Source organism: Erigeron canadensis, chromosome 5 (assembly GCF_010389155.1).
Source record: "Erigeron canadensis isolate Cc75 chromosome 5, C_canadensis_v1, whole genome shotgun sequence".
NCBI classification, from domain to species: Eukaryota; Viridiplantae; Streptophyta; class Magnoliopsida; order Asterales; family Asteraceae; genus Erigeron; species Erigeron canadensis.
In genome coordinates, this window is record NC_057765.1 from 40,406,532 (window position 1) to 40,529,124 (window position 122,593).

At 33.0% G+C, this 122,593-nt stretch overlaps 18 protein-coding genes and 1 pseudogene across 19 annotated transcripts; 10 read left to right on the plus strand and 9 right to left on the minus strand.

Moving 5' to 3' along the window:
- Positions 1-1,053: 1,053 nt before the first annotated feature.
- LOC122601809 lies at positions 1,054-1,904 on the plus strand. Its single transcript, XM_043774543.1, has 3 exons — positions 1,054-1,149; positions 1,251-1,447; positions 1,553-1,904. Exons 1-3 carry the CDS (start codon positions 1,054-1,056, stop codon positions 1,902-1,904), a joined length of 645 nt encoding a protein of 214 aa, XP_043630478.1.
- Positions 1,905-14,862: 12,958 nt separating this feature from the next.
- On the plus strand, positions 14,863-16,357 carry LOC122600280 (BOI-related E3 ubiquitin-protein ligase 1-like). Its single transcript, XM_043772983.1, has 3 exons — positions 14,863-15,171; positions 15,312-15,568; positions 15,668-16,357. Exons 1-3 carry the CDS (start codon positions 15,051-15,053, stop codon positions 16,190-16,192), a joined length of 903 nt encoding a protein of 300 aa, XP_043628918.1. The 5' UTR covers positions 14,863-15,050; the 3' UTR covers positions 16,193-16,357.
- Positions 16,358-51,235: 34,878 nt separating this feature from the next.
- On the plus strand, positions 51,236-52,797 carry LOC122600529 (FCS-Like Zinc finger 1-like). The gene is made up of 2 exons (XM_043773257.1): positions 51,236-51,612; positions 52,229-52,797. The coding sequence occupies exons 1-2, from the start codon at positions 51,290-51,292 to the stop codon at positions 52,413-52,415; spliced, it is 510 nt and encodes a 169-aa protein (XP_043629192.1). The 5' UTR covers positions 51,236-51,289; the 3' UTR covers positions 52,416-52,797.
- Positions 52,798-56,528: 3,731 nt separating this feature from the next.
- LOC122601810 lies at positions 56,529-57,473 on the plus strand. The gene is made up of 2 exons (XM_043774545.1): positions 56,529-56,994; positions 57,316-57,473. The coding sequence occupies exons 1-2, from the start codon at positions 56,529-56,531 to the stop codon at positions 57,471-57,473; spliced, it is 624 nt and encodes a 207-aa protein (XP_043630480.1).
- A 42-nt stretch (positions 57,474-57,515) lies between these two features.
- On the plus strand, positions 57,516-58,268 carry LOC122601811. The gene is made up of 2 exons (XM_043774546.1): positions 57,516-57,651; positions 57,745-58,268. Exons 1-2 carry the CDS (start codon positions 57,516-57,518, stop codon positions 58,266-58,268), a joined length of 660 nt encoding a protein of 219 aa, XP_043630481.1.
- Positions 58,269-66,808: 8,540 nt separating this feature from the next.
- LOC122599928 (poly(U)-specific endoribonuclease-B-like) lies at positions 66,809-70,519 on the plus strand. 2 transcript variants are annotated; one of them, XM_043772545.1, is made up of 7 exons: positions 66,809-67,062; positions 67,150-67,215; positions 67,321-67,389; positions 68,423-68,518; positions 68,604-69,212; positions 69,614-69,685; positions 70,124-70,519. In XM_043772545.1, exons 1-7 carry the CDS (start codon positions 66,955-66,957, stop codon positions 70,355-70,357), a joined length of 1,254 nt encoding a protein of 417 aa, XP_043628480.1. In that variant the 5' UTR covers positions 66,809-66,954; the 3' UTR covers positions 70,358-70,519. The 2 variants fall into 2 exon arrangements, with proteins under 2 accessions (XP_043628480.1, XP_043628481.1); XM_043772546.1 differs by lacking the exons at positions 66,809-67,062; positions 67,150-67,215; positions 67,321-67,389 and having other exon boundaries at positions 68,437-68,515; positions 68,600-69,212.
- A 754-nt stretch (positions 70,520-71,273) lies between these two features.
- LOC122601812 (subtilisin-like protease) lies at positions 71,274-76,918 on the minus strand. Its single transcript, XM_043774547.1, has 3 exons — positions 76,196-76,918; positions 76,044-76,108; positions 71,274-73,416 (listed from the first exon to the last, which is right to left on the minus strand). Exons 1-3 carry the CDS (start codon positions 76,916-76,918, stop codon positions 71,274-71,276), a joined length of 2,931 nt encoding a protein of 976 aa, XP_043630482.1.
- A 1,535-nt stretch (positions 76,919-78,453) lies between these two features.
- On the minus strand, positions 78,454-79,345 carry LOC122601813. Its single transcript, XM_043774548.1, has 2 exons — positions 78,587-79,345; positions 78,454-78,468 (listed from the first exon to the last, which is right to left on the minus strand). Exons 1-2 carry the CDS (start codon positions 79,343-79,345, stop codon positions 78,454-78,456), a joined length of 774 nt encoding a protein of 257 aa, XP_043630483.1.
- A 597-nt stretch (positions 79,346-79,942) lies between these two features.
- LOC122600767 (blue copper protein 1b-like) lies at positions 79,943-80,560 on the minus strand. The gene is made up of 2 exons (XM_043773524.1): positions 80,395-80,560; positions 79,943-80,268 (listed from the first exon to the last, which is right to left on the minus strand). Exons 1-2 carry the CDS (start codon positions 80,558-80,560, stop codon positions 79,943-79,945), a joined length of 492 nt encoding a protein of 163 aa, XP_043629459.1.
- A 2,169-nt stretch (positions 80,561-82,729) lies between these two features.
- LOC122601814 (subtilisin-like protease) lies at positions 82,730-84,940 on the minus strand. Its single transcript, XM_043774549.1, has one exon. It carries the CDS (start codon positions 84,938-84,940, stop codon positions 82,730-82,732), a length of 2,211 nt encoding a protein of 736 aa, XP_043630484.1.
- Positions 84,941-86,732: 1,792 nt separating this feature from the next.
- On the minus strand, positions 86,733-88,983 carry LOC122600763 (subtilisin-like protease). The gene has a single exon (XM_043773521.1). The coding sequence runs from the start codon at positions 88,981-88,983 to the stop codon at positions 86,773-86,775; it is 2,211 nt and encodes a 736-aa protein (XP_043629456.1). The 3' UTR covers positions 86,733-86,772.
- Positions 88,984-90,042: 1,059 nt separating this feature from the next.
- Positions 90,043-90,644, minus strand: LOC122600766 (blue copper protein 1b-like). Its single transcript, XM_043773523.1, has 2 exons — positions 90,479-90,644; positions 90,043-90,368 (listed from the first exon to the last, which is right to left on the minus strand). Exons 1-2 carry the CDS (start codon positions 90,642-90,644, stop codon positions 90,043-90,045), a joined length of 492 nt encoding a protein of 163 aa, XP_043629458.1.
- Positions 90,645-91,851: 1,207 nt separating this feature from the next.
- Positions 91,852-92,794, minus strand: LOC122600765 (ubiquitin fusion degradation protein 1 homolog). Its single transcript, XM_043773522.1, has one exon. It carries the CDS (start codon positions 92,792-92,794, stop codon positions 91,886-91,888), a length of 909 nt encoding a protein of 302 aa, XP_043629457.1. The 3' UTR covers positions 91,852-91,885.
- Positions 92,795-93,959: 1,165 nt separating this feature from the next.
- LOC122601815 (blue copper protein-like) lies at positions 93,960-95,477 on the minus strand. The gene is made up of 3 exons (XM_043774550.1): positions 95,309-95,477; positions 94,671-95,057; positions 93,960-94,246 (listed from the first exon to the last, which is right to left on the minus strand). The coding sequence occupies exons 1-3, from the start codon at positions 95,475-95,477 to the stop codon at positions 93,960-93,962; spliced, it is 843 nt and encodes a 280-aa protein (XP_043630485.1).
- A 3,323-nt stretch (positions 95,478-98,800) lies between these two features.
- LOC122599107 (blue copper protein 1b-like) lies at positions 98,801-99,523 on the plus strand. Its single transcript, XM_043771568.1, has 2 exons — positions 98,801-98,969; positions 99,123-99,523. The coding sequence occupies exons 1-2, from the start codon at positions 98,801-98,803 to the stop codon at positions 99,437-99,439; spliced, it is 486 nt and encodes a 161-aa protein (XP_043627503.1). The 3' UTR covers positions 99,440-99,523.
- Positions 99,524-100,724: 1,201 nt separating this feature from the next.
- LOC122601816 (blue copper protein 1b-like) lies at positions 100,725-101,293 on the plus strand. The gene is made up of 2 exons (XM_043774551.1): positions 100,725-100,890; positions 100,977-101,293. Exons 1-2 carry the CDS (start codon positions 100,725-100,727, stop codon positions 101,291-101,293), a joined length of 483 nt encoding a protein of 160 aa, XP_043630486.1.
- A 616-nt stretch (positions 101,294-101,909) lies between these two features.
- LOC122599105 (TVP38/TMEM64 family membrane protein slr0305-like) lies at positions 101,910-106,842 on the minus strand. The gene is made up of 4 exons (XM_043771566.1): positions 106,205-106,842; positions 105,384-105,620; positions 105,082-105,299; positions 101,910-102,281 (listed from the first exon to the last, which is right to left on the minus strand). The coding sequence occupies exons 1-4, from the start codon at positions 106,475-106,477 to the stop codon at positions 102,095-102,097; spliced, it is 915 nt and encodes a 304-aa protein (XP_043627501.1). The 5' UTR covers positions 106,478-106,842; the 3' UTR covers positions 101,910-102,094.
- Positions 106,843-108,451: 1,609 nt separating this feature from the next.
- Positions 108,452-112,429, plus strand: LOC122601817 (annotated as a pseudogene).
- A 1,311-nt stretch (positions 112,430-113,740) lies between these two features.
- LOC122599104 (probable sodium/metabolite cotransporter BASS5, chloroplastic) lies at positions 113,741-117,945 on the plus strand. The gene is made up of 6 exons (XM_043771565.1): positions 113,741-114,110; positions 114,731-115,052; positions 115,488-115,740; positions 116,247-116,500; positions 117,490-117,572; positions 117,672-117,945. The coding sequence occupies exons 1-6, from the start codon at positions 113,820-113,822 to the stop codon at positions 117,732-117,734; spliced, it is 1,266 nt and encodes a 421-aa protein (XP_043627500.1). The 5' UTR covers positions 113,741-113,819; the 3' UTR covers positions 117,735-117,945.
- Positions 117,946-122,593: the final 4,648 nt, after the last annotated feature.

Below are 122,593 nucleotides of genomic sequence, written 5' to 3' on the forward strand. Positions count from 1 at the left end.
CACAAAATTACAACGACCATATACGATAAGATATTGGTTCAAATATAAGATGGGGAATTATTGTTCTCCTTTTTTTAATATATTTATTTATGTTTAAAAACATAAAAACGCTATATACACTTTTTAAGTTGCAACAAATTAAATAAAATAAGTCAATGTATTTTACGCAGCAACATATAAGATGGGATCGGTATAGCTTCGGATCCCAACCTTAAAACCACCAAAACCAAATGGTTCTAATCCCGAATGAGATTTGCACAAGTAGAAAAACGGGGATCACTGACGAAATTTCTGACGAATTATTTTGGTTGGAAATTTTCCTTAAGATTTACCGACAAATATCAAACGAAAAAAGCATAACTATAAAACTAATTTGTGACAAATTTTCTACGAATTTCAAATAATTGGTAACCCTCCCTTTAATTTCGGTAATAGAATTGGGACTTGAAAATCTTTGTCTCATACTTATTCAACTATAACCCATATATATAAGCGTGTTAGCTATAGACGTAACATCTAGAGTAGAATGTTTTTCGCCCATCTAAGTTAATAAACATTTCTCTCAATACTCAAAAACAAAAATATAAAGAAAAAGAAAACTTGAACGACAGAATAATTGACAACACCTTTTGGAATTGGTATGTCAATCACAAGTTCGAATCCTCTCCCATGTGGCTCGCCTTGGATGTATATAGTACGTGTTACAAAGGCCTTCCTCCTCAAATTTCTTTGGCAAGATTTGAAACCTTTGCCTTTTTTTTTCCCCCCGAGTGATGGACCAAGACCCTAATGCCACTCAAAATCAAAGCTGAGTCAAAATATTTACGTTTGTATGTGATTGTCCTAAGCAAAGAAGTTCAATTATGACTAAAATATAGTTTTTCCTTAGTTGTATACCCCCAATGCTGATACCAATTTTGGTGGGTTTTTGTGATCTCAATTTGGTACTTATACACCTTATGTTGAACACTATATATAAAGCTGCATTATCATTATGGCTTCATAAGAACATCATCTTACTGATCAATCTCTCTTAGGAAGCAGAAATTAGAAATGGGGAGCAAAAAGATTTTGGTCTGTGTTGTCGTTGCAATGCTCGGGATAGGAACTATGATTGCGGGTTTTGTTGCCGAAGCCACAAAGGTTAAGGTAATAAGTCTACAATGCAGATATTGTCGTAGATTGTCAAATTGTGTTGTAGGAATTTATATCATTTCCCTATATATAAACATGATAATTCAATATGGCAGGGCTCTCAACCAGTATACATTGGCTCAGTACCTGAATGTAAGTACCCAAGTGATCAAGCCATGGGCCTAACAATAGCCGCAATAGTGGCACTCCTATTGGCTCGTGGCATTATCACATCAGCTACCGGTGGTTGTTGTTCAGCATTTTTCGAAGCTTTCCCTAGCTTATTTGCTCGATTCTTCAGTCTTATATCATGGTACTACATCGTTAATTAGTTTATAAATTTATATATATAGTATGCCTTTATCAAGAATATAATCAAGATTAATTAACTCCGTCTATTTTATCTGTTTGTATACAGGTTTACGTGTTTTGTAGCTATCATCCTATTTCTTATGGGTTTGAAATACTATACCGGAACTGGTGTGGAGAGGCTGGTTAATGGTGAGTACCGTTGTTACGCCGTATGGAGTGGGGTTTTCACAGGAGCCGGTATTGTGGGTTTTGTCAGTGTGCTTTTCGGTCTAGCTTATTACCTAACTTATGTCTCGGCTCAAAATGGCACACCCAAGACATCAAGGCAGGTTGATCTAGAACAACTCGAGGCACCACCAATCACCGATGTTTTCAACCGCTTTATATTTCCTTTCTTATGGATTACGAGCCGCAATAGGACAAACCATATATGTTTGCAAGAGTGGAGCAAAAATTAAAGGCGATTTGTGTTGGATGACTAAAAGTAGTCCCATTGTCTCTGATCGATATATGTCATGGAGTTAGAGAAGTTGGCTTGGAATTGAATCTACTTTTTCGCAGTTCATTGTAATTCTTGGTTATATCTAGATAGGTATTTTTAATAATTTATGCCGTTATTTGTTGCACCAATGATATGATGGCAAGAAACCACCGGGTGCCTTCACAAAATCATTGAGAGTTTGAGACACCAAGGCCAGAACTTCATTGCTTTAACTGTTATTTGTTTCAGAATTATTATTGTCCCATTATTAATTTTCATTTATATTTTATTGCTGGCTAAATTAAACTTTTTGGAGGCATTGGCATGGTGGAAAAGGTTGCCAAGCCAACAGCTGAGTTATAAATATAGTGAACGTTTTTGATTAATACTTTCAACCAAATGTAATATACGTACAACGAAGCCACGAAAAAAAATAAAATAAAAACCCTTTATTCCATGTACCGAATAGGTACCCTGAGTCACTACCGCATAAATTACAGCCTGATGACTCTCTAGAGAACTAAGTGAAAGGATATCTACTTAGCAACGATTCGAACTCACACTTTTTAGCTAGAACTCTTTGTTAAAGGGCGGTTGTTTCACTCCATTGGTAATGAGCACATAGCAAACTATATATTTTTTCGCCTTTTCTTTTAAAAAATGTAATAAACAATAAAGTTCAATAGTACAAGAAGCTTATATATACAAATTTAGCCATGCACAAAAATTTGAACAAATAACAAAACTTTTGAAAAAATTTATGTAACAAGATTTAGTTCACCATAAGTATTACATTGTAACATATACATAAATTACCACAAAAAATTATGATTAATGATAAAAAAAAAATAGTTATATATGGTAATAATGAAAATTTTAATAGATTTTTTAATATAGAAAACTTAATTATACTAAGTAAGGTTATGTTGTAGTTAAGGTAGATTAATTAATTGCATATATATTACAGTATAAATTTCTAGAGATGAACTTTTGATATTAAAAGGCGTACTTTTTTATGCATGTGAAGTACAACTTTAAGGGATGTATTTAGTGTTTTCTTATTAGGTATCTAAAACTTCATATTAACTAATTAAAATATCTAGTTATTTATGTTTTTTTTAAAAGAAATAGTATCATTGAATATAAAGTTTAAAGATAGAAGTGGTTCGTTTTCTTACTATACGGAATTAAAGCTTTTGTTTGTGTTCATGTTGGCGATTTCAGGTTTTAATATTTGATCGTGAAGACCTTTCAATCTTGTGATAGTATATTGATAGAGTTTGGTAGATAAATAACTTATTTTAGTTTGTATGACGTCTCTTTCTTTTAGACTTTATTATTATAAAAGATCTATTTTGAAAAGGAAATTACAGGTCGTTCCTAGTTTTCCTTTTAAAGTATAACGTACATGATTCATTTGTGACACTTGTGTTGCGGATTCGTTAATTTTTTAATTTTTACAGATATATATATATATATATCTATAACTCTTATAAAAAAATAGTTAACCAAGCTTTTTAAAGCTCTCTTGCAATCTATAACTATATTGAAAAAATGTCACATAGGATTTTATCCTATGTGTCAACTCCATATTTTTTTCAAAAATAAACTATATATTTTGAAAAAAAAAAATGAACTTATATATATATTAATTAATAAATAAATAAATATATTGTAGAAATCTAAAATCTTCTCATTAGATAAAATGATATCTTCTCTTTAACTAAAAAATCACGTCTATACCTAATGATATTTCATTATATTTTTTATTCAACATTACATAAAGTTCTTTTCTTTTTTTTTTATGATGATTATATGGAAGTTTTCAAAACTATATGAATATACAAAAATAAAACAAATTAAGTGAAAAAAATAGATTTAATTAGTTAAAAGATAACATCGAAACTCATAAATCTTAACATTATATTAACTACACCTTGAATATATGTTCCAAATTTAAACTTTTTATTTTAATAAAACAATATCCTCTTTTAAGTATAAAAACTACCTTGGTGTATATCTTCTTCTTTGCCAATAGCCGGTAAGTACAAATAAGATGAGTTTTATGGTAAACGTTAAACTAATTAATACACTTTAACAAAAATCCTTAGGGTTTCGTTTAGCAGAACGCAAAAAAAAATTGAGTCATATAAATTCAAGTAATTGTAAATCACCCGGAGTCCGAGACCTACCCCACCGTTAAACCAAATTCTACATCCTAATTTTCTTTTTCTTTCTCTTTTGGAACGACACATTCTACCTCTTCTGGATTAGTCAATTAGCTAGATTAAACAAAAAATAAAACCACCATGGTGTTGATAGTCCATTTCTAAAAATCGCAGCAACACCTTCAAATGAATATAACTGTTTTACTTTTTGGATGTTAAAAAGAACATTCAACACATAAGGCATAGTCAAATTATCCTCTTTGAATTATATATCCAGCCAATTGTAATTTTTCATGTGACTTTTAACTTTTTTGGAGAAAAATATAGTGGAAATGTCACTCTACATTAAGGATCAAATTGTATGTCTTTGAGTTCTGTTGTAACAAGACAACTACATGATACATGTTCTAGATGTAGATCATTTAGTGGCAACAAAAGGCAAATTACTAGAATTACTAGAAGAAAAACATATTACTAAATTCTTAATGATAATTTAAAGTATAGCTTAATAGCTTAAGTCCTTCTATCTCTTTAAATTCATATTTTGTCAAGCTTTTGGTTGAATCTATTTCTATTCAACGATATGTTTATATGTTACTAAACTATTTATATAGTTCACATCACTTAATTCTAATGATATATGTTCGCTATCATTTCTTCATATATAAAGTGTATTATATAATTTTTTATACAGCTCGCGCATCGCGCGGGTCAAAAACCTAGTATATATATGTGTGAGAAAAGTGAAGGTGGTGCGGTTATGCACCCAGCTTGAGTGAAATCTCTCTTACATACTAACTTTTTAATATTTAATATATAATTAATAAATAATTGGCCCCCATGTATTTTATGGTTTAAAAAACTAGCATGTGAGAGAGATTTTACCCAAGTTGGGTGCATAACAGCAACACCTTCATTTCACATATATATATATATACGGGACCCTTATTTTGAAAATCAATTTTTTTGTAAGAATCACGAGAACTCCTAAATTTTATATTGGATCACATGTTTTTTTTTTGTTCATTCACATGTGAAACGTTATAAAAATATACGTTGCAAAAGAATTTTTTTTCAAAACCATATATATAGTCATTAATCACATGTGAACAGAAAATGTAAACAAATTCATTTACAATTTCACAAAAGGCTACTTTGGGAGTTTCTTTAAAAAGTTTCTTCTACAACATACATTTTTATATCATTTTCACATATAAATGAACAAAAAAAAACATGTGAACAAATATATAATTTAAGAGTTTTCATGGTTCTTAAAAATAAATGGTTCTCAAAATAAAAAAAACTATATATATATATGTTAGTCAAAATCAAATATTAACAAGTAATTTTGTTTACTCAAAGTTATTTAGAAATTTTGCTCGAAAGAATGAACATCAATATACGCATAAGTATATATGTACATATATTTGTACGTTTTGTACGTGAATTGTTAAAACCTAAGAATTAAATATGGTTTTTCCATTGTTGTATATCCCCAAGGCTGATTCCAAGTTATTGTCACTTTTATGCACTAACCTGGTACTTTCCTTTCGCTAAACTTACTAGTATAAAAGTGGGTTACCATTTTGAGTATTTTCACATTAATAACATCAATACATTTTCAAAGAAGGAAGTTAAGAAAGATATATAGCAATGGAGAGCAAAACGATTACGATCAGCATTGTCGTAGTGTTGCTCGGCATAGGAGCTGCTGTTGCAGGTTTTGCAGCCGAAGCAACGAAGGTTAAGGTAAGCTAGGCAAATACACCCACAAATCACCTATTTATACTTAGTACATGGATAAACGGTTAATTTGCTACTTAAATATGAATTACTCACATATATATTAATAATATTCATATATGTATATATTATGCATGGCAGAAATCTCAACTTATAGTGGTTTACTATGGTCTTGAACCTGAATGTGAGTACCCAAGTAGTCCAGCCATGGGCTATGCCATAGCTGCAATCGTGGCTCTTGTGATAGCTCGTGCTATCATAACATCAACAACCGGTGGTTGTTGTTCGTGTTGCCTCACGATCCCTAACTTATCCAAAGCTGCTCGAGTTTGTAGGATTTTATCATGGTACGCACTTTAATTATTAGTCCATAAATATATGTATGTATGTATAAGTTGTACTTTTCTAATTAAGATAGTTTATGTGATAACTTTGTAGGATTATATCTTCTATAGCAATTATCCTATTTCTTGGCGGAGCAACATTAAGTAGTAAAAAAGGTGTGGAGAGAGAGATTGATGGAACATACTATTGTTATACTGTAAGGCCTGGGATCTTCACAGGAGCTGGCATCATGGGTCTCCTAAGTACCCTCCTCGCTGTATCGTTTTACCTCAATTATGTCTCCGCTATAAACGGTGTAGCCAAGACATCAGGGGTTGATGTAGAGCTCGAGGCACCCCCGATCAAAGATGGCAAAAACCGGCCCAACAATCTCTAATGGCAAAGATACCAACCCTGGCGTCTAAATAAGAAACCAAAAATAACAACCCGGTCGTCCCAATTATCCCATCTCGATCTTCTATGGTTTAGTTGTCCAAGAAATGTGTTAATGTTTCTTCTCTACATTTATTTGATTTTGCTTGACTAGTTCATGATGAATGTATTGTTTAAATCCAATATGACCATCTTAATTTGTTGATGGCTGAATAATTTGGAGTCATTTGGGATTGCAAGCTTGTATTAAATTCAATATATATGAGCATATATAACTACATTAATAATGTGTTCTTGATTTTATTTTATTTTTTTCAAATAAAAAAGGATGAAGATAAGAGGGGGGGGGGGGGGGGGGGGGGGGGGGGGGGGTTGCATTATTCTTGTTCTTGAGTTTTTAAGTGACGGAAAAGAAATGCAAAATACACAATTTATCATGATCTTGAGTTGGAGAGAAACGAAAGGGAAAAAAAAGACAATTATATAATTACACTAGCAGCCTTATTAAAAACCAACTGGGTTGGATCAGTGGTTGGAGTTCATGCCTCCAACTCGTGGAAGACGACATTGGGAGTTACTTACTTACTTACTTTACACTAGCAGCCTTATTGTTACCAATTAACCCTTTTGATAAATTGACCCATTGACCATTCTAGCCCAACTGACTCGTTGACCTTGCTAACCCAACGTATATGTTGACAATGTTTAACCCGGCCGGATGACCCGTTGACAATGTTAATCCAATCAAACTATTGACTATATTAACAATAAGCTGGCCCATTGACCATTTTAACCCAACTGACTCAATGACCTTGCGAACCCAACACTGACATGATGACTATGCTCACAGTAAAAACATATATACTTTATACGGTTATGCATACTTTCATGTGTGTGTTATATGTATACATGCATATGGTGACAAGACAAACAAAAACACATAGATGATTAACATTAATAGTCAATCATATGGGACAAAATCATAAATTGAGAACGAACTACTGCAAATTGGTCCATAGGTGCGTGAAAAAGTCGAAACAATGGTGTGAGTGATCGATGACACATACAATTTTTATCTTATACATCATACATCCCCCGCGATTAGAATATTTATAAGGAAGCTTAAATGGTCTAGTGGCATATGACATATATTTAGGTCTTAGGAGCCGTTTGGTTCACATAATACATTAAAAATTTGATTGAATGAAATTTCATTCTTTGGCAATTGGCATGTTTGGTTACCGGCCATAAGGAAAAAATCATTTGATATTTTTGTATTATTGATAATTGATAGGTTTAGTGTTTGATGGTATATGTAATTACTCGACCCGACCAGATTGGAATTTTTTTCCCCTGTTCCTACTCACTTGTTTATTTGACACGCCATGACATAAATAAAGTTCCACCCCAATGATTTTAAATTCTGGATTTTCCATTAAAATTCATCGTTTATGGGTAACCATATTGATAGAGATTTTCCAGACTCGAATGTTGAATGTTCATGGCACATATGACATACCTAGTGGTTTATACAGGAGACTAAATTTAGTATATTTATATTTGTAAGAATTAAGAACTCTAGTCTATATGTGTTAACTGTTCTATTTCGTTCGTAAGAAAATAATAATAATTTGTTCTATATCCAACAAAAAAAACATAATGGGTTGGACTGTTTAGTCTGTTACTAGTGGGCTGAAAAAAAATAAACAGGTGGGCCTCTACTTTGCTATTTCAGACAAATAGACCAAGCCTGCTATATGGTGTTATACGGGTTGGACTACTACCACTTTCATGCGAACGTTATAGCAACAGAACTTGACCAAACAAACTGAAAATCGTAATATTACAAGATTTTTATTTCTTTTAGCCAAATAAACTGAAATTCGTAATTTTACAAGATTTCATTGTTATAACACATCATATTTGAATGTAATTGGGCATGTTGGAGCTCCAGTGTGAAACACGCATGTCGATTTTAAGACAAATAATGTATTAATGTTAGGCGAGTTTCATGTGAGTTTATTGTATGCTTGTCATGAGCTATACTTATTTTATCATGTAAGATGTATTTAATGTTCACGAGTACATTAAAATGCTATTTGTAATGTTTTGTAACATGTGTTAGGTGTAATTTTAGACGCATGAACATGTTAATCATGCTTTATTTTTTGAGGTGATAGTTATTCATGCCTACACGGAGGAATGGATATGTACAATGTATCGTGGGATAATAATATATATGGTTAATTGATGATGGATGAGGACATCTTTACCACAGATAGCACAAAGTCTTGGGTTCAATCCTAGACACCCCTATAGAAAAGCATGTCCCCACATTATGGATAGATAACCGATTGCTGGACAATTGGTTGCCGGTTATCAATCCTTTGCACAAATAAACTAGAAAGATGCATAGTGATAGCTAATAAAGAAAGATGGTTATCCAAGAATCTAATAATTCTAGAGTACTAATTCAAAGGGCCTTTCCCACACTGAAAATGAACATGGTCTTGCACAATTTAAAAAAAAAAACAATGGAGAAGGGTTTTTTTTATTTGTATTGGGACTTCAACAACTGATCTAAAACAAGCATTAGTGATCATCATATGAGTAGAGTTGAAGGATGATGGGAAATAGGAGTAATGTGTTGAATCAGTTAATGGAGTGTTTCATTTGATTGATAGATTGTTTGAAGATTGAGGCCATGTTTTGGTGTATCCTATCCTAGTCAATGGGGATCCATGTTCCTTCACATTCTTTGGTGGATGATCTGGCCTTTTTGGTAATGGGTGAACTGTTTTGGTCCCTTTTTGTCTCCATTTCCTTTAAGGCTGTGTTTTGCTAATTCTTTCAACACAAACTAAACATTAATGGTTGGTTTACCCTACAAAATTTATACAAATTATTTATTCAGATGATTATTCAACTCAAGTATTATTATGGACGGTTCCCATTTATGTACTCTACCTAATATTGTTCAAATGCTATACCATATAATATGCTTGTTACACCATTAACCTCAAACGATCAATATCATGTCTGTCCTTACCTTTTTTTATGTCGTTTCTTCTATCAGAGTATTGGTAAATACTCACTAAATAATTTGTCATCTATTTTATTAGCTTTGTACGTGAATCCATCGTGTCTTATATCTATTAAAAGGCACCATAACACGTTATATATGCCAAGTGCCATTGGAGTTTGTTTCTCTTGTAGCATATGTTAAATCTGTTATACAAATGATATATACTCTCGAAGTAGTATTCACTTTTATATAATTGCACGACTGCCTTTTACTTATTCGTATGCCGTTTATGATAAAATTAGGTATCGTTGTTACAAATGATACCTAGTGCTAAGTTTGACTATGAAAATTTAAAAACTATCCGGTGGACAAAATTTGGTCAAACCTCAAAACCAAGAAGGTTGACTTTCTTTATTCTTTCCGCCTTTGACTTTTTATATTGCTAGTTTCCCAACTCATCCGTATCTGCTTTAGTTTGGATCTGCATTATCAAAGAAGACACTTTAATTTTATTTTATTTTTTGGGAAAGGCAAGAGGATACTTTTATATATGCATTATACTCATTTGAATACATGAAGTAAAGCTTCATCATATCGTAATAACTTTTGGTTTATTAGTTCTATCGTCTATTTTTCGAAAGAGATAAAAATTATGAATATGATGTGATTTGCATTTTCAATAGTTATTGTTTCTTCATATACTCAATCTAATTCCAGAAAACCTTTTTATCCATCTTGTGGAAGATTTTAACTATTCACTCCCGGAATATTTGAACCCAAACTTCAAAATCCCTAGTATCCAATTACAATTCATCTGTTGATCATGGTTAATGCTTAGTAGATGGAATTGTAGTTGATATGTGATCTACATCGTGAGGCATCAAACCCAAACAATAGACCGGTAAGAACATGACAAACAAACATTATCTTTGTACAAAAGCATTTACATCTTCATTTAAAACCACTACGAAATGATCAAGATTCTTTTGATTTCTTCTGAATAAATCCAAACCGGTCCTAGCAAGGTCCGCTTAATATTGAACAATGTGGCCCTCTTAAAAGAGGTAGAAAATATGAAAAGGAAAGTTGTACTTTTTGGATTTATAGAATTTCTAGTAGAAATAGCTAGAAATGTAGAATATATCATGATAATTTTACCTTACAATTGATTATTAAATTTTGTAAAATGTTGACATGTAAAGCATCTCTTCAATCTCATTAATATTACATGACATGATAGAATTAATATCATTGAAAAGAAGCTAGGGGAAGAAAAAACACTTTCTATTCTACTTGAAATTAAAGAGAAAGTAGATAAAACATAACATGCTACAGTACATCATATCGTGACTAACATGACATGTCATGGTTAGAGCTATAGTACAGATTTGAACAATTCAATTATTCTTTTGTTTAACTTATAATTTTATTGAAATCATAAACAATACCAATTCTATCAACAATTACCAAATGACTTCTACTCTAGTGGTATATGTTGGTCTATTGACCAAAAGATTGTGAATCGTTATAAGTCCCGTGACTTCTATCTAGTTTAAGGTGTATTGGTTTTCAGGTGTTTCATATCAATCATAATTATCTCTCATTGAAGTTATAAATTAAGATTACTCATCTGCATATCATTTCTTTGTAAACACTTAATTAAACATTAATTAATCTAATCCCGATTTTTACCTGTCCTTATAATGCGGTACAAAAAAATTGACAATTTAATTTCTATTTTTAAACCCAATATGCGTAGCCTTCTCAATTCTCACTCGAGTAATCGTTTTCCGAGTCTCCTTGCGTATAGAGCTATTTTCGGTCTTTATTTATGAAACTTAACATACGTGAATCATGGACATAATATTGGTTTCGTGATCGGTATTGACATATAACTGTATGATTGAAGAAAAGTCATAAGCAAACATTATTCACAAGGAAACATATGTCTTTTCTTGTCTTTCCATGTACGACTATTTCTTAAAAACACTCCCACATGTTTCTTTAGATCTTTCGAAATCTCTACATCTTGGATTGATTCTTGTTGAGATCCTCATGTACACACCATACTTTTTGCTGTAAAATAGTTTGCTTTTGAAATGACTTGTCATGCGTAGTTTATGCCTAACTTCTTCTATATATATGACATATATCTTTCCTATATCTATATCTAAATAGTTGATAAAGCTAAAACAATATTGCTTCTAGAGACATCAAACCTCATAACTTAAGAATTGTAACATTTTGTTAATTATGTGCTAAACTCTACTTGTGCTAAACCAATCATTACATAAGTTAGCCATTCTTGAGTTAACCTCATAAATAATAATCAACTTTGACTCGTACGAGTTTGCCAGTACATAATTAATATTAGATATTTATATAAATTTAATGTTTACAAACTCATATGATGACTTTGAACAAGTTAATTACAAGGAATCATCTTTGGTTGGCTGAACTAACCCACCTCCGAAGGAAAGGAGGAAAGGTGTCATATCAGGGACGGATCAAAGTAAATGTCCGATGGTGCTCATTAACAATATGAAGTTTTTCGAATTATTGTAAATTTGATAGAGACATCAATACTTTTTTAAAATGCACCAGGCTATAGACAAATACACCTCCTTAATTAAATACAATTGTGAATTAGTGGTATTTGATTCAAGTGGGTCGAGAGAAAAGCAAGTTAATTAACTTGGCCTTTAAAGAATAAAAATAAGTTCTTACCTCCTTGAGTTAAAAAGCAAATGTATTATACTTTCTTTCTTTACCCCTACCACGATACCATCCACACCACTAAACTTTCTTGTCACATATTCTTTTCTTTTTTTTTTTTTACAAGTGAATTTTACTTCAGACGCGTTTTATGTGTGTTAATCGCACAGCGAAAGAGTCTCGCACTAAGCAGATTTTAAATAGTCTTTCTCACCATACCACCTCCTTAATTGGAAAATACCGTCGAGGAGAACTACCAAGGCTCGAACTCGAGGCCTTGGAGTAAACTCTCCCGGGGCACTGCATAGCAGGTTTAGAGAAACACCCCTAGCCACTGTGGTTTAACCCAGTGATATTCTTTCTTTTCACGTAGACAATGTACTATCGGAGCCATGCCATTTTCTTCTTTCTCTTCATCATTCAAGATATCAATGCTCTCAAATTTCTTTATGCCCTACTTTAAATTTATTCTTTACTGGGTTTTGTGATTAGATTCTCTTATACCTTTACTTTGTATGAGAAATAATTATGTAACAATAACGTGCATATAATTTGAGCAACAACCATCAACAAAATAAAATTTAAATACATATATTTTGAATGATTCTACTCTTTTGAAACAAGAAATGATAAACGTATCACAAAACTTTATAAATCTATCATACTAACGTACGTAATACATGTATGTAAAGTATGTTATAAAACTTATACATTTGTGACACTGAACATTATATGGTATAAATGTGCATTTTGGTGTATATTAATTGTATCGTATTCTATATATACACTCAAGGGCGGTTCTCTTTGGGGACCCGTGAGGCCCCAGGCCACCGTCGTTTTTTCGTTTAATAGTACTAATATATCTGTATTTCGTCTAAAAAATTTTGTATCTATTAAGTCGGCCTCAGGGATTATTTTTTAAAAAAACTTTTGATATGTTTAATAAATTTAATAGTTCAATAAAATTTACCTTTTTAGTTTTTATAACCCACAATTCACTTAATGCATTCATAATTTTATGTTTTAGCCCACAATTCACAATCCACATAACAAGGTTTTCCTCCCTTTTTTGAGTTTTAGGCGCTAGCAAAAAATTAAATTTACTTTTTTAGTTTTATAACCCACAATTCACTTAGTCCATTCATAATTCTATGCTTTAGCCCACAATCCACAATTCACGTAACAAGGTCTTTCTCTCACAATCTACAATATACGCCTTTTCTCTTGGTATTTTCATAAGTCTTTGTAGTTTTTTGTTGGTTAGAAACTATGTATTGATAATTTGAATGAAAAATTTAGATTATTAATGTTATTTTTTGTTTGACCCGACCCGATTTAGTGTATTGCATGACCATAATATAATAACCAGAACATAACGATGAAAAAAAAACTAGCCCCCACCGTAAAAACTTTCAAGATCCGTCACTCTATATATATATGTGGTCGTTTGTAGTATTTATAATTTAGAAACAATATTTCTATCTTCGGATAGGATTATGGCATTTTACATCTCACATAGTCACATTCACTATACAAACCCTTCTTATTGGGGTTAAGTATCACCGTCGTTATAGCCGATTTACTACTCATAGGTGGAAAAAAAAATGAAATTTCGATCAATTAATTGTATTTGGATTGAAAAGACATGAAAAAGTTGGGTAAATGGACTCAATAATCCAAAACATTTGGTCATCTACCTAAACCATTACCCATGCTTTAAACATTGGAGTTGGGGTCGGTTTATTTGTGAAGATAAAATACTTCTCAAATCAACTAAATGTCACTAATGACAAATTGACAACCCGATCAACGATGCTCCATCTTTTTAAAGTGAAATTATCATTTTTCATCTTTTTAAACATAACCATGATGTTTTGAGTCTATTCAAAGGCCGGTGGTAAAGCCAATTTTTGAGTTTGTTATTTCCAAATAACTAAAAACAAAATTTATTATTGATTTATGTCATCTTACTTAATCATTTATAAAATAAAGCATTACTTAATCAAACAAATTAAATGTATTGTGTCGTCGTTGGCTCGTTGCCAAATTGATCACTGAACACAACATTTGTCAATAAAAATAAAGATAAAAAATGAGAAAAATACGATAAAAGATACGTATTATTGATTTATGTCATCTTACTTTGACAATACTTTGTCTGCATTATTTATGTTCATTAATACAGAACTTACACCAAATTTACAAATCAATAATCTAGAAAGTTAATCTATCATTATTTAGTTTCCATACATATGGACAATAATTTACCATCAATCCTTTTCTCTAAATCAAATTATTACTTTTAATTTTCTCACCTATATCATTTCCACACATACATGATGTATTAAATAATAAAATAATTTAATAATTGCTTACTTTAATGTATGAAAAATAACTAAATATATGTTATTGATAATCTTCAATACAAATTTTTAAACAATTTAATGACATAGTACATCATTTTTCTTAAACAAAATTTCATTTTCACATCACCCCACATTCACATATATATATACTGTATGTATATGTGTATATATATATATAGATTAGTAAATTGAATTGAAGTTTCCGCCTATAGTGCGTGTTCCATAGAGCCTCTCTATCCATCTTCTCTTTCATGCTGTTTTTGTGTTAGCCTGTATTTATCATCCCCCCTACACACACCATATTTCCTCTCCTTGCTTTTCTTTTCTTTATTTTATTTAATGTTTCTTGTTCTTATTATTATATTTCCATAATAATAATAACGATAACAATGGCTGTTCAAGCTCAATATCCATCACATATTATCACCCATCAAGATTGTAATTCATTACAATTACAATCCCAACCTCCCCCATTCCTTCTTCATCATCCTACCGATTTTCATTCCCCAGGTATTTATATATGTATACATACATTTGTATATGCGTAAATTATTATTTTTTTTAATCTTTTTTTCAATTTTAATCTCATATATAGTATCCATTTTCAATAAGATTTATAAAATTTGTTTTGTTGGTTTATATATATATAGCTGAGAGTAATTCAAGAAAAAGAAGAAGAGATATAGATATGAATCAATTGATGTCACTTCTTCATCATCAACAACAACAACAATTACAGCATCAAAACGTCGACGTTTCAACCGGTCTTAGATTATCTTTTAACGACCAACAACATTTGCAACAACAACAACATTCTTTGTCTTCACAATCCTCTGTTTTATCCGAAGAAATATCAACACAAATTACACAACAACGATATGAAATCGACCGCTTTCTTCACACCCAGGTTAAACCCAAATCTAAAAATCAAATCTTTTTTCTGGGTTTCATCTCTTTTTTCAAAAATAAAAAATTCTAACTTTTCTGTTTTTATTAAAAACTTTAGAGTGAGGAGCTCCGGCGCACGTTAGCGAATAAAAGGCAGGTACACTATCATGCGCTGATCCGGACGGCGGAGGAGTCAATTTCACGGCGGATGAAAGACAAAGACGCAGAGGCGGAGAAAGCCACCCGGCGCAATTTAGAATTAGAAGCCAGGGCGGCGCATCTTAGCGCAGAGGCGCAGGTTTGGCAAGCGAGAGCGAGGGAACATGAAATTGAAGCTGCGGCTTTACAATCCCAACTAAATGATGCTATCGTCAGCGGGAGGCGTAGGTTAGCAAATGAAGCTGAAGTTGGGCTAACGTGTACAAGCGGTGACGTGCAGGATGCCGAGTCAGCATATATTGACCCGGACCGAGTTGTCTTGATGAGTGGACCCGGTTGTAAAGCGTGCGGGAAACGAGTTGCCTCAGTGGTGTTGCTGCCTTGTCGACATTTATGTGTTTGTACAGAATGCGACGGCGTCGTTTCAGCCTGTCCGCTATGTCTTTCTTTCAGAAGCTCTAGTATTGAAGTCTATATGTCATAATAATTAAAACAATGTGGGCCAGTTATCCAGCCCAAGTTTCAGGAGGCCCAGTTTGAGTTTTTATCTTTTTGAGTTTTTCAGAGGGGTAAAATTATGTTTTGCCAGAGGAAAAAAAAAGTTAATGAGAGATGAGTGCATTTTATTAAAGAAAATTTAACAGAGAAAGATATATATAAATATATGTGATTAATAAATAATATTAAAATAATAACTAAAATATAGTGTTGACATGTTCACTCGTTAATTTTCCTAATTATAATTTTTATTATCTTTCGTAATCATAATTTATTTTATTTGCATGTGATAACATCATTTTTAAAACAAACTTTCAAGTCTATTTTTTTTTAACATTCAGTCGGTATGTGACATCAGAGAAACCTTACTGTATGATGGTGAAACCTTGCATGTACGACATACGCTAGACAACAAAATTTTGACCATGGGCCGTTACAAGTATTTGGGGGGAAAATCCAAAAACTTGTCATCCCTAAGGATCGAACTCAAGACCTTGGGTAAAATCTGATATGCCTCTGACAAGTTGGACTAGTCATCATTGGTCTTTCAAGTCTATTAATCTAATTAAATTTAGGGGTTTGCTAAATACAGCCCTTAGGGCTGTGTTTAAGGTACATAAATTGTTTGTACATTTATCATGAAAATCAAGGGGTGGACTTTTAATATGGAAGATACAAGTTTTTTTATGCACGTTAAATACAACCCAACTAGCATTTCCTTTAAATTTATCATTTTTCAATTTTACAAATGATAGATATTCAACGCCTTATTTTTCTTTTAATATCTTGTTAACTTTTACGTTTTATCCTTTCCAAAACAAAAATTGTTTGGTTATTTTATATGAGGTGAAGTATGAATAAATGGGGTATTATAAAATAATTATAAAGATACATATTAAAAAGTGTGAACTTTTAGTTATACACACTTTTTAGTGTGGATGAATTTTTACCTACGTTTAATTCTACATATATTTACACACATAAAAGTGTGACAAAAATTTTAATTTGTTCACGCTAACTACAAGTGTGAACAAATGCAACATTATTTGTAGTAATTTTAATACGTTTGAATAATTGATTTTAAAGTTTACTAAGATTATCAGTAAGTTCTTGTATAAAATTGAAATTCATTGCTTAACTTTTACATCAATAGAACTAATACAATTTTTACATATTCAAAGATAACGTAAATTATATTTTATTTTTCCGTGAAAAGTAATATTACATCTAAAATATAGATATTGATAAATCCGTGTTACCTTGTGATGATTGTCCTTTTACATAAGTATTAATTTAAATTATTTATGTTTATAAACTTTGTAGAAAACTTTCACCAGCGTCAAAACATTATATTCCCAATTCTCGAAATCACATATATAGTTATTGGGAAACTTGAAACATATGTATATATTATCTTTTGGAAAATGAAAAATCTTCCAAACCAAATAGCCTAATAATCCTCATAATATATTAAGAAGGTGACATGTGATATTTATTGTTTCTCTTTCCTAATCATGTCTCCTGATTTTTCTATATATCATCATCTCATAGTTAAGAGAATTATTATGCTATTTGGTTCGAAACTATTTGGTTAGTAAGATTAATCATTTTCCTTATTTTCTTTTTTTTTTTCTAGTCATATATGACATGTGATATATTAAGGTTGAAGATTCATACAAAATTTAAAAGTTGTGTTGATAAGAAAATAAATTATTTGGTGAAACCTAAGAAGTACTTTTATTAAAATCTTTTGTTTTAACATTACCCTATTGTAGTAATGACTTAAAAATAAGTGGTGTACAATATTAATATACTATAATTATACTCACGCAATGCAGCGGCGGTATAAGTAGTGATGACAGAGGTGGTGGTGGTAACGGTGGTAGGGGCGCATTGGGGACAACAATGGGGACGGTGATGGGAACGATGATGGTGATGAATGTAAAAGTAATTGATATTAAAGATGGTATTGGTTATTTTAAGTGTTGGAAGATATATACTGTAAATTATTTCATTAAGGATATTATAGGTATATTAGATGGAGATATTTAAATTTGTGAATAAAAGAAAAAAATATTTTTGGTTTTTCATAGACATAAAATTTATTTTAAAAAAAAGTGGTTTGTTTTATTAGATATTGTAAATAGTCAAGGGTAAAATGAAGATACTGAAAAAAATGCTTAAGTTTCCTAAAATAGATATCCAATATGTTTTATAAGGGAAGTATATATATATATATATATATAGGTTTTAGGTAAAATAAAACAAGTATTAAAGTAAAACAAATAAAACAATAGGTTTTTCTTCAGTGATAATCACTGTGCATCATGAAAATCATCGTACATCAATTTTTCTATGAATCTTCGTGCATCAATTTAACCATGATCTAAGGGTCAAGATCTTGTCATATCTGTTTTACTTTAATACTTGTTTTACAATACTCAACCCCTATATATATATATATATATAGGGTATATATATATATAGGGGTTGAGTATTGTAAAACAAGTATATATATATATATATTATATATATATAATAAGTCGGGACAAACTCATTTGGGAAAATTTGAATTCACAAGTCATATTTAAGTACAATGTTGACATCAAGGGGTGCGGCATGCTTTCTAGTAAAATAAGTTTTTGAAAATAACATATTCCTAATCAACCAAGTCTTTTTGGATCTGCCAAATGTTATGTACATAAATATGCATGCACACATAATTTTAATTCTTTATTATGAACATTTTTTATATATATTTAGAGAATGCGACTATACTTTATAGCATACAATGCACCTTTTTCATTGACAATGATGCTTTCTGGATTCTTATAAAAGAAAAGAAGTGGCAATTATCTTGTTAATATACTTTATGTAAAACCTCATTTGTAAGTTTAAACAAATTTTGGGTTAATATATAAGTTACAAACGAGCTAATATTACATGCTAATACGTACAGTAACATAAAATCTAGCTAGTACTCCGTATATCACAAGTAACATAAAATTCGAAAAGGCTTTAGTGTTAATTTTGACCTATTTGTAAATAAAATGGCCAATGAAATACTACAAATAATACCAAAAAGTCAAAAACTGGTCATGTGATCAATTTTATCTATGTAAAGCTTGTTTCGAACCATATCTGCTATGGCTCCAAATGGCCACAGGTTTGTTCATATCATCATATGTACTTGATTTAAAATGAGGAGAAATTAAAGTTCAGGAGAGGCAGGTGGCCAATTTAAAATGTCAAGTGCGGAAATAATGAAGGCAAAGACAAGACGATGCAGCGGAAAAAGAAAAAAAGAAGTTGTAAGCCATGCCAAACCACATGACAATCAATTTACAAGACTACAAAGCCTTTCTGGAATTCAGGCCCGTGTCAAATGGGTTGTACAGGACATCAACAACCTTTGTTTTTGTTTCCTTCAACAGTTCAGCTACCTTTCAGAATTTCTATCAATACTATATTACTACTCCGTATAATATTTGTGTTTATTTTTTGGTTTTAAGACTAAAATGAAAAACGTATTTTTGTGTTTGTATACGGTGGTTGTACTATGAATTGTCCAACTAATATTAAATTTTAGTAGATAGTTGGTATTTTTGTGACCAGATGAAAAATCATTAATTACACATATTAAATTTAGTTTATTGGTATGTCTAAAAGTGCTCTCCGAACCGTGTTGGATAATGGCCTGAAATGCCAACATAATTTTTACTTTGTTGTTCTTTCATTTTTAAGGAGACTTTTTTTCCTTTTTGAATTTTCATGATTTTACTTGTTTTTTCTAATAAAAATCTCCACTCAGTTTGTTAACCATATACTCATTATTATAGATCTAAACTAAATTCTCACAACCATTATTAGTTAACCATATTCAGTAATTAATTTGATTAAGTTCATACAAAATGAGTCATTCAAAAAAATACTCGTAAATAATAAAAAATGTTCATATAAAATGATATAAACCATGTGATGAGTTACCATAAAAAAAATGTGTACTTTTTGGTAAAAGTTTTTAAACCGATAAATTTAAAATTTAAGTGTATATCACCTTATCTTAGTTGTAATACATATATTAGAAAAAATTTGTTTTGTAATCGTGTATCAAAAATGATTTGATAAATGTTCTTGGCCAATTGTTTAGTTCATTTGATCACAGAAAATATCAACTGTGTATAAAATTTAAAAGTTAATTGGCTGGGTAAACAGTCTAATCAAAAAACAAATCATGATGCAAGTATGTAACTATATACCAAAAGAAAAATGCTCTTGTATTTCAAATTATATACCTTTTTCTCTATATGTAGCAAAAAAGACATAGGTACCCTAATATAAGCATTAATTTGGAATTTCCCGACTCAATAATTTTGATACTTGATAGCAACATTTACTTCAACTAATATTGTTCTATACTTTATTCGATATTTAAAATTTAAAAAGAAAGATATAGCTAGGTACCCTAACATAAGTACTACACGAGTATTACTGTATTAGTTTGGAAGTTCCACACCCAACAAATTTGATTGTAACATTTACTTCCACTAATATTGTTCTATATCTTTTATATGTTTTTTAGCTCACTACAGGTTCGAACTAGATTGATAACTGATTTCGGGTCCCTAATATATAGGATGAAGCTACACAATAGTACAATATATAGTTGAGAGGGTTTGGTTGAAACGTGGAAGTGTTTTAACATCATTTTATATACAACTATCATAAAAATCTGAATGTGAATCCACTAGTTTTATCTTAAAACCTTAGCAATATTGATTATGAACACATTTGAAAAGTATTTTTACTCCGCTAATAATTTGAAGTGATTTGAACATGTTTTACATTTTTATGTAGTGCCTTTCCAAATTAAAAGTTTTAACTATTTCTATAAGTTAAGAATTTAGTCATTCACCACAATAACATATTTTGCAGATATAGTTATTGATTTGCATTAAGTTATTATACATATTGTGTATGTGTTAATTTTTGTTGTGATTACTATTTTCGTAAAACCAATGAGACGTGTGCTTTGAATTACTGTGTTTGGGTATAGGTCAAAATTGAGTATATTGTTGACTGGAGAAGTTATGATTGAATTTTTGTCATGTCAAGAATTATTAAAGTTAGAACGTGAGTTACAATTTAACTAACAAAATTCATTGTTTACCCCTCTCTTTTTTTCTTTTTTCCTTATTTGTCCTTTTAACCTATTTAAAAACGTACAGTGAAATATATCACATTTATCAGTCATTTTATACTATCAGGTTTGTGAAAGGTATGATTCAATAATAACCGTACGTTGAAAAGTATATGAAATTATTTCGAAATGTTCATATCCATGATTATATCTAACATGTTTTATAGTTTACATAAACAATCATCAGTTATCAATAGGAAAGGTCAAAAGATATGTTATGGAGGCTTTAGTATAAATCATAATCAAGTATATATATCATTTTCAGAGATAAATAAGAACTTCGAGATTTCTTGTCATTTATTAAATATTATAAATTCCAAACACAAACAAACACAAATTATTCATATACACATGATTCCAAGTTATCTTTTTTCCACATGATAGACAAATGTACTATGAAATGATAAAATCCAAGGTAGCATTATTATATATTTCCAATTATCTTTGGAAATATAATAATTCAAAAAGAATGTCATATAGCCTATTAACCTGAACTGAATGTTGGTTTAAAACTTTAAATCATGTGAATTTGTTTTGTCCTCTGTATTATAATAATTGGAAGCTTTTAAAGGTGGAGAACTTAAGTATCAACCAAACAATGGTGATAAGTTAGATTGAATTAACAATAATGGTGAAACAATCTTCAACACAGAAGTACTTGGATGTGTTATTTGATTACAAGTTCTAAATCTTCGTACACACACTAATTACAAATTCAAAGATATGAAATGAATAAAGAAATGACTTATATGCATGTCATTATATTCATGTAATTAGTATTGACCCTAACTAACGTATGTTTATTGAATTAATATATGAAAACTATTTCGCATTATCAATACATAGTATATTCAAAAGCATATGTCATCTAGTAATTCTCTATTACTAAGTTTATTTATATGTAGAACTTATAGCCAATATAAATTGAAGCACAGAGTAGGAATATAGGATTTAGGCATATAAAACAAATCAAGCTTGTTATTATAATTTATCTATTTTGCAATTCGTTGAATATATCTACTCAACACATTATATTATTTTGAAGTATAAAAAAGAGGTTTGGCTTGTACGGTCACCGATTGATGTTCGGTACTAGGGCTGCCAACGAGCCAAGATTTTTTTGAGCAACTCAAGCTCGACTCGATCGAGTCGAACTATTATAGAGCTCGCTTGAGCTCGATCCCTAAATTCAGATTTGAAATAATTATCGAGTCGAGCTCGAGCTTTACATAGCTCGGCTCGAATACTTATCGAGCTTTTCGAGCTTTCCATAGGTATATATTTATATATATAATTCTTAAATAGTTAATTTCTAATTCTACATGGGCCATTTGTATAAATTTTGTTATAATTGATATATATTTTTGAGCCGAGCTTGAGTCATGTTTATAGACACAAGCCAAACTCGAGTCTTTTTCGATCTTTTCGAGCCTAGCTCGAGCCATATCGTAGGTACAACGAGTCGAGCTCGAGCCTACACACTAAACGCTCGTTGAGCTATCGAGTCATGCTAAGCTTGAACTCGGCTCGAGTCGATAACACCCCTATTCGGTACATTGTTGGAGACATTTGACTACGAGCAATCCTTTTTTACCTTAGTAGTAATAAATTGAACCGCTATACGGTACTGCAGTTTGTGTTTGATGGGTTGGGCCGGGGGTATACGTGGGTGGAGGGTTGGACACCACAAAGATAGTGGGCCGTTAGACCAATCCATTTAACAATTGGTATGCAATAATGCATAATGACTTTGAAAATGGGCAGTTCATCTGGTTGCGTTGGGTGGAAATGTGAGCTCAAATTTATGAATTAGTTATTATTTTTTCTCTTTTTAGCAATTCATGAAAACATATCACCATTATGATAATTAAATAAAGTAACTCAAATTATTGTCAACCTAAGTGCTTCATTTGAGCCTTTTCATGTTTTAACATGGGTTCGCATTGTATATTATGAAGAAAGTAGATAGGAAAACCATATAAACAGATTTATTGATGCATAAAAGTTGAAGTATTGGAAACGGATAAAAAACCCGGGCGCATGGCTAAAATGGGCCAAAATAAATAATCTTTCATGTATGACAGCGTAAGGCTGGACTATGGTTGGTACTTGAAAGCAGTGTTAATACAAAGAGCCCAAATAATTTAATAAGGCCCTATGGCTTATTGAAGGGCAGTAGCCAGTAAGTAGTAATCATAATTCCATAAAGCTGGGACTATAATCACTATATGATTATGTCATATACTAATATGCTTTAGTGCATATTTGTGGGAATTTACGGGAGTTTGAGTTTAAAACTTTTGTTAAGTTAATGACTATCTCTACAACAAAACTTTTAGTTGTCTAGAGAAAAGGTGCTCTTAAACCATAATTTACTTATGGTATATTTGTAAAACTTGTTAGACCTAATAAATTATCATATTCACCTAAAACATTATGTACTATTATGAAGTTTTGAAATCCTAATCTCCATTTCTAGCTACTATATGAAACACAATTATACAAACAAAACTCTCAATACTACAAACTAGAGTTACTTTATCATACAAGATTATACAAACAGAATCTCCAAATACTACAAACTACACTTTCTTTATTACACGAGGTTATACGAACAAAATTTATATGCACAAACTAATAGCCCCTAACTATTTTGTTGAATAATCTCTAAACCGTTTGATGTTTTCCTTTTTATTTCTTTATATTATTTTGCATAATGAAAACAAGAGCAGTCGATAGTGCAACAAAAATGTGACTATAAACACTTTATCTCGCCCGTTAATTGATTGAATAATGGAAGGTTTATGCATCAATATCTTGTGGAAAAATATAAGCAACGTTAAGCCCTATAAACCTGCCCGGCTTCAATTAAAAAAAATAATAATAATAACCCGACTCTTGACTTTGGGCCAATCAATTGTAACAACTAACAACTTTTGTCTTATAATTAACGTGTCCAAAAGACAAGTTAACAAACGCAATTGTAATATACGATTTTTTCACTACCAAATTCTTCATGTAATTGTAAGGTTCTACTTCAAAAGTTTTTTTTAATAATTATCATTGGATTAATGATCACATTAGATGCTTTGGAAGCGCAAGGTTTAGAGAATAATTAGTTTTCCGGAGGCTTCTATATAATAGTAGATAAACTTTTGACCGATAGATCATTTCAAATATAAAAGTTTAACAGTAAAAAAATTCCATCATTTTTGGGTAACTTAAGTAAAAATATCTTTATCAGTTGATTGATTACACGCCAGTCGTCTAAGGTAGTATGGAGTTTCCCTTCATGATTTAAATCTTGGGAGAGGGTCAGGTATCTTCGGGAAACAAAATAGCCTAAAAATTCTTCTAACTATTGGATGATGACATGTGAGAAAATCAGGGGACAAGATTAGGAAAGAGAATAATGTCACTTTCTTAGAGTGTTATGAGGATTTTTAAGGTATTTTGTTAGAAAGAATAATCATTTTTCTTTGTGTTAGGTTTCACCTTATGAATTCAAATTAATATAAGAATATGAATAAGATAGTTTACCGTTAAAATAAAATCTAGATAAAATCATTTAATATCTTTCACTGTATTGTTTAGTTAACTTAAGAGATGAAAGGAGAAGAGAAGAGAAGGTAAAATTATAAAATACATTCTTAAGATTTTTTTAAGTGTGGAAAGGGAAGGAGTGGAAAGGATTAGGAGAGAGAGTGTAGTTGTTTTTGGGTTAAAATGTTTTCCTCTCATTTTTGAGGTGATTAGGAAGGAAAACTTTTTTTCCCTCTCTTCTCATTTCTTTTCTTAAGTTAACTAAACAATAACTAGCTAGTTTATTTAACATAAGAATATTGGTCAGTGGCAATACTTTTATCTTTTAGTTCTCATTTAAAAAATCAATTCATACATGTTTCTTAAGATAATCTAACTATTTCATAATTTAAAATACGAGGAAAAAAGTATAATTTAATTACTACTATACTTAAGTTGACTTTAATAAACTGATTTAGTAAACTTATTGTACAATCAATTGGACTAAACCCAGGGACGGAGCCAGAAATTTTTTTGTGAGAGGGCAAATTTAAAAGTTTTTTATTATATTTATTAGAGTTATCTTTGAGTGGAAAAAATTTGTTAAACAAAAATTAACTCTCACCGGAGAATTAGAAAAATTGGACCCTTAAAATAATTTCGTCTGGGTGCCAGTTATGAGAACATCTATCTTTAACTTGAACATTGGTCTTTGCAATTTTAGAGCATGTGATAACGGAGGAGTTACGTTATATTAAACAACATAAATAAGTATATCGAAATCAATGATTTACAATTTAGCCTATACATAAATTTTGACCTGACTATTATGATTACTATTATATAATAACTTGAAAATAAAATAACATTTTCACATACAACTATACTATTTATCAATGTATGATATAATTACCCAAACAAATAAAACACTTTCTTCAACTTCTCTTTTTCAACTTCGTTAAAAATCAAAATAACTGAAGATTTTTACTTTAGCGATAGAAAATTTTATGTCAAAACTAATGCTTCCAACATAAGTAACATACTTTCAAAGAAGAGGCTTATGGCAACGATGATGACATTTGTATGTATAATGTATTTTCTGTTTATTATTATTATTTAGGAACAAAACTACAAATATATCTCTAAAAAATTACATTGTACCAAAATTGAAATGGGGGCAGTTCCCCACACTGCCCCCATTGTAGATTTGTCCCTGACTAAACCATATGGGTTACAGCCCAATGACCATCTGCCCAAAAAAAAAACGGCTTGGTAGGTACCCATCTGGAATCTCTGCAAAAGCATATTCGGTCAAACTAAGTTCTCTCGGGCATTGTTAGACAGTATTGCATGATTGTTAGCTTTAGAGACAAAATTACCCTACAGGACACCAGACAATTACCTTTTTATAGTTAATTGAACTAAAACTTTAGATATATGTTGATACGAATGTAATGGTTTAACCAGGTTATTTTTCTCATTACTAGTTATAACAATGTTTTTACCTACCTCAAAATACTCACTTAAGCAAGAATTAAATCCGAAACGTTTTGTGAGTAAACATTAGACCATGCCATCAAAACATATAGACTACTCATTTAGACATAAATATATCAAAATAAACTAGAAAAGTCTGCTTTTCAACTGTGTTTTTTTAAGTTATAAAGAGAAATCTTTAAGATTTGATTCCGGTTACATATAGAAAACTTGGAATACACGTCATCGATACATTTTCTATGGGGAATCTTTACACATGCTTTACCTCAACAATTATTACTGTATATTTTGAAAATCTTTACACGTATTACAATCGAAGTTGGAATATATATATATATATATATACAAGGTTTTTTACCCGCACGATGTGCGGATATTAAATTTATTTTTTAAAAGTTTTAATATTGATATTGAAATCAATAATATATATAATGTTCAACATTTAAATACCAAAAAAAAAAAAATAAACTTAGTTGAACATATTTAGAAACCTAATGGTGTTGTGCTACTTGGATAGTGAAAATTAATTTAAATGAGATTGATAGTATCTTGTGGCTGCATAATTGCTCTAAATATCGTATTTGATCAGGAACAATTGTAATTACAACCCATGTTTTTATTAAAACAATTGCTACCCGTGAAAGAAATGAACTCGCATAACCCATAACTTCAATTAATCAAATTGTGATATCATTATCTAGTTAGAAATATTTAAATTCCTATAATGAAATGATTTTGATAATATACGATTTGATTAAATGAATCCAAGATCAAAAAAGTTAGATAAAGAATATTGCCTTTACAGGAAAAAAAAAGATATATAGAAAATTTAAACTCATATTTAAGTTTATACGGTTTTAGTTTTCTTTTTTGCATATGGGATTTGTTTCTTAAATATAAGGGATTTGGTTTCTTAAGTTTGTATATAAATATCTTTTTTATTTAATATTTAATGGATAAATATTGTCAAAAAAATGTAATAATGACACACAGGATAAAAACCTATGTGGCAAATTTTAAAAATAACTTTATACTGAGGAGGCCTTTAAAATGTTAGGATTCCTATTGTTTTAATAAATATATAGATATATATATACTAGTAATAATACCCGTACAATGTACGAATTGATCATATGTTTTATATTAAACATGCTTTTATTCGGTTATTCCGAAAGCCATATTTTATAGGGCTAAGTGCGTCGGAATACAGTTAACTAATCCTAAAAAGTTATTGTGTGCACGAACTTTAGGTCGGCTTTATTGTATTCAGGAAACTTGTTCAAAAGTCTCATAGTAAACCAAAGTCACCGGGTAAGAAGTTAGCCGGTCACTACTTTCACGTTGACCCGTTGACGGCTTACGTGGTATGCACACAATAACTTTTTGGGATTAGTTTATGCACACAATAAAAAAAATATATGAAAATAAACAAGTTTTATGTGAAGTAACCGGTCCCGCATCCGTTTTATGTTCACAATAAACATAATTTCAAGTTTCCTGAATACAATAAAGTCGACCTAAAGTTCGTGCACACAATAACTTTTTAGGATTAGTTGACTGCATTCCGGCGCATTTAGCCTTATTTTATAACTATTGGTCAATATATTAATCTTGATATCAGTAACATACGACTATAACGTCTAAACTCATGATAAAAAAAAAAATATCACTTATGTTATTTTTGAAGGTTGATATAGTCCAATCATTTCAAGTTTTCCATTAGATTTCAGTTACACCATAATAACTTTCAAGCTAATAATTTATAGAGTGAGTCAGAAGATATATCTTTATGAATTGATGAATACATGTAGATTGATTTTCAACAATATGAATATCTTTACATTTAGTCTACATAAACAGATTTGACAAACTTCAAAAAAAGGTTAGATATTGAATCTTCAATGATGAAACTAATTTAAGCTTTGTCTTTATTTAGTTCCGACTACAGAACGAAACGACACTAAACAAATTCCGTATGTTCAATTGAGAACCAAGAACATCCCATTGTTTAGTTTTTGTGGCTAGGATAACAAAAATAAGTTCGGGTTTCTTTGGTTTTCTATTTTGTTTTCGATGGTAGAGCTAACAAAATCGGAAGGATTATTATATATATGTACTTCAAGAGACTTTATTGTGAAGAATAACTCAATTTTATTTTAGTTAGTATTATATTAGGAATATATAATTAATTAAATATTTGAAAGACATAAAATATTGTCTTTTCATAAATATAAATTAGTTAACAAATAGGAAACTTTAAATTATAGTTTTAATGGGACACGTGTCATTTAAAGAAACCGTCATGTGTAGCACAAAAAATACTTCAATCATGTTTTAGTATATTGGTATATGGGGAGGTGGGGTTCTCTCACACCCAACTTGGGTAAAAAAATCCATCACATCTTGATTTTTTATTCCATAAAAAACAGGGGGTCCATCATTCGATTATTAATATTAAAATATTAATATGTGAGATGTTTTTCACCCAACTTAAGTGTGTGACAACCCCACACTCACTTTTTCTTATATATATATATACATATATATATAATATGAGGACAATCAAATAAGAACAGTTTTAAAATAAGAACACGGTGGGAACACTTAAAAACTACATTTTGATGCATTAAAAAAACCATAAAACTAACATAGTGTATAACTAATTATCATTATTTAAGTGTTTAACAACACATTAGCCGGTCAAAATCAATAAAATCATGTTTTTTGTTTTGTGCATCCATTTTGGATGCATATTCTTCAAAATGATGCATCCAACAAAAAACGTGATCTTTTCAATTTTGACTTATCAATGTGTTGTTAAACACTTAAATAATGATAATTAGTTATGCACTATGTTAGTTTTATGGACTTTCAATGCATCAAAATGATGTTTTTAAGTGTTCTCGCCGTTCTTATTTTAAAAATGTTTTTACCCTAATATATGTTCTTACCCTAATATATATATATATATATATATATTAAAAACCTATGTAAATGTATAAGTACTTTATACGTGAAATGTACAAGCATTTAAAGCACATACTTATTTTCATGTCTTTTTATACATGTAGCGTTTTCAGTATACACTAACTTTTATCAGCTTTACGTCTTACGTTCATCTTACATTTAAAACATTAATATAGTTATTGTTCATGTTTTTATACATCTTAATATTCTTTACATTATTTTTATTATATTGCTACATGTTTTGTTGTTTTTTTAGTAAAAGTTTTCATCTTTTAACTTGTATCCTACATCAAAATTTTCGTTTTCAATTTTATTGACACTAAACTTTTGGGTTCTCAGATTTTCATCATACAATTTGTACACAATTATGGTTTTACTTGTAAAGATTTAGTTTTTGATTAATTTCTTCTGTTTTTATACATATATATAACGTTTTTAATATATAATATTTTTCCATCATGTTTACGTCTTATATTTATGAAACATTTAAAGCATTAATATAGTTATTATTTGTGTTCTTATACAACTTATTATTCCTTTACAATATTTTTAATATTATTGCTAGATGGTTAGCTTTAATTTTTAAAGTTTGAGTTCGAATATTTGACATAAATTTGCCAAAACTTTATTGTATACCGTCCGCTTACTCAGGACTCTCACTTTCTCACTCAACTCACTCAGACGTTCGCCAAAGACATATCCCGCAACAACGTGCGGGGTCAAAAACTAGTTATATTTTGTTTTATGCCTTGTCATATAAGCTCGGTACGATATGGTAAATGATGAAAATAAGTTATAGTTGAATTATTAAAAGGATATACTACTTTCTGTTAGACAAGTAATTTTATCATATTGTTTATTTATTTGCATTTCGGAAAGAAAATTAAGAAGCATTACGTACGATAACCATCCGACCAAGAATGTTAAGATAGATTAAATCAACCAAAATATATCAAACCGATATTATTTTACCATCGTTAACTTATTACTTACCAAGTATACTATCACACGAGAACCAAAATTGTAGCAAGATTAGAGAATAATCAGCTTCTTAATAAAGGTTGTGAAAATGGATTCACCGTGCAGTGCGGGCAAAACAGTCTTGAGAAGCCATATTGTTTCGCGTAGGCTTGCAAGTGTGAAGAGTATATAATGATGGATCGGATTGTTGAGTGTATTTTGGATTATTTTGTTGTGATGGTTGAAATTGATTGTTTCTAATTATTAGAATGTGAACAACTTTACATGAATTGTTATAGTGATCGAACTTTAATCTTGTGCATTGTATGTAATGAACTTTCAAATCTTGTATATTGGATGTAATGAATTTTTAAATCTTGTGCATTGTATGTATTTAAGTATATGTGACAACCATATAATGAGAAAAGAATCTGTGTGTGTATGTAACTTGTTTTCACCTACTATTGTAGGAAAGAAACTTTGTTTTGGTTCATTGTATGTAAGTAACCTGCTAAACTGAACGAATCGTGTAAATAATTTGTTAAATGCTGATGTGGTGGTCTCTCATTGGGCCACGTATCAGATGTTTGATGGTGTCACGTTAGTATCCGACCGATTTCTTACACCATTCGTTCAGTTTTGAAACAAACTTATATACAATGAACCAAAACAAAGTTTCTTTCTTACAATAGTAACCGAAGACAAGTTATATACACACACAGATTCTTTTCCCACCATATAATGTGTCACTTGTAAGGTTTTGATTTGTCGAATACATAAATGCACATGATTTGAAAGTTCATTACATACAATGTATAAGATTGAAATTCAATACACACTATGATAATTAGTGTAAAGTTGTTTACATTCTAAAGTACTAATCCTTTTAAATTAACGTGGTGCTAAAATTTTTTATCAAGATATGAAAATATTGTTGATATACTAGTAAAAGTGTGAGCAAAATAGTAAAAGTATTGTTTGTTGTCTCAGTGAATGTGTTAAACTGTTAACAAAATGAGACGACAAAGTGCTTATACATAGAGGTAAAAAGTTTTAGAAAAAAAGATTGATTATTTTTTTTAGGGAAAGAAAAATATAAAAGATTGATTATCCTTTTGACAGGGAGCATATTGTTTTGCCTGATTTTTTGCTCTGAAGATTATGCCCAGGTTGAAGGAGAGCTAAAATGAAAAAATCCGTTTTGGATACAATAGTATGTTGTTGAGAAAATTGAGTGGTTGAGGGGGAGCAAGAGACAAATAATCAAATACTGTAAAGTAAGAACCAAGACAAGTTCCATACACAAAACCAAGCCAAACTTCTGCACTTTATACCAAGCTTTTGAATTTTACAAGAAACTCAAGTCTTCGCCTCCACCATATGTTTAAGGATCCAACAAGTCAAAGTTGATTGATAACGATAAAGACAGAGAGAAAGCTTCAAAGTCACTCAACAACAAAGATCCTCAACAAAAGGGTCCACCAAGATTTAAAAACTGAAGACGATGCAACATTTACAATTCAACACCAAGGGGAAGACTATTAGATATAAAATAACATTTACAATTCAACACCAAGGAGAAGATTATTAGATATAAAATTATGTTGTTAAATTGTAATTTAGTAAGTATGAAAATTGTATTAGTGAAAATAGGCTACATGTATAAATACCCCTAAACCCTACCATTTGTAAACAAGCCTTTTGCCCAATTTCATACATTTAACTAATATATTTTCTCCCTCAACCTTTTATCCTTAACCTTCATACAATCCATCATTAAATCATATCAAAAGCTCAAATCTATCTATTACAAGGCTCCTTTGCTTAGTAATTTTTTCTTTTTATTATTTAATTTTAACAGTCGGTTTATTAATAAAAGGGTAAATTACAAAAATCATACCTGAGGTTTGTTCAAAACTACACTGGTCATACCTACAATTTAAAAATTACGCGAGACATACCTATCGTTGCCAAAAACTTACACTGGACATACCTTTCGCTGACGGTCGTCTATTTCGCCGTTAAGTGAAGTCACGTGCCATGCATGTGAGGTATGAAAACCGTTATTTCGTGCATATTTCAGGTATTATCCTTGTAATTCATCATAAAAATAATTATTAAGAACTTTAGAGTTTTATTTATACTTCAATTATTAAGTTTGGTAAATATGAAATTTATTATGAAAATAAAAATAGTTTTTTTAATGAAAAATATATCAGGAAAAATAGTTGATGCAAGAATGCATCTTTATCTATACTAAAAGACAACTGACCTAATAGTTTATTAACTAATCATAGCTTTCGCTTTTATCGAATTGGAAATTGATGATGTCATTATTAATCTAATTATAAATTAAAAATCCTAATAATCGTTATCCAAATATATTAAAATATTATACTTTACACTTTAATGTTTGTAGAAAAAATATCACTAATTTACACTTTTTTGTTTTCAATAATTTGCATTTTTTACCCTCAGTAAATACTTAATTTTTAATTATTTTAATCTACACTTTTTTGTTTTCAATCACAAATTTATACTTTTTACCATTGAATCTAATATAATAGATAATGAATAATAACTGATATAAGTTTTTTAAAACTAATTGTAATATTATCTAATCTTTATAACAATGTAAACTCGTGTATTTGACACGGGTCTAAAATCTAGTTTATTATCATGTATGTCATTATTATTTTGTTATACGTGTAAAATGAATATAACAAGGATGAAAATTATAAAAACCATTAAAATTTTTACTTTTATATTATTATATTTTATTTTTTATGATTTATTGTTTTTAATAGAATCTTATTGATACAAAACAAAAAGAAAAATATAAAAAAACAATATAATTTTCTCGTATGCTTTGATGACATCCATCTCATATTAGAGGGGTAAATCAAAGTCGAAGATTCGTCACCGTTTTAGAATATATCTCAAATTAGCAATCCTGTAGCATTTTGGGTTTGAGTTTTAGGGTTAACTGTTAGTCTAACCTTAAAATTCCTAAGCCTAAACCTATATCATTTGATGATATTTTTTATAAATTTTTTATTTTGAAATAGGTTTTTTAATATATATATATGTGTGTGTGTGTGTGTGTGTGTGTGTGTGTGTGAATTTAATATACAATATCTACCAACTTTAATAAATGAAATATAAATATAAATATCATAATAATTTTTTATTAGGGTAACTTACACAGATGATACCTGAATTATACACAAAATTATGATTTTGATACCTCACATGCACGGCACATGACTTGACTTAACGGCCAAATAGACGACCGTTAGTGATAGGTATGGTCAGTGTAAATTTTTGGCAACGATGGGTATGTCTCGCATAATTTTTAAATTGTAGGTATGATCAGTGTAGTTTTAAACAAACATCAAGTATGATTTTTGTAATTTACCCTTAATAAAAAAGCATAATTAATCTATCGGTCGGATTAAATATATATATATATATATATATGTACCCACAAACACACGTTGCATGCTCGTCATTTAACTGATGCTTGAAAACAACGGCGCAGTCGACGAAAGGTTGTCAATAGCATTATTGCTTAAACGACGATTGTTATTTTGCTCCTCTAGAAGCGGTCTCATATTCTCATGTACACAAAAAGGTCATGCTTTCCAACAAGTCCATTATAGTTTGTTCAATACAAGTGAATTGACATAATTAAATGAATTTCACATTTCAGGACCACTTTCTCATATTTATAAAAGATACTCATTTCATTTATTGAGATATTGACTTAAGACGTGGCGTTGGGTTGGGTCTTTGTGTTATGGGTTCCTATCATTGTCAAGTTTGAAAATGGGGTGTTACCTCTAGATGCCCGATTAGGTACAATTCAACTTGATTGCAATATTTGATAACATTTTATTTTATTCCTTATTTTTTCCTTTTGGGTTTCGTCATACATTTATAATTGCAATACTTGTATATATTTTTCATCTATGTTGAAATATTTTTTTAGCAGCTTCAAATTATAGTTAGCCTCTTTCGGATTGTTGAACATGTTACGTTAACTCGATGTGTGTTGTTTTGGAAATTTTGATGTAAGTCATGGAGTAGACATGAGGTTAATAAATAACGATTGATGAAGACTTGTAAGATTGTGAAATATTTGGAACATTGGTTAGGGATTTTCTGGAAAGGTTTGGTTCGATTTTCCTTTAATTAGTTCAACATCATGCTTTTCCTAGGTCTAATCGAGGTAAAAGACTATTTATATTTGGCCGATTTGTTAACTTTTTGTTTCTACTATTTTGTCACGGACTAATGGTTGATTGAGAATGGCACAAATATTTAAAAGATGGTCTTTTACATTTGTTTTCGTATAATATGGTCTGCATGATTTTCACATGAACAATTTATAATTGGGAAACAATTTAAGGGACAATCGTAGCTGAGTTTTTCTTTTTAAATAGTTGAGGTTTTATTAATATTATGCTTCGACAAAGTGTCCAAGTACAAAAAAAAAAATTGTCACAATTACAAAAAAATATATATATATAGAATATATATATATTATACGAAAAAGTATTAATTAAAAAAAAATCAAAATCGAGCCTTTAAAAAATGGTAAAACAAAAAATTGGAACAAAGTTTAAGTTGAGTCTACAATAAGCAATATTTAGGGGTGTTTGGTGTTGTATTTTCAAAATAAATTAATTTTGCATTTTCAAAACTATGTTTTGGGAAATCATGTATTTACATGTTTTTTCAATATTATGTTTTCATAGCAAATAATCATTTTTTCATCCAAATACTTTTTTAGGTTATTTGTATTTTACAAAGGTAATTCTAAACACCCTTAAATGTTATAATGCATTATTGGATTTTCCTATATGTTGGAAAGTCAAGCATTCAAAAAAAAAAATATATTTCGATTTCCAAAGAAGTTAGTCATGTTAATTTAACGCGTTACATACCCCAACCAAGGAATATTTGGTATCCCGATCATGACTATTTGCAGCGACGTCACTACAAATTGATTCTGACACATACTAGGCGCCTAACTTAATACTTTTTTTAACGTCCGTGTCACGGGACGACTACATCCAATTGGGCAGGCAGCCACTAGCGACCAATCCACGAAGTCAGGAAACCACATGGGAGGAAAAACCACACCAATTTAGCTGCTACATTAGGCACAACGCTAAATTGAGGAAAAACCTTGCTTGATCGGATTCGAACCTTGGTCTCCCAGGGGCCAAACTTCATTACAAAACATGGATGTCCACTTCACTATCAAGGCGGGACAATTTAATATGACTTAAATAAATAAATTTCATGACAAATGCATAAGTCAGGTTTATTTAATGATAGTATATCATGTGATTCTCATATGAGAAATGCTTAAGTTACAAATTATTTTTTACTAACAAAGTTTACATACACATGTGAACCATAAAACAAAAGAGATAATGAATATAAAGAAAAGTGAAGTAATTCTATTTGTGTTTATTGATGTCACACGGATTAAATATAATTTATCACTATAGATTTGTTTGTAAGTCTATCATTGCATTTTCCAAATTGAACGTGCAAATTAAGTCTAATAGCCAATGATGGTTGTTCACCTAAGTTGGTCGGATGCAATCCCGATTTTACTTAGGGTCTTAAATTTAATCCTTATTGATAGCAAGTTTTGGAGTTTTTCCTTTCTAATACTTATAACGTCTCATGGTCAATATCTCGTTGTTTAGGATACATACAAGGCTTCACCATTATGCAGTGAGGTTTCCTTGATGTCGTATCCCGACTGAATGTTTGAAAACAACGTACAAAGTCTAACTAGTAGATCAAACTGAGCGATTATGTCAAAATAGTTCACTGCTGGTGCTCGTAATGACTTACTAACAATGATACGAAGTTCAATTCTGTCATCATATGGTTCTCTAAGTACTTAATGGGAGATATCTATATTCTAATTTCTATAATATATCATATCATAAGATAACCTATAAGACTATAACTCAGATCGAAAGAAATCTTAAAGAACTCAAAACTTTCATATTTTGGTTCGTCTTGTTGTTTTTATTACCGTGGTGGTGTAACTAGGTAAGAAAAAGGTGAATTCATCAGTTGATAATAATTGATATATGGTCTAATATATTATTGTTGATTTGTTGGTGCGTAGTTAAACAAATACCAAATGTCAGCCATCAGTTGATGGATGATGAAATTCGTTTGTGTATTAAAAAATAATTAATTTTTAAAATAAAATGTTAAGACTTTAGTTTTTTACCTTTTATCTTTGGGAAGTAATATTCGTATCACTTTATTTAATAAATCTACCACATTGTACATAGAGGCGGTACTAAGAAAAAATTTCAAAGAGGTTAAACTTAGAAAACTTATGAAAAATAAATCTAAAAAGGGGCAAAATGTTAAAAACCTATAGAAATTTTTTAAAAATTTATAAAAAATTTAAAAATACATGACAAAATTTAAATTTGGAGGGGGGCATTGGACCCCCTTGCCCCCCTTTAGTACCACCCCTGATTGTACATATTTCATAACACAATGTACAAATATTTAATGCACAGTTATGGTAGACTTATCAAATTGTATAGTACGAATATCATTTCCCATTATCTTTGACACTATCTGTTTTAAAAATACATACAATACTGTAATCCTGTTATTATAGTGTATAATAATTTAAGTACTTAAAGTTTTGTGTTTTCAAAAAGTACATAATTATTTTGAAATTTTTATATCAAAGTAATGATAAGATAAAAATTAAAATAGAACTACCATATCTTTCATCCACCGGCGAATTGGAACAGGTTTGTTAATGACGTAAATATTAACGTTAAATACTTTATAGCCGAAAGTGACTACGTCAAGGTCAAGGTGTTAGTCTGCCATTTGCTTTTAACATGATAAAGTTGTGTTAAATTTATGTTTTATTAATCTTTAAAAAAATGTCGGTAATAGTAAATAGGTAAACGGAACATCATAGTGACAACTGACAATTGCCAAGGCCATAAATTTAATATGTACTCGTATGATACAAGTAGTTCTTAACTTTTCAACATCTATGAATATCAATCTAATATTTACTAGCGTTTTACCCGCACGATGCAGCGGGAAATAAAAAAAAAACGCTGGTGGTTTGATGGTAGTTTGTGGGGCGGCGGTGATGAAAAAGAAAAAAAAATAAGCCGGCGGCGGTGGATGGTGGTTTTTGGGGCGGTGGTGGATGGTGTTTATGGGGGGATAGCATACATAGAAGGTGGATTGCGGAGGTGGATGGTGGTATTTGGGGCGGTGGTGGATGGTGTTTATGGGGGAGAAAATCAGAGAAGGGGGGAGGGAGAGAAAATCAGAAATCGGAAGAACGTATGTGTACATGTGTAATGAGCGTGATGGAGAAAAAATAGGGTAGTGTAAATTAAGAGGGCATAAAAGATATTTTAAAGGTAGAGATGTTAAAAGAGGGGTGGGGTAGTTTGCTTATTAAGGGAGTATAGATAATGGCTTTAATATTTAAATCAAAACTACAGTAAATTTAATTAAGTAGTTTTATTTTGTTGGATTAATATATTTTTTTTAGAACGGCTATATATATTAAAATAAAATGACATCTAGCGAATCACTAGACGTCAAAACAAGTTACAAATACAATTACAATATCTAGGAAACTCGACAGGATAATAAACTCCTAGACACCTAACCACATCACAACAAACATGCTTGGATTACAGACTCAAAACTTTTTAATATTTATTTTAAAAAGTGAATTTCGCTTAAAACTTCGGGTCGTAAATCAACAGCGGAGATCTCTGTAAAGTAAAATGTTTATTTCAAATATCCGATATGAAAAACCCCCTACTAATTCACTCGAAGGCACGACAATTAATAGGGTAAACTCTGTTCTTCGGACTTGAAACTGGTATACCTAAGTCAATAAATCATAGTGGGAGTTTCTACGTCCACCGCAAGGCTTGAATACAAAACTTTTTGATGAGGATGTTATTTCAACCATTGAGTTAATACTCTAGGACTTGTTGGATTAATTCTATGAGGATCCTAATCCAACTATTTAAATTTTTAATACTTTCAAACTTTTCATAACGTTCTTTTGTCATAAACGTTAGTCACGTTTTGAAATAAAACCCACCATGCATGTTCATTTATTCGAAGCTCCTCTTTTTACCTTGGTGCAATTGAATTAACCTTATCTGATGTTATGTGTTGTACATTTGCGAAATTATACGGCATATTTATGATTGGATACGATTCATACTGTTGTTATACGTCTGAACACCATATTACATTCCGCCGACGTAGGATGATCGAGGTGGTAGTATCACCATTTTATATCGTGTGCGACATGATTACGCAAAGTATGCGATAAATTCAAACCTGAATGACTTGACTGCCTTAGATATTAGAGATGCAACTAGACAATAGACAATTATTAGTAGGGTTGTTCACAGTCCAAGAACCGGACCGAACCGGTGGTTTAGAGGACCGGACCGAGAACCGGAAATGTCAGAAATGTAGAACCGAGGACTGGACCAAACGGTTCGGTCCATGTTCGGGTCCTAGTCGGTTTTCGGGTTTAAATGGATGGACCGAGACCGAAACATTTATGATGAAAAGTTTGAGGTTTTGATGTTATCTTCCATCCAACCACGTCCGCAACTCCCTAACCTTTTCAACACCCGCATTCTACAACTTAAATTATATATGCATATATTTGGTAATTTAGTGTCACCAACTCACCATCCACCTGTAGTAATTTTGTTTTACGTCAACATATTAATTTCCTTAGACCAAAATCTATACTAACAACTATATTTGATGGGATGATAATTTGACTCTTTGAAAATCAAGCACAAACAGGAATTCAGAAACTTATTACTTATTAGTATTTCAAAAATAGAAAAACGTTAATCTTTAACAAATGCATGAATTAATTCATTAATTAGAGATGATAATAAAGTTTTATGTCCTACAACAATGGGATTGTTGGAGCCAATAATAGATATAAGTATGTTAGATTTTAGAATTACTGAAAGTCTAATATTTATAGAAAAAAAGATAAATCTTGAAGAAAATCATGTATGATCGAATCATTATGCTAAATATAAAAAATATGTATGTCTTTAATCTCTTATGGTCACGTATCAATATAATTAAAATATATTTTACCTTCTCCCGGTTCTTCGGTCCGAACATGTGTCTTTGCGATATATACCCGGACCGGACCGAGACCCGAAATTGAATAATATATAGAACCGAAGACCGAACCGGTTCCGTTCGGTTTCGGTCCAACACAGACCTTTTGAAACACCCCCCCCCCCCCGGCGCGCCTAATAATATATTCTTACAAATGTAAAAAAATGTTATTCGAATTTTAATAAATTTTCTCAATGTCTAAGAACTTGCCAATGGGATACTAACCCATTGGATATGTTATAGTACATTAGTATACTATAAATTACGTCCAAAATCAAAATCAAACACACAAAAAACTTGTAATTGAATATTTTGCTCAAATGGTGAATCGTTCATGTGAGATAAACTGCTATGTTCAATAAAATTATGAATGTTATAGGATTGATCTTGTGATAACATTGGTGAATGTTTAAGCATAAATTTACCTCTGTTTAGGTATAGCATTCATCCTTAAATACTAGGAGTTAATCCTTGATCTATAAGGCGTATTTGAGGAGATAATGTTGTTGTTACTTTGGTTGACGATTCCCAATTGGTGACTATAAGATGTGACGCAAAAGTAGGCTAAGGATTGTGTAAGAGAGAGAGAGAGAAATGAGAGAGATCCCTGGCTTGGTGCCCTTTATCTTCTATTTATAAGGAGTAGATTCTAGATGATTTTGGGTCATAGGCTTTCAATGCGTGGGCTTAAATCAAGCCCATGACTTAACAAGGCTATGGTGATGTTCCGGTCTAGAGATTTAGTCACAAGCCTACATGGCTTAGGTCTGAAGGCTGCATCAGGAGCCTCCATGGAACATCCATGCATGTCCGGAGGCTGCATCTGTGCTGAAGACTAATAGCCTCCATAGAGTAGCTAAGATATTATTATTCCTAAACTATTAGGGAGATGATACATCATCAGTGAAATTGTAAAATAAATTATTTGTAAAATGAAAATTACGTAAAATCTTTATAAAATAAACTAAAATATTTTCTTTTCTGAAGTTATTTATAGTTTGAGACTATAAGTTTTAGCTATTTGTCAAAAACATTACTCCATATTATAATAAACAAATATCACATTTAATCTTACATTTATCTCCTTATACATATGATTATAACGAATGTTTAATTGTAAACATGAGACCAAGGGAAGGAAATGAATATGAGCAACGGTCGCTATCTTTATATGTATATCCGGATAGATATAGAATGACAAAAGAACTAAATAAGCATACATGAGGGGCAAGGGTGTAGTCGACTATTTATATCGGCAAGAAGTATCGGTTATCATCGGCTCTTTGTCAACCCTATAGCACATGCATCGGCTAGTTTTGGCAAGTTTAATCAACTAGTTTTGGCTATATATATCGACATGTTTTGACCAATCATTGTAAATGTTGGGAGCGTTGTAACACCCCAAGATTTTAAGGTAAAAGAAATTAACTCATTTTCATAGTTTTGACATTAAATTAATTTCTTAGTATTTTATTTTTAGACATGGGGTTAATTTAGTTGGAACTTTAGCGGATAGCAGACATTATATTACCAAGAAATTAGATGGGGCGTGGCATCCCCATAATGTGTCAGCCACATCCATTCCTCATTACTCATACTTCCATTAACCTTCTTCTTCACCTCTCCATGCATCTCCGTCATTTCCTTATTCAAAATCAAAGTTTAATTCCTTCAAGCTAAGGATAGAAACCATAATAATAATCATCACCATCAATCTTTGTCAAGAAATTGAAAAGTTAGGGTTTGTGGTGGAAGGTGGTGGTGGCCTAATTTTAAAGAGAAAAGGGGGGAAGAAGAATTTCCAACCTAATTCTTGAATTAACTTATTGTTTGTTGAGGTATTGATTCTCCCCTAATTAGTTTTCATCTTTCTTTTGAATTAAGGTTCATGGAGTGAACCAATTTGGGGGTTTTTGATAGAATGTAAATTATGGTTAATTTATCCCAATTCCTTAGATAACCTAGTTTGTCATTGAGTTGTCTTGAGTTTGTTTATGAAATTGATAAGTACATATGATAATTTTGAAGTTCATAAGAAAATATGAGTTTTTGCTAGTGAGTGAAATGTGGATGAAATTGGTATGTTGAACTATCTAATGTAGTTGAAGATGAAAGTAAATGGGACTTAATGACAAATGGGTTGGCTTTAGGTTTAGAAAGGCTAGTGTTTGGATATAACTAGGTTGAGCTAGTCAAGTTGTGAATGTAAGCTTATGCACTTTTATGTCATGAGCATAGGTTGAAGCTTGTTTATGCAAAATCATTTTAGCGTTATTGTTCAAATTGCGGAGGAGGTGAGTATATTTGCATACCTTTATGTATATGTTGGATCAATTGACCACACATGTTGAAGCCTTTTGTCCATGGTGGTGTCGACCACCATGTTGAAGTTTATTTGTCCATGTGTGGTAATTAATGCGGTGTTAGCCCATGGGGGCATAGTATTTGTCGAGGCCTAAGAACCTCTGGGGCCTAAGAACCCCGATAGTTGATCTTTTGAGGTCTAAGAACCTCCGGTGGCCTAAGAACCCCGATAGATGATCATGATTATGTTGTTTAGCTTATATGGATCCATATATGTGTTGTTAGTGTGCAAGGTGAACATGTGAATGTGACATGAAGATGTCATAGGTTACATGTAAAAGTCCTTGTACTTTGCCCTCCTTCGTATTCGTAAATGTATGCAAGCATATTCACTAAGCCTTTGCTTGTATTTTAGTTGTTGATGTTTTCTTATAGGCGGTTCCGGAAGAAGAAACTAGTTGAATTATTAGAAGCTTGAAGTTAAAGTCCTTTTTGGAAGATTTGGAGGTAGAAGGTTTGACCATATTTGGAAGTATGGTGTTTTATTTTGGTAGATACTTAGATATCCCACCTCTTCATGGCTCTTGATGTATTGTCTTCTTTGGTAAACTTGGTTTTGGGTTTATTTCTGCAAATACGGTTTTAAGTGTGTCATTTCGACCTTGTAAAACTTGAATGGTATAGTTGGCATGAAAAGTGTTAACTTGGGTAATGACCCATTTAGTGGTATTCATGAAATTGAAACAAGTTGATATTGTAAGTATGTTAATGGGTCTATGATGTTCTTGGCAATCTCTAAAATGTGTTTTATGAAGTTCAAATTGAAATGTGGAGGTTGTAAGTTTGATAAAGTATTGAAACGAGTTTTGGTTTGCTGAACTGGTGTTCACTACAGCGCAGTGGGGGTGGTTTTGCCCACTGCGGCGCAGTGGGATCCCACGGCTAAAAAGTGTTGTTCCTCCCATTGCGACGCAGTGGGGGTGTGTCGAACCCACTGCGGCGCAGTGGGGCATTTTCAGACTTTTGGTCGAGACTTTCCACTGCGGCGCAGTGGGGAGTTCTCAACCCACTGCGGTGCAGTGGGGTTTAAAAAAAAAATGTCGTGTTTTCGATTTATCGAGTCCAGTTCTTTCAAGCGTGCCTTTGTAACCGTTTTTTTTTCTTGTGCCAAAATCATTTGTATCACCGGAAACCTAAAAAGTTGTTTTGGGGGTTTTCGATTTTGAGGCTAGATTTATGTTTTTCTTGGCTTCTATTGCCAAAATACGTGTCGATAAAACTTGTCAATGCTCCTAACGTTATATTGCACCCTTTTTGGTGAGATCGGAAACCCCTTTTTGGGGTTTCAGGTGGTTGCCGGCCAGAAACGTTCACTTTTTTAATGGCCAAAACTTTGTTTGGCTTGTACAAGGGTGTAGTTGGTTATTTAACTACTTGTTTGGTTTTCCAGCGAGCCCTTTTTTGGGGTTTCCACTTTAATCCATTAGGGTTTCCTGTTGCTTTTTTGGTTCGGTTTTCTGACAAGCCCTTTCTTGGGTTTCCGGTTAACAGTTGGTGCTGTTGCATGTTGCATAGCTTACGACAGCTAGTTTTCTGGCGAGCCCTTTCTTGGGTTTTACGGTGAGCTCTTGCTGCTGCTTATATGTATATATATGTATATTTATCTTTTTACATTGCCGTTAATTGGATGTCTGTGATTAGCTTGGTAGTGTTAACTTAGCGGTAGCGTTGCCGGATTTTGTTCCATTAAAGCAATAGGTAACCGAAAAAAAGTAGTTTTAGCCGATGATGGTATCGTTGAATAGTTAGGTTGCCGGTGTTACCTTAAATGGGCGATGATGATACAAATGTTCATAAAAATGGGACTCGGATGATCCGAGACGTATCTTGGCGGGGTAAACCTTCGGGTTCGCAGTCATGGCGTCTCCAACTTCTGAAATTTTCAGAACCCAAGTTTCTATTTTATATAAAAAAAAAGGTAACTTTTTATGTTTTCCCGTTTAATTTCTGGTTACCTTTTATATGTTTTCCGTCATTACTAAATTGACAAGTTTTTGGCTAGTTTTGTTTGCTACACCATATAATTTGACAAGTTTTAGCTAGTTTTTTACAACAACACGTGTTGACTTGTCATTAGTCAAAACTTGACAAACTTACCAATTTACCAAAATTTTGACACTACAGTATTCCCCCTTATGTTATATCACTAACACCAGTCCAAGAAGTTAATAACTTTATTTTCCTAACAAGATCTTATTTTTCTAACACAAAAGAATGCCCGCGGGCAACGGTCAGAGCCTCACATTTGGGGAACAATGCTCAATCATAGTACTCCCTTAAAAGGTTTAATTATACCCCACTACCACCACTCATAGTTTTGTCATGACTTAGGCATAAAGTTAACCACTTACTTTAGGTTTTTCCCATATGACACTTGCCACCCTCATGAATTTTGTGTGACTTTTCATGATCATGTTGGTTTGATTTAAATAATGGTATGATGTTTCCTATTATAAATTATAATTGGTGATATTAATTCTCAAAATGTGAGATTTGCATAACTTTTCATCATTTATAATAACACGGTATTCATGCAATACAACAATGGTTATGATGATGACGATGTGGTAACAGAGGCGACTGTTTGTGATGTAAACGGTGTCTAGTGGTGTAAATAATTAATGTAAATAGTTAATGAAGATTTTTTAATAAATAAAAAACTAATAGTGGAATTTAATCATTAAAGGTATTTTAAATAATTTTTTCATGTAACTTTTAAAGTGATCTTATCATTAACTTATCAATATATGAATATTCTTTGGGTTATATTATTAGTCGTTATGAAAGTTGTGGTTTTTTCTTTCAAGTTTGCCTTTCCCTAAATATATATAAATTTCATTTTCGTTATTTTATAACTCTTGAGGCTTGTTTAGGTCTACTTCAAAAATACTATAAAATGAAAATTATTGGCTCGGTCTTGGTTGGTAAGGGTTTTACTTGTGTATGTGCTTCATTGGCGGATCTTTCTTGGGGTCCGCCCATCCCCCACCCCAGGTTTTTTCGCTTAATAGTGATAATTTTTTCGTATTTCATTTGAAAACATTTATGCTTATTAACCCGTCCCTAACATAATCTTCAAGAGATGTCACTAGTTGGCGTGTTAGTAGTCGACATTAGTAATTTATCTCTTCATTATTATTAATCGTACTTGTAGATATAGGAATGTGAATATGTTGTATTTTTTAGTTTTGTCTGCAATTTACGGTCTTTAACCCTTATTAACTATTTTTGTGGATATAAGAATATGAATATGTTTTCTTTTATGACGATCAAAAAACGAGTTTGTCACTATTTGAATCCATAGCTTTCTATCATTATAATATCAATATCAATCATACTATTACCATCGATGGTATTCTCTTTTTTGATCCATTAAACAATTTTGACGAATAGTCATAGTAATATATTGTTAGCCAATAATTATGTCTTCTAAACCCCTTAATAGTTTCATTCAACTTGGATTTCAAACATAAAATTGCATATATCTGTGGATTAGAATTTTAAAGTAAAAGTCATCTGGGTTACAAGCCAGTGGTTACCTGCTCCCTAAAAAGCAATTTGGTGGGAATACCGTCCAAGTTCGAATTCCTGCAAAAAGCATATTCAACCAGTCAAAGTTTCTGGGGTCTCATCGTCAGACAGCGTTGCAAGGTCATTAGTTTGAGAAGAAAAATTCCTCTATTGGAGTAAGGGGTTCCTAGGCATTTACCTTTTAGAATTTTCAAAAGTAGAAAAAATAAAAACTCATTTTGAAAGTTATTAATATTATATATCATTTAAACATATTCATTAAAAAATACAACTTATATTATGTATATCAAACAAATAATATATTCATGGCATGCATCATTTTTCCAGTGATACGCATCATAAGATTCATAATATGCTACGTTTTGGTTAACTCGTTGTGGGAAAAATCATCTTTATGTAGCTTACTCAAACCATAAGCAATAAAGTTTTGGTACTAATGCTGTTCCAAAAAAAAAAAAAAAAGTGTTTTGGTACTAAATTACTAATATGATATGATGAGATGTTTGTTATAGCTAAAGGTTATAAGTAAACTTTGGGAGAAAGGTGAAGGGGTAATGAATCAAAGTTTAATATATAAAAAAATAAAAAATGGAAGAAGCATCCACCAGGTAGGGTCCACAACAATTTGTTTTTGATATTCAGAAAATGGAACCCACAAACGTGAAGAAAGCGACAAAGAATCAGGCGTGAGAGTGTGAATCGATGACGTTAGCTGAGGGCAGAGGGCGCGTTAATTCAGTGTGGGCTACTCTATCACAAAGGCTTCTTCCAACGATGAATGACCGTCAATGTGATTTTTTATTTTATTTTATTTTTTTTGGTCATATTTGTCTTTTTGAAAATTATTAATCTTTAAAAAAAAAACTTCTTAAATATTCTTAAAATTAAGATTATGTCGTTTGATAATATCAAAAACTGAGATTAAAAAGAAAATTAATAAAATACACTTATTAAAAAGTCATGATAATTGGAGAATTATTAAGAAAATTTTATATAAAAATATATCATTCAGACTTGTTTTTGTTCAAGGATGTGACGACAACAGTATCTGTTCAAGGTGTATAACGAATGTATCATGTAGACAGTCCTATCAATACCCAAAGGTAAAAACAACTGTTTCCAAAATACCTCCGGATTAAAGGTTTTAGTCTAGAAAAAATATTTTGGACGACACGTATTTATAATAATTTCATAATGGGTCATAATATATAATGAGATGGTGAATGTAAAAATATGTAGATAGTTTGTGTGGTTAGAAATAAGCTAACGCTTTTTAATAATTTGTAAGAACATAATATGGTAGGTGACGTAACAACTAAAATGACGTAAAAGGACTCTAACATATTAGATGGTCTCAGTGTCACGTTGCCCTTATTTTTCAGAAAAAAGTTATAAATACATACCACTTATGAGCGTCAATTTTGTGATAAAAACCCATAATGAAAGGCTTCATTTCTATGCCTGAGTGAGTTAATATTCCGGAACTCTTGGTACTTAAAGAAATGTATGTTTATCCAGGTTCATGGAAGATGCGAGAGAGGGTAAATGGTATCAAGTAACTCAAGAAGGAAGCCTATGAAGATTACAAGATACAAGGAAGTGATTCGGAGCTGAACGAAGATGCGAGAGATGCAGTATGAGCCACCAGCGCCGCTGGCCAAGACGCACCAGCGGCGCTGGTACACCACCAGCGCTGCTGGCCCAGTAAAGCCCAGAACCAGCGTCGCTGCTCAGTCCAATCAAGCAGCCGACTTTCACCACTATATAAGTCGAACTAACCCTCAATACCCTAGAGAGAGAGCCGATTCAATAGCCCTAGCTGCCCAACAACACCCCTAGGTCGATCTTGCAGATTTCCATAAGGTTTTGGAGCCTCTAATGCCTTTCGATCTTTATCATCGGTCTAGATCTAGTTTTTCTAGTTCCCTTATTTTGTTTGAACTATGTCTTTCATATTTTCAGACTTTGTTATTCCATTAATAATGCTAGGCTAATGGCTGAATACTTGTTTGGAATCGATGTGATCATGTAGACGTTTACTATTTTATTGTGTTTGTTAGTTTACTGTTGGAGTGTGATTTTTACCGTTCATCGTAAATCCATGTTTATTATTAGTTCATGTTGCTATTGGTTTTATATCTGAACATGTTGATTTAATTCTGATAATTGTCTTTGGTCATACACTAGGATTAACATGCTAGGACAGAAAACAACTAGTCGGTATTTAACTAGGTGTAAAAAGTGATTCACTTGTAACCGAGGGATCCAGAACCATAGTAACTAGGGTGAATTGAACATGATGCTTAACAATACCAGACTCGATCCTTTGACTTAGAAACGAGCATTGTGGTCACCGGAGGGAATTATATTTGGTCATGGCTTAAGAGCCGGGTAACTAAAAGATGAACTAGTAACGGTCACTTAATGCTTAAACAATGAATCTAGTGAGAATTTGTTTATAAAGTAGTGTGAGTCTAGGGACAACACTAGTAACTTAGGCAAGGTGAATCTAACGAGAATCCGAGCCGTGATAAAGTTTCCAACAATCTAACAAACCAGTAGAATAAGTATTTGGTCGTACCATGAGATCTGAGATGTCCAAACAAGTATTTTAATTTAATTACTATTATTTGCTTTTCTTTCTTATTTTCAGATTAAGCCTCTCGCTACTAGCGGTGTGGTTTAGATTTACTTTTCAGTCGTTAATTAGTTAAAATAGGAAATCGTGACAAACCCCCAACAATTAGAATTACACATAGGCTTAGATTAGGTAGTGCAACGCGTCCCTACGAACGATCCTGTAACTTATCACTAGACTATACTACATCAACCGGGTTCGCTCCCCGTAAGTGTCGTTTTGTTTAAGTTAATTACTTGTACAATATTATAAATTTAAAGACTCGTAAAACAAATGCACATCAACCACTAATATTTCTTTCTCTTTTATCTCAAATAACATATTATTTTGAATACAAATTTAATATTTTATTAATAAAACTAGTTTGTTTATTTTAGTTTTTAATAATCTTTTTGCTCTCATCCCTTATTTTTCTTTCAAAAAAAAGCCCTTTCATCTCTTCCTCAAGACGACGAGCTTATCTAAAACAAAACAAGGGAAAGATATGCAAAGGTAACGTTATAGATATTGCTTATGCCATATAGAAACTCTACACGTGATGACACTTACACCATGTCTTTTTCTTTGTTTTTTTTTGGGGGGGTGGGGGTGTGTGTGTGGGGGTAGCTAAACGCAGCATTTAGGACTGTGGTTAAGGTGCATCAAACAGTTATACACTTACCATAAACTTCAGAGGTGGACTTTTGATATAAAAATGTACAAATTTTTTATGCACATTAAATGCAGTCTTTAAGGCTGCGTTTAACATTTTTCTTTCTTTTTTTAATTAATTTTTAAAATTATTTTGTTAAAAAAATTATGCTATGATTAGTGTGCATACCATATTGAACTCGACAGGTGGTAGCGTATGTTTAAGAAAATTAAATGTAGCTGGGTAGTTGTAATCTTTTAATGTACGTTGTAACTTTTAGTGTTTTACACAAAGTTGTTAGCTAATTTTTTTTTAAAGTGATTGATATGATAGTTGTAGCTACAACTTCAAGATGTATTTGTGTAAATTATGAAAAATAAGAGTTTTATTCAAACTAAGAATACCGTTTCATTTTGGAATTTTTTGTTTTAATAATAGTTAAAACTAGTTGGATCCAAACAAAGTTTTGAACACAATATGATGAGTTTTTTTTTTCAAAAATGAAAACTAAAACTTTTCAAATGTTCTTTAAAACTCTTACCAAACATACCCACATGGGAAGATTTTTGGTTTTTTCTTTAAAAAAATATATAGTATTTTTTACTGAAAAATACAAAAAATAAATAATAAATGAAAATTTTATTATTATTATTTTTATTTATAAAACATCTATGAGTTAATAAGAGCGCGTTTAGTTAGAGATAACACCCATTGTTTTTCATATTTGTTTTTCAAGAAAACATGGTATACAGGGAATGCGATCAAATCATAGTTTCTCATAAAATGTGTTCCAATAAAATACAAAACATTGTTTCAACTTTTTCATGAGAAACTATAAAATACTTTTTTATTGTTTTCTACGTTTCATTTTTCATTTTCTAAGTTTAAAAAATATAAGGCTGCATTTAGTTTAAAAAAAACTCCCATGTTTTTCATTTTCTTTTCCAAGAAAACATGAAAAAACATGAGACGCGTTCAAATTCTATTTTTTTTAGAAAACAGTGTTTTCCACTTTTCTAATGAAAATTAGAAAACACATTTTTATTGTTTTACACTTTTCATTTTCCATTTTCTAAATTTTCAAAACCTCAAATTATTTTCCATTTTTTAGTTTTGAACGCGTTTTAAAAATTTCATTTGTTTTCTAATGATGTAAAACTTTTTTTATTTATTTTCTAGAAAATAAAAAATAGAAAAGTAGAAAACAATTTACATAACTAGACACGGCCTAAATGTATATTAAATTTTCCGCTACACCCGTGTCTCTGCCCCCGTCACCCTTTGCCCCGGTCCCGTCACCCCCCGCCTCCACCCCACCCCCGACTTACCAATTAACCAAGCATATTAGAAGGGGGGAAGTTAGGTAAAACATGCAGTACCTATCTTAAGTAAAACAGGGGGGATTATGTAAAATTTAGGGGGTTTATGTAAAATTCAGGGGGTTATGTATGTTTATCAAATTCAAAGGTTTAATCTGTAATTTTTTTTAATGTGATAGTACCTAAGCTTAGGTAAAATCTGCAATACGGATCATTTTCCCATATTAGAATACATATTTTAATATGGAAAACAAAAAAAAGCGTTTTTTTGGTTTTGAACACGTTTTTAAATTTCCCAATTGTTTTATAGAGAAGAAAAGTCCTTTCATTTATCTAGAAGAAAAAAAATAAAAAACTAGAAAATTTTTTTTATAATTAAACGGGCCCTAACCTTTTATAAAACTCCCTGTTATATGAGACACAAAGAGAAGTTAATCTTTTTATTGACAAAAAATAAATAAATAAATAATGTGTTGTATTTCTCAAAGTTTAAATTATTGCAATGTGTTACTTTTTTTTAATAGATGAATTTCGCTTGAAACTTCGTGTCGTGATTCGACAGCGAGAGGTCTAGCATACGTTGTCTTAACCGGATCCGCGCTGGAGAGCTCTCTCGAAATAGAAATGCCTATTTTAAATACCCAATGGGGGGAAAACTCCCTAATAATTCGCCCGAAGGCACGACGATTAGTAGGGGTAAACTCTGCCCCCTCAGACTTAAACTTGAGTATACCCAAGCCAAACCCTCATAGAAGGACTACCTATATCTCAAAGTTAGTGGAATAAAGATTCGAACCTGAAACCTATAGATTATTAAGGGAAATCCAAACCACTTTACCAACTTATTATCGATTATTGCAATGTGTTACTAATCTTCTTAGTCGAAAGGTCTAATGTATTAGTCAAATATTATGGAACTCTTTTATACTAGTGTTTTAATGTAGAATTAGTTGTACTTAACACGTTGTTACCAAATATAATAACAAAAATAATTACACGTGTTTAGCTTAATAATTTCAATACAAGTCTTTCCATTCAGCCAATGGATTCTTATTCCCATGGTTTATAATACTAGTACTTAACCACCCTACCCCACGTAACCCCCCCCCCCCCCCCCCCACCCCCACCCCCCAAAATAAACTCACCAACTTCTCTTTATAAACCCCATTTCCTCACTTCACATTCCTTCCCACCACCGTCTCCCGCCCTGTCTCCGCCGTGAAACAACGAACCCAACAAAGATGGAACCTTTAACATCAAGAAGGCCTTATTTTGCTGAAGAAAATAATGGGCTTGCTTCTATTTCAGATTTACAAAATGGGTTTTCATCACAATCATCATTTGTTGAAGATAATAATCGTTTGATATCTAGACCTTTATATTCTCCGAGAAAAGCAAGTCTTAGGAATCTGTGTTCTTTTTCATCATCATCTTCTTCTGTTTCTTCACCAAGATCTGGGAGGTTTTTTAATGGAAGATTTGAAGAACAATTACCTCATTTCTTAGATGCTTGTTTTTTGTGCAAAAAACCACTTGGTCATAACAGAGATATCTTTATGTACAGGTATACTTTCAATTTTTATTCATAAATTCTATGAGCTTTTTAAATATATTATATCGTTTTTTTTTTTAATTTTAATTATTTTTTATTGATCTGGGTTTTATGAAAATGTTGTAGGAACATACAAAATTACAAAAATAAATTTATTGTTTTATTTTTAGTCATTTTTTTTATTTTTGATAAATTTGTGAAAAAAGACGTTAAATTTATTTTGGTTTCTTTAGATCAGATCTTAAATAGGTTTATTCATTTCTATATTTTTGATCAAATCATTTTTGAAAATTTTGTATGGGAAGTATCGAGTGCCTTCTTTTGATAAAAAATATAGATTTTAACAAAACTATTTGGGGCCTTTTCCACTTTATATTACCCAACTTTTGTAGTATAAAATTATAAAATTTCACCAAGTAGTTGCAATTTTTGGATCATATTAATGTCGATTTATTTTTGATATAGGAAATTTCACATAATTAAATCAATTTTTTTCCATTTCCACAAGAAAAAGAAGGTTATGCCTATTTATATAAATAATCAAAATATACCAAATATGGGTGATGTATCTCAGATGGGCAAATTTTAATTTCCTTTTCTGATCTATTTAATTATGAACATATTGCAGAGGTGACACACCTTTTTGCAGTGAAGAGTGTAGAGCAGAGCAGATTGACATTGATGAAGCCAAAGAAAAAAACAAGAATCTTTCTGCTTCAATGAAAGCTTTGAGGAAAAAAGAAAAGACTGAAACTTCCCCAAACAAAACTTCCAAAAAATACCCTTTTCATTCTGGTGCAGTTGCTGCTGCTTAACCAGTAGAAAATTTTGCCTAACCAGTGGTAAAAAAAGGAAAATTTTTGTCCATTATAGTAAAAAAGTATGTAAGGTGAAAAAAAAAACCAAGAACTTTTTTTTTTTTCCTATATTTGTTTTTTACCTTATTTTGTTTACCTTTCTATGGGTTTTTTACTGTGGTAAAATATGCTATATAACATAATCAAAAGGTAACAAAGGTTATATGTCGGAGAAGTAACCATCATTGACCATGAAGAAGAATTATATGGTGTATGAAGTAGGGAATGAAGTATAGTACAATTACTTAATGCATAAAGTTATTGTACTTGCTTTTATCTTTGACTCTTTGTAATGCATCTGAGTATATATGCAAATAGTACAAGTTCTTTATGCAACCAATTTTGTGCTGTGTTTGGGTCGTTTCCATGGGCCTCTATTTTTGGTATTTTTATTTTATTTTGTAACGGCATATCACAGGCAATTCATAGGAAGAAGTCTATATTTGAAATTTGAATGTCACTTCTATGAAAAAAGCTAAAACTTAAATTAAAATTAAATTACTTCTAGACTGTGATTTATGTAGATATATATATTTTTTTTCCACTTACCCTTGTGTAGAAAATAAATTTGTTTCCTTGGGAGTTGGGACTAGGAAATTAGGGACAAGCAAAAATCACTAAATCCCGATCCCTTTCTAGTACCACCCTGATCTTTGTATTGAAAAATGGTATCGACTTCTGAATTCCGAGCGGGACACGAAGGTGTACTCAATTTGATGGTTTTTGGGTTTGATACCAGTCTCGATACTACTTCAAATGTGACCGGGTTCAATACCATTGAAATCGGTATGGTCAGTACCAAAATTGATACGACCTATTAAGAACCAATCTTAATCAAATATCTTATTCACCTTAAAGTTTAATAATTCATAATATATCCAATCAAAATAAAATAAAAACACTCCGTAACAAATAAGCTCCTACCGTTCCATTAAATTTTTTTCACTTTTTAGTTTTTAAAGCTGGTTTGTAGTTACAACATCTAATTTTTAAAGGGTAGAGTGCTCATATATATTGTTATTAACTATTTTATTTTTTATTAGAAGTTGGTTTGTAGTTACAAAATCAACTTTTAAGTACGACAATTATATGTTATTATATCTTGAGTTAAATCAGAAACTATTTTAAGGTGATTATAAAAAATATAAATAAATATTGTCTACAATTTAAAAAGATGAAATCCAGTATATTCGTTCAATATTTATATTTATATTTTTTTAGTTTGATTTTACTTCATTTTTACATTTAAATTTAAATGTAATCAATAATTAAATTTTTTTTTATTTCAATTACATTGTTGATAAATTCTAAAATACATTTCATTTTTTATTTACTATTTTAAAGTTTTTTAATTGAAAATATCTATAATATCCTTAATGAATCTAAATTTATAACAACTACTCTTAACTCTTAAATAACTATATATGCTACATATTTTACATTAATTGTTAGAAATAAGAATTGGATCAGATCAAATCATCATTTCCATATTAAGAAAATTACGACTTTGGCAGCAAGATAGAAATCAAGACTTGATTTTTATTTTTTCTTAGACATGAAAATATATGTATAAATAGGGGCTCAATTTGTATTGTTTGATCATCACAATATAATATAAATCAATTCTTATCAATTCTCTTTGTTAATATTAATAACCACACAGCTACTTTCACCGTCACCACCATCGCCGTTAGTATACCGCAGTATCGCGCAAACATGTGACTGTATTTAAAAAAGGAAGCTAGCAAAAAGACTTCAAAAACTTGTACCACGTACGTACGATGAACTTGATGATAAATTTTAACGTGACCAAAAAATATATATATGGACAAATAAATGAACAATTATTGACTAGACACCTTAAGCAAGAACTTGTCATACGTTCTATCATATCGACATTGCATCGTGAATTATTGGTGAACAACCTGTTCTGGACAAACAATAATTTTTCGAGGAGCGTAAGCCCACCAGGCTAAAAAAAGTCAAAACCCGACCAGGAAGTATTAGCGGCGACGTTGCCGCTAATACTGCGGGCCCCCATATCCGTAATGGTAAATCTGACAGAGAAAATAGCGGGCCCCCTGTCAGTGTCAGAGTATTAGCGGCGACGTCGCCGCAAATGCCTTGGTCAGGTTGACTTTTGTCTGGTGATGTTACCGTGTGCCCGAAGAAACATAGATTATTTAGATTATTTTCAACATTCAAAAATGGGCCACTTGCATGGAGATGAGCCGTTCAATAACTTTTCATAATACGTTACGTTCTTTAGTTATATTTTTGAAATAAAGAAAAAAGTTGCTTTTATTCAATAATAGAGTATGAAAATCATGCAAAAAAGGAACATTTTTTAGGCATGCAACAAACTTACAATACATAATGCTCTGGAGAAATGAGCTGTAATGTAAACATGCTAATTCAACTCTATGATTATGGTCCCGAGTGGCCACCTAACCTAAACATGAAAAATGATGAAATTTGGGTATTGAAACAACAGTACAAACAACTTTTTTTTTTTTTTAAACATCAATTTTATAATTTAACGGCCTTTCGACGAATTACCGAAAAAAAACAAAAATTACATGAAATAAATGGGGCAAATTGCCATAAGTTCCAAACTATACTATCTTTTCTACTACGACATTTGATCCAAAAATAAAAAGAAACAATTTCACGAAAAATCTCTAGACTGGACATGGTGAATCCTTTGAAAACAAAACAACTTATTATAAAACAATTTCTGTCTAAAGTATTTTTGATATAACTCGATCAGTGTGATGTGTACATGTTGTCGTTTTTGAAACTAGCTAGCTAATTTACCCAATAGTTGTATGGACGATTTTGGTGCTTTCTTTTCATAAAATCTTTTTATTTTTAGGCAAAATAATGTTTTGAGTTATTGTTTTGGTTGTATTAATAAGGATAGCAAATAGATCATTTATCACACAATGAGATGATTGTACATTTCACATTTGTGTCCCATTAAAGTTTGCAAACAAATTCCACGTTTCAAATGTATTGATAAGCGATTTTACACAACTATTTATATTTTGTATGCATTGATTTAATATGCAATTTAATCGGTTTTGTAATGTATTTTTCCTTAAAATAGATTCGTTTTATACATTAAAAAACAAATATATTAATATATCAAAAGCCATAAGATTTTAAGTCTTGGTTTTACAGTTCCATTTTTAATTTTATTGGTAATTTGGTTTTCGGTTTGATTTTTAGTTTTTACTCAAGCTTAACCCTAGTTATAAGACATGTCATAACTTTTTTTTTTTTTTTAACAACATTAAATTTTATTGAAAATAAAAACCATTGCTCATCTTAGGAGATGCATTGATCATAGTCGACACATCAACATCAAACCCTTCAACACGACATGGATCAAACTTGTTCCTAGCTAAAAAGATAAATATTTTTGTATGGAGATTATTACGAGATGCTCTTCCAACTCTCCCTAATCTGTTTGGGAGGGGTGTTGATGTCCCTAATTTCAGATGCTTTCTATTTGCAAAACTGAGATTGAAACTTCCGAGCATTTATTCCAACATTGTGAGGTTACTAAAGATATTAGAAGCAGGGTAAGCGCATGGACTGATGTGGATATCCCTGCTCGACCACCTTCTGCTTTACTTCATTGTGCGACAATGCTTCTATTGGATGTAGAAAGGATATCTTCAAAGATATTATGTTCATTTGGTGGTGGCATATATGGAAGACGATGAATAATATACCTCATAAGACTAAACAGAGTGGCTGGAATTTTGGCCGACCCTCGCCCGACGTCGCCCCCCACACCACCCCCGGCCACCGATCTTCCTTTTCCCCGACTTCTCCCCCTCGCCCTCTCCCCCTTTGACCACTCCAAACTCCAAAAACTTTTCCCCTTTTCCAAAGCCATTAACGGCTATTTTTTTTTCTTTCTTTTTTTTAATTTTCCCCTTCATATATATATCTTCATCTCCTTCATTTTTTAACAAAACATATATACAAAACACAACTCTTTTTACACACACACATACATCTTCTTCCATTTTTACATAAATATATACATATATTACGGATATGGATCCTCCATCACCCTCTTCATCCGATGATTCAATCGATCTTGACGACGCTATTCTTAGTACCGTTGCTTTGACGGTTACTACTATGATTCAAGCCGCGGAAGACGAGGAAGATCAACTTTCGCCTAGAAGAAGAACGGTTCTGGAACGTCGACGTGAAGAGACATACGCGCGATTGGTCCGCCTTTACTTTGCCGAGCGCCCCGTATTTGGCGCGAGAGATTTTAGACGGCGCTATCGTATGAGCAAGCGGCTATTTTTGAGAATTACAAATGATTTGGAAGAAAGGTATCCATATTTTCAACAAAGAATGGATGCTCGTGGGAAGCTGGGTTTCATGCCGATACACAAGACCACCTCCGCGCTTCGTCAATTAGCTTATGGGTGTAGCGTCGACTTGTTTGACGAGCATTTGGAGATGTCGGCTAGGACTTCCCGGGAGTCGCTAATTTATTTTTGTAAAGGTACATTTTATGTATACTTATATCTTATTTACTTACTTACTGTATATATAGTTACATATTATTTAGTTAGTTATATCTTATTTACGTACATTATATATAGTTACATATTATTTAGTTTTAGTTAGGTATATAATATTTACTTACGTATATATTATTTATATAGTTAATTTTACATTTATATAGTTATATTTATATAGTTATATATCAAATACTTACGTACATTATATATAGTTACATATTATTTAGTTAGGTATATAATATTTAGTAACGTACATATTATTTATATAGTTAATTCTACGTATTTATAAATTATTTAAATAGGTATAAATGAAGTGTATGGATCGACATACCTACGGAGACCTACATCTATGGGTCTTGAGCGAATATACGATGTGCATGAGCAACTCCATGGTTTCCCTGGTATGATCGGTAGTATTGATTGCATGCACTGGCCATGGGATATGTGTCCAACCGCATGACGCGGTTCGCACACCAGAGGGGATGTTGGTAGACCATCATTGATGCTTCAGGCGGTTGCGTCTACTGACTTGTGGATTTGGAATGCATATTTTGGTCAGCAGGGGTCCAACAATGACATCAACGTGTTTGAGGCGTCCCCAGTCTTGGAAGAAATTATATCTGGCTTGACACCTACAGGTTAATTACGTACTTAACGTTTAAGTATATAATATGTAGTAATATATTATATATGCTTTTGTTAACTAATATTAGCTTTTGTTTAATTTACAGCGGGTTTTTATGCAAACAACAACTACTACAAAGCTGGATACTACTTGACAGATGGCATCTACCCTGAGTATTCCACTTTTGTGAAGACTTTTACCGACCCGATTAATGAAAAGAGAAAATACTTTAAGAAAAAACAAGAATCGGCGCGAAAGGATATCGAGAGAGCATTCGAGGTTCTTAAAAAGCGTTGGAAAGTTGTTTGTTTTCCCTCACGGTTTTGGGACAAGCAGAGGATGCATGACGTGATATACGCGTGTATCACTCTACACAACATGATATTGGAGGATGAAGATAAAGCTTTTTGTCAAGACTTCAACGATGAAGACCCGACACTAGACCCGGCGTATTGGGAACAACAAACTCCAATGGAGCAACGGATCACGAATTCACAAGCCGTACGAAATAGCCAAACCCACAACATGCTCTTAGCGGATTTGGTAGATCATCTTTGGGAAAACAAGAGGGGAAATCATCCACCATACGTGCCACTGGAAGTCGATGACTACTTTAGCGATGATGATTAGTTATTAGTTATTTATTTGTGTTTGTGTATCGAATATTTTTTTTTATGTGTTTGATGTGTGGTTTTTATTTTTTAATTTGTATGTGTTGGATTTTAATTTTAATGGTTAGTATTTTATTTTACTAATTATAGAAATTTTGTTATTTTTATAATAATATGAAAATCATAAAAAATTAAAACAAAAATAAAATCAATCATTAAAACCAATCATTGAAAGTGCCACATGGCACAAGTCGCCCCCTACTTAAAAACCCACTTATTCCCACCCTTTTTGAAGGGCAACTCTTTTTACCCTCCATGCCACATGGTACAAGTCACCCCTTCCTTCCCCCGACACCACTCCTCTTAGTCTAACAACCTCAAGAAAGTGGAAACGACATGTTTAGCTCCATTAATTCCTTGGCATTCATTTGGGGGCTAATTGAATAAAAAGTAGTTTAACTTGGTTCAAAAACCTTTATTGAGGTCCTAACATTTTTTTCTTTTATTGTGAGGTGAAAAACCAGCAAAATTATCTTTTTTAGCCCGGAGAATAAGTTGTCAGTCATTTTTTTTAATTTCAATTTTATTTTATTACTCCCTCCGTCTCATATTTAGTGTCCACATTTGACTTTTTGAGTCTTTTTCTTTCAACTTTGACCGTAAATATTTTTGTTTGTGTTATATAAAATTTGATATAAGATATATGAATTGATTGAGTTTTAAATGTATTTTTCATTTATATAAATTTTATCAACTAATATGTAACACAACCAAAGATATTTGCGGTCAAAGTCGGAAGGAAAAGACTTGACCAGTCAAAATAGGACAATTAAAATGAGACGGAGGGAGTATTAAATAGTTGGAAATGCCATATAAGACGCCACATCACTCACTTCTCCAAATAATCATTGCCATTACCTGCAAACTATACCATTCAACTTCATATGAAGCAACTCCAAATCTCCAATAGCAAATGGACTCAAATCAGTAGCAAGATATTGACACATAAATATCTGATTCTTGAAAACTACTTTCAGTATCAACAAAGCAACACTATACGGATTTATTTAAAAAAAAAATCTTTCAGAAATCTTCATTTCCTTTTTCAATTAACACATAAATTTCAATCCTTTTTTCAATAAATTCCAATAATCATAAAACCCCATTCATCCCATCGTCGTCTTGATAACCAGAATTCTTTTCTAATATATAAATACAAAATATATACATATATCTCTGTATTTAATTGAACCCAATTCCAAATCTTTTTTTTTTCTTTTTTTTTTTTTTTGCAAAAAATCAGAAAGCAAGTTATCAGATTCATTAATAAACCAACGATTATCAAGGATATCCATATGGAACTAAACCAAAATAGATCCGATTAGTTATCATCTTTAAGGTGTTACCATCAGCGCCATCCTAAACAAATGGGTACTTGAAACCACCATAGCCGTCGAAGTGAAGTTTACAGGTTAGGTGTTTCATTGGGAAGTTGATGCTTAAACATAATTTATTTGTTACAGAGTTACTTTTACAAAGTAGTTGTGTGTGTGATGAAATTGGGGAAAATGATGATGATGATGATGATTATGTATGGAAAATGGGAGCTATGAACCTATAGTTACAATTATATATATATATATATATATATACTTATTCATGTTCGATTACCATTATAATTGAATGTATAAATGTAAAATGATGTTGGAGAAAAAGGATGAAGATCGAGAAGATCTGGGTTTGGAAATAAAGGATTCAATAGAATAATTAAAGTGGGTGCCAGATGCATAAATTGAGTAATGACCTGCTACACATCAATGGAGGGAAAAAAATGTTTGGACTTCAATAAAGGTTTTTGGACCAAGTTTGAGTACTTTCTAATCAATTAGTCCTTCATTTGAATTGGTAATCGGTGTCATGATTTTCATGTTTCGTGGGAAGATTGGAGTGTTTTTTCGAGGCTTGCTAGATGTTTGTAAAGGAGGTTTTGAGCATTTTTTGCTTGGTCATTTTATTGATCTGCCGTTTCTTTAGTTATATATTTGTACGTACTTTTAAACTTCTAGCGTTTTGTACGTTAGCAGTTCATTTATAAACATATTCTGCCGTTCCAAAAAAAAAAACCTAAGTTGACTAGTAAGAAACTAGCCAATACATAAAAGTACATGGTCAGATTCAAGGCATAAAACGAGATTTTAACATGGCTAAATGAAAGACAATCACATAAAATAACTACAACTACTAAAAATAAGAAAGAGATCCCCAATTCCCCATGACACAAAAACATGTCATAACCTTTTAAAAAGAATAAATGGGTGAGAATCCTCTCACTCAACAAAAGGAAAGTTTTGTTTGTTCGTTAGCACAATATATGAATATATAGAGATCGGTAACTAGAACTTCTTGTCATTTTATTCGCTATTTTGAACCACATTGATCTTTGCAAGGTGTATTTATCCTGAACTTGTTTTGTTATTTACTTAATGTTCCAGTTTCTAAAAATGTCATGAGAAAAAAATAAAAAAATGCCAATAACGAAAAATATAACATATTCAGACATATAGACATAAGAACCGATTTGTACATTACCAGATGTTTGACAATACATCACCAAACGTGCTTTAAATTGTTGTACAGTACAACATTGTAAAACATATTTATGATGGTGTATTGTCAAAATCTAGTGGTGTATATATCACCTTCCATAGACATGAACCGTGGTAACCACAGTTAATGGATTGTGGATATCGGGGTTTGCACATTGTCCGCGTGAATGCATTGTGGGTATTCAACCAATAACTACAAACTCATCGCTATTCTAAAAACATGCCTTCTTGCGCTACATCAACATTGTACCATATCCTAGTACATGAATATATATGAGAAAGAGGATATGAGGCTGTTAGGCATTTAAGTTGGGTGAAAAACCCCTCACATACATTTTTTAAACCATAAAAATCATGGGAGACCAAACATTTATTCAAATTATTAAAATATTGGTATGTGAGGGGTTTTTCACCCAAGTTGGATGCATAAAAACCCCATACTCACTTTTCACTATATATAATATATAATTTAGAAAATATAACTGTATTATTCATAAATGATATTGATGATAGAAACCTAACTATGTACAATATTTACATTCACCATCAAATTACACTTTGGCTTATTGATTATTAATTGTTGTCATCACACGATAACAAGCCCATGTGAAATGTTAAGTCGACATTATGTTAAACGTCCTAATTCCGTTTATGACGTAACAAACTAAAAGTCATGATACCAAGACAACGATATCTTGTTTGCTATTGATCAAAGCTTTCTTGCTTTAAATGATATGTACGATTGCATTGGCAGTTTACCAAAAATTTGTCAGTCATACATGGACCTGCAACGTCTCTGAAAGGACCTGACGGCCGGTACCTATGTGTCGATTGAAAGCGAACACATATATTCCATCCTTTCATTTTGAAATATGGATTTGCAAACGTGATGGTTAAGTCTCTTAACCGGGTTGGATCAAGTGGCGAAACCCTTACATTTAAAGATAGAGGTTAAGGATTCGATTCTCATGTCTAGAAGGCCAGAGGTTTTTTCTATCTTTGGTAGAACCTGAAAGTCTCTATCTCAATTAGTCTGTCTATCTCTCAACTTCTCGCATAACCTCTAAAAGGGACATTGAGAACCATAACCCGTAAAAGTAGACATCATTGAAAGGTGGTATTTGTTTAAAGACTTAATAAAAACGGACAAGTCCATATATATGGCAGTGTAGAAATCCAATTGGGTATGTCTTGCAATTTAAAAAATTAAAATTTATGGACTCTGAGGCAAATTTCTTATAAACATTTCATGATTGAAAACCCAACGTCAAAACTTACTCTAATCAAATCAAATGTAGACCACTCTTACTAAATATTATTCATTTGATGACAATATTGAGGTTCTGGACTACATATGCCCATGCCTCTATTGAAAATTTTAGAAACTATCTGTAATAGTCAGTTACACTATTTCATTATCTATCATCTATGAAATGAAAAAGATTTCATGTACACCGGAATTAATCTTCGTTAGTTATTTTAAGTTTCAATTGTTTAATTTGACTATCATGACGGATCTTGAAGTTTTTAGTGGGGAGTCTAGAATATTTTGTTTCGTATCACTATGTTATGAGTATTATATTCGGGTCCTTCGCTTCAGAGTCAAATAAATATAACACTAAAAATCTAAGGTTTTTTTCAATCAATCAAATTAAAATTTTCATACATAAAAATAAATAAGTAGTCTTTTAACAAGCAAAAACTAGATTGCTTATGAAAATAACAAGAGAAAGGGAGTACCTCGTGGTAGAGAGGTAGTAGAATTACAACTCAGCCCGCATGCCTGACGATCTTTATGGATTGAACACCAGACGATATTTATGAATTGAACGCCCGTCGATCTTTATGAATTGAATGTGTCAACTATTGATATGGAATATTAATCTGTTTTTTCAAATCACCAAGCTATCCCAACATATCTGATATGTTAGAACCACGTTAGTGTGACCGTCACTGATCGTTTATCATTCCAGATATGATAATTGATGATAACTGAAATTTCTATGTCTAGTAAATATATGATGAACGTGTATTTACTCTTATTATAAATAGCGAGACATTGACCATGTATTAAAGTTAATCTTTTCACTAATTCTCTCCTAAAATTCGTGTGACTCTTCTCTCTAAGTGTCACACCCCACCTTAGGCGGAATCGTAGGATATGACGAAAAGAAATAACATAGCACATGGAATTTATAATAGAGTTATACTAAATGAAATCCAAATAAATGTGATTCCCACAAGCGGGATAAGTCTAGGCAACACGCCTCAAATAGCAAAAGAAGTAGCAAATAGTATTGAATGTTCAAATGCAATGTAGGAGTCCATGAAGGATCTCTTTACTGGTCTTCCTAAAGTCCTTATACTCAGTCTCCTTAAGCATTGTTATTACCTGAAAATGAATGCTCGAAAATGTCAACATAATGTTGGTGAGTTCGTAGGTTTAAGGAATACAAATGAGTTTGCTGTGCATGATATATCAAGTTTGGACAATAGTGTAAATATAAACATGTAGTAGCATACTAAATACTGATCAATGCCATCATAGTTATCCAACAACACAATCCCCATCACTCCTGCCAACAACTCAATCATGCTTTAAATACCAACAACTACCAGCTGGAGTATAAAGTTGGTCGATAGTTTTTCAATAGTCTTCAATAGATATCAAAAGACATCTATTGCATCAAAGAAATCAATACAAGTAAGCTAGCATACACATTTCATAATTACACGTATTTGTCCATGAAAACAAACAAGTTTTGACACAGCTAGTAAAGAAATGAAAAGTGTTTTGAGCATCATTTTCCCCCAAAGAAATAATATAAAAAGGGCCACGAAACTCACCTCAATCAGCAAGCAGTTGTATAAATTCCAAAAGATCACTGGAATCTACACAACATATACATGTACAAGTTACAATTATTGGACATGGTCAATAACCGTCCATTGTAACCCGCATTTGATGAAATACACATATGGCTACACTCAAAGTATTCATAAAATGATTTGTCATATTTTATTAAGTTACAAGTCATATAACTTAATATAGAGTATTTGTCTTGATGATTTATGATTAAATTCTACAAACTCATATTCACTGGAACTTTCGGTAACTTAATTAATTTTTATTCTGGATCACCCGAACTAACCAAGTCCTTAAATTTTTAACACAGTAACTTTTATGTGTTAGATACTTAAAATGAATTTTTACAGAATTTATTTTGTACTTGAACTATTTTTAAAAATTCGATAACTACAGACTAGTTAATAAATTCACTGTTTGCGCGCAGAAAAGTTTTATAAAAGTTAAGGGTCTTCGAAGCTTAAAAAAAAATCCAAATTTTTACTGTACACTCTTAACATCTTAAAAATGTTTCTGGAAAAGAATAATTTTCCAGTTCGTAAAATCGACCACGATATGACTATTTGAAGTCGACCTAAATCTGTTCGGAAAACTCACCTTTGCGCAGTTTTGTTATAAAATTCGTTTGACAACCTTAAACTTCATATTTTGACACGAAACCACTTCCACCAGAAAGTAGACTTCCTGAAATTAATTTTAGACACCAAAATCGTGACTTAACCATCTTCCATGACCAAGATACAACCTTTCAAAGTTAACAAACCGGATCTGTCCAGATTCTGAAATAACTCAACTTACTGTTATAAAGACTATTACAACTAAATATCTATAGATAAACTTTCAAGTCTTTCCAACACCTATTTACATCTGTTATTATGATTTCCATGTCTTCATAATTGAATTTCTTTAATTATATTAATTATTATGCTACATTAAATATTTAAACTTTTAACATTAATATGATTTATATTTAAAGCTTTTGACTTAACCCTAAAAAAAAACCCGTTTCATTCATTATTATAAATATGCCATAATATATATTCATCAAATAGGTTACTTATAAATAAAGATTAATAAATAACAAAAAATATAGTTATATATATATATATAAAAAAAAGATAAGTAATTTACCCTAAGATTGATGATCATTCCTTAATATACTTTTACACGATATTATAGATATAGTTTATAAGAATTTTACCATAAATTTTTTTAATATAAAAGATCTTTTAAAAATACATAATTAAATTGTATTAGCTTACCAAAATCCAAGAGATCTTTAGGATGATTGCTTGACAATTGATGAGTGTTTTAAAAACAAATATTAGATTTTTGTGATGGTGTTGTGGTTTGTGTTTGACGGCAGAAGAAAAAGAACAATAGTGGTTTAATTTTTTTTTTTTTTTAAGATATTCACTTTATATTTATTATGGAGATAAGTGTTTTGAAATTTGAATATAATTAGGATACAATAGTATATAATCTATCAAGAGTTCTAATAGGATTATGATTTCTAATACAAGTTAGAGACTATTATAAAATAATGATTTTGGTGACGGGTGTCACACTAAGCTCGTGCATAACCTCCAGCCGAAGGCCTTTACAGGTTCCACAAGATAATCTGGTGAGTATTATTACTTGAATCGAATCATGTTTATTCCAACATGTTACTAATAATTATAAAATTAAAAGTAAAAATAAAATTAAGTGTTTTTTTTTTTTAAATCCCTGGAGGTCACGCAGTCACGCTCATTTATGGATCAATAATCAATATTAAATGTTTGGGCTTGGTCAGTTAGGCTATCAAATAGGTTATGGGCTTGGTCAGTAGCAGCAGCAGCAGTAGGAGTAGTAGTAGGAGCAGCAGCAATAGCAGTATTAGCAGCAGTAGTAGCAGTAGTAGTAGCAGCAGTAACAATAGTAGTAGTAGTAGTAGCCGCCGCCTATATATTGTCGTAACCAAAAATGAAACACATCTTCGAAGAAAACTATGTTATTATATAGATAATGATAGACAAGTATTATACATCAAGAATTAAAACTCGTTTTAAACCTCAAAACGACAAAACATTTTATGGAGAAGGCCATAAATTTCCAGCTTCATACTATAAATTTACGATTAAGCCATAAATCTGGTCCGGTAATTTGCATCTAGGTTCTTAACAACCCTTTTGACATTTCCAACGTACGCTCTTAAACCGTAAACCTACAGTCGATCCCGCAGTCCCGCACAACCAATTTTTGCAACAAAAATCATTTTAAACAAGTACCTAACTCATCCCAAGCATGAAAAAGTGCAGAATTCATTCCAAGGACGTATAAAACATATCGGGCTTCTCTATTCCAAAATTTGACCACAAAACGCACAAACGGATCATTGACCCAACATACATGTACCAAACTATTAACTACCAACACTACATTAGAAGCATATTTATAAGCTGTCATTAGAATTTGTATGTCTACTTATACCGATAATTAAATAAATCTGATTTTATCAAAACTTTACGTAATTAAATATATTTTTTTAAACATTCGATTTGGGTTTGAATCAGGCAATCTGCAAGACCTAACCTTACAGAGTTGTCACTCCAATGAGTCAAGACCTGTCGATAAAACCAAAGAATTTAAGCGATTATAACTAATAACTTATTTATTTTATTTTGTATCTAATACAATCAAACTTTCTTTTTAAATAATTTGTAGATTATATTAAAATATTTCATATAAAAAGCAAAGTCGAATGTAATTGATTCATATGATTCTTCCTATCAAAACATGATTTCTTATTTCTCTCTAAATCTACTCGTATACATTTGATTGTTACTGTTATTGTTATGTTATGTTATGACTAAAATAAGTTTGCCGACAAAAACAGGATATATGATAACAAAAGAGATTACAAACCAATGACTTGCCGCCACGTCTCCCCGATCCAAAATAGTAGGAAATCATTAAGAATTCATTTTTCCAATTAAAAAACATCCCATGCCACAATATGAACACATCATAAACATATACACAACCTTTTAAAACTTGTAACACAGACAAAAAAAAATAGAGTACATAGTAAAACCATATAGTATATCTCTGGAAATAGTGATATGTAGTCAACTACTGAAATACTACCTTTTTCATTATATCCAATCACATGATCATCATCATTAACTACTTTTGATCATCTAAGCAAATTTTCAATCCAAAATAATAATAAAAAAAAAAACACTAAGAAAATGGAAGGTCTAATAAAGGGTCTAGTTAATGCTGCATTGGGTGGTGATGATGATGATAAGAGAAATGAAGATAAAGTGGAACAACAGTCTAGATCGTCTTGGGCCAATGTTAGTTTAGTTAGTTAATTATTCAGTTATGTTGTTAAGACGTTATGTGTCTTCACAATATGTTTTTTGGTGATGGAAATTTTGTAGGTTGTGTCTGGTGACAAGGATGATGAAGAGAATAGTAATAGTAGAGTTCGACATACAAGAAATGAGGTTAGAATAATGGAATTGTGCGTGTGTGTGTTTTTTAATAATTTAATTTAGTTATTACTTTCTTAACTTGATTTTTTTTTTTTTTTGTGTGTGTAAATATTTTAGGAAGGGAATAGTGAGAGGAATGAGGAAGGGGGATCTGGTGGATCACAATCTTCAAGGAGACCTCAAAAGGTATATGTTTTATTTTGAAGAAATTTAATCTTCTATATTTAAATAATCTTAGTGCATATGACAAACAAACTAAATGGGTTCAGATCATACGGATTAATATGACTAACTGTTTAATGAATGGGGGTTGGTGTTCCCCTAAACAACCATCTCCAACTAACAGATCAATCTGTTTCAACTTATAATAGGAAAACTGAATATCAGAGCTTATAAAGTGGATGTAACAATGAGTTGAACTTTGATTGAAAACAACTAAAGAGGGAATATCTTTATTTTTATTAGTTATATTAGGTACTTACATTTATCTTTTTAATTTGTAGTTGAGTTAGGGATATCAATGTTACCCGTTGTACAAACGGGTTAATAAACGTGTCCAGGTTAGGGTTCATGAGATCACGAATGTTGACATCACACGCCCGAACACAACACGGATTGCTTGCCCTACTTTATACCATTTCTAAGATTAATGTGAACCATTTGAAATTCGTTTAGTTCGTTCATGAAATCACAAATGTTGCTTTCTTTTGAATAATCTTCTGTAAATGCACAGGAAAGTGTCCTATTACATCTTCATATCTGCCCTGTTTATGCTTTTGTTCTATTGGAGATTTGGATGAAATTTTTTGACATAACTTCAACCCCACAAACATATACGGGTTGGGTTGGGGCTAAATGGGTTTTTGGTAATGAATGGGTAGCCATTGGTAACAGTTCAATGCTTTCTTATTTTATAGTGTATATATAATGTATTTTATGGATTTTTTTATTTGTGCTGTAATGTTTGTAATATGCACTAAGATTATTTAAAATCTCGATATATGGTTTGATTGTATCTCTTTTAATTATAATGGTCTGTAAATGGGTCAATGCGAGTAACCCGGTTGGGTTTGGGTTAGGATATATGACCTGTCTGCCTCAAACTACAAACTGACCAAGAAGTTTCATAACTAGTTAGATAACTTTATTAACTGCTGTGTGATTTGTGATATCCTTAGATATTTGATTAGCCATAATGTAAGTAATGTTTCTAATGCAGGCTGTGAATGAAGGGTATGAAAGTAATAGGCCAGGTGATTATAATCAAAGTAATGATGGCTGGGAGACGGTTGGGAAGAAGCATCCAAAAAAACAGGTTTTGTATTCTGTTGTCTCAACAAATTTCTGGTACAAGTAAAGAAGAATTAACGAGTCATATTTTGTTGAACATAAATTGACAGGTTCGTAAAGATAACTGGGACAATTTCAAACGTCCTGCAGAGGAGCAAGAGTATTCTAATGAAGTCGAACATAATTCTCAAATGGTACCCACTCAAAATGAACTAAATGACCTTGGTCAAGCTTGCAATAAGCTTTGGGAGCTTGACTATAACCGTTTAGTGCCAGGAAAAGACTATGAGATCGATTGTGGTGAAGGAAAGAAAACTTATCAAAAACAAGATATGGCAGAAGGAAGCCTCTTTACTTGGTTAAGTGAAGATGTTTTTAGGAAGCCTACAATTTCTCGGTTTTGTTCTCTTTTGGATAATTATAATCCACACGAAGGGTATAAAGAGCAAGTTACACCTCAAGAGAAACAAGAACAGGTTGCGTTTATTGAGGAGATATGTAGAACTGCACCAATTCAATATCTCTATGAGTATCTGTGTTCAAAGGGTATTGTGTCTGAAGGTCATCAAGAATTCAAAAGGTTGTTGACCAGTCTTTGGTTTGATCTATATGGTCGAGGCGGTACATCTAGCTGTTCTTCGGCCTTTGAACATGTTTTTGTTGGAGAAATCAAGAGTCGCGGAGAACAGTCAGTTTCTGGCTTCCATAATTGGCTTCAGGTGAGTGTTTTTACGTATGTTGGACGTATGATCTTTACACATCCATTTTGACAAAGAGGCGCATTTTGACAGTAAAAAGTTCTATGTGATTAAGTGATTTCATTAGCAAACCATGAACTAAGATTTTGTTGGTGTTACATTTTGTAAGAATATTCATATCAGATTTGAAATTAGTTGGACATTATAAATCAAACTAACAATTAGTTGGACCCAAAAAGTCAAAGTAGCACCTTTGTTTGGCAAAATTACCTATCCAAGTATTCAACAATTGTTTATATTGCTAGTTTTTGCTGCTGTTGATCTTGGCGTGTCTTTATATGTTGTCATTGTTTTATAACTAGAAATGTATTCAACTATCGAGCAATCATTTTATCGAACATGATTTTATTTTCTCTATGTAGTTCTATATGGAAGAAGCAAAGGGGAGGGTTGACTATCAAGGTTATATCTTTCCACGAAGGCGTGGGGAGACGGTAAGTAAATCCTTATGTATTTCTTTTAGGGATAAGTATCCTGGAATGTAACAAACTTTGGACGAATGTCTATAGTAGGAAATAACTAAAGTTTTGTGTATTGTATGTAAACAACTTTAAAAAATGTTTATTGTATGCAAGAAAACATACGTGGCAACCATATAGAGGTGCCACTTGTCTGATTTTAATTGGTTGAATACATTTTCTTTCATACAATAAACATTATTTTCGAGTTGTTTACATACAATACACACAACTTTAGTTACTTCCTACTATAGACATTCGTTCAAAGTTTGTTACATTACAAGATACTTATCCCTTTCTTTTATACTTCTCTGATTTACATTTTAAAGGATAAAAAATAAGCCAGCGATAGTTGTGTAACCATAATCAAAATTGGTTTAATCAAAAACTGACGATTAATTTTTGCAATGGCAGCCTGACTCGGAGACACAGTTGTTAACAATCCAGTTTGAATGGAATGGTGTGCTGAAATCAGTCTCGAGCACGATGATCGGGGTAAGCCCAGAATTTGAGATAGCTCTGTATACATTGTGTTTCTATATGGGCGGTGAGGATAACCATGTTGAGCTTGGTCCATACTATGTTAACATTAAGTGTTACCGTCTCGGCAACAAACTTGGATCTGCCTTTCCCATTGCAGATGAATGAACAATATGATTTGACTATAAAGATTGCTGTACCATAAACTCTATATGTTCTTATTTGCTTTTGTTGTGAAGCCCTTTTTAAAGTGTATTCGATTATACAAACTCTGTCAACATTTTCAAGAGGATGTAAACGTTTCAGTATGAAATGTTTTATTGGTGATAATCATGTATGCTTGTATCAGTATCATTGCAAGTCTTTCCAGATGAATAGCACATTGTAACGAAAGGAATAAGAAAGTTATTATTATTATTTTTTTTTATATTTCGGAGAATGTGAGACTAGTATAGCAAGTGATCGGTCAACTTGGACTTCAAGTTTTATGTAGTCCTAGGTAGACAATGATTAAATGTTATAGTTAGGATAGGATATTAGTTAGCTAGGTATCTTCCCACTCTATAGAGAGGGGGGAGAACAGAGCCGAAATCATTTAATCCAACTTCTAAAACCTAAAATAAATTGGCAATAAACAAGGCTAGTTTTCTTATTTTTCTTATGTCTTTGATTTTTCTGTTTCTTTCCTTGGTATCTTTCTGGTCTAATAAAACAGGGCAAGGAAGGGGTTATAGTCAAGCTGGTCGAAGGTTATGTTAGATTATTAAAAGCCTAACAAATTTGAATCTTGCTAGGGGTTATTTAAGGTAGTTCAATCAGCTTTAAAGAAGGGTGTTAATGTTCTGGAAATTTGTACTTGCTAATGAAACTTGAAGGATTGTTTAAACGTGTAAACACAATTTCGGGATTAATAGGCTTTGAAATCATTTCCTGTTAATCATACTGCTACAGAAAAGGACATCAAATGTAAGGAAAGACAGATTGTGATTTCAAATCTCTCATGATGGAAGCAAGCAAGAAAGAAAACAAGGAAATCTTATGCAGAAAATGCGTACGCGCTTATAGAGCATGACAACCATTACTCTTATACGTACTTGATAACAAAAGGTGTCCTAACCACGTATTTTCCCGCCTGCCAAGCTATGAATCCTTCGTCGTAAGGCACATTTATCTCCACATTGTTATAACGACTAAATGTTAGTTCATAAGTTAGCTTCTGGTTTACCTGTGTGAATTCCAAAGCAGGATGGTGAATTCTGACTACTATACCCGGTGGGATATGGAAATTTGGTTCCGATATAGTGTAAACAGAATTAGCGTCACCAACATTTGTTACTGTCCTTGAATATGTTTTGTTTTCGCCTTTTGCTAATGTGATCACATATGAAGGATAGTTTAGTTCTCCTTCTGGTATGGTTTTTTCGCATGAGACTTTTTTATTCACAATAGTCCCAACTTCTTGGCTTGTGTAACCCAGCCCACACAAATAAGGAATGTAATCATCTGGTGCAACGTCAAAAACTAGACCTGGATCAGTAGCTTTTGATGGATTTACATGGCCCGAACCAATGGCAAAGATGTCTGCAGGGAGTTCCCTTTCATCCTGAATAGGTTTACCATTTAGGCTCACTTGACCGGCTGTAGTCATGATCGCAGATTTAATTGCTGCAGGTGACCAGTCAGGATGAGCAGCTTTCAGCAATGCTGCTATGCCTGCGAGATGAGGGCAAGACATTGAAGTACCAGATATCATGTTAAATGTAGAGCTTGTTTGTGTTGTGTTCTCAACTGAGACGGGCCATGCTGCCAGAATGCTAACTCCCGGGCCAATAATGTCGGGTTTCAAGATTCCAGGGCTCGCTAGACTAGGCCCTCTTGACGAGAAAGAAGTCACCTCAGGAGCTGAATCAATTCCAATAACTGTTCCTCGAAATAATAAAGTGGCCATAGGCGATGCGGTTGACTGGATATATGTCTTGATCGTGACTCCATCTTTGTAGCCGACATGTGACGCAGGAAGAACATGCGGATCGGCTAGAGTACTAGTTCCTTCCGGAGCTCGGTTTGCTATTATCATAGCGACGCCTCCAGCATTCTTTACTATTTGGCCTTTCTCAATTCTTGATATATTACCTCTATCGCATAATACCACCTTTCCTTTCACGTCAACCTGATCTAACGATCCTTCCAAACACCACGCTGTCTCTTGAACACCATTTGATCCCGGGTACACTAAAGGTAATGAGGTTTGAGGAAAATTCTTAGGCTGAAATAATGTTTCGCCATCTAGATTAACCTTGTTTCCAAGAGAAACCGTTGAGATTATTTTTCTATCAACGGTACTAGCCCCAACCGTCAGAATCCATGGGGCCTCGTTTGCCAATGATGCATTAAAAGGACCAAAATTACCCGCGGAACAAGCCACAAAGATACCTTTTTGTATAGCCGTAAATGCACCTATAGCAATACCATCTTGATAGAACGGGAAAGAGTCTCCTCCTAGTGACAAGGAAAGCACATCAACTCCATCCTCAACCGCTACATCCATTCCTGCTAGGATCCAACTCTCTAAACAATCTTCCAAAGTACAAACTTTATACATCGCCACATGTGCAAGTGGTGCCATCCCAGCTGCGTTCCCATCAGCATTTCCAAATACATTTGCACCACTAACAAAATTCCCACCTGCGGTGCTGGAAGTGTGCGTACCATGCCCATCTTGGTCATATCGTGTATCATTTCCACCTGAAGTAAGATCCCTCAATCCAATCAATTTGTTGTTACACCCTTCAATTTCACATTTGCCTTTCCATTTTGCCGTTGGAGGAGAGACTCCCTTGTCATTGAAAGAAGGATGGCCCGGAGTCGTTCCAGTGTCTAGAACACCAATTATGACACCCTTTCCATAGTTTGAACCAGACCAAAACCCCATATTTTGGTGCAGCCCCAAGAAATTGGGGGTATGAGTCGTCTGAAGTGAGTACACTCTTTGCGGCCTTGCAAATAAGAACCCATCCATGTCTTCCATGACCTTCACATGCTCTGCTGATAACTTGGCTGCAAACCCATTGAGAACATTATGATATGCAAAAAGGATGCTACTTTCATCATTTGAACCCATAGTGGTTTGTGGTAAAAAGGAGCGGTACCAGCTTTCACGATCTTGTTTTTGAGTGAATTTTTGACCCTTGGATGAGTCTAAATGGACAATGTAGGTTTCGAGTTCAGCAGCATTGGCTGAATGGAAGGTTAAAATGGTTACTAAAACTAGAACCAACATAGAAGTCATTGTGGGTATATTTGTTAAAGTAATTTTCGATGAGTTAAGAGGACATGTTTCTATGATAATTCAATGATGTATTTATAGTGAAATGGGGCAGAAGGATCTTAGCAGGCTGACTAAATTCTTTGTACGAAAGACAAAAGGATGTCTTCACTTTTGGTTGCCGCTTTCTATTCCAAAAATGTCTGAAAATGATAATAGATTCTTTTATTGGCCAGATAATTTGGTGTTTAAATGAAAACCAATCTTTTTCACACTGGTTTTTAGCTCTAATGATGACTGATAGGTCATTTTGGATTTGAATATTGTGAAAGATGGGCACATAGTGTTTTGTTTTTGCATAAGTTCATGCTCAGTTAGCTTTCAGAATTTAGCAAGTTAAGAAAGGGATGTGCATATTTATTTATTTGAATATATGGCTTTGGGTCTGACCAATTCTGTGAGAATCAATATGATCTGTGCAGGCAGTGCAGCCCTTTTTAACCACATTATTATGGTCCGGCATCCAAAATGCTTATTTTGTCACCTTTAGATTTCACATTCCACCATCACTTGCTAACTGAAAAGTTGATAAGACATTTTTTGCAAACGAGTGATCAGGGTAACTCCAAACAACCAGAATTTCTTACTGTACATATGTACATTATTAACTGCAAGTTTGCTGTTCATTTTAACAAAAATGAAAATTGCGGGTGTTTGGAATTGCTTAGTTTAGTGTTGATTGTATATTTTTTGAAAGCAGATAGACGATTTCAAACACGTACGGTTGATATGCTTGTATCTTTTAAGCGCCACTATAATTTGAGCAATCCCAAACATCTATAAGCGTCGAAGAATAACATGCCCAAATTTGCAACAATTGGCCATTGAAAAAATAATAGGGTTTTCCTGTCTTATCGTTTTGACATAGTGTAAACTGAGTAATTAGATAAGTGTGTGTGCTCGTAATTTCAGGTCATTTCATTTTGTTATAACCAAACTATAAGTTTACATATTCTTCCTACTAGACATAGATGACAACGACGTTCTTTATCAAGGAATATGAAAAAGTTATACAGAGTACTTAGGCTCAAAGGACATTAAGAATTGTGAAAATCTGCATCATGTACGTATGACGAGTACAACCAAGCTACTACATTTGTTCAATGTTTCCCTAAATATTTTGCCTTCAAACTATTGTAAATCGTACATGTATTTTAAACACCTTCTTCCCCTGTTCTCGCTGAAATGTATCTATTGTGTGATTCTATTTTCTATCTCAAGTCAGATTGTTTGCAACCCATCCAATGCTGTTAGGTTGTGAATCAAAGGTGTTTGATACACCGTTGGTGACTTCCAGATTCAAAAAGAGGTTAAAATAACAATTGGTATAAAATTGCAAGGAGAAGAAGATCTGGTGATTTTTCATTCTCGATATGAAAGAATTACAAAGACTAAATAGAGGGATCACACCAATACATCCCATACATAGCTCCTATTAATAAGGAGAAGATAGCCACTAATTAAATAGAATATTGATCCAAGATAATAACTAAAAATAGATATCCTATATTCCCCCTCAAGATGAAGCATGTAAATTTGCAATGCCAATCTTGCCAAGAAGAAATTGAAGTTGGTTTGCTGCAAGACCCTTTGTGAGTAAGTCGGCCAGTTGCAGTTTGCTAGCGACTGCCATTGGAATGACCTCCTTGGATTCAACTCTTTCACGTACAAAGTAACAATCCATCTCGACATGCTTAGTTCTTTCGTGGAATACCGGGTTATTTGCTATATGACGGGCTGCCTGATTATCACAGAAGAGAGGTGTAGGTGACGAGATGTGAAGTTGAAGTTCACTAAGCAACCAACGAACCCAGATGACTTCACTAACCGTGGAAGCCATAGCTCTGTATTCTGCTTCGGCTGATGAACGTGAGACCAGTGATTGCTTCTTTGTCTTCCAAGAAATGGGACTACCACCTAGTAGTAGAACATAGCCGGTACGTGAGCGTCGAGTATATGGGCAACCCAACCAATCCGAATCACAGTAAGCTGTTAAAGTGGTATCGCCTGCACGAGAGAGTAAAATACCTTGTCCTGGTGTAGCTTTCAAGTATCTAAGAACTCGATGTGCCGCCTCCAAATGACTACTTCTTGGATCAGCCACAAACTGGCTCAAGATGTTGACTGAGTACGCAATATCCGGTCGTGTGGCTTGAAGATATAATAGTCGACCCACTAAGCGTCGATATTGATTTGCATCAACACTTGGTTCTTTCTCTCCCTTGTCTAATTTCAGGCCTTGTTCAATGGGAAATGCACTCGGCTTGCAACCCAATTTCCCACTATCCTTTAGAATATCCAAGGTATACTTTCGTTGGCTTAGAACCAAACCATCATTTGTTCTGGTCACTTCGATCCCGAGGAAGTATTTAAGTGTCCCAAGGTCTTTAATACTAAATTCCTTGTCGAGCTTTTCTTTGACTTCTTGTATCTTGTCGAGGCAATTGCCTGTAATAACGACATCGTCCACATAAATTAGAACCACCAAAGTGATACTATTAATCTCATAAAGGAATAAAGAGTGATCTGCTTTGGATTGTCGGAAATTCAAACTCTGGAGAAAGTAGTGAACTTGTGGTACCAATTTCGTGAAGCTTGCTTCAACCCGTATAAAGATTTTCTTAAACGACAAACTCGATTTTGTTGGTGTTAGAGAAGCCCTGAGGAATTTTCATATAGACTTCCTCGTCGAGATCTCCATGCAAGAAGGCGTTATTAACATCGAGTTGGTGAATGATCCAGTCTCGTTTGACGGCAACTGCTAGTAGAGTTCGCACGGTTACTAGCTTGGCTACGGGTGCAAATGTATCATGATAATCAACGCCTTCCATTTGAGTGAACCCTTTTGCAACTAGACGCGCCTTGTACCTTTCAACTTCACCATTCGGTTTGAACTTGACCTTATAAATCCATTTGGAGTCTATTGCTCTCTTTCCTTCAGGTAGATTTTCCAAAGTCCAAGTTCCATTTTTCTCTAGGGCTTTAATCTCCTTTTGCATCGCCTCACGCCAATGAACATCCTGTGAGGCTTGTTTGAACGATTTTGGCTCATCATTATTAGTGATAGCAGTTAAGAAAGCCTTATGATTAGTTGAAAATTTTTCATAAGAAACAAAGCTAGAGATTGGATAGCAAACCGTGGAGGCAACTTGACTTGATGTTGGTGCGGGGTGGTTGACCGAAGGTGGGACTTGTACCACAAAATCCTTGAATCTCGATGGTTGAGTCTTATTTCGAGCTGGTCTTTCTTCTATCTGGGGTTCTGTAGCTTCATGGAACTCATTTGTTTCAGCCCCATCATCTTTGAACTGAGTTTCATAATTTATCAAATCCAACTCAATGCAATCTGGGCTTTCATGTCCGCCGATTGAGTCACTACTGGGCTCAGCATCATTATAATCCATTTGTGGATTTCGCGATTCAGTATGAGTCAAAAATGGTTCACAGTGACAGTCGTGACATATTCCTGGTTCTTCTGTTATACTTTCATTATTTCCTTGAAGATTCTTAAAAGGAAAATTATCTTCATGAAAGTTGACGTCTCTACTAACAATCAATTTCCTGGTTTGTAAGTCAAAAATTTTATAACCTTTGGTTCTAGGTGGATAACCAAGAAAAACCCCGGTTTCCCCCTTTCTTCGAACTTGTCTCCTTTTGTGTCGGTATTTTTAAAATAAACAAGACAACCAAAGACTCTTAGAGAATCATATTCAGGTTTTTATTCCAAATTAACTCAAAAGGAGTTTTGTTTTTAATGATCTTGGATGGAAGACGGTTAATAACATAAGCCGCGGTCAAAATACATTCCCCCCAAAATTTTTTAGGAAGATTCGCTTCGAACCTTAATGCACGAGCCGTCTCAAGAAGGTGTCTGTGTTTTCTTTCTACGACACCATTTTGTTGAGGGGTATGAGGACACGAGGTTTCAAGTAAAATTCCCTTTCGATTATAAAAATCTAACATATCGTTGGAGGTAAACTCTCCACCATTGTCACTTCTAACCCTTTTTATTTGTTTCTCAAATTGCACCTCAATCATTTTATGAAAATCCTTAAGACATTGGCTAGCCTGGCTTTTATATTTGAGAAGAAATACCCATACCGCCCTACTAAAATCATCTACTATTGTAAGGAAATAATTGGCACCCGTATATGATGGGATTCGATAACCTCCCCAAATATCACAATGAATAAATCGAAAGTAGCACTAGTTTTAATAAAACTGGAAGGAAAAGGTAATCTAGTATGTTTTGCTCTAGCACAAGAATCACAGGAATTACCCAAATCAACAATACTACTTTTGAGAAAATCCATCTTATTCAACTTTCCTTTTGAAGCATGCCCAAGTCTTTTGTGCCACGTTTCAACTGTAGTAGTCATCGCCTTTCTTTCTTGAATCATCTTCATTCGGTACAGTCCCCTTCGGCATTTACCCGCACCAATCAAGTTCCTCCTTTGTAAGCCCTGCATGATACAAAAATCAGGAAAGAATGATATGGAACATTGAAGATCGCGAGTGAGGCGACTGACAGAAAGAAGATTGAATTTGAAATCTGGAACATAAAGAACCCCATTGACTTTTGCTCCTCTTGGAAGAACATAGTCTCCTTTTCCTTTAACCGGAATGGAGGCTCCATTTGGAATGACAACAGGAGGCTCAAATGGAGTGTCCCTTTTGTTCAAAAGAATGTTAGATAAGTAAGTAATGTATTCGGTGCAACCCGAATCAACAATCCACTCACCATTTTCGTCTTCTTTATGAGCCATATTTGCAACGGGTTTTGTATCTCCACTTTTACCTGTTTCAACAAAATGTTTCAGTAGGAGTTGGTAGTCTTCACTTGTTAAGCCAGGAATAGGGCTCGATTCACTGTCCACAAACGCAGCTTTGGGCTTCACCTTGTCCTTTTTCTTCCCAGGCCACCATTCAGGATACCCGATTATCTCGAAGCAACCTTCACGTTTATGACCTTCCTTTTTACATTGAGTGCATCGCTCAATTCCATCCTTTGTAGTCCTCGAGCCTTCCTTTTCTTTGTTTCGTCCAGCTAAGAAATCTCGTTTCTGTCCAACTTTGAATGCAGCGGGCTCTGGTTGTATCCTTCCTTCACTCGAAATACTTCTCTGCCTCTCGTCTTCCGCCACTAAGTGATACGCAGTGCCTAGTGAGGGAACTGGTTTGGTTGCCAGAATTTGAGTCTTAATAACAGTGAATTCTGAATCTAACCCCATTAAAAATTCATAAAGACGTTCCTTCTCTTGATGTTCATTGATCTTCTTGCCCACATCACATTCACACTTGTCACAAGAACAACGTGGAAAAGGATGTATGGATTGAGCTTCATCCCATATGGACCGTAGTTGGGTGAAATATGTTGACACGGAAGCGCCGTTTTGTCGAGTAGAAGCAATTTTCTGTTTCAATTCATACGCCCGAGGAGCGCTCTCTTTACCGAAACGTTCATTCAGGTCTGCCCAAATCTCTGATGCTGTTTCTGCATACTTGACACTGTTGCGTATATTTTTCTCCATGGCTGTTGTCAACCATCCCTTTATCATAGCATCAACACGCATCCACAGCATGTAGTTTTTCTCAGTTTTCTCAGGTTTCTTGATCGTCCCATCGACAAATTCCATTTTGTTTTTTGCAAATAAGAAGTTTGTCATCTCTTGGTTCCAATCGGCAAAGTTGTTGTCTGTGAGGACTTCATTTACGTGAAGTTGTTTGGGGTAGTCGGAAGGATGAAGGTAGTAGGGTGACTCATATGTGATTCCACTGCTAGAACCACCTTCACCGTTTTTGTTTTTGGTTTGATCGTCGTCTCCTGCCATTGGTTTAAACTATGGTTGTTTTTGGCTCTGATGCCATATAAAATTGCAAGGAGAAGAAGATCTGGTGATTTTTCATTCTCGATATGAAAGAATTACAAAGACTAAATAGAGGGATCACACCAATACATCCCATACATAGCTCCTATTAATAAGGAGAAGATAGCCACTAATTAAATAGAATATTGATCCAAGATAATAACTAAAAATAGATATCCTATAATTGGGCTTAGCTTGGTTGGAATGGAGGACAATGATAGGAGACCAGGATTCGATCCTTGAGACAGGTTTTTCTAATAATTCATCGTTGTGCCTTGACCGGCCGGGCTATAGGGTTTTTACCGGATATGGAGTAACTTGGGGTGCCTAAGGGCTTTGTGCAGCAGGATTGGCAAGCTGATTAGTGATCTTTCGTAAATGAGTCACTCCATTCAAGTTAAAATAAAAGAGGTTGAAATACCTATGGTTTTTGTATGATGCCAAACAAAGAATCAAGAAATAAATTATATTCAGGATATTTTTTCAAACCAATACAACATTTTAGCACACATCTCAAGAAAATCAGATAAACAATAATTGATGTTAAGCAGATGGCATGTTTTAAACCAAGATCAAAAATAGACTCGCGATTAAGGCAGAACCAAGCCCATACAGCATTGGTACTGCAATTTGGAACGATCCAGATGTGGCTACTGGGCTTGGAGCTGGAGCCATTGTTTGTGGCAGAACAGTGATGACAAGCTTCATATTTCTTAGTTCGCAATGCTTCCCAACACCACAAATGTACCATTTCCTTCCTGGAGTTTGAAGGGGGATGATGTCACGTCCACTAGTCAAGATTCCGTTGGAAAAGGAAGTCGTACATTGTTGGAATCCCGTGCCATTCACTTTTGCGACGTTATGTACACCCGAGGCATAATTGAACACTATATAATGTAAATTAAAAGTTAGTTTCTTGAATGTCAAACAAACAAGATATGCAAGAAAATAATACTCCAGTAAACAAGGTAAATCTAGTTATGTATATATCTATGGAATATAACGTAGCGTACCAAGTGTATCTCCAACGAAGAAAACTTTATCCTTGGCCCAAGTTTGGTAATCGAAGTCAAGAGCCCAGCCACTTTCATCCCCGACAATGTATTCTGTGGCAGAGATTGAAGTTGCAAGAAAAATTAGTGTTGCGATGAAGACAATGTTAAAACATGATGAGCCCATTCTTGTCATAGTACAAGGTTTCAAAATAGTAACTCTTTTAAAAACTATGAAAATGGTATCTTAGTTTGGTTAATTGATTGAGAAGATGATAGAAAAGCTACATGATTGTTGCATACATATAGTTTTCGAGTTAATGGAGAAAAGTAATCAAGATGTATTACCGGCTGTAGACGGCAATGGTTTTGTGGATTTGGTCCTAATTGTATGTGCTAAGAAAGAATTCCTCCATTTGGAATATGTATCTATAATCAATTTATATTGAGTACTTGAATATTCGTACTATTAGGACTTCATAAGTTAATAGAAAAAGTAAGTAAGTAACTAACTGTCCAGTGCCGCCTTCTGCGGGTTTTGAGCCCCAATACCTCGACGGTGTATGGGGGAGGTTAAGATGTAGGCAGACCTTACCTCTACCTAAGTAGAGAGGTTGCTTCCAGTTTCTACCTAAATGGTAGAAAAGGCCCAACCTTTGCATGAGATGAGGATCGAACTCATAACCTCTGTCTCCAAAGGCAAGGATGTTTACCACTGATTCAACCATGCTGCTTTTACTTCATAAGTTAATAGGCATGCCTTATACAAACCAAAAATATAATAGGTCTAATACGGCTAACCCTTTACCCTGTTACATCTATCTATCCACTTGAAATTCACTTGGGTTGCTATACACTTTAAATCATACAGATAATCAACTTTAACCATATGCAATTTTTAATCTTTTAATTTTTTTTTTTTTTGGCTTTATGCATGGTTGTCATTGATAAAAAAAATCTTCGACTACTTTCGATTCTTGAATTTTATTTTTTTAATTAGCTATTGATGTAAGCAACCGGAATTAATGTTAAATGTTACATGCCGCTAGGGCTAAATAGTCCGTGTTAAGCACGGCCTTGGATGAACATTAATTGTTTTACTTGAAAGAATTATTGGTTATGTAGGGTGAAATTGTTGAAAGTCACCATGTATGTTGGTGTTCCAACGTAATGTTCAATATTTACCCAATCGTCTGAAAGGAAACCCAAAAAGACAACCAAAAGCTGCATTTCCCAGTTTGTCATAGCGGTCAATACTTGACTCAACCGGAAAAAAAACAAGTTGGGGTTGCGTATTTTGAATACCAACCCGCCAACCTAATTTTTTCAGGTTGGGTCCGGTTGGCATCTTCAGTTGTCAGGTCGACCTGAAACCAACCCACTTTACCCAAAACCAATTCATTTGACTTGTCAACCCATGTACTAATCAGCTCAACCTGCCAGTCCATTTTGTCCATGCGTGTTTCATGTATGATAAATTTTATCGGCCAGAGAATTCTAACAATTCGGATAAACGAACCGCAAGTAATAAACACTAGAAGATAATCCGAATAAGCTCCAGTAGCCCCGTGTCTGGATTTAAGCCCCAGTGGCCCTAAGTTCCCAAGAACAATTGATTATAATTTTCCACACCTAAAAACCTTGGCCTAATGACCTTATTTAACCAAGCTTTTTGACCCTAAACTTGGTGAACAAGAAATTACTAAAAGCAATCGATTAGCTATTAAATAAAGACACTTCACACCCTCTACTTTCTCAGCCGATTCATATCATATATGTACGGTCTACTACTACTGTGTAAAACATAAAAACTGTGGATGGCTAAATGTTGTGTAAAACATATCATTCTGATAATATATTTCTGGGAGAAGTACATAGACATATATACAATGAGTCATTAACTATTTTAAGAAAGTTTCTTAAATACATACAACATCAAATTGTAAAATTATTAGGGGATAAACTGAAAATTTGAGTCCCAGAAGATACAACTTGGTTTCAGTGGACTGATGTCCCATCATCTTTTTGGAGTTCGGCACTTATTAATGCAGTTAAAATTTTTAAATAAAACTATAAAGTTTTATATCACAAGATCACTATATCTTTCGGAAATCCTCATTGTAAAAGCTAATGAAAGTTGAAGGATTAATCTAACGTGTAAACACAATTTTGGGACAAATAGGCTTTATCGCCATTTCCTATTAATTGAGTATACCGCTACAGACGGGGATATCAAATATAGGGAAAGACAGATTGTGATTTCAAATCACTAATGATGGAAACAAGCAAGAAAGAAAATAAGAAAACCGTATGCAGAAAATGCATACGGGCTTATAAAGCATGACAACCAATTCTCTTATACGTACTTGATAACAAAAGGTGTCCTAACCATGTATGTACCCGCCTGCCAAGCAATGAATCCTTGGTCGTAAGGAACATTTATCTCCACATTGTTATAACGACTAAATGTCAGTTCATAAGTTAGCTTCTGGTTTACTTGTGTAAATTCCAAAGCAGGATGATGAATGGTGAGAACTATACCCGGTGGGATATGGATATTTGGTTCGGATATAGTGTAAACAGAATTAGTGTCACCAACATTTGTTGCTGTCCTTGAGTATGTTTTGTTTTCACCTTTTGCTAACGTGATCACATATGAAGGATAGTTTAGTTCTCCTTCTGATATGGTTTGTTCGCAAGAGACTTTCTTTTTCACAATACTCCCAACTTCTTGGCTTGTGTAACCCAGCCCACACAAATAAGGAATGTAATCATCTGGTGCAATATCGAACACTAGACCTGGATCAGTAGCTTTTGATGGATTTACATGGCCCGAACCGACGGCAAAGAGGTCTGCAGGGAGTTCTTTTTCATCTTGGATAGGTTTGCCATTTAGGCTCACTTGATCAGCTGTAGTCATGATTGCTGATTTTATAGCTGCAGGTGACCAGTCAGGATGAGCAGCTTTTAGCAATGCTGCTATGCCTGCGAGATGAGGGCACGACATTGAAGTACCAGATATCATGTTATATGTAGCGCTTGCTTGTGTTGTGTTGTCAACTGATACGGGCCATGCTGCCAGGATGCTAACACCGGGGCCAATTATGTCGGGTTTCAAGATCCCAGGGCTCGCCAAGCTAGGCCCTCTTGATGAGAAAGAAGTAACCTCAGGAGCCGAGTCTGTTCCAATTACAGTTCCTTGGAATAATATACTGGCCATAGGAGATGTGGTTGAGTTGATATAAGTCTTGATAGTGAGTCCATCTTTGTAGCTGACATGCGAAGCAGGAAGAACATGAGAATCGGCTATAGTACTGGCTCCTTCCGGAGCTTGGTTTGCTATAATCATAGCAACACCTCCAGCATTCTTTACTACTTCGCCTTTCTTAGTTCTCGACATCTTATGACCTCTATCGCATAATACCACCTTCCCTTTCACATCAACATGATCCAACGATCCTTCTAAACACAATGCTGCATCTTGAACACCATTTAATCCCGGGTACACCAAAGGTAATGAGCTTTGAGGAAAGTCCTTGGGCTGAAATAACGTTTGACCATCTAGCATAACCTTGTTTCCAAGAGAAACCCTTGATACTATTTTTCTATCAATGGTACTAGCCCCAACCGTTAGAATCCAAGGAGCCTCATTCGATAACGATGCATTAAAAGGACCAGAATTACCTGCAGCACAAGCCACAAAGATACCTTTTTGTATAGCGGCGTATGCACCTAGAGCAATAGTATCTTCATTAAACGGAATGCCTATCCCCAGTCCTAGTGACAACGAAAGTATATCAACTCCATCCTCAACCGCTACATCCATTCCTGCTAGGATCCAACTCTCTAAACAATCTTCCAGCGTACAAACTTTATACATTGCCACATGTGCAAGTGGCGCCATCCCAGCCGCGTTCCCATTGGCATTTCCAAATACATTGGCACCACTAACAAAATTCCCACCCGCGGTGCTGGAAGTATGCGTACCATGTCCAAATTGATCAAAGCGTGTATCATTTCCACCTGATGTAAGATCCCGCAATCCAATCAATTTGTTGTTACACCCTTCTATTTCACATTTGCCTTTCCATTTTGCTGGTGGTGGTGGGACTCCCTTGTCATTGAAAGAAGGATGGCTCGGAGTCGTTCCAGTGTCTAGAATACCAATTATGGCACCCTTTCCATAGTTTGAACCAGCCCAAAACCCCATATTTTGTTGTAACCCCAAGAAATTGGGAGTATGAGTCGTTTGAAGTGAGTACACTCTTTCTGGCCTTGCAAATAAGAACCCATCCATGTCTTCCATGACCTTTACATGCTCTGCAGATAACTTGGCTGCAAACCCGTTGAGAACATTATGATATGCAAAAAGAATACTAGTTTCATCATTTGAGCCCATAGTGGTTTGTGGTAAAAAGGATCGGTACCAGCTTTCACGGTCATGCTTTTGAGTGAATTCTTGACCCTTGGATGAGTCTAAATGGACAATGTAGGTTTTGAGTTCAGCAGCATGGGCTGAATGGAAGGTTAAAATGGTTACTAAAACTAGAACCAACATAGAAGCCATTGTGGCTATATTTGTTCAAGTAATTTTCGATGAGTTAAGAGGACATGTTTCTATGATAATTCAAGAATGTATATGTAGAGAAATGTGGCAGAAGGATCTTATCAGGCTCACTAAATTCTTTGTACGAAAGACAGAAGGATGTCTTCGATCACTTTTGGTTGCCGCTTTCTTTTTCAAATTGTTTGAAAATAGTAATAGATTCGTTTATTGGCCGGATAATTGGGTGTATTTAAATGAAAATCAATCTTGTTCACACTGTTTTTTAGCTTTAATGATGATTGAAAGGTCATTTTGGGTTTAATATTGTAAGAGATTGTCACATAGTGTTTTGTTTTTGCATAAGTTTATGTTCAGTTAGTCTTGAGCTTTTAGCAAGTTAAGAAAGTGATGTATATGTTCTTTTTCATTTGTATATATGGCTTTGGGTTCTATGAGAATCACTAATTAGGAACTGCACAATCCTACAAAATTCAACCTATTTTAACCACATTATTTTTATCCGGCATCCAAAATGTTTTGTCACCTTTAGATTTCACATTCCACCATCACTTGCTAACTGAAAGTTGATGAAAAATTGTTTGCAAATGAGCGAGGTAACTCCAAACGACTATACTTTGTTACTGTACATATATGTACATTCTTAAATGTAAATTATGAGTAGCTGTTTATATTCAAAAATGAAAATTGCGGGTTCATACCCTTGTAATATACTCGTGTATATATATATATATATAATATTTTGAACGGATATATATGAGTAGCTGTTTATATTCAAAAATGAAAATTGCGGGTTCATACCCTTGTAATATACTCGTGTATATATATATATATAATATTTTGAACGGATATATATTTTTTTTACTTAAGAATAAGAAATTCCAAACATCCATAAGCGGCTCAGAGTAACCATGTCGAAACAAGCTAGCTAGGGCCTAGGGGTGTTTGTACGTAATTGCTGTTCTTGATTCTTGAATTTCGGCTCTTGACTTTCTTGGTTATCAAACAAAACAGAAAATATTGTGTAAAACATAAAGAAACAGTTTATGTCTAAATGTTGTGTACATCTCTCATAATATATTTCTGGATGAAGTATATAGACATACAATGAGTCATTAGCTATTTTAAGAAAGTTTCTAAACTACATACAACATTAAATTCTAAAAATATAATGGGATGAACTGGAACTTTGAGTCCCAAAATATACAATTTGGTTCCGGTTGACTCATCTATATGAAATTCATCTCGGGCTCGAATCAAACATGTCTAATGAACAAAACTCACACACACAAACTCACACTTTGTATATAATGATTAATGAATTATGTTAAGTTTTACAATGCGTAGACACTTTTATATATATAGACATAATCCTAACCTTTGTGCCTCTTCATGAAAGGTCACATCTTTCCATCAATAACTACCATCGTGACTTTTCCTAAAAGTCACGACCTTTATAACTAACTTCCTATAACCGAATATAACTACCTTTCGGTTATTAACTTTATTCTTGACATACTAGACCCCTTAACTTATACACTTTACAAACACGACTCTAAATACATAAACTATCAACATAACGACCCTTCACTGGATTAATGAATTAACATTCAACACTAATGAAATTTAGAGGATTGTTCTACTGTGTAAACACAATTTCAGGACAAATGGGTTTCGTCGTCATTTCTATTTATACCGCTACAGAAGAGAAGATAACATAGGGAAAGAAAGATTTTAATTTCAAATCTCCGATAACGGAAACCAGCAAGAAAGAAAACAAAGAAAATGTATGCAGAAAATGCTTACGGGCTTATAAAGCATGACAACCATTTCTCTTATACAAACCTAATAGCAAAAGGTGTCTTAACCACGTATGTACCCGCACGCCAAGCCATGACTCCCCCGGCGTAAGAAACATTCATCTCCATGTTGCTAAGACGACTAAATGTTAGTTCATAAGTTAATTTCTGGTTTACTTGAGTGAATTCCAAAGCAGGATGGTTAACAGCGAGAACTATACCATTTGGGATACGCATATCTGGTTCTGATACAGTGTATACAGAGTTAGCGTCACCAACATTTGTTACTGTCCTTGAGTATGTTTTGTTTTCGCCTTTTGCTAATGTGATTGCAAATGAAGGATAGTTTAGTTCTCCTTCTGGTATGGTTTTTTCACATGAGACTTGTCGTTTCACAATAGTCCCAATCTCTTGGGTTGTGTAACCCAGCCCACACAGATAAGGAATGTAATCATCTGGTGTGACGTCAAAAACGAGACCTGGATCAGTAGCTTTTGATGGATTTACATGGCCTGAACCAACGGCGAAGATGTCTGCAGGGAGTTCTCTTTCGTCTTGAATAGGTTTACCATTTAGGCTCACTTGATCGGCTGTAGTCATGATTGCAGATTTGATAGCTGCAGGTGACCAGTCGGGGTGAGCAGCTTTCAGTAATGCTGCTATGCCCGCAAGATGAGGGCAAGACATTGAAGTACCAGATATCATGTTAAATGTAGCGCTTGCTTGTGATGTGTTCTCAACTGACACGGGCCATGCTGCCAGAATGCTAACACCGGGGCCAATGATGTCAGGTTTCAAGATTCCAGGACTCGCCAAGCTAGGCCCTCTTGATGAGAAGGAAGTCACCTGAGGAGCTGAGTCAATTCCGATTACAGTTCCTCGGAAAAATATAGTGCCCATAGGCGATCTGGTTGACTTGATATACGTCTTGATCATGACTCCTTCTTTGTAACCGACATGTGACGTAGGAAGAACATGAGGATCGGAAAAAGTAGTAGCTCCTTCCGGAGCTCGGTTTGCTAGAATCATAGCAATGCCTCCAGCATTCTTTACTATCTGGCCTTTCTCAACTTCAGGTATATTACCTGTATCGCACAACACTACCTTTCCTTTCACGTCAATATGATCCAATGATCCTTCCAAACACAACGCTGTATCTTCAACACCATTTGATCCCGGGTACACCAAAGGTAATAATGTTTTAGGAAAATCCTTAGGCTGAAATAACGTTTCACCATCTAGCATAATATTGTTTCCAAGGGAAACCGTTGAGATTATTTTTCTATCGATGGTACTAGCCCCAACCGTTAGAATCCATGGTGCCTCATTTGACATTGCTGCATTAAAGGTACCAGAATTACCTGCGGAACAAGCCACAAAGATACCTTTCTTTATAGCTGTAAATGCACCTAAAGCAATAGCTTCTTGATAGAACGGAATGCCTCCTCCTTTTCCTATCGACAACGAAAGCACATCAACTCCATCCTCAACTGCTACATCCATTCCTGCTAGAATCCAACTCTCTAAACAACCTTGATCAAACGTACAAACTTTATACATTGCCACATGTGCAAGTGGTGCCATCCCAACCGCGTTCCCATTGGCATTTCCAAGTATATTGGCCCCACTAACAAAATTTCCACCTGCGGTGCTGGAAGTGTGCGTACCATGTCCAACTTGATTATATTGTGTATCATTTCCACCTAAAGTAAGATCCCGCAATCCAATCAATTTGTTGTTACACCCTTCAAGTTCACATTTGCCTTTCCATTTTGCTGGTGGTGGAGGGACTCCCTTGTCGTTGAAAGAAGGATGGCTTGGAGTCGTTCCAGTGTCTAGAAGACCAATTATGACACCCTTTCCATAGTTTGAACCAGCCCAAAACCCCATATTTTGGTGCAACCCCAAGAAATTGGGAGTATGAGTCGTATGAAGTGAGTACACTCTTTCTGGTCTTGCAACTAAGAATCCGGCCATGTCCTCCATGAGTTTCACATGCTCTTTGGATAACTTGGCTGCAAACCCATTGAGAACATTATGATATGCAAAAAGAAGGCTAGTTTCATCATTTGAACCCATTGTGGTTTGTGGTAAAAAGGATCGGTACCAGCTTTCACGGTCATTCTTTTGAGTGAATTCTTCACCCTTGGATGAGTCTAAATGGACAATGTAGGTTTCAAGCTCAGCAGCATTGACTGAATGGAAGGTTAAAATGGTTACTAAAACTAGAACCAACATAGAAGGCATTGCGGCTATATTTGCTTAAGTAATTTTCGATGAGTTAAGTTGACATGTGATAATTCAAGAATGTATATATAGAGAAATGAGGCAGAAGGATCTTAGCAGGGTGACTAAATTTCTTGTATGAAAGATAGAAGGATGTCTTCGATCACTTATGGTTGCCGCTTTCTATTTCAAATTTGTTTGAAAATAGTAATAAATTTGTTTATTGGCCGGATAATTGAGTATTTAAATGAAAAAAGTTCTTTTTCTCACTGTTTTTTAGCTCTAATGATGATTGAAAGGTCATTTTGGGTTTAATATTGTAAGAGATTGTCACATAGCGTTTTGTTTTTGCATAAGTTTATGTTCAGTTAGCCTTCAGCTTTTAGCAAGTTAAGAAAGGGATGTGCATGTTCTTTTTCATTTGTATATATGGCTTTGAGTTCTATGAGAATCACTAATTAGGAACTGCACAATCCTACAAAATTCAACCTATTTTAACCACATTAACTTGATCCGGCATCCAAAATTCTTATTTTGTCACCTTTAGATCTCACATTATTTCAACCTTTAGTAGCTGTTTATATTATGAAAAATGAAAATGGCGGGTTGATATCCTTGTATCTTTTAGGCACCACTTTAGAATAAGAAATTCCAAACATCCTTGAAAAGTTGTGACATAGATGGCACAAGACTTACTTTGTAAGGAATGCGATAAAGTTATACAGAGTGCTTCTCCAAGACTCAAATGACGTCAAGAAATTAGAAAATCTGCATCTAGTGTAGTTGTTCAATGTTTGCCTAAATGTTTCGCCTTCGAATTAATGTATCTAGTGTGGTTCTATCTGAAGTCACATTTTTTTAGCAGCCGGTCCATGGTAAGGTTTTCGATACGCTGTACATTAATTTCATATTTAAAAGAGGTTGCCACACCTATGGTTTTTGTATAATTCCAAACAAAGAATCAAGAAATAAATGATCATATTCGGTATATATCTTCAAACCAATACAAAATTTTAGCACACATTTTAAGAAAATCAAATAAACAATACTTTGATGTAAACAAAACAGAGATGGCATGTTTTAAACCAGGAGCAACAATAGACTCCCAAACAAGGCAGTAACAAGCCCATACAATGTTGGTACTGCCATTTGCAATGATCCAGATGTGGCTACTGGGCTAGGAGCCGGAGCCATTGTTTGTGGCAGAACAGTGATGACAAGCTTCATGTTTCTTAGCTCGCAATGCTTCCCAACACCGCAAATGTACCATTTCCTTCCCGGAGTTTGAAGAGGGATGATGTCACGTCCACTTGTCAAGATTCCATTGGAAAAAGAAGTGGAACATTGTTGGAAACCGGTGCCATTGACTTTTGCTACGTTGTGTACGCCAGTCGCATAATTGAACACTATATAAAGAAAAATAAAAGTTAGTTTCTTGAATGTCAGACAAACGAAAATGCATAATTAGTAAACAAGCTAAATTTAGTTATATCTAAGGGAATGTCACATAGCATACCAAGTGTATCGCCAACGAAGAAAACTTTATCCTTGGCCCAAGTTTGGTAATCGAAGTCAAGAGCCCAGCCACTTTCATCCCCGACAATGTATTCCGTGGCAGAGATTGAAGTTGCAAGCAAAATTAGTGTTGCGATGAAGGCAATGTTAAAACAGGATGAGCCCATTCTTGACATATTTTTGAGGTTTCAAAATAGTAGTACTTCTTTTAAAAACTATGAAAGTGGTATCTTAGCTTGGTTAATTGGTTGAGAAGATGATTGAAAAGCTACTGGATTGTGGCATACATATATACTTTTTGAGTTAAGACGTATCACCCGGCTGTAGACGGCAATGGTTTTGTGGATTTGGTCCTAATTGTATGCCTTCGAATTAATTGCTCCATTTGGAAATTGTATCTATAATCTCTTTTTAATTTTATTACATTAACTGTTGATGTAAGTAACCAGAATTGTTGATTCTCACATGACATGTATGTTCAAAGTTCACGTACTAAAACTATGCAATAATTACTACGAGTACTTTTTTATTCATAAATTGTTACTACTTTCTTTCTGCTAGGATGCATGTTGCCACTCAATGTAGCAAAAGTCAAACATTTTCTAATTTAGTTGACTTATTTCATCTGGGCCTAAGTTTGAGTTTTTTTTAAGGATACATCACTAGGGTTATCTCAAGGTATTTTCCATAAAGAGGGGGTTGCAGGTCCAGCGATTTGTTAGTTAAAATTGCTTCCAGCACGTCTGAAACGAAACTAACTTAAAAAAAAAGAAAAAAGAAAAGAAAGTATTAATGTTTAATTAATTCCCAGTCATAGGTTTCGAAGGAAATATAAAATACAAAAATAAAAACAAAGCATACAACCAAAAAGTCAAAAACTGCATTTGATTTCCTAGCTAAGTAGCTTAGTTTATCATAAAGGAAACTCCCATGGACTAAATGGGCTTCGTAGTTTATTTTAGTTGGGCCATATAACAATCTGCAACTAATGGTTGTGTTTGTGAATTGTGATAGTTGGCCCATCCTTGACATCTTTTAACATATTTTGAACAAAAAGTTATAGAAAATTTGGTAGTGGTAATATACTAACATGCTTGAATCTCATGTTTCATATATCTAGGTTTAAAAAAAAAAAAGACAAAGTGTTGGAAACAATACTTTGATTTTATTGAATAGCTTGGAGTGGGCCATATGTTGTTGCACATGTACGTAGATCGAATTACTTGAAATTCCAGTAACATACTGATGAATCCAAACTAACCAATTAACCTAAGTTTTATATAGTCAATCAAAACCAGATTCAAATCGTACACTATGCGGCTAAAGTCATAGCCAAAGAATTAATTAACAAGCTAAAAGATATATCAAGAACAACAATAAACTTATTAATTAATCCATATTGAATCAATCATACTAATCGGTAACTCTTTCCCGTGAATGGCTTGAATCCCTCATCGCTTTTCTTCATGTTTACTTGAGCTTTGTTTTGATCATGCTCCACCTTGGGCGCCTTTCCATCAACCCGTCTACTCACTCCAACGAACGGCCTAAACTCTGTTGTCGTCGAATGTTTATCCTCCACTCTTTCATCAACTGGCATAGCGGTTGATTCATCTGTTATCATCAGTTTCTTTAGCGACTTATCAACAACAGAAAAGCCCCGAAACAACTTTGACTCTTCATCATGTAACTTTTCGGGCTCCTTATAGTCCAAGGGAGGTAAAAAATCAACCTCACAATCAGTGTCAACCAACGAAACAGCCCATTCGGGCTTTGTCTCCACTATATCAATCATATACTTGTCCTCTCCGTACTTGATAACAATAGTGTCACCCGTCGTCAAACAAGCAAAATCCCTAAGACTACGTTCGAGTATAGCTTTTTGATTTGAAAGTGTGGTGAATTTTGTGGCATGTGGTTGTATCTTAATATAAGTCCCTTTAGGAAGACGTATGTTTTTAATGTTGACCGAATCACATTCTCGTAGGTGCAAGGTTTTCACCATCCCCGATGGCAAGTAAACGAAACCCTCCTCCGCCGTGAACTCCAAGACACCGCAATGGGAGTAGTGTTGGCCCGTCGTCGTGTTTTGTATCTGGAACAGCCAGGGGTAATCGAGGTACTCGGGATAGGATATAAGTTTATCGAGGGCGGATTGAGGCATGATGATCTTGCTTCCGGTATCATGATCAATATTATGGTTGTTCTTGTTGATATACGAAAGTGGGCGATAATAGTAGCATTTGTCGAAAACGGTGCGGGTTCTATTGGTGTAAGCTTGATTGGTGGTGATCATATCGTCGTCCCAACCCGTCATGATTATATATAATGCGTACGTACGTACGTTCGATTGAGCAAGTATGTGCTGTATATATCAAGAGGATCGGAAGAAGAAAGTTATGTAAATCGTATTAATTGACCGGGTATTTATAGAGTGGGGAATGAATAATTAATTAAGCATACTTGGTGCGTGGAGACCAAGTTTTTGGATGACTTGCAATCAATGAGGTTTCCAATACAAATATCGTTATTCGAAAACTATCGGGTGTAATAATATATCCATAAGCAATCAATGAAATCAGATATATAAGATGATTCAACTTAATTTCGGTGTTATTATTAAGAACATGCATGTTTCCATATTGTGATACAATTAGGTTTCTTTAATTTCGTAAATTTACAATGACATTCAAACAAAAAAATAAAAAAAGTTAAGGTATTTAAGTTTTTGTTAACCCTACCGGTTCAATGAAAAATAAAAGATTAATTGATTATTTTTTTTTAACGGTTAACTAAGATAATTTGAGGTACTCTATACGTGACGCAAAAAAGGCTAAAGAGACGCATAACGAGGCTAACCCACTTAATTGCACGATCTTGGAATTATACATCAACTCGTCCGCTCTTAGACACCATAACGAATTAATGATAAAACCTTGTGCTTATATTCGGATTTATTTTCTGATTTATTTTATTTTGACGTATGTTTTTTTCAAACAATCGGTCGGAAAACCACATCAGAAAACCTCACCGTAAATAGTGAAGTCTTATACGTAACTTAGACAACAAGATGTTGACCATGGACCGTTATAAGTATTCGGAGGAAAAAACCCCAAAGTTTGTCATTTCTAAAAATCGAACTCAAGATCTTTAGTAAAACCGAAAATACCTGTGAACAGACGGGCTATGTTGTTTTGAGATTTTATGGGGAGAGGGGAATGACTTTTGAGATTTTTTGTAGTGTGTCTCGTTGTATATCAAATAAAGTATAGATAAATATATATATTATACTTTTATTCTTTGATTAAATATGTGACGTTCTGCGCGCATCAGAACATTTCACTATGCTCGAATAATACAGTAGTAACATGAGACATACATGAATGTTAAATTGGTATGCCAAAAAGACATCAAATTAATTAAATGCGTTCAAAAGAAGACATAGATAGTACTAGCATATTGAAAAACAAATGGTCTTAATTCTAAGCCAAAATTCCTCCCAACCTTCTAGCGGCTCCATTGTATGAACTCCATGGACTAGGAGAAGGAGAAACCGTTGATTGAGGTAGTACATCGATCACAAGCTTCATGCCTCCCTTTTCACAATGCTTTCCGACACCACAAATGTACCATTTTCTTCCTGGGGTTGTCAAGGGCACCACATCATGTCCGCTACTTAGCGCTCCATTAGAACCCATAGTAGTACATTGTTGGAAGCCCGTTCCATTCACTTTGTACACGTTGTGAACTCCGGCCGGGTATTTAAAAACTACATTAAGAATAATTAATTAAAGAGTTAATTTCACAAATCGTCCTCATGGTTTTACCAAAAAATCATGTTTCATCCTTTAAACTTTAAAATGACACTGGTAGTCCTTTATACGCGAATAATGGTCACGTTTTGTCCTTTAAAGGACCGTATAAAGGACGAAACGTGACCATCATCCGTTAAATTAAAGGACGAAATGTGACCATCATCCATTAGATTAAAGGACGAAACATGACCATTATTTTCGTATAAAGGACTACCAGTGTCATTTTGAAGTTTAAAAGATGAAACGTGATTTTTTGATAAAACCACAAGGACGATTTGTGAAATTAACTCTTAATTAAAAGATCATTAATTTTATCAAAAGACTAGAGGTCTTTTTTTACAGTATACTAAACTTGGGATTGTTAATGGTTTAACTTACCAAGTTTGTCTCCAACGACGAACTCTTTTCCCATTGCCCAAGTTTGGTAATCAAAATTTAAAGTCCAACCACTAGCATCTCCGACCATGAACACATTCCCAGAAAGGGGACTAGAAGGGCCAGGTGCGGGTGCAAGAGGAAATGAAGCTGAAGGCGCAATTGTTGGTGCCGGTGTCCACTGAGGCGTAACATCAATGACTAACTTCATTCCACCCGACACACAATGGTTACCGATACCACAAATGTACCATTTCCTTCCGGGTGTTGCAAGCGTTATCACATCATATCCACTAGATAAAGACTCATTGGTGGCAGACGCAACACATCGTTGGAAACCATTTCCATCCACTTTGTACACATTATGCTTCCCATACGGATACTTGAAAACTACAAATGTGAACATGCATGCATGCATGGTTCTTAATTTCTTAGATTATATTGACTCGGGGAATAGTAAACTAAGCAACACTTAAACTACGAAATATTTATATAACTGTAAAGATCATCAACTTTCTAATTAACCTTTGTTTCAAAAGGCCAGAGATCGAGTTTAACATTTATCCAAACCACGTTGGTTTTTTTTCTACTAAAGTGTGTATATATGTTTTTATATTATAGAGATAGAGGTCTATACATACCGATCTTGTCTCCAACCACAAACTCCTTGCCTTTAGCCCAAGCTTGATAGTCGAAGTTGAGAGTCCAGCCATAGTCGTCTCCAACAATGAATTGTGTAGCTGAAATGCAAGTAGCAAAAGCTGCTAGCAGTCCAATGAACAAAAAGATGGTTAACTTGCTACTCACCATTAATTATTGTTGAGTTCTTTGTATTTCCGTACGTAACTTCTACGTATATAATTACTAAGAAGATATATGGTTTGTTGGTATTGTTTCTTGCACTTAAAGTAGATGTGAAGCTCTTTTTATAGTACATGTGTTTCCACTAAGATACACAAATTAACACTTTGATTTTGCCAATTTAAAAAAGTTAAAGCGGCTATGGACGGCATTGTGTATGTAGTAAATAACGCGGATAATATGATTTGGAATGCAACTTTTAAATACATGCAATTTTAGGTATACTGGAATATTTGGTAGGTTTGAATCATAGCGAATAAAAATGTAATAAAGATCGAGAATAAAGAAAAAGAGAATGAATATTTGTAAAAATATAGATCTTGTCGTTTGATACAAACAAATTATGGATATAATTAAGGAAAATACAAAATTTTAATTAATATTTTAAAATAATACATATAAAATCATTAAAAAAAAATAATTTTTTTTTTTTATTGTCACATATTCTCTATAGTTTTGTAGCAATGAGGTTTCATTTTCAAGTATTGATGCAATGGAGTTCCTATTTTGAAAAATTTTTACAAGATTGGTCCCATTTTAACAGGATCGGTAACAGGTGTCGTTAAGTCTACACATGTCAATAATGTGTAGGGACAATATCGTCCTGTCACCCAACATAAAGGGACCTTCATTGTTAATAAACTCGAAAATAGACAATACGTCGTCTTTTCGCCTACTAAATAAACATTTGTATGTGACTTTAGTCATATAAAAAGAGTGTTAAAAAAATGAAAAAAATAGAACACGTTTTGTTCGGTAGTGATCCAAACTAAACTTATTGTCAAAGTTTGTTGTAATTACATTAGTGAACAAAAAAAATAAAAAAATAATAAAAAACACGAAAACCCTAAAGGAAACAAGACAGCGGGTGTTGGGGAAATTCGTGAGTAACGAACAGATAACCGGATATAATCAAACTCTGAAAAACGTGTAGTCACTTTTAGATTGAATCAACTTGACGGTTCACCCGAACTATTTAATCAGATACAATTTAGATAATTTTGAACGTTCAGTGTGTTGTTGTTTGAGAGAAAGAACCGGAAAAGAGAGAAAAAAAATGATCAGAAACTTTGTTACGGGATGTATATATCCCGATGAAACTGCCAAAACGACAGTTATTTACAAGGGTATTTGGAATTGCCACTTTTGGTTCCCAAGTTTCGAAAATTAAATTTACAAAAATTAAATCTTTGACCCCAGCCAGGGGTCTACCCCTTGGACCCCGCTCCTAGGGGGGTTGCCCCCGGCCCCTTGGACTGGGAGCTCTAGCTCATTTCTAAAAGAGCATCTTTCACTCTTTCGTTGGAAAAACCAACGCAAATCTCACCCCGTACCTTAAGGGCTTCGCTTCTAAGGTCATAATAAATTTAAATAGGCGTGCACTCAGCAACTCCAAGTCTATATGATATATTATTATGACAATAATGGTCAAAACAAATTAATTCAATTACACTAAAATATCCAACGTCCGATGAACTATAATGTTACATAGTCCATGTTATATAGCAGGGCATGATGACCTTATTGTCCAAGTTCAAGAAAACAAAAATTATGTTCTTTCAATACTCACCGTTGTCAATATTGTTCCAAGAACTACCAAGGCCAGCTTAGACAAGACCATCTAAGATAGGGTACCTATTTTTAAAAAAATTTATATAACAGACATCATGGATTCGATCCTTATGTCCAGTAAGGCTGGATGACCTTTTATATCTTTGGTAGAACCTGGAAGCAGTCTCTCTACCTTTGGTGGGGATAAGACTGTCTACATATCAGCCTCCTGCGTACACCATCGAAGACAGTATTAGGACCAAAAACCCGTGAAAGACGACATTGAGAGTTGAAAAACCCATTAAACAATTATAAATTAAATTGTAACGTATTTAGCCTACTAAAAGGTTACCTATACATCTTTTGTGGATTGTCAATAAAAAGACAACACACATCGTTCTTTTATTTGCACTCTCGAATAAAGGTTTATTCTAATTTAATTCTCTGTTTTGGCTATTGATTACGAATGATTATGCATTATAATGTTTCCAGAGAACACAAAAATGTCGTGTTTTTGTGTGGAATCAGCATGAGAATGGAATTAAGAAGGAGAAGATAGAGGGTTCTTGTTAACCTACTTAATTTGGTTGTTAGTTTTATTGGGTTTTTTTTTTCTTTATGGGGATCATTCAAATTTCTAAGGAGGTTCACTAAAATTTTTATATAGGCTTTGTGAATACTTTTTTCATTTGTAAGGGTGATCAAATGACCGACCTAAAACATGCATACATTAGAAGAAGAATAAGCTAAAGTAACTAAAAATTTTAAGAAAGACAAAATGTCCTTGTTAAAAGTCACCAAAAGTAAAAAGTGACGGTCCTCACTAGTAGTGATTATTGTTGTAGTGCGAGTAAAAGAGAAATTAGTTGTACGAGTATATGATAACAATTTTAAGTATTAAATTCTAAAAAAAAGAAGTTTTGTTCTAAATTAAAAAAGAAACATTTTCTAGATGATGTGGATTGTAAGAAAAATGTTTTTTTAGCGGAAAGAAAAGGAGTTTTCAAACCACTTCAATTCTTAGGACTTGTCTTTGACCTTTCACTACTATATACATAATGATTAAACAAATGGTTTAAAATTATTTAACATTGGCATATATTCGACCATATCTCGCCCTTAGCATCCGAATCGGCTCTGCATACACAAACATATTTGCTTCTGCGTTTGTTAATATTAATAATAGATGGAACAAAAAACAAGTTTAGCGACTATTTCGATGGATGCAATGAATTGAAATTAAGAGTGACAAATGTGCATTGGACACTAATGTGACTTGTTCAAATATCGTAATTATTCTACTAACAAATAAATTAATAATGAAAAGTGATCATTTACAAGAATAAAATCTTTGTCATTGTACAAAGATTCGTCAGCCGAATTACAAGTCGGACTTTTGTGGCAATCATCCTTTATTTCGTATTTACAAATTACAAATTAGTCATACTCTAATTTATTTATCAGAGGTAGAAATATAGAATGCACGTTACATATGCTACATAAAATTATGAAAATATAATAAATAATAAAATAAGTATTACCGTCCATAGCCGGTTCCCTACTTTCATTTGCCTTTCTACATTCACTCGAAAACTATATAAATAGGCTTACAATCATGTAACTAATTTTATCTCAAGTCTCAACTATCAAAGCAAATTAAAATCCAATTTCTAGTACTAACACAAACGTTCGATCATTAGAAGCTCAAAAATATTTTGAAAATGGCCTCCTCTCATTCAATAATCATCTTCATGGTCACAACACTTGTTGTTCTAGCAACTTCAGTTTCGGCAACCGAATACATCGTAGGTGATGCAAGTGGATGGACTCTAGATTATGATTATAGCAATTGGGCCAAGGATAAAGTTTTCATGGTTGGAGATAAACTTGGTAATTAATTTATATTCACATAAATATAAGTATAGTTAGCTAGATATGATTGATATTGTTCTTTTGATACATTATATTTTTCTAAGTCCCGGGTTTTAAATGTTACTTGAATAATTGATTAAACTCTATTCTTTTATTTTTCCTTATATACAGTATTCAATTATGCTTCTGGCACTCACAATGTGATGAAAGTTAATGGTACCGGTTTCCAGCAATGTGACGTGACATCTTCCAATGGAACTTTGACAAGTGGACGAGACGTCATCCCCCTTCTAACACCGGGAAGGAAATGGTACATTTGTGGTGTTGCAAAGCATTGTGAGTTGAGGAACATGAAGCTTGTCATCACCGTTCTACCACAAACGATGGCTCCGGCTCCAAGTCCATCTGCATCAAGTGCATTGGCATTACCGGCATTTTATGGGTTTGGAGCTACATTAATCGGAAGTATCTTGTCATTGATTGTTTAGAACGTACATTGTATCCGATTTTAACCATTGGTTATTTGATTTATTTGGTATGTCTATTTGTTTAAATAATTGTAACTTTATATATTTTACTGGTTTGAAGAAGTTATATTTACAATAAATTTGAATATCTTATTCATTATATATTACTATATGGGTTAAATTCTACCCTTTTTACTCTCTGTGACATTATACTTTAACATGAAGTTTAAATAACTTGGTTTAAATGTAGGAAAAATCCATAGATTTTGTGTGAGGATTAGTCATTACATTGCGAATCAAATTGAATTAAAATGCTCTTATTTATGTTTGAGATAAACCAAATAAAATCATCGATGATTATCCATCAATAGGCTAGGCAGTTGTATTGTAGGCTGCAAGAAGTGTCGAAACCTAAATTTTGAAGGGACCAAAATGCTATCAGTATAGTATATTTATTATAGGTCCTCATATTATATGTTATGTGCCACTAAGGCCTTCAATTACTAAACATTATAAATTTATAAGTGTAAGCTTAATATCATTTTTATAGTTTGAAGTTAAATGATATAGAAGTTGAGATGGAAAATGGAATTGAATAATAGTATTAGTAATCAGAGGCGGTATCAGGCAAAAATCTCAAACGTGACAAAGTTAGAAAATTCATAAAAGATAAATTTAAAAGGAGCAAAAATGATAAAAACATATAGGACAATTTTAAAAATCCTATAAAAAGTTTAAAAATACGTGACAATTTAAATTTTGAGGGAGGCATTGGCCCCCTTTTAATACCGCCAATGTTAGCATTTTCATATGGCTATAAAATTGCTTACACATATTCATACAGAGGCTAAAGGCTAAGTCTTTAGCACAATATCTCGTATAATCTGTATGCACTTTCTTTGTTTTCCTAAAATATTTGAACATGAAACCTCTCTTGTATGAATATCAACACACCAAACTACTGTACGATCTTGAAGTTGGTTTTATGCTTCAAAAAGTGTTTTCCGTAAATCTTGTGTATAAAGAAATCCAAGCCGTAAGATACCACCGGCTTATAAGAGAACAACTTTTTTTTATATATATTTAGTGTGGAATAGAACACATGTAGTACCAAATCTACTATGCCCGTTATATTGCCGTCCATTTCCGGTTCTCAACTTTGCATTTCAATAATGACTCCAAAAGTGTATATATAGCCAAACAATCTTGTATCTTGTATATCATCTTCTCTAACGAATAAAGCAAACTAGCTAAAAGCCATTTTTTTAGTATTCAAAGAAGACTACATCAATTAGAAACCTCAATAATGGCCTTATCACATTTGTTCATCCTCTTTGTTGCAACACTTGTTGTTCTCGCGACTTCAGTTTCTGCTACGGAATACATTGTTGGTGATGTAAGTGGATGGAGTCTCGACTTTGATTATCAAACCTGGACAAAGGATAAAGTTTTCGCCGTTGGAGATACACTTGGTACGTTATATTCCCATATATATATGCATTTCCTGCATCTTATACATACGGAAAGTAATTTATCGTTAATTATTTTCATGATGTAGTGTTCAATTATGCGTCTGGTACCCACAATGTGGTGAAAGTTAACGGCACTGGCTTCCAACAATGTAGTGCTACATCTAACAATGGAACCTTGACAAGTGGACGAGATGTCATCCCCCTTCTAACACCGGGAAGGAAATGGTACATTTGTAGTATCGCAAAGCATTGTGAGTTGAGAGGCATGAAGCTTGCCATCACCGTGTTACCACAAACAATGGCTCCAGCTCCAAGTCAATCTGCCTCGAGCACCTTGGCAACTCCAACAACCTATGCCTGCCTAGTTGCATTCTTGAGCGGTCTTGCTTTGCTATTTGTTTAATACTATTTCTATTTTCTGACATTGATTACTTTTATTATTACTTAAAGTGTATATGTTTGCTAAAACGTTGTATTGTTTTGGAGATGGTTGATACACTAAATATGAATTCGTTCTTACCTTTAAAGTTTTTTTTTTCCTTGACAAACGTTTGTATTAACCTAACCATGAAATAATACGAGGTGTACGATCCTTCTGGAGCTTACTTTATATCTAATGTCAGCCTTAATAGGTAAACTACTTACGTTAACAGGTAATTACAGAAATTTGAACCCTTAAACCTTCTTACATATGCAATTATGCAAGATAACACACTGATATGATTTACCCTGATGTTAAACAGATTAACAATTTATAACGGTAAAACTAGCTAAAACAAACAAAATTGTTTAGAAGACACTATGATTAATCACATTATCAATCACGCTAAATTTTTTTGTATCAGTTCCGAACTACAGACCTTTCAACAGATGATTCATCTATACAAAAACTAGTTTGTACTATTCAAATTACTGTAAGTGGTACTTTTCTCAAAGCTAAATTTCATTTGGGATTAAACCTTTACAGAAAGCAAAAATAAAAAAATGAATCAATAACAATAAGAGAAGTTGTCAAGCCATTTGATGAACTCAAAACCTATTATATACAAGGGAGAAACGTTTACAAGAAATAAAAGAAAAACAAAGATTGCCAATTACTGTTGTACAAACTTTGTTTTGGTTAGTAGTTGTGTGAGTTTGCCATGGAAAAACGGTTACAAAAGATCTCTACTCCATCAAAGTTCCATGGAATCAAACCGTCATGTTACTCTAACAATAGCATCTGCTCTTCTTGATCCTGCAACTCACTGAGCCGCTTTTTAGCATAAACTGTAACTATTATGGTGGTAACAATCGTTAAAACAAACCCACAAGCAGTGAATACGATCTGAAGCGGTGCAAGTGTTCTCTGTTCTTTTGAAGCATCTGCCAAGGTTCGAATCATTATACCCCTGAAAAACAAGCAAAGAACATAGAATAGACCATCATTACTTGTATATAGAAAACAGTATGCAAAATGTCTTGTATGATGCATACTGCCAAAAGGAAAAGCTCGGCGGACATGGAAATCCCTGTAAGATGGGCATGGACATCAGTACCCTAGTGTAAGTAAGGTCTTTACACAAAATGTACACTACTCAGCCAGTATTACTTAAGCTACAGTCCATAAACTCTATTTTGTCCCACTGTAATCTAAAACCTCATATTGCAAGGTTTTACATGCTTACACGTATTTTGCTTTTTGACATATCCCCTATATTTGGATAGATTCACATACACTCACAATCACACAGTCACACTCAAACTCACACACATGTCCAAACATACACAAAGTCACAAGCACACAGATACATGTCCCCACACACATACACCTTTCCTTGGAGATCTTTCTGGGAGCGATCTATCTACCCTCGGAAAAGGTACAACAATCTACACCTAATGATTGGGAATTCTTGTCTCAAGGCCTGTCTGATAGCTGCATAACGTAGGATCAACTCTCATTTTAGGCACCATGTTCTTTTTGCACAGAATAGCAAGATAAGTCATCCAGTTTTGGACAGAATTCATGGCCATTTTGACCATAGCAAAGCCATTACAGGTGGTTTCACCAACAAATTTCACGCGATTAAACAATTAATATACTGATAATCATCTACAGACGAAACTGAAATATGTTCCTATTTAACATAAATGACAGAAGATATATCTGCCCAAAATGGATAAATAGTAGAGAAGGTTGCTAATTGCTATTGTGGGGAAAAAGAGAACGTTGTCTAAAATGTAGTTTGACAAAGTTTATGCTAATGTGTGCAATTAACCCCTCTTTTAATTAGTTTGCTGCCTAGTCTCATTAATTAATACTTTTATATAGATCATATAATCAATACCCTCAGGAGAAGACAAAAATTCAAAACCTCCTGTATTATTGATAGCCAAAGTACTTTGAAAAAGCCTAAACTTCTAAATCCCTTCTATTATTGATATCGAGACTGAACTACTTTCTTCCACCTAAAAGCATCCATTGCTTCATCAATATCATAAAAAGTCCTGTTAGAACCACCTCCCTAAGCCTCTATAAAAGCACCCATTATGCCTTGAGCTAGAGTTGGCAAGATAGGCAGTTCATGTGACTAATGACTATGTGAGTTTAGTAAGGGTCACGGTGGTTTAGGTGCGAGTATACCAAACACGCTGTTTATCTACACTTTCTACATTACTTAAGACAGCTAGTTTGCTAAATATAATTACAAACTCATTTTAATTCAATAGCAATCGAGAGTATTTGAATTGACCATTAACATAATTGGTCAAAATTGCCACATTAACCTACAGCTTTAGCAGCTTACAAAAGTTTTTCTATCCACTTATTTTACTTTCAATGTTCTCTTTTGGATCCTTAAAATCAGATGCAAGGAAGAGTCACCAAGTTCCTGTTGGGTGTGAAGGCCTGGGCCTGTTCTTTGGCCTTAGGGCTATTTTAGTTGGCTGATTAGGAAGCCCATTAGGTTTCCTTGTTCACCAAGCAAGAAACCCTAATCTCTTCTCCTATAAATATATTCTCATTGTAATTGTAATTAAATGGTTCAGAGCTTAATAAAATAACCTAGTTGCAACCGGTGGACTAGGCCCCCCATTGGGGCCAAACCACGTTAAATTCTTGTGTCGTTTATCTATTTTCATGTTTTATCTTCTTGTTTAATTGTTTCCGCTGTGCTAAGACCTAGGGCAGTTCCTAACAGTTCCCACCAAACTCCTGCCACTGATTTCGTTAAACATCTTTTATAAACAATACCCAAAGATGGTTATCCAATTTTCTAGTCCCATCTTCTTATACAGTTATACTGAAAGGTTTCATTTATCATCTTTGGTGTGACTTACAACCCAGATTTTCCTCTGTCTATATGTCATATTCGTGAACTAAAATTTCACCCTGTTTAGAGTGAAAATGGGTTATAATTACCAGTTGAAGGTTTAGCCGTGGCTGGAAGTATGCTCAAGGGCTACAACCCCATAAACTGCTATATTAAAAAACTGGACTTGTATTTCAACAATAACACGATACTTAAATATAATATGTGAACTTACAGTATCTTACTAGTTACTAGAAACCCCAATGTCTCACTCATAAAGCTTTGACATATGGTTAAGACTGTAAAAAAAACTAACATGGGCCCGTTCAAAAAAAAAAGGAAACTAACACAAACATAGGCTTATTTTTAACTGATCATATATGTTATTAAGAAATTCCAACAACTCTTACGAAATTTCTAACTATCTTTACTTAAATAATGGGTAATATCTCCTGGGGCTTATATCTAATTAACCAGTAACCTTCAGTCAACTAATAGGTTCGCCTAACGATATCTCTTGATAAGTTATTCAAGCTTTTGAAACAAATAGACACTAACAATATCCATACCCTCCTTCCCTAGAACTTAGGTAGACTAATATGATTCTCTGTCTGTCTTCAGATATCTATAACTAACGGCATCTACCTTGATACATGGATCAAGAGAAAACAAAATTTAAAGGCACGTGATGCCTTCTCGTCACAAAATCCAGTTATAGTCCACACAAATATGCATTTGGAGTATGAACATTAAAAGGACAGGGTATACGCTATATGAAGGTTCAATTTAAATGCATTTCCATCTCCAAAGATTGATCAGATTAATGATATTGTATCACTCTACTAGGCATATCCAGAATCAAGTAAACAAGTAAATGAACACAAAGAATGAGATATCTTACGTATAAATTGCAACAAGAACTTCTGGCACCATTCCGACCAATGTTCCAAACAAGTATGGCACAAACTTAACATCAGTCGCCACCGCACAGTAATTATACACTGCATATGGAAACGGTGATATCCTTAATAGCGTGACAGCTCTGAACTGATCATACGAATCTCCTTCACCTGCTAATCTTATAATTGATGCTTTCTTTGGATATCTTTCTAGCCACCCCTACATGATAAACAAAAAAATTCTACCTTAAATCATCATCCATGGAGATGGATAAACTAATTCTAATGATAGAAGAAAACTTACTTGAATCTTACGATAATATAGGGAACCAAGGAAATAAGGAAGTGATACACCAATACTAACACCACTCATGATCAACAGAAATCCCAAACCATAGCCAAAACTCATTCCTGCAACCCACATTGAGGGTGTTGATGGTATGAATATAGTAGGGAATAACGCAACAGAAGCAAATATTATAAGTGCTAACACCGGCTTGCTGAATGTCTCAGTCTCCCAGTTTAAGATAGGTATAACCTCCTGAAAAACATATTCAACACACAATACTTAAAACTCAAACTTTGACAATTTTTCATAGATATACATATAAACTGTAAAACGACGTAACAAATTCTTAAGTCTACCATAAAATCATTCGTTCTTATCACTACTTCTCTACCAAAACAATCGTCCAACTTACTATTTTAGTTTGTCTTTTAACTTTCAAGATATTTACCCTTCTAAATGTTACCAACACGGCAACACATTCTAGAAGCGTTCTAAGCTAAATACATACAATAGATTTCGAGATTTTAGTTTAATATATTTCCAAACACCTCTAGGGTCAAGTGTTTGGAACGACACATTTTCTAATTAGGTGAATGGCCATTTTAGCCTTTCCAAAAGAGTCAAGTGTTTGGAAATATATTCAACTAAAACCTGAAATCTATTGTATGCATTCAGCTTTTTACAGGTTTTCGGGAAAAGTACATTGGCACCAACTGATCCGTACGACCGACCCAATGTGTGGATATATGGACGCCAAAGTTGGCTTATAAGCCATCTATTGTGATTTTTGTATATAGCTGAAATATAATTATATATAAATAGATATAGATATGCACCTTTTCCATCACATAGGGTCCAATCCAAACAAAGAAACAAAACGCTAAAAACGCCAAAAACACAATCAAGAAAACAAACTTCCCCCACCACCAAAACGACCACCATATACTGATAATTTCACCAGCAGCAGCAGCACCGTCCACCGGAATCAAACCACCGCCACCGTTACCGCCATTTCCATCGGGTGACGTAATGATGACGTAATCAGGCTTAGAATCATCGTCAAATCCAACCTTTATGTGCGTAATTGGACCATTATTTTCATGGGTCATTTCGAAAAACAATTGAATTGTATGAAAGTTTGAAACTTGGGTCGAATTGGATTGAATTAAAAGATGAATTTGGTGATTCTTGAATTTGGGGGTTTTGGATAAATTGTGGGGAATTAATGAGGTGGAGTTTGAAGGATTAATGAAATTGTGTGAATGTGAAAGGGAATTGAAGGAATCGTGGATTCAAAGAGATGAATTGAATATGGTTTTGAAGGTATTTTAATGGCGGATTTGTGATGATGATGATGATGATGATGGTGGTGGTGGTGGTGGTGGTGGGATTGTAATGGGGTTTTCATTATCTAATGATGAGTTATTTTTTTTGGTTTCTTTTTTCTTATCATTTCAAGCGGGATGTTTGTTTTGGTTTTCGCCTTGGGCTGAACCCCTCAAGGTTTCTAATCTTCTAAAATGTTGATATGTCAAGTTCTTCGATGTAAAAATGAATAAAAAAAATTCGACGTAAATATAAGGAGTTAAATTTAAGAATGGTCTTGTGACTTACCAATTTTCTTCTTTATCAGTTTTTGCTTTTATTTACGAGTATTTACTTGTACATGGTTATTTCTCTTCATTATTATTGTCAACGCTATTTGGGTGGGTCAGGTTTGGGGTCGTGTTATGGTTCGGGTTGGGGCCGTGTTATGTTGGGTTTGGTGTCGTGTTATGTTCGGGTCGGGTTCGCCGCCATCTCCACACCACCGCCGCCATCCCCCACCGTCATTGATAACTAGGTCTTTTACCCGCACGATGTGCGGTTATTTAAAAATGTTGTTTTAGTTATATGAATATTTATAATAACTTTTAACAACTATACATTATTTAGGCATGTACATATAAATCTATATTATCATTAAATGGAAATTTTTACATTTATTGAAATAGATAAATTCAAAATATAACTCTTATTACTTATGGAAATCTTTGCATTTATATAAAAACATACGTTATCAAATATTCATATTAACTATCACATATTATACTTCATGCAATACTAATAAACATAAAATGAACTTAAAATGTACATATAATGTAAAATCATAACGATCTTTTATTTTTTGCAAAGTGATATGTGACTTATTAGAATTTCATCACACTCTTTCAAAGAAAATAGTTTCATAAACTTACTTCATCAAATAATAAAATTCGTAAAAGTTGAAAAGCTTTAATTAGATATTGTTAGAAACCAAATTCAAATTATAATTAGATTACAAAGAACAAACCTATGATTCAAATTACGTTGAATTCACCTAGTAATTGATAATAGTTTTTATAAAATGTAAAATCACCACCACGAAAAGGATAAAAAACTATATTACAATATGATATATAATATTGGTTATATTTGATAGTAAAATTAAGAAATAAATAATTTGAAAACCAAATATTTTCCAATTTTAAAAATAGATTTTAAATTCATACGGTTTCTATTATGATATAGAATGTGATTTTTTACTTTTATTTTTGTAAGATTTTGTTTATATATAGATTTTATTTTTATTTAATTTAATAGTTTTAGATAATATAATTTTGTAGATTTATATATTGTAAAAAAATATAGAGATGACACATAGGATAAAAACTTATGTGACAATTTTTAAAAATAACTTTAAATTATAGAAGATTTTAAAATGCTAAGATAAGTATTGTTTTAATATTTATATAGATATAGATATAAGGTGTATATATAACAATAATTACTTACCAAGTTTGACTAAGTTACCAACTTTTAGAAAATTGGTTTATCCAATGTTTAAAAATCACTAAAATCCAAACACTCAAATTTAACAGCCCACGGGCCACGGCCCCACGCCCAAACAATCTATCACCAAACAAAAGAAAAAGAAAATCCCATGTAAACAACCCATCCCATCCCATCCCCTCCCCTCCCCATACATGCCCCTGACCGTACTAGGTGATACGAGTACTTTTATAAATCAGTATTTTGTTTTCGTTTATGAAATTAATATACAGATGGGTAGTAGATATGATGAAATACTGTCCCTGCCAGTACAAAATCCCCCAACAATGGAGTTCTGTGCAAATGATCTTGTGTGGTCCAAGGTACGAGGTTATGGTGACAATAATATGGATAGAGTTGCTTTGGTTCCTTTTCCTAGAGTCAATGGCTTTGTTCGCGGTGAATCTAACAACAAAGATTGTCCCCCCACAAGTTTCTATGTTGAAACTAGGAACCGTCGTCCCGCTTCCAAGAAGCCTAAAGTTGATGGTATCCTTGAAAAAACTTAGTAAGCTTTCTCATCTTTTCTAGTGTTTCCATCCCATCTAGAAACTATTTTATTTTATTATATATTACTCGTATATAAGAGGAATTAGAATATGTAGCTGAACTTATACATGAAATTTCTCACATACTAATTTTTTTAATTCTTATTTTAATAAGTGATTGGGTTCCATAATTTTTATGCATTAAAATATTAAGGTATGGGGTTCTATATATAAGTTTAGGTACATGACAATCTTATATTCTCATCCCTTTATGATTTCGAATCTAATGAGAACACCTTTAAAAATAAGCAGAACGTGATAAGTCTGTAAAACTAACATAGTGAATTACTATCATTATATAAGTGTTTAACAACACGATGATCCGTCAAAATTGAGAAAATGACCTTTTTGTTATGTGCATCAATCTTGGATGCATATTTATCAAAATGGACGCATTAATAAAAATATGTGATTTTGTCAGTTTTAACGGATCCATGTGTTGTTAAACACTTAAATGATGATAATTAGTTATACACTATGTTAGTTGTATGGACTTATAATGTATCAAAATGAAATTTTTGAGTGTTCTCACAATCTTCTGACTGGAAAGTCACCCTGGATTATATGTGTGTGTGTGTGTAGAGAGAAGAAAGTGAATATGTGGCTTTACCTAAGCATAGGTATATAACCTCTCACATACTAGTTTTATACAGTAATATCTATTTTATAATGATTAAATGATTGGGCTCCATGTTTTCTAGGGATTAAAATATTAAGATGTGAGGGGTTCTATACCTAAGCATAGGTACATGACATGACCTCGTAGTTATCGGTTTCTCTGACAATTATAGTTATCGCTTTTCCAGTTATCGGTGTTCATTTGGACCAGATGACCGTCGAGAAGGAGGTGTGGTTAGACCTAGTAGGGCTAGTTATGTTCCAAAGAAGAAATCTGCCGGTAGGCCTAGTACGAAAAAAGGGTGTACCTGCAACTTCATAGTTAAACGCTTAATAGCTGAACCATCCGTGGCAGTTATCATATATAACCATGATAAACATGTGGATAAACAGGGATTGCCATGTCATGGACCACAAGATAACAAGTCTGTAGGAACACGTGCCATGTTTGCACCGTCTATGTCAGAGGATCTACGTTTACGTGTCTTGTCTTTATTACATGTTGGAATTCCGGTGGAAACAATTATGCAAAGACACAATGAATCCGTAGAGAAGCAAGGAGGCCCATGCAATAGAGATGACCTTTTAACTAATAGGTATGTGAGGAAACAAGAAAGGACTATTCGACATTCTAGTTATGAATTTGATGAAGATGACGATGTTAGCATCAGGTTGTGGGTTGAAAACAATCAGAGTCGTGTGTTCTTTTATGAAGATTTTTCAGATAATGGTCCCTTTTTGTTGGGTTTTCAAACAGAATGGCAGTTGCAGCAAATGATTCGTTTTGGCAATGGACGCCTCCTTGGTCTACATTCAATGTTTGGCACAAATAAACTCAAGGTGAGTTTGACCATTTTTTTCATTCTCCCGCTCATGTACACTTTGATTTACTGTTAATACAGGAGACTCAACCCGTTTACTTACAAATGGTCGTCTTAAAAGTCATCAAAAGTTTGTTTTTAATGCATACAACCTCCTAGATCTTCTTACTGAAAGATTTAAATCACCATTGTATAGTTCTGTAATCATCATTATTTTTTATTTTTTTTTAATCTATTTTAACTTTTTTAAACATGACAAAAAAGTGTGTGTGGGCCAACTTGGCTCGTTCAGACTCATTTCAACTCCATAACCTGTTTTGACCTCTTACCCAACCCCGGACTTGTTATCGGTCATGTGGACTTGTTAGTTGGTTTTGGTTCTAGTTTTGAAAGTGGCCAAACAGTATGTTTGAAGTTGTATAAAACTGGTAATTGGTTTATCCTTGTTAGACGCTATATAGAGATATATCTTGAGATTGACTATGTAAGCGGTTCATATTTGTCACATTTGAAATGTATTAGGAGTTCCTTTTCCCTAGAATCCATGGTCACTCTTTATTTCTGTATATTTCCTTGTGGTGTTTGTCATTTAGATGAAATTATTTATTTTCCGGTTACAACCTTTATGCAGTGCCCAATCCAAAGTCTTATTGTTTTCAACTCAGACAGCAAGGCTATACCAGTAGCATGGATAATAGCACCAAGTTTTTCAAGATCTGAGCAAACTCATGAATGGATGAGGGCTCTCTATAATAGAGTTCGCAATAAAGATCCTACATGGAAATTGGGCGGGTTTATTGTTGATGATCCTTTATTGGACCATCTCACTATCAGGTCTGCTCAATATATAATTCCTCTGGTGACAGTTTTATAATGCCAAATTAGTTGACAGTAACTGGTGGTAAAATGTACACAGTGGGTAGTTGGTTAACAGGTCAATATTAGTAATTCTGTTATGGAGACAATTTACAGTCCTATGAAGTATTTAGATATGATTAATGTGTCAAGTATGATTACAAAAGTTATATTCTTCTGGTGATTGGTCCAACTTTTCGAGTAAAATTAAATAGGATGTTTTATGCCCTGAAAGTGAACTTGGGGAGATTTTCAACCAGTTTGACCCGTTTCTTGTTAGGTTTTTCTAATTCTTATAACTTGCCCATTTAAGATAGAACATTTCCCGACTTAACCTATGCATGTGTAAACTGGTTACATAATTGCCAGCTTCTGCTTACAATTTGTTGGTGTATATAGATTGCATTAACTTACATGCCACATTTGGTGTTACCAGGGAAGTATTTAAATGCTCTGTATTGATCTGCTTATGGCGGGTTCGTCATGCATGGCATAAAAACTTAATGAAGAGGTGTTCAAATATGGAGACACGAGCAAAGTTGGCAAAAACACTCGGCCTATTAGTCAAAGACATTTGTATAGGGCGTGGAACACTTAAATCGTTTGATAAATTCATGCAAGATTTTGTAGATTGCAGGGATTTCATGGATTACTTCAAGGCAGCTTGGTATCCTAGAATGGGTTAGTACTTAGTAGCAGATAGCAGTTGACCATTTTTTTTAATTGTTAACTTATATGAAACTTTTAGTTTGCTTTTTTCAACAGAATCTTGGATCACATCTTTGAAAACCGTACCACTTGCTAGCCAGGAGAGTTCAGCAGCTCTCGAGTTTTATCACAACCAGTTAAACTGAGGTTGCTCAATGAAACTGACTCAAGTGTCTATCAACGTGTTGATTGGCTAGTCAATAAGCTGGGGACTAAAATACATTCCTACTTCTGGCTCGACGAGTATGCAAGTAAAGATGACTTTTCACGATACTGGAAGGATGAATGGACAAGTGGTTTAACTGCTTGGGGAAATTTAAGAGAAATCCCCAACACTGATTTAATCACAGAAGGTGAACTAGTCAAAGTTATTGACCAACACGATCGAGACATAGCTCATGTTATAAGGAACCCAGGGTCAGAGTATGAACTTTGCAGCTGTGATTGGGGAGAAAAGGGTAATTTGTGTGAGCATGTTTGTAAGGCTATTCAATATTGTCGTGAAAAAGGCTCACTTTTGCCATCTCACAGCCTACTGCAGTATAATCAATGTTTGATCAATATGCTCAAATGCCCGCCTCCTAATTCTTTTATCCGTGACAATACCGTTACTCTAGCTGTTTGGGTTAATGAACAACTCTGCTCAATTTACAAAAAGTAGTCAAAATGGTGGCTCTGGTAGGAGGGATGAGATGGTAAATTCATGCCCACAGATGGAAGTTGACTCAGTGTTATGTTGAATGATGGCTACTTGGCGTTGATGAATGGTTAGCTGACATAGGGGGTGTTTGGTATTCCGATTCTTAAACAAAATCTACGTTTTCAAAATAGATTATGCATTTTCAAAACTGCGTTTTGAAAAAGCATGTAGCTACATGCTTCTTTAAAATTGCGTTTTCATAGCCAATAATCACTTTTTCATACAAACACTTTTTTAGATTATTTGCGTTTTACAAACGTAATAATCAGATAATCACTTTATAACGCAATCCCAAACACCCTCATAGTAAGCATTTTCGACAAATGAGAGTAGTAATAATCGAATTCTATATTTTGGATGACTAATTTTAAGTCAACAGTCACCAAATAGTTTTAGTGTTAGGAGTCCTTGTTTTTTCACAATAAATTTCAACTGACCATGGGAAAAAAAACCACCATGTTGGGCAGCTAGGGGTGACAAGGTAAATAGTTCGAACCAACCAGTAGCATTAATTTCTAGTTAGGTTGTTAAATCCGAGTCATTGGCTTGGCATTCTCAAGTAATCCGAAGAGGACAAACCTCATTCATTTACCGGTTTAGATTTTCTAGATCTTTATTTTACAATGAATATCATCAGTTTAAATATTTGATATAATAACATGAGTAGGAAGATCAAAAATTTTCTATACACAATGTTTCATACTTCCGTGTATACTAATTGTTTAAAGAGGGATATTTGATAGTTGTGCATTTTTTTTCCCGTTTTGACAAGAATTGGTATTGATGTGTTGTGTGTTTTGAAATCTTTATGAAGGAAAAATGAAAGTAGATAAAACTAAAGAATTCTATTTAGAAAATGGAAATTATAATGATATATTAAATATTTTATTTAAATAATCTAATTTTGTATCGATTAAATAATATTTCATTAAATTTTGAAGTATTAAATACTATTCAAGATGATATGAAGATCTGATTTTTTTTAAAAATAAAAATGGATATTGTGCTTAGTATGTTTAAAGATAGGCAAATAATGTAGGGCCTAAATTTATTTTTATTAGACATATAAATTAGACATATATATTATTATTCTTTAACGTAAGAAAAAATAGAAATACGGAGTTACAATTTGTCATTATCATTTCGTGTTCTATTTCATTACTAAACGTATACACTAATAAAGTCCAATATCAAAGTCAAACATCTTTATGGCTTAAACGCTACAGGGTTTGACTACCTTGACCAACAGGAACACAAACAAAACCCAGATTTTACAGTTGTATTCTCTCAGTAAAAAAAAAGTCATCTCTCCTTCCTCTTCCTCTGCTTCTCCTTTCAACAAACAACAACAATGATTCTAAGATTTAATAATAACAACAACAATTTCTGTCACCTTAATAACCATTATCATCATCATCATCAAAAACATCATTTCTATAACCATCGACCATCTATCTTTTCTCCCCCAAATTATTCTTTATCTCCAGGTAAAACCTATCCATATATATCTACTACGTATTTGGGTAATAATGGTAGTTTTTCAAGAATGAAACTTCATATGAGTGTATCTTCTGGTGAACTCCCTGACAGAGTTGACGACTCTGATGGTCAACTCTCACATTTCCCCCCTCCTATTATTAAGGTAAATTATCACTCATTACTCCACCTTTTTATCTTTTTTTTATTTTTATTTTATCATCACTTTTTATTTTTTCCCCTTTTAAAATAACAATCTACCTTTTTAGTTGCCTCAATTTCGAATTTTAAGTCAGATGTTCGTAGTTGAAACTTATGTTACAGTCAGACTATGACAATGATGTGATTATGTTTTGTTGAAATGTATTATTTATATGGAAAAAAAAAAGTTGCAAACTGTTTCGTTTTAAGGTTTTTCGTTTAGTTTTTTTCGAATTTAACTTCTCATACTGCCAATTAAAGTATGTGCGATGTCTCGAAAATGCGGCTGCTTCCAGGTTCTAAGATAGAAAAGGACCTCCGGCCTTGCAAGGCATTAGGATAGAAACCTTGATCTCTGTCGAGGCAAAGGTGTTAACTACTTATCCAACCTTGCCGGTTGATCATCTTGTTAGAAAGTTTTCCAAAATTGTAGTCGGGGCCAACTTTTAATGGTCATTTAGCCCATAATTTAGTACCTTCCCCAATTTGGACAATTGAAAAAGTTGGTTGTTAATTTAGTTGAAAAAAAACATATGTTTTTAATTTAATTTTTAACTAACAATTTACATGTTGACAATTTATTAGATACATGAAAACAAGGCGTCATTCGTGGATGTATTAAAGAAAGCCAACACGATATTGCCTCAAGTAGTTCTTGCTACTACGATATTGGCTCTTGTATATCCACCATCTTTCACATGGTTTACTAGCAGCTATTATGCCCCGGCTTTAGGCTTCTTGATGTTTGCAGTTGGCCTTAATTCGAGTGAAAAAGATTTTGTTGAAGCGTTCAATAGACCAGCTCCTATTTTTGCTGGTTATGTTGGTCAGTTTGCTATTAAACCGCTTCTCGGTTATCTCTTTGGCACGATGGCCATGACTATGTTCGGCCTTCCAACTTCTTTAGGTAACAGCCACGGTTTTAATACTTTAATTCATTTTTTTCAAGTTGAAGCTAATACACACACACACACACACATTTTGACCTTATGATTTCTTTAATTACATTACAATCTGATAAAGATTTGGAATTTGAGGGTACTTGTAACATTGTTGAAAAATATGAACATGGAGACCAAAAATGTGCATAATTACATTACAATCAAATTGGTTAAATTTCATATACACTTGTTTAACATTTCTTTTTCGGAAGTAATCATCCTGACTGTTGTCTTTTTTAGTCTTGGGTAACTAATTTTTAGTGTCTAAGGGTTATGTAATCAGTTTTGCTACATCTGATTAACACCATTTCATATCACCTTAAGAACATATTAAACGAAGTATTTTTTTTTTTTTCAATCGTATGTGTACTTAGACTTGATTCCGATAATGTATGCTTCAGGTGCTGGGATCATGCTAACTGCCTGTGTTAGTGGTGCCCAACTCTCAAATTACGCCACTTTTCTAACGGACCCCACAATGGCCCCATTAAGCATAGTTATGACCTCATTGTCTACTGCTACTGCTGTTTTTGTGACCCCACTCTTGTCGCTATTGCTCATCGGAAAGAGGTTGCCTGTTGATGTAAAAGGAATGATTTCCAATATCTTGCAGATTGTAGTTTCACCTGTTGCTGCAGGCCTGCTTCTTAACCGGTAAGCAGATGCTACAGACAAGATGTGCTGGGCGGGCAGGTTTGATGGGATGTGTTTGGGTCGAAAATGGTCATTTTTAGTATGTATCAGGTTGTGTTGTCGTGTTGACCCACTAACACTACATACATTATAAATAATAAATGTGTAATTCATGATTACACAAATGTTATCATTGCAGTAAAATAATAATCTAAAATCTACATGTTTGAGTAAAATGATTTAGGAAGCTGATTAAAAGACTTCGGGCAAGTTTTAACTGGACATGCCTTTCTGTTCCTTGGTCTGTTTGAGATAAAACGCAACCTAAACCAACGCATTCATAAGAAAATCGGTCAAAATTGCCACCTATAGGAGATATCATCTTAAGGTCCATCTTACTATTTTAAATTTACAAATTCATATAAACTTCTAATAAAGTTCGTATCAACTTCACTCAGATGCGCAAGTCTGATATAAGAGCTATCTTGATTGTTTCTCTTACAAGCGTTTTGTTTTTGCATGTACAGGTTTTTGCCAAGAATTTCAAGTGCTATTCGACCCTTTTTGCCTCCATTATCAGTTTTAGTGACTTCTCTATGTGTTGGGGCTCCTCTTGCTATTAACATAAACTCTGTTTTATCGCCTTTTGGCATATCCGTGGTGTTACTTGTTATTGGGCTTCATTTATCAGCGTTTGTCCTTGGATATGCATTTACAGGCATTGCATTCCACAATGCGCCAGATGTTAAACCTCTTCAAAGAACACTATCTTATGAAACAGGTTCCACATTTCTTCTATTTAATAATGATCCCCTCTTGGTCTCGTATAAGCTGCAACATTTACTTATGAACGGGTCGATTTGGGTTCTGTTTAAATGGGTCAAAGTAGAAAACTATCTGAATGTGAAACGCAGTAAAAAATCTGTCATTGTGTGTTTTCAATGCATTTAGTTTCCACTTTTATAAGTATAAATTTATAATGAACTCTTTCATTAATTGTGAAAATCTAAAATGGACGGAAAAGTATTAGCAGGCCTATCAACCTGAACCAGTTCATTTTAACCAATAGTAAAATTGTCTTGTTTCAATTCCCAAATCCATTTTGACCCGTCACCCAGACCTTTTCAATTTTATCATATCAATGGAGTCTTCAATCTTTTAGGAGTGGTTAACTATTTAAATCATCATAGTTGTTTCTTGTTGCAAACCATTGACCATGATAGAAACCCAAAGGGCACTACACTCGTCACCTTGTAACATTGTGTTATGTTAGGATGATGCGGTTTTTTAGCATGCATCTTTCCGTAGTCCTCTCCATACACGTTACTCTTACCGATTCTTTGTTGTTTTGTACTTTAAAAATGTAGTAGTTTGTTTGCAATTAAAAACCAAGCACTTCCCTAAAAATGTTGAATCACTTTTTTCCGTGTTGTGCCAGAAGGAACTTATGTAAATGGGCCGAATGGTCCATTTTTTTTACAAAACAATGTTTGACTGCTGGTTATGTTGTTTTCTTGAGCAGATTGGTATTATGAGGATTAGGTAGTTTGAATTGGTTGTAAGTTGTGTGGTATTGCGTGTCTGAATTTTTGGGGTTTGTCCAAACTCTTAGCTTGTAACATTAATTTGTGAATTGTTGGTTGGTTATTAATATAGTTTCACCCTTAAAGTATAAAGCAGCACATGATTAGCACATTCTTCATGTTATGAACTTGTGTGCCTCTCATAGTCTCAACTCTCAACCATGAAACAACTCTTTATCAAAATTAGGTATGCAGAGTAGTCTACTGGCCCTTGCTCTGGCAAATAAGTTCTTTCAAGATCCACTTGTGGGTGTACCTCCAGCCATATCAGTAAGTTGATTTGTATCAAAAACTAACTTTAAATAAATCATTGGTTGTATAATAACTACAATCAACATAATTTCTTATCGTGTATTGGTTTTTCTGCAGGTGGTAATCATGTCACTTATGGGGTTTTCTCTTGTCATGATTTGGGCCAAGAAGAAAGCATGAGCCGCTCATGAGTTAACTTCCTATCAGTCGATATGCCATTTACTTTTTGTATTCTATGGAAATCAGTTCATGAGTGATCGATTTTTTCTCTAGATTTTGCTCATCTTTTGTACAAAACAGTTCAAAACTCAAGATTTTATTGAGGAACAGTACCTGAGAATTTCATTGTAATTGAAAAAGGTATAGCAATCTCCTTGTTTGGTATGAAAAATGTGCATTTCATAATTCATACGGATTGTGGTACATGATATTACAACATGCTGTACTGTCTATTTGTGAGTCTACTATGTGAAGCTCATCTCATCAGTTAACGATTAATCATGTGACGTTGTGTCCAACTAATCTTGACTTGGTGAGTAAAATAGAAAACAAGTTTGGCCGTGCAGTCGGTGAGTAGGAACAATAATAATTCAGCATTTTTCTATCTGGTTTTTTTTTGCTAGATTTTTCCAACAACGTCAGTAATCCTATCCAGCCTTATTCTATATAATAAGTGTTACAAGTGAGACTTGAGCACTCAATCATTTGATGTATACGTTATCGTAGCATAGGTGTTATGTAGTTATGTCCACTTAATAATATTGAAGATAGTTGTCAATATCTAGCTATCTGTTATTATGTGCATTATCGGTGCCAACGGACACTTTGGTTTCAACCGAAGAACCCTTCGCTTGGGTGACCTATTGGCACAATTTCATCAGTTGGCTCGTTCCTTTGGTCCCTTCGCTTAAGTGATGAACAAAGAAGAGGTTGTGAAGTCCATTTGATATATATGTGTCAATTAGAATTATTCATGTGAGGTTGAGATGACAAAATTGATGATGGAATTAAAGACTTGTTGTAGGTAGTGGCCTTAGAACACAGATATTGTTTTCAAGACATAACAAATATATTTTTTAAAAGAATCTTGATACTATTTTATTGTTTAAGATAAATTTAATTGATATTGTTAAAAAAAACAAAACAAGAAAAAAAAAATACAATATGGCCACAAGCTTAAAAAAAAAATCCTATTGTTAAAATTTATAGAAATATTGGTGTTTGCAAATCATTATGATTATTTTAGTAAGGAGAAATCAAATATGATGGCTGCAGCAAGTTAGAAATTTTTAAAAGTTTTTTTTTTTCCAATCTTTTAGTTTATGAATATATATTATAATGTTCCTGATTTTTCACTTGCTCCAGCCATTTTATGTTACAACAGCTAACCTTAGCCCTTTTAGTAATCATTAATCAACACGAATACATTTATCTACCACCTCCCTATCCTTAGATGTTATTAGTACGTCCCAAGAATTTTGTTGAAATCGATTGATTTGTACATGAACATTTGGGTCAAAAAGTTAGGCTAGAGTCAAATTTAAGCCATTGCTGAATACAGTGGCGGGTTTATTATTTTATTGAGATTGAGATTATACATATATTTATATCTTCTTTGTCTTTTCTAACTTATAATGTTAGTACATTTAGTACATTGCCGATCACCACAATGATGGCCAAGTTTTGTTTTCTTAGTCATTATATATGTAAAGCTGCCAAAAATGACTTGTCCTTTTGAACAAAATAAGCCGGCAAAAGTTTTAAGTTACTTGGTTTTTGAAAAAGGAAAAACTATATCGAATACATAATTTTTAATAACTTCTCATGGTTTTTTCAATTGATACTATATAGTTATAGTCATTACATAAACATCTTTATATATACTATTTTTCTTATATATACTATAAGACAATCAAATCACTCAATTTCATCAATTTGACAATTGCTGATGTCATCATTTAATTTTTTTACCTAAATTAATTTAATTAATAAAAGGTATTTAATTCCGAAAAGGGAAAAATTTACCTGAAGTAAGAAAAAACGTAGCTTATCTATCTTTAATTTTGGCTCAATCCAACTTAATTTATAAAAAAACCGTACCTTATATATCTTTAGTTTTGGATCAATCCAACTTAATTAATAAAATGTATTTAATTTAATGTCCACTCATTCCCCTTTCCCTGCCTTAGCCCATCAGCAATACTATTTTACATTTATTTATACAATATATATAGCAAAAAAAATAAATTACGAAGGTGTATCTGTTTGGTCGGCTTACTCCATCAAGAGATTCTTAAAAAAATTCATAAAAACATATCTTATTCCTTATTTCCAGAATTACAATCATCTACATAAACACAAAAAGGTAATCTTCTCAATATGTTAATCGTTTTTACTAATTGTAATCGAATTAGGTTTTTATCCCTTTTTTGTGTATTTTCCAAGCCGTCTCGATATATTTTTGGTAGATGGAGAGGTAAATATCTTTTGTTTTCAGATTTTTAATATCATGTATACAAATATATGTTTCTATATTCTGAAATAACTCAAACTTACTGTTTTGAAGACCATTACAACTAAATATTTATATATAAACTTTCAAATCTTTCCAACACCAATTTAAATCTGTTATTATGATTTCCATGTTTTCATAATTGGATTTCCTAAATTACATTAATTATTACGTTACAATTAACACGTAAACTTTTAACATTAATATGATTTATATTTCAACATTTTGATTTAACCTAAAAAAAAAACCCTTCATTCATTATTATAAATTTTGCCATAATATGTATTCATCAAAATAGGTTACTTATAATGAAAGATCAATAAATAAAAAGATATATATCTACCAATAAACTAAAACAGGATTGAAATATTAATTGATCAACATGTGTCATATTAATAAAACGACCCTGTGTCTTTTTAATCTATTTTACTAATATTAATTTTAAATAACAATATAATAATAACTCCGTAAGTCTTTACTCCGAATGTCTTCAAAATTTAATAAGGAAACGAACTTGTCATATAACAATAACAATATAATAATAAAACAAAAAATTATAACTATAATAATAGTTTCCTAAATCAATACAAAGTAGAAAATCTAGATAATTTTATTATTAATATACATACAACATATCTATATAAATATTAAAACAATAGTTATCCTAATATTTTAAAGCCTTCTACAATTTAAAGCTATTTTTAAAAATTGCCACATAGGTCTTTATCCTATATGGCATCTCTATATTTTTTTTACAATATATAAATCTACAAAATTATATTATCTAAAACTATTAAATTAAATAAAAATAAAATCTATATATAAACAAAATCTTACAAAACTAAAAGTAAAAAATCACATTCTATATCATAATAGAAACCGTATGAATTTAAAATCTATTTTTAAAATTGGAAAATATTTGATTTTCAAATTATTTATTTCTTAATTTTACTATCCAATATAACCAATATTATATATCACATTGTAATATAGTTTTTATCCTTTTCGTGGTGGTGATTTTACGTTTTATAAAAACTATTATCAATTATTAGGTGAATTCAACGTAATTTGAATCATAGATTTGTTCTTTGTAATCTAATTATAATTTGAATTTGGTTTCTAACTATATCTAATTAAAGCTTTTCAACTTTTTATGAATTTTATTATTTGATGAAGTAAGTTTTATAAAACTATTTTCTTTGAAAGAGTGTGATGAAATTCTAATAAGTCACATATCACTTTGCAAAAAATAAAAGATCGTTATGATTTTACATTATATTTACATTTTAACTTCATTTTATGTTCATTAGTATTGCATGAAGTATAATATGTGATAGTTAATATGAATATTTGATAACGTATGTTTTTATATAAATGCAAAGATTTTCATAAATAATAAGAGTTATATTTTGAATTTATCTATTTCTATAAATGTAAAATTTTCCATTTAATGATAATATAGATTTATATGTACATGCCTAAATAATGTATAGTTGTTAAAAGTTATTATAAATATTCATATAACTAAAACAATATTTTTAAATAATCGCACATCGTGTGGGTAAAAGACCTAGTATAATATAAAGGGTTTAACTTGTGTGATATAATATGAGTTTTTTTTTTTTTCACTCCATCTTATCGAATACTACGATTTTCAAGTTGGGTTACTGATTGGGTTAATAATCCGAATTATGCAATATTCTTTTAAGGCTTATGCATAAGTTATAAATTTTGGTTTTTCGTTCTGTCAGCAAAAGTCAACCCGTAAGTAAGCATATATAATCTCTCAACTATTCAAATTATATATTTAACATTAATTCAATCAATAAATAATTTTTAATTTTTATTAGGATTTTGTGGGTGTATTCGTGATTTTTGATTTAGTATATTGTTCACGGTCTTAGTAATATAAGCCGTGGAATATGGATTTTAATTTGTAGGATAATAACAATGTTTATTTGGGTTATATTATTTAAGTGTGAATTGTTATAAATTTTATTACACTTCATTAATACTTTCTAATTAAAATTAATATCTACGTTTGTGCAAATTATATAACCTTGAGTTTATGTAGTTTAAATAATCGAATAGGAGGAGCATAAAACTTTTATAAATATAACATTGTATGGAGTATTTTTTTTTTATATAAAGAAATTTAATTCATGTTTCATATAATCAGGAATATCATAAATAACAAAGCAAATTATGTCAATCCGTGCATCACGTACGGGTGTTGAGACTAGTATCTCTAAATATATATAAAAGAGAAACCTTAATTTTAAAATAGAGAAGTTTTGTCCCTTAGATAAATCTCAACTTTTAATTAAAAGTATTAGATCAAATGTTGATGTCACATACCATTTATAACTTTTTATAATTTAATTTTGATTTAATATATTTAAATATGGTCTCTGATTATGGTAATTAATTTCCTACATCTTATAATTATAGAAAGTAATTAATTTAATAATTCTTAACTTCTACGAAGTATTAATTTTTATTCACCACTAAGTAAAGTATAATAATC

Excerpts from the sequence above, each read along its gene's own strand:
- LOC122601809 (XM_043774543.1), top strand. The coding sequence starts at position 1,054 with ATGGGGAGCAAAAAGATTTTGGTCTGTGTTGTCGTTGCAATGCTCGGG. Across the intron at positions 1,150-1,250 it reads CCGAAGCCACAAAGGTTAAG|GGCTCTCAACCAGTATACAT; the intron begins GTAATAAGTCTA and ends TCAATATGGCAG. Across the intron at positions 1,448-1,552 it reads TTCTTCAGTCTTATATCATG|GTTTACGTGTTTTGTAGCTA; the intron begins GTACTACATCGT and ends GTTTGTATACAG.
- LOC122600280 (XM_043772983.1), top strand. The coding sequence starts at position 15,051 with ATGGCTGTTCAAGCTCAATATCCATCACATATTATCACCCATCAAGAT. Across the intron at positions 15,172-15,311 it reads TACCGATTTTCATTCCCCAG|CTGAGAGTAATTCAAGAAAA; the intron begins GTATTTATATAT and ends ATATATATATAG. Across the intron at positions 15,569-15,667 it reads ACCGCTTTCTTCACACCCAG|AGTGAGGAGCTCCGGCGCAC; the intron begins GTTAAACCCAAA and ends TAAAAACTTTAG.
- LOC122600529 (XM_043773257.1), top strand. The coding sequence starts at position 51,290 with ATGGAACCTTTAACATCAAGAAGGCCTTATTTTGCTGAAGAAAATAAT. Across the intron at positions 51,613-52,228 it reads AGAGATATCTTTATGTACAG|AGGTGACACACCTTTTTGCA; the intron begins GTATACTTTCAA and ends AACATATTGCAG.
- LOC122601810 (XM_043774545.1), top strand. The coding sequence starts at position 56,529 with ATGGATCCTCCATCACCCTCTTCATCCGATGATTCAATCGATCTTGAC. Across the intron at positions 56,995-57,315 it reads GCTAATTTATTTTTGTAAAG|GTATAAATGAAGTGTATGGA; the intron begins GTACATTTTATG and ends TTATTTAAATAG.
- LOC122601811 (XM_043774546.1), top strand. The coding sequence starts at position 57,516 with ATGCTTCAGGCGGTTGCGTCTACTGACTTGTGGATTTGGAATGCATAT. Across the intron at positions 57,652-57,744 it reads ATCTGGCTTGACACCTACAG|CGGGTTTTTATGCAAACAAC; the intron begins GTTAATTACGTA and ends TTTAATTTACAG.
- LOC122599928 (XM_043772545.1), top strand. The coding sequence starts at position 66,955 with ATGGAAGGTCTAATAAAGGGTCTAGTTAATGCTGCATTGGGTGGTGAT. Across the intron at positions 67,216-67,320 it reads TTCGACATACAAGAAATGAG|GAAGGGAATAGTGAGAGGAA; the intron begins GTTAGAATAATG and ends TAAATATTTTAG. Across the intron at positions 68,519-68,603 it reads AGAAGCATCCAAAAAAACAG|GTTCGTAAAGATAACTGGGA; the intron begins GTTTTGTATTCT and ends ATAAATTGACAG.
- LOC122601812 (XM_043774547.1), bottom strand. The coding sequence starts at position 76,918 with ATGGATTATAATGATGCTGAGCCCAGTAGTGACTCAATCGGCGGACAT. Across the intron at positions 76,109-76,195 it reads ATGGAGATCTCGACGAGGAA|CTTCACGAAATTGGTACCAC; the intron begins GTCTATATGAAA and ends GGTTGAAGCAAG. Across the intron at positions 73,417-76,043 it reads GAATTTCCGACAATCCAAAG|TGAACTCGAAACCTACATTG; the intron begins CAGATCACTCTT and ends AGCCAATGCTGC.
- LOC122601813 (XM_043774548.1), bottom strand. The coding sequence starts at position 79,345 with ATGGCAGGAGACGACGATCAAACCAAAAACAAAAACGGTGAAGGTGGT.
- LOC122600767 (XM_043773524.1), bottom strand. The coding sequence starts at position 80,560 with ATGGGCTCATCATGTTTTAACATTGTCTTCATCGCAACACTAATTTTT. Across the intron at positions 80,269-80,394 it reads CTTCGTTGGAGATACACTTG|TGTTCAATTATGCCTCGGGT; the intron begins GTACGCTACGTT and ends TACATTATATAG.
- LOC122601814 (XM_043774549.1), bottom strand. The coding sequence starts at position 84,940 with ATGGCTTCTATGTTGGTTCTAGTTTTAGTAACCATTTTAACCTTCCAT.
- LOC122600763 (XM_043773521.1), bottom strand. The coding sequence starts at position 88,983 with ATGCCTTCTATGTTGGTTCTAGTTTTAGTAACCATTTTAACCTTCCAT.
- LOC122600766 (XM_043773523.1), bottom strand. The coding sequence starts at position 90,644 with ATGGGCTCATCCTGTTTTAACATTGCCTTCATCGCAACACTAATTTTG. Across the intron at positions 90,369-90,478 it reads CTTCGTTGGCGATACACTTG|TGTTCAATTATGCGACTGGC; the intron begins GTATGCTATGTG and ends TTCTTTATATAG.
- LOC122600765 (XM_043773522.1), bottom strand. The coding sequence starts at position 92,794 with ATGACGGGTTGGGACGACGATATGATCACCACCAATCAAGCTTACACC.
- LOC122601815 (XM_043774550.1), bottom strand. The coding sequence starts at position 95,477 with ATGGTGAGTAGCAAGTTAACCATCTTTTTGTTCATTGGACTGCTAGCA. Across the intron at positions 95,058-95,308 it reads TGTGGTTGGAGACAAGATCG|TTTTCAAGTATCCGTATGGG; the intron begins GTATGTATAGAC and ends TCACATTTGTAG. Across the intron at positions 94,247-94,670 it reads CGTCGTTGGAGACAAACTTG|TTTTTAAATACCCGGCCGGA; the intron begins GTAAGTTAAACC and ends TTCTTAATGTAG.
- LOC122599107 (XM_043771568.1), top strand. The coding sequence starts at position 98,801 with ATGGCCTCCTCTCATTCAATAATCATCTTCATGGTCACAACACTTGTT. Across the intron at positions 98,970-99,122 it reads CATGGTTGGAGATAAACTTG|TATTCAATTATGCTTCTGGC; the intron begins GTAATTAATTTA and ends CCTTATATACAG.
- LOC122601816 (XM_043774551.1), top strand. The coding sequence starts at position 100,725 with ATGGCCTTATCACATTTGTTCATCCTCTTTGTTGCAACACTTGTTGTT. Across the intron at positions 100,891-100,976 it reads CGCCGTTGGAGATACACTTG|TGTTCAATTATGCGTCTGGT; the intron begins GTACGTTATATT and ends TTCATGATGTAG.
- LOC122599105 (XM_043771566.1), bottom strand. The coding sequence starts at position 106,477 with ATGACCCATGAAAATAATGGTCCAATTACGCACATAAAGGTTGGATTT. Across the intron at positions 105,621-106,204 it reads GACCCTATGTGATGGAAAAG|GAGGTTATACCTATCTTAAA; the intron begins GTGCATATCTAT and ends TATGTTTTTCAG. Across the intron at positions 102,282-105,081 it reads GTTCTTGTTGCAATTTATAC|GGGTATAATGATTCGAACCT; the intron begins GTAAGATATCTC and ends CTTGTTTTTCAG.
- LOC122599104 (XM_043771565.1), top strand. The coding sequence starts at position 113,820 with ATGATTCTAAGATTTAATAATAACAACAACAATTTCTGTCACCTTAAT. Across the intron at positions 115,053-115,487 it reads CGGCCTTCCAACTTCTTTAG|GTGCTGGGATCATGCTAACT; the intron begins GTAACAGCCACG and ends TGTATGCTTCAG. Across the intron at positions 116,501-117,489 it reads AACACTATCTTATGAAACAG|GTATGCAGAGTAGTCTACTG; the intron begins GTTCCACATTTC and ends TATCAAAATTAG.